Source organism: Pseudopodoces humilis, chromosome 10 (assembly GCF_049639895.1).
Source record: "Pseudopodoces humilis isolate 2021_Gansu_Grassland_sample_001 chromosome 10, ASM4963989v1, whole genome shotgun sequence".
Lineage (NCBI taxonomy): Eukaryota > Metazoa > Chordata > Aves > Passeriformes > Paridae > Pseudopodoces > Pseudopodoces humilis.
The window spans coordinates 17,720,138-17,842,033 of record NC_142209.1 but is presented as its reverse complement, the minus strand read 5'-3'; the positions used below and the strand labels follow the sequence as shown (position 1 = coordinate 17,842,033).

General features: G+C 40.1%; 7 protein-coding genes across 11 annotated transcripts; 2 read left to right on the top strand and 5 right to left on the bottom strand.

The window, feature by feature from the left end:
• Nucleotides 1-11,775: 11,775 nt before the first annotated feature.
• RPF1 (ribosome production factor 1 homolog) lies at nt 11,776-16,828 on the top strand. The gene is made up of 9 exons (XM_005521020.2): nt 11,776-11,947; nt 12,030-12,086; nt 13,206-13,286; nt 13,667-13,762; nt 14,479-14,632; nt 15,181-15,263; nt 15,635-15,816; nt 15,919-16,045; nt 16,410-16,828. The coding sequence occupies exons 1-9, from the start codon at nt 11,792-11,794 to the stop codon at nt 16,449-16,451; spliced, it is 978 nt and encodes a 325-aa protein (XP_005521077.2). The 5' UTR covers nt 11,776-11,791; the 3' UTR covers nt 16,452-16,828.
• A 167-nt stretch (nt 16,829-16,995) lies between these two features.
• GNG5 (G protein subunit gamma 5) lies at nt 16,996-21,531 on the bottom strand. Its single transcript, XM_005521019.3, has 3 exons — nt 21,347-21,531; nt 20,132-20,287; nt 16,996-18,018 (listed from the first exon to the last, which is right to left on the bottom strand). The coding sequence occupies exons 1-2, from the start codon at nt 21,425-21,427 to the stop codon at nt 20,162-20,164; spliced, it is 207 nt and encodes a 68-aa protein (XP_005521076.1). The 5' UTR covers nt 21,428-21,531; the 3' UTR covers nt 16,996-18,018; nt 20,132-20,161.
• A 1,598-nt stretch (nt 21,532-23,129) lies between these two features.
• Nucleotides 23,130-37,025, top strand: SPATA1 (spermatogenesis associated 1). The gene is given in 16 exon segments (XM_088060540.1): nt 23,130-23,165; nt 24,135-24,241; nt 27,302-27,419; nt 29,414-29,467; nt 29,555-29,726; nt 29,729-29,875; nt 29,977-30,073; nt 30,075-30,220; nt 30,692-30,818; nt 30,967-31,027; nt 31,606-31,723; nt 32,511-32,645; nt 34,477-34,619; nt 34,621-34,644; nt 35,689-35,787; nt 36,667-37,025. Coding segments are annotated over 16 exon segments (1,689 nt in total). The 3' UTR covers nt 36,772-37,025.
• Nucleotides 37,026-38,548: 1,523 nt separating this feature from the next.
• On the bottom strand, nt 38,549-45,137 carry CTBS (chitobiase). Its single transcript, XM_005521018.3, has 7 exons — nt 45,003-45,137; nt 44,167-44,305; nt 43,047-43,255; nt 42,240-42,411; nt 41,596-41,693; nt 40,769-40,930; nt 38,549-39,774 (listed from the first exon to the last, which is right to left on the bottom strand). Exons 1-7 carry the CDS (start codon nt 45,126-45,128, stop codon nt 39,589-39,591), a joined length of 1,092 nt encoding a protein of 363 aa, XP_005521075.1. The 5' UTR covers nt 45,129-45,137; the 3' UTR covers nt 38,549-39,588.
• A 276-nt stretch (nt 45,138-45,413) lies between these two features.
• Nucleotides 45,414-67,723, bottom strand: LOC102111702 (vitellogenin-2-like). Its single transcript, XM_005521017.3, has 35 exons — nt 67,681-67,723; nt 67,316-67,336; nt 66,970-67,121; nt 64,943-65,194; nt 64,642-64,803; nt 64,349-64,497; nt 63,772-63,922; nt 63,509-63,666; nt 63,263-63,428; nt 62,632-62,757; nt 61,385-61,603; nt 60,769-60,986; nt 60,557-60,654; nt 60,014-60,138; nt 59,303-59,404; nt 58,587-58,706; nt 58,299-58,488; nt 57,868-57,961; nt 56,921-57,106; nt 56,572-56,716; nt 55,577-55,805; nt 55,318-55,493; nt 54,733-55,059; nt 54,396-54,443; nt 54,151-54,231; nt 52,523-52,735; nt 52,288-52,430; nt 50,829-50,967; nt 49,982-50,117; nt 48,982-49,168; nt 47,695-47,786; nt 47,133-47,230; nt 46,894-47,053; nt 45,655-45,816; nt 45,414-45,529 (listed from the first exon to the last, which is right to left on the bottom strand). The coding sequence occupies exons 1-35, from the start codon at nt 67,718-67,720 to the stop codon at nt 45,414-45,416; spliced, it is 5,181 nt and encodes a 1,726-aa protein (XP_005521074.3). The 5' UTR covers nt 67,721-67,723.
• Nucleotides 67,724-71,490: 3,767 nt separating this feature from the next.
• LOC102111517 (vitellogenin-2-like) lies at nt 71,491-94,647 on the bottom strand. Its single transcript, XM_088060331.1, has 35 exons — nt 94,578-94,647; nt 94,447-94,467; nt 94,191-94,342; nt 92,670-92,921; nt 92,004-92,165; nt 91,769-91,917; nt 91,032-91,182; nt 90,763-90,920; nt 90,507-90,672; nt 89,552-89,677; nt 88,975-89,193; nt 87,821-88,038; nt 87,586-87,683; nt 87,188-87,312; nt 86,984-87,085; nt 86,252-86,371; nt 85,979-86,168; nt 84,144-84,237; nt 83,847-84,032; nt 83,174-83,318; nt 82,837-83,059; nt 82,583-82,758; nt 81,308-82,219; nt 80,779-80,829; nt 79,792-79,878; nt 78,522-78,734; nt 78,286-78,428; nt 77,752-77,890; nt 77,139-77,274; nt 76,507-76,693; nt 76,102-76,190; nt 74,945-75,042; nt 74,026-74,185; nt 72,474-72,635; nt 71,491-71,609 (listed from the first exon to the last, which is right to left on the bottom strand). Exons 1-35 carry the CDS (start codon nt 94,645-94,647, stop codon nt 71,491-71,493), a joined length of 5,799 nt encoding a protein of 1,932 aa, XP_087916457.1.
• Nucleotides 94,648-99,158: 4,511 nt separating this feature from the next.
• SSX2IP (SSX family member 2 interacting protein) lies at nt 99,159-119,143 on the bottom strand. Of its 5 annotated transcripts, XM_088060393.1 has the most exons (16): nt 119,087-119,143; nt 118,698-118,822; nt 116,998-117,067; nt 112,333-112,466; nt 111,451-111,617; nt 111,003-111,203; nt 109,261-109,371; nt 107,894-108,029; nt 106,188-106,263; nt 105,939-106,110; nt 105,000-105,150; nt 103,664-103,800; nt 103,084-103,254; nt 100,900-101,008; nt 99,914-100,034; nt 99,159-99,730 (listed from the first exon to the last, which is right to left on the bottom strand). In XM_088060393.1, exons 4-16 carry the CDS (start codon nt 112,373-112,375, stop codon nt 99,577-99,579), a joined length of 1,749 nt encoding a protein of 582 aa, XP_087916519.1. In that variant the 5' UTR covers nt 112,376-112,466; nt 116,998-117,067; nt 118,698-118,822; nt 119,087-119,143; the 3' UTR covers nt 99,159-99,576. The 5 variants fall into 5 exon arrangements, with proteins under 5 accessions (XP_087916519.1, XP_005521072.1, XP_087916522.1 ...); XM_005521015.3 differs by lacking the exon at nt 116,998-117,067; XM_088060396.1 differs by lacking the exons at nt 109,261-109,371; nt 116,998-117,067.
• Between the last annotated feature and the right edge of the window lie 2,753 nt (nt 119,144-121,896).

Genomic DNA, 121,896 nt, shown 5'->3' with positions numbered 1-121,896 from the left:
AGCACTTTTGTTGGGACCTCCAGCAATGCCATCACTCCATCTCTAAATGCTTTTGAGGCTGGCATCATATCAACAGTATCAACCCTGCAGGTTGTGTAACAAGCTAATGATGCAACACTTAAGGATGAAGGTGGAGGTGTTGGTAGAATGACAAAGTCCCACCACACACATACAGTAAGAATCAACTGAGATTACATGAGGCTACAGTCAAACACAAAACATTAAAAATACTGCTTATTAAAAACATAGACCCAACTAAACTGAATTTATATAAACTATCTAATTAACAGATTAGAAAGCCTGATAAGACCTGTGTGATCTTCTAGTCTGACTTCTGGCATAATGGGGAGGGGATTTTCCTGAGCTCATCCCTGTCCGAACTAGATTGTATCATCTTAAGGGGGACACATATATCTTGATATAAATATCAAGGAAAACTTTACCATAATTCTTGGTAACCCTCTCAGTGGTTAATTATGGGTAACTATAAATTAAGATTGCAGGTCTTGGATCTTTGTCTGCCTGAGCTAAGGCATGGATTTTTAAATGAATATTTACACCATAGAATGGTACATAAAGGGCCCCCATTAACCTTCTCTTTGATAAGCTAAATAGGTGGAACTCCTTGAGCCACACATTAGAAGGGGAGTATCCTTTAATCATGTCTCATCTTTATTCTGTGAAATCATTCTAATTTTTCATCACTCTTTTGAATTTAGGACCCAGATCCCAAACAACATTCCACCTTTCCTTGCATCAGTACCAGACACAAATGAAGTATAAACCTCTTTATCTTTTCTCAGTATTTACTTACTTGGGCAATCCAGAGTTACTTTCCATGTTCTGGTCACTATGTCAGAGAAGCAGCAATTGTGATCTCAGAGAATTCCTTTTCATTGACTTTGCTTCCCAGCAGAGGGCTTCCTATGAGATTTGCTGGGCCTTTATTCTTTCTGGAATATATATATTCTTCTTTTTTATTTGTGTAAGGCAAAAATGCTTTCACAGTGATTTTGTAGAAGAATAAGGTTCAAAGGGATGTATCAGAGGTTACCAGAAAGCCTTTGTGAAGGAGGAGACTGAGGATAGGACAGATCTCCTGAATCCCATAGCAGCACTACAGTACTACACATTTTGTGAGGCTGAATGACAGAGGCCATGGCCAGATGCATTGTCAGCTTGGATCAATCCTTGGATCACAATGAATGCTGCTATTTCTTTCCAGATATATCTAAAAGTCGCCTGGTAAAATAAAAAAATAGGGTTTGAACCATTGAGCCTAACTCTCCTGACAAAGGTTACCATGCCATGCCTTCTCTTTCATAAATAATTCCATGCAAGCTTAGGAAATAAGTCTTTTTCCAAATGAGAGGAAAGTATGATCAATTTGGAAATACAGACAAAGTATTACTGTATCTAATTCTTCCTTGTCAATTTGTATGTAACTTTTATGGAAATGTGCTTTTAATTCTGTCCTCTGTCTCCTACTGCAGAGAACAGAGATTGTCCCCAGCATCAATCTGTGTTGGGTAAAGCATCAAACCTGTTGAACCATGCAGACCTAGCAGAAGAGATCCTGTGATAAAAGGTCCAATGTAAGACCAGATTTCATGAATTTAATTTCTTTTTTTTGGTCAAACCCTGTGCGCCAGACAGGATTGGCTCTGACAAGCTTCACTATAAAATGATACAAAAGAGGCTGAAATCTAGGCCACAGCTAGAAATAATTCTTAGGAAGCTCTCTGGATTTCCTGGAGGGCAAGGTGTGGCTTTGTGTGTGGGAGGTAAACGCCAGTGTTTTTCTGTTACCAGTAATTATGTGCAACTGGAGTTTCAGTAATAAGAGCTACATATGCATGCTGGAAAAAGAGTCTATCTGACACTGGGATTATATGTTACAAGATAAATGTCTTACATTGCTTGTTATCTTTGTTATTTTGTGATTAGCACTTTTAAATGTCCAAAAGCATGTTCATATTTTATCAACATATAAGAAAAAAAATACAGTTATCGAGAGTTTGTAATATAAAAGAGAAAGAAATCTTGTAAATCTTCATATTAGCCCATGTGTCTGTCTAACATTTTGGAACTACTTCTTGCAATAGCATTTTTTTTTTATTAGCTTCAGTAATTTTGCTTTTGGTGTTGTTTATGATCACTGCCAAGTACAGAATATGCTTTCCAGAAAGCTATCCTTAGGTGAACACCCAACATTGAAATATCAGTCTTAAAAGATTTGATAAACCAATAAAGAAAGAAAATCTTATCAGGGGAAAGGGGCTTGGTAGCTTAAATAAAAGAGATACTGCAATTCTAATATCTATTCATCAAAATACAGCAATACAAACAGGAAAAATACCTAACTTTAATGTAGCTAAAATGTAGCCTGTTAAAATATTTTGAAAGTCTATTCAATGCATTTTCTAACCTCATACCATATGAATATTACGGAAGATACTCTAAAATTCTTATAAAACATTTGGAAGGGCTTTTTTTACTTAATTTTGAGGTTTCATAGCGTCATAGGTTTTCAGGCCAGAAGAAAGCACCACAGGTCTCCAGCCTGACCTTTTGCATGGTACAGGTGATAATTAGATTGAGGGATGTGTCCTTTGGAAAAAAATCCACCATCTTGATTTAAATATTTCATGTGAAAAAAGAATACTCCACAGGTCTATCTATCAGGTTTTTTTCCCCAGGGCTTAGTTAATCCAAGGGGTTTTGTGTTTGTTCTGATATTTTCTTTTTAATCAAAAAATACCTCTTGACTCAGTTTTCAATCATTCCAGTTTTTAAAAGATTTGTCTGCTAAACTGAAGATTTCTATGATTATTTTCTTTATTTATGTAGTTCCAGGTGAGTTAGTTCTTCCCTGGTTCATTATTGGGCTAAAGAGATGAAGCTCTTAAAGTCTCTTTTGTAAAAAGGGTTTCTAGATCCCAAAACAACCACATAGTTCTGCTTAACTGGTTTCTCAGTTTTTGTCTTGGTATCAAGGCAAGACCTACTGCTCCACCAACAAAATCCTTATTGCTACAGTTCTCCCCACATTTATTCACAAGGATGGCATTTCTGTGTGCCCCTGACTGCATTTCTGTATCATTCCTTTTCATGATGCAGCCCTCTCTCAGGTAACTAAATTACATTTTTCTTTTGTAGCAGTATTAGCCTGCACTTAACTATACTAAAATGCATATTGTTCAAGTTAGCTCATCTTACTAAATATTCTGGGAACAGGTAGACTAATTTCTTATCATGTATCACTTTACAATTTTTGTTTCTTATACAAATATTATCTTACATGTGTACATGTGTAAAATATTTAGTATCTGTTGCTAGTTATTTATAAATACTTCTCACTTACTAATAATGCCAAGTAAAAAATGATCCTGACTATTTTTTCTCAATTTAAAATGTAAATTATATACTAAGAGCCAAGTGTAGTATAGCCAGACACTGAAATGTATTAAAATAGAGGAATATGCAAGCAATATTTTGCTTAGTCTTGATAAAATGTATATGTTGATACCATGGAATTAAGAGCAATCTTCAAGGGGAAGGGAACAACAGTTTTACTTGACACCTTTTACTTTGTAACAAAACAATTACCTTATTTCTGTAGTAGCACCTACAAATTATGTTGCAAAAATTTTTAACAAGGAGAAAATTCTTCCCTATCTGTGGGAAAGCAGCATGCAGAAGAAGAAGCAAAATTATTTGCTACACCAAGTTCTATTTATTTCAGCAAAATTATTCCACTACTGCACAAATATGCCTTAATATAAAATAACAGGAATTTCATAAATAAAATGAAAACTCAAGGTAGCATATTCTGAAAAATATCTGCCTAGAAATGAGTCATACTCTAATCTCGGGTAAACTCTTTCTTTTTCCATACATGAAGGAGTGTTTTATTAAGATAGCCCAAGCTATGTGTAATTGCACCAGCAGAAAGATATAAGCATCACTTTCTACAAAGAGAACCACACCTCCCAAGAAACACAAGTTTTTCTACATACCCATCATCCAACCAAGGTTGATGAAATGTTGCCATTGACTATCTTCCCTTTTATGGGATAATTCTTTAGAAAAGGGTAGGGATCTCCAGAAGCAGCACAATGAATTCAGCAAAAGACCAGGCTGGAAACAGGTTCTTCAGTACTTTGCCATGAGTAACTATTGGATAAACTTCTCAAAAAGTTGAAATGTGTCAAAATACAACTTTATTGTCCATAGAATTCCTGCTTGGGGAAGTATTTTCTACACTAGACACTTAAAACTCTAGCGACCTTCATTATCTTCTGGGTTTCTGGTTTTTGGTTTTTTTGGGTTTTTTTTTTTCAGCTAATATGTAATTAATGCATTATCTAGCAGTTATAATCTACTAACTAACCAGAAATGCTGACACACTTGTAGTAAATCAGACACCCAGTACTAGCCAGGCTGATCTGTCCAGATTAAGCTAATGGTCAGCTATGCCATCTTGATTAGTCCTGTGAGAAGAAATTATTATAATGTTGGTTATAACCACATGTTTACTACTGTGTTGACATCCATACATAAAGTCATTTTTTTAAACTCAAATGAGTTGAAAACTGGACACTGTGGACTATGGAATTTCCATAATTTTTAAATAATACATTTGCAAGGTTTTTTGCAAGAATTCCTTATAAAATGCCTTTTTAAAAATCCTCTCCTTTGCTTAATTCTTCCTTAGATTATGTAAATCTTGCTCAGCCAGGCTTTCAAAAGTTTTGCTTCTTTTTCTTTCTCACGAGTACATAAACCCACAGACGTTCTGAGATGTTTGACACAGAGCATTTGAACACATCACTGCTCTTTGCACAGTGTTTCAGCATGAAGGTTGCTCTATGAGCTGCTGCAGCTTCAAGAAGAGGGGAGAGCCGGGGAGCTACAGGTCTGTGACCAGGTCTGTCAGCCTCAGCTCTGTCCCCAGGATGAGTCTGGGGAAAATACTGCTGAAACACATTTCCTAGCACTTGAGGGACACAAAGGTTACTGAGAACAGATGGAGCAATGTGCCTCTACCAAGGGCAAACCTTTGATGGGAAGACTGGCCCAACAGAGGAGGAAGAGCAGTGCTTGCTATTTACCTTGACTTAAGGGAGGCCTTCAGCCTGGACTCCCACAGTGTCCCTACAGTCAAATGGGTGAGATACGGAATGGAAAAATGTACAAGGTGGATGGATGATCAGCTGGGCTGTGCAATAAAACAGGTGTTGATCAGCAGTGCTAACTTCACATAAAAAGGAGGCTGGTTACTAATGATTTCCTCAGGGACCCATACAGGGGCCAAAACTCTTAATGTTCTTTTTAAGGTCATTCTCAGCATGTTCAGATGTGATACTTTTTGTCGGCAAGGCTGTTAATACTCAGGAAGATAAAGCTGCTTTTCAGATGGGTCTTTGGTTTTTTTTACCATTGTTTCTTTTCTCAAACCTAGGACATTTCACACAAAAGTGTGAACATTGTAAAGAAACTTTAAAGAGCAAGACCACTACAGAATTAAAACTAATTTGGTCTCCTAATTTTCCCATAGTACACCAAACTTTTTTAGACACTCAGCCTGCATTCCTCATTTGCTGGTTGATGTACCTGGAATCTAGTATCTAGAATGATTCTGAGCATGAAGATATTAATTGAATATAGTTGTGTTTTGAACGCATGGTGCTAAATATTTGTAAAATGACCTTTAGGTGTCTTACACTGGGCATTCTCAATGTGTTTGATAAATTTTGTTTTGACAGACTAGTTTAATTTTCCCATCTGTATAATGGACATCATGCCTTTCCAATAAGCATCTTAATGTTTGTACTGTAAAGACAAACAACCCAGAAAAGCATACAAAAATATTTTTTTTTGGTGTTGTGTTATGGGGTGAGGACAGGGCATTGAGAGCATACAGTAAGATCTAGTGTTCATCCTGAAATATTAAATAATACCCAACTTTATTGTGCATGATACCCATTTTATCCATTAGAGAGATTGCCCTGGGTGACTGAGAACACTGAAATTAAAAGACTGTAGACAAGATCCACTAAGGAATGCAAGCCTGTCTCAAACCGATGATCCTGAAAAACTACCCACACAGTTCCTGCATAGGCACCTGGTAATTTAATGTTGCTCCCCTATGAAATGCACCCCTGGAGAAACAGCTCTGGGTATGCCTGAGTCTGGGAACAATGTGGAAAGAGCTAAGCAGTTTAGCATTTATTTTGTACTTATGCCTAGCTGGGTAAACAAGACACTATTCTATAGTGGAGGCCCCAGATGGCTTGGTACAATAATACATACCAAGCACCACTGACCAAGTCTCTCTACAAAACACAATTGCAGGCTTTCTCTCAGAAAATGATGCTATGGATGTCCATCTTTCATAGGACAGCATATTATGGTGGGCCCACTCTTTCCTCACCTGAAGGGAGGTAGGGCTCAAAGATAGATTCTCCTGCCACAGGAGCATCTCCCACCACTCTGACTGTTCCACCCTGGTGAGACCACATTGTCCATTCTTCACTGTGTGAAAAGCCCAACAGAGCATCAGGCCAGGAGTGTAGAGGGAACCAGACTCTTCAGCCCAGAGATGAGAGCATACACAGAGAAACTGAAGCTGGCTAAAATCTATTCTTCATAACTTGTTTTTTTGCTGTGTAACTTTTAAAGTAAACTACAGGGAGAATACTGAGACCTGGCCAGTAGTTTCAGAAGAAGAGTGCCCCAGCCTAGCTATTTGATTCAGCATTTTCTGGATCTTATTCAACACACAGCAGTCGCTTCAGCTGGAAGAATGAAGACAGTTCTCCCCTCAGAAAAACCTGCAGGCTTGTGGTTTCACTGTTCTATTGACAGGTAAGATGATAATCTCCGGAGGCTGGAAAGTCCTGTCTTCTGTATCCTTCTTTAACTTTTCAACTACCAGTTAAGCAAAGCCACTATCACTAACTTTGCTACACGTTCCATGGTGTTCAGCAGCCCCTGGGAACACGTACCAGAGAGAAGCTGCAAGCATGAATGACCTGCTAAGGGTTCAGATGTGATCAAAGCTGTGCAACTGCTTTGAATTCTCAAGGCTGAGGTACTTACAGGCATAACAAAACCAGACCTTTGGGGTACCATTTCATTATTTACATAGCACTGTGAGGGGCAGGAGAAGCAGCTTTGAATGCAAGAATAAGAGGAGTGCACTCACCTTAGTTCAGGACTCTGCTGCTGCCAGTCGGCCCCTGGGCAGCTGCACAAGCACTCCTGCTGCAGCACCCACACTGCCAGCCCCCAGCTCCTCTCCTGCTTCTGTTCCCCCTCTTCACGACCACCAGAGTGTTCAGAGGGCCTAAGGATCCTGTTTTGGTTTTGAGGTTGCTCCTTGCTGAGGTTTTTGAGGGCCAGAAATGTGGACCGCAACAAACCTTGTGGGAGCCTTGAGCCACCTCACATCTTACTGTTTTGTTGTGATCTCCTGTTCCTTGTACTTCCCTTCTCCTCACCACTTTTAGATCCACGACAGTACTGATTCCAGCTGTGTAATATGGGGAATTTTGTCCTAGAGAAGAATCAGTCATCCCTCCCTTGTGCTCTACTCTGCTAACACACCAAGAATACTTAAACCAGAGACATTGCAAACTGTGCTCAGAATCTGGTGATCTTCAAATTACTATTATCAACTGGCGGTTATCTCTTAACAACAACCACAAGGAATGCTGGCTCACCGATTTAGAGGGGAATTCCTTTGCCATGTTAGTATAGCTATGTAACTACAGTCAAAATTAATCCATTCAAAAAGTATAAAACAGCTTTTTGTTTTTCAAGTGAAAAATGGAAAGGAAAGGTGCGGAAAGGTGCGGAAAGGAAAGGTGCGGAAAGGAAAGGTGCGGAAAGGAAAGGTGCGGAAAGGTGCAGGAAGGGAAGGGAAGGTGCGGGAAGGGAAGGTGCGGGAAGGGAAGGTGCGGGAAAGGAAAGGAAAGGAAAGGAAAGGAAAGGAAAGGAAAGGAAAGGAAAGGAAAGGAAAGGAAAGGAAAGGAAAGGAAAGGAAAGGAAAGGAAGGGAAAGGAAAGGAAAGGAAAGGAAAGGAAAGGAAAGGAAAGGAAAGGAAAGGAAAGGAAAGGAAAGGAAAGGAAAGGAAAGGAAAGGAAAGGAAAGGAAAGGAAAGGAAAGGAAAGGAAAGGAAAGGTGCAGAAAGGAAAGGAAAGGAAAGGAAAGGAAAGGAAAGGAAAGGAAAGGAAAGGAAAGGAAAGGAAAGGAAAGGAAAGGAAAGGAAAGGAAAGGAAAGGAAAGGAAAGGAAAGGAAAGGAAAGGAAAGGAAAGGAAAGGAAAAGGAAATGAAAGGAAAGGAAAGGTAAGGAAAGGAAACCAAAGAAAGGAAAGGAAAGGAAAGGAAAGGAAAGGAAAGGAAAGGAAAGGAAAGGAAAGGAAAGGAAAGGAAAGGAAAGGAAAGGAAAGGAAAGGAAAGGAAAGGAAAGGAAAGGAAAGGAAAGGAAAGGAAAGGAAAGGAAAGGAAAGGAAAGGAAAGGAAAGGAAAGGAAAGGAAAGGAAAGGAAAGGAAAGGAAAGAAAGGAAAGTAAAGCAAAGCAAATGAAAGGAAAGGAAATGAAAAGAAATGAAAGGAAACGAAAGGAAAGGAAAGGAAAGGAAAGGAAAGAAAGGAAAGGAAAGGAAAGGAAAGGAAAAGGAAAGGAAAGGAAAGGAAAGGAAAGGAAAGGAAAGGAAAGGAAAGGAAAGGAAAGGAAAGGAAAGGAAAGGAAAGGAAAGGAAAGGAAAGGAAAGGAAAGGAAAGGAAAGGAAAGGAAAGGAAAGGAAAGGAAAGGAAAGGAAAGGAAAGGAAAGGAAAGGAAAGGAAAGGAAAGGAAAGGAAAGGAAAGGAAAGGAAAGGAAAGGAAAGGAAAGGAAAGGAAAGGAAAGGAAAGGAAAGGAAAGGAAAGGAAAGGGGAAAGGGGAAAAAGGAAAAAGGAAAAAGGAAAAAGGAAAAAGGAAAAAGGAAAAAGGAAAAAGGAAAAGGAAAACGGTAGGGCATAGCTCTCTTCCAACATAGACAGTGGTTTGTTTGGTTTGGAGCACTGCATCTTCTGAGGCATTTTGTTCAGTGTAAGGAATGTTGAAGACAGATCATATGTGCTCTCAACCTGCAGGTAATGAAATAAAAAACAAACAAAACCCAAACCAAGCAAACAACCTAACAAAAAACAACAAAAAGGAAAAACAAGAAAGCCCCACAACCCCAAAACAGTTCTCTAATAAATTATTGAATCCAGAGGTACCTTACCCTCTTTTCTCACCTTTCTATATTTTCTTATTCAATTTCCTTTCACCAGATGAATTTTGTTCTTTCAACTTAATCACAAAATATTTTCTCAATTGTTTGAAATGACAGAACAGAAAAAAAAACACAACAGTGCTCTATTGAGCATTCAAAATGATGCTTCACTACTGAGCTGGGTTTATTTACAGAAAGTTTTCCTCCAAAATTTCTAAGTGCTGACTGGGAATGAATGTCTTCGTTCATCACTATTCACAAGAGAATTTACTTGTTGAAGGTTTTTTGGGGGGGGGTGGGGCGGGGGGGGGTGGTGTTGTTTGGGTTTTAGTGGTGTTTTTCAGTTGTTGTGTTTTTAACCAAGTAGCTTCTTCCAAAAGATGGTTTCTTGACAATCCCACAAAAATTGTAACATAAGACTACCCTGGTAAAAATGTTATTTGCACAGAACAGAGTTCATATATAAAACAAGAAAAAGACCTTGGAAATCCTATGAAAGAACTAAAGTAATATTATGCATGCATTTATTAGTTGGGCCTTCAATTAAAGTTATAATTGTGCCTTGTCAGTGATCTCTACCAAATCCTCAGTGTGTTTCTGGTGTCTTTTTGTTGTCCCTCCCCTGCCCTAGGAAGTTCTGCTATTATTATTGTGTATCATTATTTTGTTCCTGTGAGTCGTTGGAAGACAGGTATTTGAATAATATTAGGAGGTTGTCATCTCTCTCCCTAGGAGGGAAAAAGATAATGTGTTTTTTCCTCATGTGAGCACTCAGTGATCCCAACAAAAACAACATTGCAAATTGAAACTACAAACAACACAGAACTACCTGTATGCTCTGCTAATAGCAGTGATGAAAATATCTGCTAATGACTTGAGAAATAACCTTGCAATCTCTGACATCTGCATCAGCTAGAGCAATAAAGTTACAGCAAGTCCTTGGTTAACATATTCTCAACAAAATCCTCTAAACCTCAATTACCATGGAAACTACTTATCCTTAAGGCAGTAAGGATAGCTGAAATATTTTCTCCTGACAAAAATGGGAGTGAGGCCAGAAATATATGGGATTGTGCATAATGAGGCCTTTGATCTTTCATTTACATTTGTGTTAAGCAGAAGTAATCTCAATGAAGCAAGCTGAGTTGCAGAACAAAATTTGTTTTTAGGACAGAACAAGGTTTAAGACATTCTCTAGTTCTGATTATTTCTAGGTATTTTTTCCATTATCTTATATTTATGTTAACAGATTTCTTTTTCCCTTTTCCAGTGAGAGAAACATAGTAAGGAAAAATACTATTTGTATATAAAATGAGTAGACATCAAGCTTTAAAAAATGCTTGGGACAAATGGAACTAATCAGTTCCACTGAGGTTCAGAATTTTGCAGTCTGAGATTTAAAATGCCTTCAGTTTAGACCAGGTCCCCCCAAATCCCCAAGTACTCAATTTCTATAAAACACTGTGTAGTCTTTGCTGTGCAGAAACATTTGCACACCCCTAAGCATGAAAATTAGCTCAGGAATAGAAAACCTAATTTCTGATTTTTTGTAAATTGAATCTAATTTGCTGTAGGAGTTCATGTTTCATTTCAACATCAAGTCTTAACAGACTTTAATGGAATAAAAATAACTTTTGGGAACATTACCATTAAAACCCCTATGGTTTCTAAGTAGCAGATGCTCCCCAACACTGAAGCCACCGTGAGCAAAAGTCTGAATGTTAAAGTGCTCACATGGGCAGGCACTGCTGGGCCATGATGCTACCTGCATTAATGTAAACCCATCAATGTGTCATGTTTGCTCAAAGCTTCCCACTCTGACAGCTAACTCGGTTTAAAAATGACACTGCAGCAATAATCCCTATCAGATACACTGATCTTATCTCCCGTTCTGTCTGCTGAGCAATGAGCCCGAACACATCGTGGGTTGAGAGGTGACTGTGCTCTGCGCTGGAGCAGGCTCAGCCTTGAGTATTGTGTGCAGTTTTGGGCACCACAATGTAAGAAAGACATTAAACTGTTAGAAAGTGTCCAAAGAAGGGCAACAAAGGTGGTCAAAGGCCTTGAGGGGAAGCTGTGTGAGGAGCAGCTGAGGGCCCTGGGTCTGTTCAGCCTGGAGGAGACTGAGGGCAGAGCTCACTGCAGTCACAACTTCCTCGGGAGGGGAAGGGGAGCGGCAGGCACCGATCTCTGCTCTGTGGTGACAGTGACAGGACCCGAGGGAACAGCCTGAAGCTGAGTCAGGGAAGATTTAGGTTGGATATCAGAAGTTTCTTCACCTAGAGGGTGGCTGGGCACTGGAACAGCACCAGCCTGACAAGAGTTCAAGAAATGTTTGGACAACGCTCTCAGGCACATGGTGAGACCCGTGGGCTCCAACACGGAGCCCTCCGCGCCTCTGAGGAGAACGCCCACCCTCGCCGGCCCGGAGCGGCCCCTCAGCCCGCGCTGGGCATGCGCGGCACCGCCCGACGGGCAGAGGCCAGGGGTGAGGGGTCGGCCCCGCCCCGCGGCAGCAGCGCCATGGCGGCTGAGGGCAGCGGGCCCGTGCCCGGGCATGGCAGCGACGCGCCCGCCCCGGAGCGGGTGCTCTTCCCGCCCACCTTCAGCGTGTCCGAGATCAAGAACAAGCAGCGGCGGCACTTTATGTTCCTTCGCTGGAAGCAGCAGCAGAGGAAGGTGGGGCGGGCTGTTGCCGGCAGGCGGGGGAGGCCCGGGGCTGGCGGGGCTGGCTAACGGAGCGCTGTCCCTCTGCCCGCAGGAGAAGTTGGCCCTGAAGAAGAAGCGGAGGAAGGAACGAGAGGCCCTCGGAGACAAAGTAAGAGCTCCGGCCGCGGTAGCCGGTGTGGCGGCGAGGCCGCTCCTGCCCCGCCGCTAAGGGGGCACAGCTCGCCAGGGTGAGAGTCCTGCAGCTCTGCCCGGAGCTGGGGCTCCTCACCTTGGTCAGCCAAAGAGTTTTTCCACAGATTTCAGAGAAGCGGAGCAGTGAATCCCCTGAGGATGATAAAACACTGCAACAGGCTGCCTAGAGAGGTGGTAAATTCCCCATGCCTGGAAACGTTCAAGGCCAGGTTGGAGGGGCTCAGAGCAACCTGATGTGGTCGAAGATGTCCTTGCTTACTGCACAGAGGTTGGAATAGATGGCTTTTAAAGGTCCCTTCCAGCCAAACCATTCTGTGATTGTGTGCTCTCTGTCCTCACAGGCTGTGATAGCCTTCAGAGACACTGTTGTCTAGCAGAGGTATCAAACACCTGACCACAGAAACATTGTTGCTCCTGTGTTAAATGATGCTTAAACAGGCGGAGTGAGTTTTAAACTAATGACATAAAACCACTCCTGAAAAGTTGTCTCTGATGTGATGGTGGTGGCATTTGTCTTGATATTATTAGGAATTATACTCTAATAGTAATTTCTGTATAGCTTCAAACAATCAGATCTGACCAAACCACGCCCAGACCAGTTATCTGCTGGATTCCAAGCCTAGTAATGAACAAAGGTTTTGTTTCCTTCCCTGGACTGATTGAAGGTAGTCAGAGAGTTCCTGTATTACAATAAGTTCACAAGAGTAGCGTAAGTTAATGGGGTAAACGTTAAAGGCTATTAGTCATTACATTCTAGATATCAAGGTTAAAAAGTATTGCTGTTGAAAGCAGGATCTTTTTCTTCCATTGAAGAAATAAAAGTGGAAAGAAAGTTCCCCTCTGTATTTGTTTTGTTTTAAAAAGTGACACTGGTTCTAGTGGTACTTCTCTGCATCTGATGCTCTCTGGTGTCCCAGTACCTGTGCATATTTTTAATCAGGGTTATGTAACTCCTTTTTTAAAAGTTGCATCAAATAAATAATACTTCCAATTCTGTGTAGTATCGTGCTAGTATGAATGTGGTATTTGCAATGCATTTAATAATGACATGAATGTATTAATAAATGTATTTTAGGCACCTCCAAAAGCCATACCAAAGACTATTGAAAATCAGCGAGTGTATGATGAAACCACTGTAGATCCCAATGATGAAGAGGTAACTGCTTTTGTTTCTGCATGTGTGATTAAATTAACCCTTTTCTTTCTAAGAAGGGGCATAAACTGATCAACGAAACTGAACATTCACCACTTTCCTGTTAATCTTCTGATGAATTACTTTTTACACTTGATGGGTTTACTAAGAGGTGATGTCATTCTTTTATTATGTGTATTAAATAATTGCCTTTTGCATTATTGATATTGGTAGTAAAAGCTGCCCATGTTCATCACACTAGATCCTGAAAAACATCCAAACCACACGCTTTTGGGTGATTAATTATAGAATAGGTCTTGTGAATTGAAATTTAGATCAGATTGAACAATTGTTCCTCACTTACTTAATACATGGTGGATTTAACAAAACTTCTGTTCTTCCAGGTTGCTTTTGATGAAGCAACTGATGAATTTGCACCATACTTTAATAGACAGACAGTTCCCAAAATTCTTATTACAACATCAGACCGACCTCGTGGGGTACGTATGTTTTCCTTGGAAAGTTCTGAGCAACTGACTGGTTATAAGATACCAGGGCTTTCATCCTATGATTGTTACATTAAAACTGAAAATGATAGCATTCATATGGATTCTTTCTGTCATTTTATTTAGTGCCCAGCAGTAACCTTGTATGTAATCTGTTGGTCTCTCTAGCACTGTTTGTTTCCTTCATATAAAAAAAAAAAAACAACCTTGTGCATGTGTTCTTGTATTGAAATGATTAGCATTGCCTGATTGGAGAGATTACTGACATTTGTGAAAACCATAAAAGAAATTGCTTTAAAAATAAGAAAAAATACACTTCAGATGGTTTATCTGAAAACTGAGTTCATGAAGAAACAGTTATATTGCATCTTGAGATGCTGTGAAATTTTTGTAAACCAGTGTCCTTTATAAATGATGAATGTGGAGATTACGCTTTTTGCATTTTCCTGCTTTTCTGTGATGGAGGGAGGAGAAAAAAAAAGTCCTTAAAAAAATCTCATGTGTGTGCAGTCCTGACTGCAAATAGATGTTTTTGCACTAACTGAACAAAGTAATTTAATAAAATAATTTAATAGCTTATTGTCAAAACTTTATAGATACTGGAAGTAATATATGCTCAGAGAGTGTAGTTGGAACCAACCCTGTGTTCTCCTAATAACTGAATTCAGTGGGAATTGCCCACATTGCAATTTAACTCCCCTGTTTTGCAGAGAACAGTGAGATTCTGTGAGCAGCTGGCTACTGTTATACCCAACTCACATGTCTACTATCGAAGAGGACTGGCTTTGAAAAGAATCATTCCACAGTGCATTGCGAGGGACTTCACGGATTTAATTGTCATTAATGAAGATCGCAAAATACCAAGTATCCTTTTGTGTATTTATCAGGGAAAGGAAACAATTCTGTCATGTGCATCAGAGATCTACTTTATTCTGTTTTCTTCCTCTTCACAATGCAAATTACAGAGCTAAAAAATCACTGTGCTGACTTGAGTGTCTGATGGCTAATGGAACTTGGAATTACTAAAGAAAGTGTGTAGATATGTTGGCACTTTTTTGTTTGTACTGCATGAATAAGCACTGTTACTATTTTAGTAAATTTAACAGTTTGATTAATTAACAAGTTTTTCTGACCAGGGAGATCCATTCTGTTTTTCTGGCTAGATAAAACATCACAAATTTGTTGAACGAGAAAGCAATAGAGGATAACCCTTGTTAGCAGTTGAAACAAAATGTAATGGACATCCTTCAGAAAGCTAGTTAATAAGCTTGGGAATGTATGTTTGAACATAAAACAAAACCTTGGGCTTATAGATCTAAACTTATAATGTAATACTGCATTTTGCATAGAATGTTCCTCTGTAAATTACATGCTCAATTTTACCAGCGTTTTTTTTTTAACTTGGTGCACAGATGGTCTTGTTTTAAGTCATCTGCCGGATGGTCCAACTGCTCATTTTAGAATGAGTAGTGTGCGTTTGCGTAAAGAAATAAAGGTGAGACTCCAAACAAATTTGAAGACTGGGTTATCTGTTGGTTAATGGTAAATACATCCAGTCTACTTGAACTGTCAAAACTGCAGTTTGATATAATTCAGCTTGATCTGGTAAATGCAGTTTTTTGGTAAGCTAAAAGGAAGTGTATTCTACTTCATAAGCAGCATATTTCCATTTTCAAGCTTATTTGCTGTATTGTTGAACCAAAGGTGCTTACATTACTAGCTGCTCCTTATGAACTTAGGTTGTGTTTGAAAAAATTATTAGGGCATGTTTTTGCCCATATTCCTATTTCAAACACTTCCTTGATAATACGTTAAAATCCTTTTGCATTCAATCTGTTCTTTGCATTCTTATTACCTTCATTCCAGCGAAAAGGGAAGGAGCCCACAGAACATGTCCCTGAAGTGATCCTGAATAACTTCACAACGCGGCTTGGCCATTCCATCGGCCGCATGTTTGCTGCTCTCTTCCCACACGATCCTCAGTTCATTGGAAGACAAGTAGCTACATTTCATAACCAGAGGGACTACATCTTTTTCAGATTCCACAGGTAATGTTTTCCACAAAACTCATTTACAAGTGGGAGAGAACACTCTTATTCTTTAATAGTTTAGTAGTTTAATTCCTAAATTTAATTCTTCTCTTCCCCAAGATATATCTTCAAGAGTGAAAAGAAAGTGGGGATTCAAGAACTTGGACCACGTTTTACATTAAAGCTGAGGTCACTTCAAAAAGGAACCTTTGATTCTAAATTTGGAGAATATGAGTGGATTCATAAGGTATTCTTAGTACTGATAACAGTCCTGCTTGGAGTGCTAAATCAGACACGAAATGAAAATTTCAATGAAAATCTTACCCTAGAAAAGTGGTATAAATGCAGTTCTCAGTGTGAAAGTGTTTAACTGAAGTATTTAGAGGTAAATTTTGAGAAATATGCAAAGCAGAAACATTCTGCTGTATTTCAAGTCAAAAATAGCAAGGATGATGATTGTCAATATACCATACTACTACTTATTTGCAACTACTGTACTGTAACTCTTTCACTGTTCACTCTGCTATAAAATGGAGTGGTCATCCTTGCTTGTTTGTGTTTCATCCTGTTGCATGAACTTGCTGATAAACAACTTTTCTTTTAAATTTCAGCGTCGAGAAATGGACACAAATAGAAGAAAATTTCACTTATAAGTGAAATCTGCCAATTGCTGGTGACCAGGAATACAGCAGCTGCTTTGAACTATGGATGATCTTGGACTCCTAACTAATGAAAATGATACTGACTATTCTGTCTGCAGAAAGACAAACAGCAAACATTAGAACTTTCTACAGCAACAATCAAGTAGTATGTGCCTTTCTTCCTGTTTGTAGCCAACATGACAAGGACAGTGACCTTTTCCAGTTTACCAGGAAAAATTATGGCCATGTTTGAGCAACTTGTCATTTAGCTATCACAAAGGATTTGCCAGAACTGCTGCTGTGCTGCAGAAACAGATAATGCCTCACAACAAAGACAGCAAATATGTTGGTTAAAGAAATTTTCAAAATAAAGTATTTCTAGTTTTACAGTTTGGTTTTATTTTTTCTGTTAGCCCAGACATCTTCAATCAGGTAAGAGATAAATACTTTAAACTTTTTTTCTAACTTACAGTATGCTGTTTCCTGATAGTATGGGAATAGTTTTCCAAAAAGGTTCTCCTATCCAGAGAACATGGAGAAGGCAGTATGCAATCCATGAAATCCATGGTATTTTATTTAATTAGCATTTTGCATAAAGTAGGCATGTTGCTGAAGTTACAAAAGCAATGCATAACTCCTACAGGTATCTCTTCTGTAAATACCACATTGATAAGAGGTCTACATACCCAAAGCAGTTGAAAGGAAACAAAGACAGATGGGAAAGAATCATAAAACGCCCTTACAGGAAATACATAAAGCTGTCATCTAAAAATGCTGCTCAGTGACTTTGAGGTCTCTGAGCAGGGTTTTCCCCAGTAAAATTTTAAAAATGCTTCTTTAGCCTCACAGCAACACTCGAGTTGGTATTATCTGCACATAAACTAATGTTTTGCCTTTGCACATTGACTGGCAGCTAAAAGGTCAAGTTTTCTCTGAGATACTTTCTTTTCATATACAGCTGTAAGTGCTTTTTCATATTTACCTAATGAATAAGAAGGTGCATAGAGTAAGTTATCTCCTAGGGTAGAATTACTCATTAAGATAAAAGAATAATTTACTCTTAATGTGATGTTTATGATATGGCACAGCTGTATAGCTGAATAATAAACAGTCCAAAATTTTTTTGTGTTCTATTTCTGTTATGCTTCTAAGTATGGTACTGCATGGAGTCTCGTTGTTCTGAAGGACTGTTAACCGCAGGCAGACTTGCAGCAGCAGAGAATATTTACACTTCTCTCTCTGCTCTCCAGCTGCCTACACCATGATGCAGTGACTCTGAGGTGCCACCATACCCAGAAGTTAATCAAATTCTTATAGTAATTTAAAGCCCAGACTAAGTCAAGACACTTTTATTTTTTGCTTGGCATATAAAACTGATTCCCGTATGAAACAGAAACACGTAACTAGCATACAGTTCATCTGGAGAGGTAGATGGTAAGAAGTTTGACGACAGTAGCACTTTTAGAAAGTTAGATTTGGCACGTTAAAGCTAAGCTTTTGTACAGACTTCAAACCAGGCCACTCGTTGAGGCATTCTGCCCATACACACATCAGCAGGTAGGAAAAGATGCTAAAAGATCTGAAAAACAAAACCAAGATCTAATTAGAAAGGCATCACTGCTAAATGAAACAACTCTTAAGAACACATTTCAGAGTATGCCATGGACAACTATTTAGGAAAAAAATATCCTCTTTTTTACAGCTGTTTTATAAAATACTAGTTTAAAAACTAAATTCTTAATGAAGCCATCCCCAAAGATAAAACAAGGTAATCAAAGCTCTTAAAAAAGAACTGAAGCTTAGTGTCTCCTGGAAAAGAAACTAAGTGGAAGGATACAAGCTGTTCCCAGTCACTTTGTGCTCCCCAAAACACCAGGTTTCCGTTTTGCCTTTGAAAAGCAAGGAATTTGTTGTGTAACTAACAAATTACACTTCCTCTTCAGTGAGGTGGTGCTGACTGCAAACACGAACACTACTGGCTCATCAAGAAAACAGAAGGAATCACCTCTTTTCAGAAAGTTCCTGCAACTGATACTGCAAAGTGAAGGAGTTTCACCTATAAGTAATGTAACTAAAACAGAAACAAGAGGTCCTTTCCAAAGGCTGTAACTGAGAAAGAAAATATTAAGCCTTTTACACCCTATGCATACAGGTGGTGAGTGAGACAGAGGAAACGTTGTTTCCCTACATCCACACCCAGGAATCCAGGAATTACTTTACCTTAGCAAACCTCCACGAGGAATTGTATGTGTCACTGATTAAGTAGAGTTTATTTGGCTTTGTAGAAGTAAGCAGTGTATAATGCTTACAGATGATCTGATTTATTCCTTGGATTAGTGCTTACAGCTGAAGCTACACTAATGTATTATCCAAGAGTATTTTTTAAATAACAGTAGTTGGTAAAAACTCACAATAGAAGTAACTTTAAAAGCTCCAAGAACTCTAAAGCACATTTCAGTTATACTGTTGTAATTCACTGCTCAAAACAAGGTGGACAGTGTTTTTGCTTGTTAAATAGTTAAGGATCAACTTCTATACTGTTACTACTCTGGTCTTTAAATGTGGTTATTCTTCTAGTACACACATCTGGAACATTTCTACAGTCTGCGTGAGGAGAGAACAATTTTAACAATTCAATCTGACTGCGGTCACCTTTCTATAAATCTGCCTAACAGCACAATTTTAATCTAGCAAACTACAGTTCTTTAGATGATATAAGTCAGCTAGACAACCAGAAATTTTAAAGGTCAAGACTTACTGTGAGATTTCTAAGGATTGTGAACTACAGTTAACTGTGCATCAGATGCTTCGAAATAACACCTGTGCTCTCATCTCCAACAGATCCAAGTCAAGGGGCAACAGGAAAAGGGAATATGGTAAAATAATCGTGTTTCCTGTGGTCAAAATAACCAAATTATGGTGACTTTGTGAGTTTTGGTGAAACTATAGTGGATCTAAAACTCACCTTTCTAAAGAGGTTAGCCTAAAATCTAATCACCAAAATGCCAGATGAGTGAGTAGTCTTCTTGGTGATAGCAGTAATGCTAATGAACCTATGAAAGTTTTGGAATGAAAATCCAAATGAGTATTTAACTGTTTATAGTTATTTAAACTGCTACCCCCATAGTAGCTTACTTGAGTGGATATGGGCTTTTAAAAGTACATATCTTTTAAAAAGTATATACTTCTTTCTTTTGACAGAGGGCATCTTCCCCCCACAGTGGTCAATGCTCTTCTTGGGACCACCACCACTAATCTGTTTTTGGAACTGTTCTTTAAGAAGAGAAGGCTAATTTATCTGCCACAGTCAGGATTCAGCACATATGCTGTCAGGCAATTAATTCTATGTGAGAAAAGGGAAATAATACCCTTACAGAGAGGAAGATACAGCACAATTACTGTTCAGCTGGGTTAGTCTGGCTGCTAAATAGCAGCTCAGGAGTAGCTGGCCCCACTACTTTGCTACAGCTACAGAAACTGGTGGAAGCTCTGCAACAGCAAAGTGCTACTCATAATGCCTATGGCCAGCACAAGTCCCATGCAGAGCTGTGACCAGAAGATGGGAGAAGGAACCAAAAACGGGGATCTGGATCAACACCAGCTGTACAAGTCAGATGTTTCTGAGTGCCTTTCACACAGCCTGTCTCATTTAAATGACAAAAGAGTTTATGAATTGTAATTCAAGAACTTACCACTGAAAGATACTGAAGTAGTTCACATAATTACAAAAACGAACAAACTTTCTGGGGTCTGAATGGATTTGTACTTGATGATACTCCCGTCAGTAGGGGATCATGTTGTGCATTCTGCAGGCAGAATTGCTTCAAGTCAGCTGCAGCTTGAGAAACCTAGTTATAATAAAAGCTGGCATTAGAATTCACTGAGCAGTCCTTACCGAGGATGTGGTTTTTACGTTGAAAAGTATAAAGAATACTACTAAATGATGCTGCAATACTGCTTATGTAGATTTTATGCAATGATTTCATTGTAGTTTCGTTTCTTAAAGGCAAGAAGATGAACACTGTAAGAATGAGAATGGATTTGGATGTTTTAATTTCCATGTTAAACTTCTAAGTATGAAGGGTAAAACAAACAAGATCTTGAAGATAGCTTTATTAAATATATGAAGATCCTCGTTCTAGCATAAACAATTCAAAAATACTGTCTATGGTTTAACATATTCTACTCAACTGGCATTTCAGGCTCCCCTGGAAAGCCATCCTTATGATGAGATAATGAGGTTCCGAGCACCCTTATAAGGGGTTTTTGGCATGCTGTACCTTCCTAAAAACTGAAAGTGAAAAAATTCTTTGTCTCGCTTTTCTTTGCTGTGACTCTGAACTCATAAATAAAACGATCAAAGTTTCAAAAAGTTGCGTCTTGCACTGACACTTATATTGGTTTGTCCGGCCGTGCCAGGCGCGGTCTCACCCCGGCCCGGCACAAGTTCACTGCACAACGTGTGCCTGGCAGCGACATCTCCATCTTGCCGTGCAGGGGCCAGCCCAGCCTGTTGTGCGCCCGGCTCGGGCGGCCTCTCCCCAGAGCCCGACGGAAGGGAGCTCCTCGCCCCGAGGGCACGAACGGGCAGCGCGGGCCGCGTCCATCGTCCCGGGGCAGCGCTTCGGCCAGGGAGCGGCCCCGGGGCCTAAGGGGCAGCGGGGAGCGAGCGGCCGAGCCCCGGGCAGGGGTGCAGCGGAGGGGACCCGGCTGCGCTGCCGTTCCGGGCTCGCCTCGGCCGGGGAACACCGACGGAGCCGGGGGAGAAGCCCGGGCGCCGCCGCCCAGCCGGGTCCGCGGGGCGGTGCAGGTCGGAGCCGGCGGCCCCGGCGCGGCGGGCGCGGCCCCGGGGCGGTGAAATGGCGGCGCGTCCGCCCCGTCCCGTCCCGTCCCGGCTCCGCGCTCACCTTCACGCGGGTCACACTCGCCTCCAGACGCAGCTGCTGCACCACCTTCTTCATGGCCGCCACGTTGGAGGAGCCCGACATGGCGGGGCTGGCGGCGGGCTGGGCTCGACACTCGCGGCACTCCCAACACAACTTCCCGGCGTGGCCACAACTGCCCGGGCCGCCGCGCCTGCGCAGCCGGGGCCGCGGCGGGTGGGGCCGCTCCGTGTGCCCGGGCCGGGGACCCGCCTGCGGGCACAGGAATCACCGCCGCCCTCACGCGTTCGTGGGGTGGACTGGGAGACGAGGAGACTTTCACTGGTGGTAATATCCACTGCGGTCCAAGTCTAGAGGTTACTTAGAGATGCAATGAATGAAGTTCCTAACTTAATTCTTGCTAGCAGTTTGAGTGTTGACTGTAGCCTGGAGGATCCGTTTACTAGTTCTAGTTCAGTGCAGGAAGTGCCCGGGAGCGGCAGTGAGGGGTGGAGCACGGGGTGACATCAGGTACTGCAAAGTGCAGCACCTTCCCTGTAGGCAGGAACCATGGCAGGAGCGCTGTGCCTGCCGTGCCTGCCTGCGGCTGGGAATGACCGCAGGAGTGATGGGGTCTTACGCTCGGGTCATCTGTGGGAGCTTGCCAGTACAGACACAGGCTCTCTTAAGTAGGTATTTCCCACTGACATGAGGAAATCTTAATTCTGCAGCGCCGGGGTGAGACTTGGAAGGTCCGGTGACTCGTACTCAACAACAGGTGAATTAGAAATATCTGGAGTAGAGGCAGAGGAGTAGAGAGACCTCCTGTTGAGATCAGAACAGCAAGGGATTTCAGCAGGCTGAAAATGCAGAGGAGGTTTGTAACCTCAGAGGGGCTGAAAGAGCCTTCAAAGTGAGAACACCAAGGAAACTCCTAAGAAAAAGAGAAAGATGGAAACAAGATTTTTAGCAGGGCCTGTTGCAGTAGGACTGGGGAATGGTTTTTAACTGAAAGAGGATTGATTAGAGATGAAAGGAAGAAGGTTTTTTTACACTAAATGTGGTAAAAGCCTGGAGCAGGTTAACCAGAGAGGTGGGATATGTCCTATAGCTGGAAACATTGAAGGTCACATTGGACCTGGGGGTCTGGACAACCTGGCCAAGTGGGAGGTGTCCCTGCTCACTGCGGGGCTTGGACTAGCTGGCCTTCAAAGGTCCCTTCCAACCCAAACCATTCCATGATTCAATAACACTGTTCAGACAGAACCATGGTTATAATTTATGGAAGTATTTTTCTGACATGGCTGCCCAGCACAGTCACATTTCCTCAGAACACCGCATTCGGCTGGCACAATGTGTTTGCTGAAGTTCACAATAATTGTCACTTTATCAGATCCAGGCCCTGCAAGAATCTTGTTTTGTGGGAGTTTAGGTCAGTGTCTTTAGGAAAACAGTGGAATTGTGTAGAAAATTATATACTACCAAACTATTTTTATGAAAGGGAAGAAAACGTTAAGAGGAAATGCTCCAGGGCAGATTTCTTAGAGCTGCAGGGCTATGATTAGCAATTCCCTCAGTTACTTTGGTGACACGTGTAGAAGGTGGGGTTAATTCTGTTTGCAGTTAGCTGGAAGGTTTCTGCCTCAGCACAGACACAACTTCCATTTTCTTAAGTGGAATGAAGATCAGAAAATGAAAAAAATGGTATTTATGGAGTAACTTCTGTCATAACAGATTATCATGAAACTCATTCTTAAAGGATGCTTCAATCAAAAAGAAAATTAGAAAGCCCACCTGGCATTTGCTGTGGTCACATAGAGGGACCAACATGTCATTGAGTCAAACAAGACCTTGAACATCACAGGTGAGAGTTTTTGTACTTTTTTTACAAAGATTTTTTAGATTTCACAAATAAAGAATATATATATATTTTAAAATAAGGTTCTAGAATACCTGAGAGGTATTCTGAGAGGTATAATTTCCTGAGAGGAAAAAAAAAATAAATGTGCTTTTAAATTATATATATAAATAAATAAATAAATATATATATATATATAAATAATATATCTATATATAGAAATAATTCTTTTCTAGTTGATATTAAGTAACTCAACACTTGCAGAAATACTTAATATAGGCAATTTGCATGGCTTCTAGTTCAAGGGAAGTACAGCATCCTTGTCAGTACTATCCAATTTTTACTAAAAATATCAGGACATAGAAATTAGCAGTGCAATGACTACCAGGGGTCTGAACACTGCCCCAGTGAACCTTGCTCAGAGCCAGCTTAGTTATTCTTTTTGCAGACATTAGCAGGAGCATTTTTGTGTTTCCAAGGTAGCTGATATTATTAACAACAGGCAGAAATATTTTGAATTTTTTTTTCTCGATGACATGAACAAGTTGTGGTGCTATTTGAATCAAGCTTTCAGGGCTTTGCATTTTTTATGAGATGAACTAAGGTGGGATTTCAGCTGAGGGATTCTTGTAGTCATGGCACTTTCCAGAGTATCAACTGTTTTTGGTAAGATCTCTCCACTGCTGTCACAGTGATACACAGCAGTAGCACAGGCTCTCTATTATCTCACTTCCATTGGGGAGCTTGTTCTAATGTGACTTATTTTGATGCTGTCAGCTGGCATTCAGTCACAAATTACTCTGCTCTCACTGTTCTCACTGTTTGGTCATCACTGTGAGTCAGGGCCTCACTTTTCTAGTCCCTGTGCTAATATCAAAGGAACCATTCCTGCCTACAGGAATTGGAAGTCCACTATAACAAAGCAAAGCATATAGGAAGAGGATTATAACACGTTTACATCTGTTCTTTTTTCAGCTGGTGGAGCTTCATGTTTTTTATGTCCCAGCAGAAGTGTGGGACTTCAAGCTGAATACAGTTCCTGTAGCTCTTACTAGCAAATTTGTCTCAGCTGGATTTATAAGGTGAGTGTAGTTTTAGGTTTCATGTACGGGGTAGGTTCTTCACACTGGCCTTCAGTCTTTTAGTCCAACTGTTGCTCTAGAGAGCACAATTACATCTGTCAGCAGAAACTTGTTGTCTAATTAAATTTCTGGAGGGTAAGTGGTGAACATAACTAGCATTGTGTTAATTTTTACTGTATCAGGACTTAGCTCCCCTGCAGCCCATGGTGCAGACCATTGAAAAGCACTTCCAGAGCAGTGCTAGTACTTCATATACTTTACAGTATAAATCATACTTTATACTTTACAGTATAAATCATTCTGCAGAATGATTTATACTGTAAAATCATATCTTACGTTCTTTCTGTCTCTTTGAGCCTGATTATCAAAAGCTGGAATTCTTTTGGGCAATGGGCCAGCTTCAAGACAGTGGCTTGATGAAGACAGGATAGCCTGTCAGTTCCGCGGAACAGGGATATGATCATCTGAGCTCTCAGTCCAGAGGAAGAGCTGGAGCCTTGTTTCTCAAGGGGAAGCATTACAGCCCATGAACCAGCAGCATTTGGTAGCTGCTTAAAGAACTTAGTGAAATAACACCTTGGTTCCCAGTCCTAGGCTCAAACCTGGCACAGGGAGTTGAATTTTTAATCTGACATAACTTTGTAAGTTTTATTTATACTCCTAAACACTTCGCTCACAAAATCTGTGTGTACCTAGTGTGGTAAGAAGCTGTAGAAAAATCAAATAATGTAAAGATGTGTATTGAAGTGGAGCTATTATGTGCACCTTGTCTACCCCTGTGCAAAACCTGTCAATTTAACTAAAACCATAGGGAATAGAGGTTTTAATTAATTTAAATTGAGTTTTGTATTATACACTTAATATATAGTGTAGCTGAAAAGACTGACAGCAGTCAGGTATGAGCATGTAGGGCAGAATGTATTCATTCTCACAGCTGCTGTTGTTGAAAGGCTGCTCAAAACCAGAGAAAGTAAATGCATATACCCATTTTGTTTGCTGTTCTAGTCTGCAGCAGAGGTGCAGGATACATGTCTGAAGTGGTAACTTCGTTTCATGTCGTGGACATCTGTCACTGTCCTATATTTTCTAGTGTAAATTTATTTCACTGAGGCATCAAATAAAATTAGGATCCTCACTGATTTTAGTGGGTTTATACATGCCTGGGTATTGTTGCTTGCTAATGACTCTTAGATAATTGCTAATTAATTATTCTATGGACACTATGCAATACTGCAGTACATTAGCATGAACAATAACTAGCACCTGGACAGTGACTCACTGTCTTTAAAAACAAAAAAATATTTTTAAAAACTTCTTTTATTATAATCTAGGAGAGGGAATGGCAGGCTTGCTGGTGCTCCTGTGGCTTGGACGTTGTTGATAGCTCTTTTGTTCAGTCAGCTTGACAATCCTAGTGCTGTCTGAGTCAGCTTTACAAAGGATTCCTAGGTCAAAGTACAGGCCACTTCCATTAGCTGTGAAATTAGAGGAAGATATTAAAGGTGTAATTTTCTATGGCCCTGAGTTCTTGTTCCCATGAACTTGATTTCTTAGCCTTTGTGAGATTTTTATTTTTTTTTCTTATTCCTCATTCCTCACCACAGAAGCCAAACTTTTATTATTTCTAGATGAGATAGCTACTAGGAGCTCTAGTTTGCATTCCTTTTAAAGGGACACCATGAAGCAAGTGACTTGTGTGTGACTGTTTTCTGCCAGCCAGTGGCAGCAAGTGACAGACTAATAGCATTTTATTTTCCTAGCAGCTTCACTGGCAATTACTTTTTAGATAAATTTCTGCCCTGTATCTCAGGATCTGGGTGGCTAGATACTTTTCCCCCGTTATACATTGTAGATGTGTCCACTCTCCAGACTTTGGTCTCCTCTGCTGCCTGCCTGTGCTCCAGGGCAGTTTCATGATCTTGAGGAGGGTCCTCTAAATCCAAAGTATTTGAAGCAATACAAGGGAAGCATTGTAGTACTGCGTTCATGAGATGAAAGTGATAATGTTTTTTCTACATACTTGAGTTGTGAGCTGAAGGCCTATAGGGCTGCTTGCAAGTGCAAACAAACCTTGACAGGTTTATGTTGAAGACCTGTTCAGATGGACGACCTGGCAGGTTCTTGTGTGTGCTGTTTGCTGGGAATGGCATGTGCTATCCCCCGAGCTGTGTCTGCATTGCTTGAGGAGTGAGAGCTGCTTGGGCCAAAGTTATCCTACCACTTAAGCAGCGTGGGTGATTAACAGTCTCAGGCCTGCATTTGTTCCCTGGTTTCTTATATGACAGCATAGAACAATTAGAATTGCTTATGCTGTGCTGCAGGGCTTTGGTATGCCTCTGGCACATTTGGATTTATTGTGCAGAGATGCTTTTTATTCTGTAGTGATTTTCCTACTGAGCTCATTATCTAAATGTTTGCATACTTTCAAGTAGTGCATTAAATGATGCAATTCATCTTTTTATCAGCATTTTCATCCTCAAATCATGGTGGAAATGTTCACACTGCAGTGTTTGTTTTTTATTCAAAATACATTTGCACGCACCCATGCACACACCCAACTGTGAATTGGTGTTGGAGAAGACAAAAGCAAAGGAATGTGACAGCTGCTTAAAGTGGACAGTGATGAAGGCTCCTCTGGCCCTGGGTGCTTGAAGGGAGTGTTCAACAGTCCTGGTCCAGCCCTATGAAACTGTGTCACTTCCATGGAAGTGCACAACTGTTGCTCCCAGTGGTGGTATTATTCATCTGCAGATGAGCAACAGCATTCTCAAGAAGTAAATTTCAAATTTTATCTGCTTCCATAATCTCCCTTTGTATGAGGCTGCTACAATGTGAGTCTTGCTAGTTAATGTTAGGACAGCCTTTACAGTGCAGTGTTCTGCCTGCCTCACCAAGACTCTCTGGCCTATCTGTACCTGGGTTCAGTTCTAGGACATAGCTCCCAGTTTTGGGCATTCTGTCTGTGCAAACCAGCACGTACAGACCATTATCTTCACCCTCCTACTAACTAGCCATCATTATTTGATCTTACAGATGTATTAATGAATGACAACATTCTAGGGTGTCTCCTCACATCACGTTAAGAGTGCTGCGGGAGAGGCTTGGAGAGTACCTGGGTGGAGTGACAAATGCAGATAAATTCAGATTTTTAAAATGCACTGGGAAAAAACTAGCAGTGGTAAGTTAATTTTTTTTTTTTCTTTAGTGCTCTTCTGTTTTATAATGTAAGGTAGAGATTTCATTCCTGCAGATGAGATAATATCACATAAAGTAAAGATAACTTTAGGAGCACTGTTAGCATTTCTTTTAAACATGCTGCAGCATAAGCTCTTGTCAGAGCACATCTGTTTCCTCAAATGCAAAGGCACAGCTGAACAGATATATCAGAAATAACCCTTTAAAGCAACAGCTGTAATTAGTTGCCATCCAGTGAAAAGATGATAGTTTTGATCAATCAATGGATTAAATATAATAAATCTGGTTGCATTAAAAAATCCCCAAATGCATAAGGCTATTATTACCTGTACATGGCTGAGAATATGGCAGTTGACAAATTTGCAATGGAAGCTCAGAGTTCCTCTAATGGCTCCTGCTGTGACCTGCCCAAGAGCGTTAAAAACATCATTCTCTGAATGAAAACTTCTCTGGATGTTCCATTGTCTAGTCCAGTAATACAGCTGAGATGTTAGTAATGAACCCCCACATGTGTGAATCGTAGCTGCTCCTCTACATCGATTCTACTCATAGATCTTAAAAAGTATAGCTAAGGATTAAATAAACTTCACAATTAGTCCAACTTAAAGTTTGTTCATGTAATACACAAAGATTTAAGTCATTTATGTAAGTATAGAATACTTTTTCCCTGTCTTATTTCACCCCTTTCTCATGGATTTGGAAATCAACTACAAGCAGGAAATTTGGTGCCATTCTTTATTTAATTTCTAGTTGAATTATCATTAAAATCACTCTCACAGAAGACTAGACTAAATACTAAGTAATATGCATTGAAAAACTTGAAAAGAAACTTAAAAGACTGTGATACAATCTAAATTGCAAAGTGTGAATATGTTTTCAATGAACTGAGGTCTTTTTAACTGGATGATAATAAGTAAGATGGTTAATTTTCTTCCACACATAGTTTGGAGATAAATGGAGACATTTTCCAGCCTTTATAATGGCAGCAAATGAATAAAATATTTTATGTTAATACTGAATTAAAGATACTGGTAGCATATAAGAAGATTTACAGAGACAAAGATATAGTTTTACTTTGAGGTATTTACTGTTGCTTGATGTTTAACTTTGTTATAAAGTGTAAAACAATAAACCAACTGCTTTATTTGTTGTTTAGGGTCATGGTAACCTCATTGAATTACGTTTCCATGATCAAATATTTGTTGAGTGTTCTCTCCCCTTAGTCTTCTGTTTCATAACTCTAACAATGTAAGCAGCTATGCCCTACTTGCAAGCAAGGGTCTTTTAATGAAAAGATAAACATAGATTAAAGTCATGTTCATTTGGTCTTCCTTTTTTTGCACATAACCTGTGTGTTTAATTCAATATAATTATTTGAATGTAAGCTCAGATTTCTTTTCCTTACATTAGAACACATCTTTCAAATATGTATTGACTATTTTAGACTTTCTTTTTAGGACAGCTGTTGAAATGTGAAAGTGTATGTCACAAAAAGAATATGAAGGAAAATGATAAATACATAGAAGACATAGGATAATACTAGGTTTTTTCCTATATACATTAAATATTTTGCAGTACTGTATTAGGTGAATAGAGAAAATTATGTGGGACTCAGCATTTCTGTCCAGATTCAGCTTGAAGCAGCTCTTGATAAAAAAGTTGAAAGTTTTCTTTTCCTGTGACTGTTGGATCAGGTCCTTTGAACCATAAGAGAAAGTGCAAAGGATAAAAAAACATTTAGTACGTGCATGTAATCTTGCGGGTCTGATTAAGATTTTGAAAAACAAAGTTTCAGAACTATGTCAGAAAATACAATTGTACTCTAAGATGCTTTTTCCCCATAAGGCCACTACAGATGATAGTGCTGGTTATAAAAGAATGCAGTATGTAAAAGTGGCCATAGAATGCATATATCATGTGCAACATTCTGATGAAAAAGTATTGTATTTGTTATGCTTCCATACTTTATCTTCTGAGGTGAAAGCAAAGCAGGAAACAGAACTGGAACTGAAGTCATTTGCTCCTCCTTATGTAAGTACTGAATGGCTTGTAAGGTACCATTCTCAGAAACTACATTGCACATTTTCTTTGTCTGATGAATACACTGTATATTTTCAGGCACTTTATCCTGAATTCTATTTATTACCTGGAGTGGAATATTTTGAAGATGTTTATTCATTACCATCATCAGCTCAACAAAAACATCACGTTACTGAAGAAGAAAATAGGTTTGGTCATGGATCAAGATTATCCAGCCTTTCCCAGCAGAAACCTGAAAAAAGCAAACCGTTTTTAGTATACAAAGCAGGCATCAGGTAGAAGATCTGGAAGTGTGCTGTCCTGTGGAATGGGGTGAAAAAGAACCTGTTCCAGTTTCACATACAAATAATAAGCAAGACAGTAACAGCAGGATTCCAGAAACACAATTTGGAGAAAAAGGTAAGCTTAACCAGGATGATGAATAAGAAGAAAAATAAATATTATGGTTAACATTTACAATAAAATAATATCTCTGTTTTATATTATCAATTATTATGCAAATCAAAGTGGATCTGATGGATCTCTCTTCATGCCAAGTTATTCAAATCCTGCAGATCAGGAGACTGGAAAGTGTGACCTGGTATTCCAGACCTCTGACCTCTGATCTCAGCCAAGATCAAGAAGACTGCAATGCTCCAAAGTGGAATGGCAAAGCCAAAGGAACTGCTCTTTCTCATGTAAGCCCCAGTGACGAACAAAGCCAGGGTAACCAAAGACCCCAAAATCACGTTAAATATCAAAAGTGTACAAATGTTTGTTACTGACTTTTTGCTAAAGCAAGAGTTCTAGAAAGTCAGCAAAGTAAAGCTAAGTTTTAAGAAATCTGTAATTAAGTGTAATTTGGAATAGCACTATCGGAACAATATTCCATTTTTTAAAAAAAATTATATCTTTCAAAGAGATTAGTCTTACCTTCTGAGTCCTTCATTATCACTGTGTGCTGATATAGAGAAACGCTTTACTATAGTTAATGCATTTGTCTAATCATCAGAATTAGTCAGATATAAATTCTAATAACAAAAAAACTTTTTTTTTTTCTTTATTTCTTTCTTCTGTTATTCATGGAACATTTTCAAATTCTGGAGATAACATCACTTGCTGTGTTGAGTCACTGAATTTCCAATACAGGTTGGAAAGTCCAGTCATTGACAGTCAAACCAGCCTGATTTTTGCAAGTGTAATCTATGTATTTTTTTCATCACTATCCTGTCACAGAACTAGGAAACATGGAAAATAATGAGCACCAAAAAGATACCAAATTAAGAAGAGACAGAACAGAGGATGCTGAAATTCTTAAAATAATGGAAGACCAAACTACAGATTATGTCCACAAAAAACAAAGGTTAGCAAATAATAAATCTTCTAAAATAATGGATAATATTAATTCACTGATACAAACTTACTTTATAGACTTCAAATAAATGAAAGAAAAGGGGGAAAAAAACATTTTGGTCAATGAACTTTCACTTGTTTTTTTGGTTTTATCTTAGCTTGCAGCAAAATAGAACTAAGAAGACTAGAGCCGGTCTTGGTGAAAAACTGGATAATCAGGTATGTTTTTCAAGGTAACATTCCTAGTAATTTTGAGCAATAAATGTAGTCCTCCACCTAGAAACAGTCTAATTTTGTAAGACTGGTGACTCATAGATAACAAAAGATTTGAGGAAATTTGAGAAAAGTTAATTCATGCACAGCTTCTTAGCAGATTTTCTAATGAATATCAGCTATGTTTCTAAACAATTAAAACCTGCAATTACAAATTTTAGTTTAGAAATTGGCAGTTTTTGATAATTAACGAACCAGGTAGCTGTTTTAAGGCCCTTAGTTCCTGGTCTTGCTGTCTGTAACTTCTGTGACTGTCAGTAACTTCTGGGGTTATGGACATGGACAAGAGCAATAGCAGTAGTCTGTATGTTCTCTGTGATGCAAATGTTCAGTGTTCTCATTTTGTTTGCAGAGGTCCAGCTGTTTGTAATTTAGTAGTCATGTGTACTGGTAACAGAATGAAAAAGCCTACCTGCAGAAGTCAAATTCAGCCCTCTCACTCAGGCCACTTTCAGGGCATATGTCTAATGTAACTATCCAGGATTATGGTTATGTATTTACAGTTGTGTCTTTTGACTCAATAGGCAAATAAAGACAAGCAAAATCATCTTTCTTGTCCAAAAGGGTATATTTCACCTCCTAGTCCACCATTTTTGGCACTTACTGTAAATCCAGCTCAAGTTCCTGCAGTTCCAGCAGCGAGTACACGATTCCAAGAAATTGCAAGGAAGTGAACATTTAATCAAGACTGAAGAGTCAATGAAGACATAAATATCTACACTCTGCATACATTCATTGACACTATTGTTATGGATTTTAATTTATAATTAGAAAATTCCAGGTACTTATGATTGCATGGGCTGTCCTAGAGCTTGACAGGTTCCCAGCACTAGAAGACCCAACTTGTCAAGTTGTGGATGGAAGGAGAAAAGGAGGGAGATCGGGTTCAATACTGCAGGCTCAAGTGAGATTGTAGCATAGAAAATCACAAGTAGTGTTGTTGAGGAGCAGGATAGTGAGAAGTTAAGTGTTTGACCTATTGTTGCAGACTAGGGGGAAGTCTGAGATGTTGTCCTGCCATCTGGAGTTTAAGGCAGGATTTCTCTACAGTTTATATTGCAATGTATTTTAAGCAGGAAATGGTCTTATGGAAGCTTTTTTGGCTTCATTGGCAAGAGTTTGCAATGTCTAGAGTGAATATATTTCTTGATTACATAGTTTTAGTGATTTATTGTCCAAACACATAGAAAGATGTTTGCGTGTGTGTGTGGGTGAATGCCTGGATGCCTGCTGGATTTCTCCCTTTTGCTAAAGCACCAGCCCTTCTGAAAAGTTAGATTAAAATGAAACCTGATTAAAATGAGATAGTTTCTACTGCTTGTTCTGCCAGAGCTTTTGGCATAATTTGTGATGCATTACAAAAGTCTTGACTGATCCTTTGTACTTGGAGTATTCAAATGCTTGCTAAATATAATTGTAATATCTTTAGAAAACAAGATGAACAAGATAGTAGAAGAATTGCAACAAATGAAGAAAGAGAGAAGGCACATGGAAAAAACTAGAGAAGAACTGATCAAAAAAGCTAAAGGGCTGCTGGAACAAAATAAGCTGAGGAGATACCATGGTAGGCTTTTAATTTATTTTGGAATATGGAGTGATTGAAAAATTGAAAATTTTCACACTGAAACCAATGTGAAAGTATTTGTCTCTTTGTCAGTGAACTTAATTACAGAGAGAGCAGTTTGCTAACCAATAGCTCCAAGAAGACTCATTTTGTGTAATAGCATGCAAGAAAAATTCAAGGTTGCAGTGTTTCCTTTGTTTACTTCCACTTTTTTTTTTTTTTTTTTTTAGCATATCTTATAAAGTTAAGATAATTCTGGCTTTCATAAACTATTCAAGTTGTGTCTCATGTACATGCACTCTTCAGAGAGCTACTGCAGGCTGCTTCTCTCCGAGGCCCAAGGCAGCTGGCACATTCTAATCCTACTTTAGCTGGTGCTTAGAGGCTTGTACTGTGTTGATAGGGCTTCAGGTAAATTGCAGCATAATAATTTTTGTTCCTCCTATCCAATGGTATTCAGCTTATAACATGGAAGTTACAAAACATTTGTGACAAGCTTGACAAACCTTGTTTTTGAATAAGGTCAAATCTCATTGAAACCTCTCATGAATTTTCTTCCTAAAATTATTTTCAAGTTTATGCTTAAAACTGCCTTCCCTAAATCACATCCCAGTTATACAGAGATGAGATTTAATAATTTTGATGTTTTGAGAGCTTTCTCTTTGTGCTTAAATGTTATTACAAGTCTCAAATATTACTTTTAGCTCATTGAAAGGAGACATGCCAATTCTTTCAGTTGTTCTCTCAGGACATGGCTGCACAGCACCCTGCAGCGTGGGGAATTTGTATTTTAAAAACCCCAAACTTGGGTGCTTGAAGCAGTAACTCTGTAATAGCATGGAGCTGCAATTCAAGCTAGAGATAAGCCCTAAATGGCACCTGCATTGCCTTAAAATATGCTATCCAGTTAGGTAAAATAAAGGTTATTTCACAAGGATTAAAACAGCTTCTGCAGGTTCCGTAAGAAGCTTCTGTACCTCTGAATTTTTTTCATCAGACCTGGAGAGTTTCATAAGTAAGGGCAGGTAGCAAGCATGTGTCTTTGCAAGGTATTAAGGGAAGAGCATTTTCTGCAGTAACAGCCATCCAAGTCTGTGTTTTATATCCTCCTAAGACTGCCATGCTGACAGGCACTCTCAGTTACATGGCATAGAGTGCTCTAACAGCTGAGTTCTTTTGGGTAAGTTTCAGTTGTCCTGCTTCCATAAAATATGCCTCAAAACAAGGGATTCATTTAAGACACTGCAGGTATGCAGTGGCCATAAGACTGCCACAATACCTTCAAGGGCATTTATCTACCAGCTCTTGATAGCACATTAACAACATAGGAGGCATTATGGTGAAATGTAATTATCTGTTTCCCATAATGTAGGATGTCAGTATAAAATGAAGCTGTTCAAAATCTCTGGCCAAGAAGAGCATAAATTTTGCCTAAATCTACAATGCTACATCTTCTGGTACATTAGAGCTGTGGACTTCAGACCGTGCTGGGCATACCAGTCTTCACAGCCCAGGAGTGCTTAGGTACAGCAGAACCTGCAGAACGGCCAGGCTGAATAAAACTTTGGGTTTGGACCCTGTGTTTTATCTCAGTAGACAGATAGAGCCTTTTGTTGCAGGTGTTTGTGTGAAAATTCAGTTGCATTTAGAGTGAATGTAATTTTAATGAAGCTTTTTTAACCAAATAATTATTTTAAAGAAACCTCCTGCCATGTTTCAGTGTGTGCATTGGCCAGCTAAAGCTTGTGAGGTGAGCTGGTCATGAGTGTCTTCAGCAGTCCTTTATGATAAGGTGAACAAGACCAAACACTGGTATTGTTTCCCTGTGCAGTTCGTGAGGAATGGAAGAAAAAGTACTTTCAAGCTAAGAAAGCTACAGTTTCACTGGAGGACACTTCAAACAAACTGCAACAAGATTTAGAGCTTTACCATCAGAAATTGCTCTTGCAATTGGAAGCTAGAGATAGCAAAAAACCAACCAAACAATACAACCTCCAAGGTATTTATTTGTATTATGTATTACCTCTTTTTACTCAGTCTGAGGTTTATTTGTATAAAATATAAATTACAGAAACAGATTTATTGCCAACCAATGACTTGTTTTGTAAACTAGCTTTAGCTCAATGATCTGAGGGACAGAATTCCTCAGGCCATTTGTCTCAAAAAGACTGCAGAAGTGCTTGAGTCTGAGCATTTGTTTCTTTCTGCTTTCTATTGGTACCTTTTTGTAACAAAATCCTCTTCTGTTCAGTATGGTTAATGGATTGCTCAGTTCTACTTCGTTTCTATCATCCAAGATTTCATACAAAGAGGCAATGCATGTTCAGGGCACACAAAACATATCTGTAGCTTTTGAAGTGGTTGCACTTCAACTATTGTGCAACTTTGAGTTTCACAGTAAGTTCAAAGGGATTAAAAAGAAAAGATAAAAAAAGGAAAGATAAAAGGAGGAAACACCCTTTCCAACAGTTGAGTCTGCTAATTTTCTAAATGCATTAATAGAAGCAAGGCTGTTGACAGAACTGAAGCTAGCCTAGGAAAAATAAATGTCCCTTTCTTGCATCTGAAAGGTATGTGCATATATAATCTAAGAGTGTATAGTATATAAAAATGTGTATTATTTGAGCTATCTTGAAATATCTACAGAATACAAATATGAATAGGGTTGACACTGCCTTACTGGCTATGTTCAGACACACTATTGCTCCTTTTGAGGGGCATGGCAGGGGTGGGATTTTTTGGTCTCTCTGGCTAGGCACAGAGAGGCCTTACATGAAGGATATGCACAAGGCACCATTCCTACAGCGTTCTGTAGCAGCCAGCACCCAGAGAAGGGAAAGGATTTACTGAGCTGTTAGGCTGAGCACACGGTGCTCCCCGCCCCTCGTGAGCGACGTGCGGCCAGGCAGGCATCAGTGGGGTGGGAAAGCAGGGGAGCTGGGAAGAGGTTGTTATAGGATTGTTTCTGTGTGGTGAAGTAACACCCAGTGAGGGAATGGATGCACTAATGCTGCACTTCAAGTTTTGTTGTTGTTTCACACAGAATTACACAATCATCCGGATTGCTACAGTGCAGCATGAACTCGATCAACTGAGAAGGAAGCTAGATGATACAAAAATGAGACTCCTAATAGGAGTTAAGGTATTCTGCCTTTTAATTAAAACAGTCAAAATGTGGCAATGTATAAAAAAAAAATAGAACTTCTCAATTATTAGATGATGTAAATATTTGCTAAACAGTTCTCGTTTTATATTGCCAGTTTTAAGGTGTTAGGTGTTGTGGCTTTAGCATTTGTGCTAAATTACTCCAGAATACCAGGTTATCAGATGATTTGGAATATGTGGCATTCAAACAACTTAGATACTCAATGTGCTGTGTAAGCTAAGGTTCACTATCTTGTTCATAGAATTCCCATTTCATTCAAAAGGTAATTGAAGAAATACACCTGGTGTAGTGAAGCACTGAGCAGTAATAGACTATGGCTAAAGAAAAAAAATGGTATAAAGGAAAAAAAAAACCAAACCAAACAAAACCAAACCCAAAAAAACCCACAAACAAATGAAAGAAAAAAAAAAAGCAAACTGTCTAAGCAGATGTCAGACCTCTTCATCTACTTTATTCCATTTTCAGTGTTGCCTATGACTCTTCTTGGAAGGAAGAGGTAGTATAGGCCTTCACACTGAACAGCTTTCCAGCTCTGAAAGCTTGAAATAGAGTGTTCTACACCACAGAGACTGCCCATACTCCTGTTTACTGGGTACTCCAGGGTGGTTGCAATCATTATGAGTCCTCCGTTGTCTAGCAAGGAGTGCAAAGAACAATTAATTTTGCAGTCGTCTCAAAAACATCAAGGCAAAGTACAGAACAAAGTAGTGCTAGAACACATAAAATTTCAAAGATGAAAGATGTATCCTGCATTCAGCCATCCTGTATAAAATTCTCTCTTAGTTATATACGCATGTCAGCTCCAAAAAAAGCTTCCTTAAATTGCCATTCCTTAAATGATGGGTTCTTTTGCAGATGAGAAAGCAGGCAGCATCTGATTTACGAGCACTGAGAGCAGAACTGACACAGAAAAAGATTCATTCAGCTTTAATTCTCCAGTCCAGAAAATCAAGAATTTAAATAGATGCCATGACTAACCTCTGTGAAGTTGACAGCAGCTCTCTAGTGTATGTAGAAGAGAACTCCAGAGCATTTGTTTGTATGTTCCTAAAGTTATTTTGTAAAAAGGCAATAACTATTTAAATGTTGTGGAATTTGTATACTAGGCTACTGAGGTAATGCAGCTTACTTCTTTTTAAATCTCACTGTAAGATTAGTCAGCTACTTAAACATACAGTTTAAGCTAGTAACATGTCTAAAACTAATTGTGTAACATCCCAATGGTATGCTGAAGTTCTTTGATGAACTAAATAGCTACTAAGAAATAAACCTAAAGTCTGTAACCTCCTGTTCTTATTTTCAGGCCTACATATCCCATTTTTTAGAAATTTTTAAAATATGGTTTCTGTAGAGGTACAACAGCAATCCTTTGTTTGGCTATTTACTGGAGTATGTTTTTGCCATTATAAATATGCCTATCTATAAATTACCAATGTATCATTACTATATGATTATGAAGCATAAACAAAATACCTTTATTCCATATCTAGCTGGTTTTGCTCCCTCTCTTATTAGGAAAGGCACAAGGACATTAACTGTCTTCTGTAGTCTGAAAGCTTGCCTGAAAGCTTTCTCTTGGACCAGTATAATGATGATCCTGGTCCAATTTAAACTCTTGCATATTCTGCCTTTCCTTAATTCTAAGGTCATGCATGTCCTGAGATAAACAATTCTCTGAAAGAGGCATCAGAAACCTCTCCATAGGAATTCTTTTCTAGCTCTGCTGTTTGCCTCTTTCCAAACCAGATGTTATTATATTAAGCAGAAGAATAACATGCTAGGAATTAATCTCAGCTAAAAAGCTGTCAAGGCTGTATTTATTATTGGAATAAGTTATATGATAAGAAAATTATGCAGCTCTCAAAAGAACTAACTTGGCAATGTCTTGAGTCAAACCACCCATTATCCAATTTATTTTCTTAAATATATGACTTAACAAAGATTTTAGTGCTAAAGGATTAAATAAATTATTAAAACTACACCCACTTTTGCTTAATTCAGGGTTGAAGCTCACATTCTCTGTTTAAGAATTGTGTCTTATTTAAGATACGAGAGCAGGCTACTAGCTATTGGAAAATCAGAACCTAAATTTAAAATATAGTATTATCAATTCATGGTTCTTGACAACTACAGGAGAGTTTTATTATTAAGTCATCTGGCCCTCAGAATTTTGTAGGTCAGATATTCGTACCAGAAGACTCTCAATTCAGCAATATCCATCTCACAGTATTTAAGCATTTAAGTAGTAATAGACGTTCTGAAGTACATATATGTGTGTAGAGATAAATATATATAATATATAAAATGTAGCAGTTTCTCTTAAGACTTACAGAGTGGTGTTGTAATGAAAAGCCTCCTGATTCGTTAAGGGAATTTTTTAGTTTCTGCACAAGCAGTAGGCTTCACCTTCTGCTTTCCAACACCAAATCACAATATCAAACAGACAATTCAGATGAAATCTTCCAGTCTTTTCCTCAATAGCCATTATGGTAATGCTGCCATACTGTGGTAACTCTTTAGCAAGCAAAAAAACCCAAACAAACAACCCCAACCCCAACCAAAAAAACCACCAAACCCACAACTGACTACATCTACCTAATTAAATAAAATTTTTAATTAATGGAGTCACTTAAGCAGGGCCCAGTTGCACTTTGATCTGGTTGTGAAACAGTTCTGAGAAGCCGACAAGCAGTGTGGGCTGTAAGCTGTAGAACAAGTAAAACACAGACAGGGAACATTGTTTACAAGTTTTACCAAGAACAGCACTTTATTTAAAAAAATAAAATCCTGTAAACACCAGTCAATCTTTACATCACTATAGGTATTTTAAAAACTTACACAACTTCTTTAGGCAAATGATTTTATGAAAATATGAACTAGAAAGGAAACAATCTCCTATTATCTCAGAGGCAACACCCCATAAAAACAAAAAACAGGCTACTGAATGTATCTTAGGGTGTGTGGAAAAACAGATATACAGTTCATTAAATAAGCTTCTGAATTCTAATTAAAGTAGTTTGAAATGGAAGGAAACATCATCCAAGCCCTCTTCATATTAATGTTTCTTCTTCAAGCTAAGGTCAGAAATTTTTGGCTTTTGAAACTAAGGAATTTATGTGATACATAAAGACAGTGAAACTGGACTTTATTGAATATTCCTTTCTAACAAGTTTGATATAAATCTTCACAGCAACTACTTTATATTATGTAATTTCTTCAGTCCATAAAAATCTTTTAATCTAGAAGAGTAACCAAGCTGCATATAATCAACATCTGTCTCTCCAGTACTCTGTTTAATCTGATTCTAGAGTGACTTAGCTAAAATATTGGTTGGGTTGGGAAGTCAGAAGGCTGAGACAATCATGGACCACAGGAATAAATATTTGCTGCACCTGGCAGCTTTAGCAAAGCATCATTATGAGACTTCCCCTGTAAATCCATCAGTTGGACTTGTTACCAGATACACACTGGGTTCAAGCATTAACTAACTTAGATTAACTGTGAAAAATTTAAAAGATGAGCAGTCTTAAAAAAAACCTACTAATGCAAGGATTGTTGTTCCAAAGCAACATTGGAACTTCCTGAATAATGAAAATATAGCTTTGAATATAAAGAACAAGATTAATTTGCCTAGCTTTTAAAGTTTTTGTAATTTTCCTAGTTTTTAAAGTTTTTGTAATCACAATATATTTATATAAAGTCAAAATCCATGATAGTGTACACCAAAATAAAAAGTTACCAATTTTCATTATTCTAAATCAATGGTTCACATAGTTCTCATGGTGTCAGAGCTTGCCACATTGCTTGAGTTTGTTGTTCTGCTACTGCTTCCCTGGAGTAGTCAAGACTATTTCCATTCCACATGCCAATGCCCCTCAAGCCTCGACTCTTCACATATGCTGCTTTTAGAGAGATGCTGTGAGGGTCATCAAACCATACCTGGTGGAATTGACCAGCAGAATCCTAGAAAAACATTTGAACACTAGTGTCAGTGATTACATTTTCTCTTGAACACAGTTAAAAATACATTTAAAAACTGAGATATACAAGCTATGCAGATTTATATATTATTTTCCTGATTTACCAATTCTTTGTCACACAGGACAATTAAAAATTTTAAGCCAAATACTTGGATATTATTTTTTAATTGCAGAATATAAGTTATAAAACAGTGACACAATTTAACTGGAGTTAAAGGCTTAGCTAATCTGTATTTTAATATTTTTTTAAATAAAGTTTAAATTTCAGATACAGTATCTAAGATAAGAGGTGAATTTAGTTAGAGACTGTGGGGCTTTTAAGGAATAAACAGTTTGAGAGGATGTTGTAAAATTTTATGAAGGTTATGCTGCTTTTACCTAGTCATTGGTTACAATATGTTTTAATCACCAACATGTGAAACTTAAATAATGTCTAAAGAAACTAGACAAAATGGATACACTGTGGTGTTCTTGTAAGCACAATCATTCATGGACTCTTTCACTGTGTCTATGTAGAAAACAAATGCAGACGAGAACATGCATGCACGGCACTGAGCTAGACAAAATTAAGATCATCTCAGAATCTTTTTTAGTTTAAATCATCAACTCATTAAGGTAACTACAGCAGTGAAGGACATAGCTATAGGATGTCTTTGTGTCAAAATGATGCAGTATCTTGAGAAGACTGGAAAGTAATAAAGATCTTTATTACTCCTGTAGTCTTCAGGCACTGCACCCCTCTCTCAGACTAGGAATTCAAGACAGATTTCCAGCAATCCTTTACTATACAAAACAAAAACAAACAACAACAACAAAAAACAAAACAAAACAAAAAACCAAAAATAAACCCAAAAAACTAAAACCCAACAAGTAGAAAACATAGAAGGAAGAATCTAATCCAAATAACTTTATAGTTAAAGATCTATGGTTCATGAACGCTTACTCCACACCACAGTGTCTTGGAAAAAGACTCTTACCTTGTACTCATAAAATGGAGCCTTCTGTACCTCATCCCACAGCACCCCTGAAAGAGAACTGTTCACCTGCTTCATGATGGTTGCATAGGGCACCTGGCTCCCTGCAGCATCACTGCAGGGAGCCCCACGGAAAGGCACTTTGGGAAGGGAACAAACATGATCCTAAAAAAGAAATAGGGAGGCATGAGTTTCATGTAAGATATACTGAACTCCGGAATAGAAGCACAGCCAAAAACAATTCACAAAAGGCATTAAGGCCACAAAAATTCCAAATCTTCAAGCAACTCCAGCAGACACTATTTGTAGAGAAAAGTAAATTAAAACAGCTAAATTTTCTTTAATCTGCAGTAATACAGGACTGGATGGATATCATTCAGCTTAAACAGTTGTCTTATCTTTAATTGACCCTTACATTTTTCCTAAGTATAATATTTGAGAGCTCATAAACTGCTATGCTGTAACAGTTGTAGGTTTGCTATGGTTTGTTGCACCTGTCTCTACAGTGGTGTTGAGAAGGCACATACAAGTGTTGTAGGGCCTGTGGACATCATCTCTTCTCCTACAGATAACACTTACAGCTCCTTAGTCAAACACAGTGTTGGATATGGGGTTCAGGCTGCCTAAGGAACTAAAATGCCTTTTCTGGTAACACACTGCTCATCAGTTATCAACCAAGCAAAAGATTCTGTTTTCTGTCCCAGCTTGATGCGCTTATCCATCAGACCACAGTATTTCCTAGTCCAAAAACAAGATTACCAAAATCTAGTTGTATCTTTCTAAGGAAAAAAATTAACAGTTTGATTACAAACAAATAGTCTTCACCTTACCGTGGATAGGTTTTGGCAGACATAGTCATAGCCATACCAGGGGACACCCATCACAAGTTTCTTAGGATCAATGCCCATAGCAATGTACTCTTCATATCCTAGTTTTGAGGGAAATCAAAATTACCATGCATTATTAACTTTTCTTACGCTTTTTATTCTTACAACTAATTCAGAGCCACTGCAGAAGTTGCATGATCCCCAGACAGAGGCCAAGGTGCAAGATGTCCTTTTCCTTCACCTGCACTCTCTAGTGAGTGAAAGGCTTGCTCCACTGAGATCCCACAATAACTGCTCTAGTTGCTCGCACTTTAAACCATCTGCCCTGAGCAGAGATTCACAAAGATGAGAGAAATGTTTCAGGTTCTTTGTAATCTCAGGCAGACACCATTGCTCTTGCTGCTATTTGTCATTCTAAAAGCGTTCTTGGCACTCATGATGTTACAAGTAACAACACACAACTGCCCGTAGGCTCATAAGGATCAGGGATACTGTTTTCACATCAGGACAACACATATTTGAGGACACTCAAAGCCTCACGGCAACAAAAACAAAATAAACTTGTCTAAGAGAAAAGCAATCTTTGCTATCTACTCATGTGAACAAATGGAAATGTTCGGACTCCTGGGGAGGTGTTTTGTCCTCACCAACTAAAGTCTGCAGGTAAGGAGCATTGGCTTTTGCAATGCAGTCTGTCCAGATCTGGCTCTGTTCATCATATGACATCACAAATAAGAAGTCACAGGCATCTGCAATCCCAGTGTAGTTATAACACCTTTTATCTATACATGCTGGAGACCAAGCCACATCAAACGTTACCTGAAGGAAAAATGCACAGCTTAGTATCAAGCCCTTGTTATCTCTTTTTTTTTTTTTTTTTAAAAAAAAAAAAAAAAAAAAAGCTATAACTTTTAAAGACAGTATTTCCCAAATGGTGCAGTTTAACACATCTTGTTAACAATGACCTATAGGAGAAGCTGCTCATCTGATAAACAGAAGATATTAAAGTGAGTACCTCATTAGTGAATATATAGCACCAAACAAATTAAAATATAATATGAAAACCACCAAATATATGAAGCATGATGCAAATCCTGAAAACTTTTGTGATGGGTTCACCAAAACACTGTCAAGCTTTTGCCCCAGAAAGCTGTATTTGTCCTACTTTCAACAATTCATTAGGACACACTAAAAACTGGCAGCTCACACATAGCAGTAACATTGTATCTACAAATCTCAGTGAAGCCCATCTCTCATTTAAATTCACAAAGGTCAAAAAGAGTGATGCTTACAAGATCATGTCACAGCTAACATTCATAATTAAGCATTCACTAGAATATTATATTTATATATTCATAAACTTTTTTCATATTCATATGCTAAATAGCACTGCCAAAAGTCCTTACATTTCATAAGGTTAAATTTAATGTTTGTATAAAGTACATTATTATCACCTGTGATCCAGCTATTTCTCTGTGAAAAGCATCTGTAGTTTCTTTAACAAGCTCTGTCAATGCATAATACTCAGGGGAGGTTTCATTAACTTCTTGCTCTATATCTATGTTAATTCCATCCATATACTGGTTTTTTGCGAGGTCCACCTGTTGGGTTATCCATGCTGCTCTTTTAGCAGGATCAACAATTTCCTTAAGAGGTACATCACCTAGACAAGAGGCCTTCAAGAGTTAACATGCACCACAGCAGTAGTAAGAAGGAAAAGGTTGTTGTTAATTAACCAAATTTAAACAATATAAAAAATGCCCATACCAATACTGGTAAAATACAAAGGAATTCACTTTTCCCCCAACCATAATTTTGAGAAACCTGAAGAGATTACCAAGCTTCTTTGAGACAGTGGTGTTAAAATTAGGTTCCTTTGTTTTTTCTATAATTTTAATCTTCTTACTTCTGCTTAATATTCTTTTAGCCACTGTAAATTACCTTCAGCATTTTCACTGGTCATGTTTAGAGAAAAATACTTCTGTGTTAAACGTTTGTTGCTTTCCACACTGTAGTCTTGAATTCTGCTTTTTTCTCAACAGAGCCAAAAGGTAATTACAACATGCAAGCTAATGGACTTTGTCTTTCTAATCAGCATTTGTACCTGCACAAAGTTCCTGAGTATTCATGTTTTAAAACTCAACCACTTTCTAATACAGAGGGACTCGTTTAAGTGCAAAATACTAAAAATTACTTAAAATCCCTTTCCTTACTTTGTCTTTTGGGTACTCCACATAAGATCCTGAATACAGACACAAATAACAGGCTTCTTCTTTCCTCCCTATTTTTCCATAGCAATGGTATTCCCTGTTAAAGAACTTTTAAGATGTCGTTGGCATGGTTTGGTTACTACTGTGGCACAATCCACTGTTGGTTTCAATGCTCTGCATATCAGCACGTGGAAAATGTTGGTGGATTACTAGTCATGGGTTCATTAAAGCCTTATTAATTAATCCTCTTAATGATTTTAATACACTGCAAACAATCAAATGTAAAATGCCAAGGTAATATATAGCCCTGTGTACCTTCTTATTTACATATCATAAACGCCCACGTTTTTCCAGCATAACCAACCTTTCAGTACTATCCTCGAGCCTTTGGAGTGGGCATAGCACATGAGCTCAGGATCGTACTTTCCAAAAGCTGCCACAGTGGTAATTTTTGACCAGTCGTAGGATTTCCAGGTTTCCTCCCCCACATCAAACACAAAGACCTGGAAAAAGGGTAAAAAGCACCCTCGTTAGCCCCGAGCACTTCTCAGCAGGACTATCATTCTCCACGCGGCTCTCATACTGGCACATCCCCGGCGCTGGGCAGCGGCTCGCAGGGATGGCAGCCGGGGAGCCGAGTGTGGGCAGCACCAACAGCGAGCCCGGCCCGGGCACTGCCCGCACCCCATCCCGGCCTGGGGACACAGCCCGGCCCGGACACCGCCCGCACTGCATCCTGGCCCGGGGACACAGCTCGGCCCGGACACCGCCCGCACTGCATCCTGGCCCGGGGACACAGCTCGGCCCGGGCACTGCCCGCACTGCATCCTGGCCCGGGGACACAGCTCGGCCCGGACACTGCCCGCACTCCATCCCAGCCCGAGGACACAGCTCGGCCCGGACACCGCCCGCACTGCATCCCAGCCTGGGGACACAGTCCGGCCCGGGCACTGCCCGCACTGCATCCCGGCCTGGGGTCACAGCCCGGCCCGGGCACTGCCCGCACTGCATCCCGGCCTGGGGTCACAGCCCGGCCCGGGCACTGCCGTCACGCCAGCCCAGCGCGGGGCACTGCCCGGCCCGGGCCGGGCTCAGGCGGTTTCCGTGCGGCAGCGGCGCTGAACCCGCTGCGAACGGCGCTGACGCCGGGCCCGGCCCCGCGTGAGCCAGGAGCGCCCGCCCGGGCCCGGGGCCGCGCACCTCGGAGCCGGCGGGGCCCGCGACGGGCTGGCACAGCCGCGGGTCCCGGCAGGGGCAGGCGCCGGCAGGGCCCAGCAGCTGCAGGAGGCCGATGGGCAGCAGCCATCCGCCCCGCGGGCTCCCCATGACTGCCGGTGCCGGCCCGGCCGCGCAGCCACGGCCCCGGGGCGGGCCCGGCCGGAGCCGCCCCCAGCGCGCCGCCTGTGCAGGACAAATGAGCTCGGCCGAGGGCGTTCACAGAGCAGCTGTTTATTGAAAGGTCACCCCGGGGTAGGGGGCCAGGGCTGTTTCCAAGGTCTCCAGGAGAAGAAGCAGAGCAGAGCGGTCTCCCGGAGGGGATGGGCTCATTCGCTGCCCGAGCCAGCCGTGCCGGCCGGGCTGAGCCGACACGGAGCGGGTCCGTGCGGGGGCTCAGGCCAGGCACAGCTGCTGCTGACAGGAGCAAGCTGTCTCAGCGGGGACAGTGGCCACGACGTCCTCGGATTTCCGGTCCAGCCTAGGCTGCCCGTCCAGTCTGAGAGAGGAGTCTGAAGGAGAAAGGGGCTGGTTATGCATCGGAGTACTCCTGTGTTAGTACGGTGCACCTCAGGGTTTTTCACAGAACCCCAGTCACACATACTGATCGTGCTGTGTCCCGGGTCACCAGACTCACCGACTGGAACGCAGTGCAAGCTCACGGACACGGGAACAGTCTCGGTTGCTGAACAGCCATGTACACAGCGGAGGACTGGCTCCACTGAGAAGCATTTTTCTGCAGTCTTCTCAAATGAACCTGGCTTCTCACTTTTGACAGGTCTGTGCTCTAGCTTACAAGCTACAAAACACAAACCGTCTTAAAGCGTGCACAGAGTTTAGATAAATTACTTTCTAGACTTAATTTTTAGAATTGGCAAACTCTAAGACCAATGGATGACCAGTGTGACACAAGCTGAATGAAGCTAATGTGGTTGAAGTGAACCAATTTTTTGTCAAAGGCTCAGGCTATGAGAAGATGAGGCAGGTGGTTGCAAGGACAGAGGCTTGTCAGATGGGATCTAGTTGGGACACTGATGTCCAAATCCAAAAGGTACATGTGAAAACCTTGGTCAGCTGACCATCAACTTTACTGAAACTGAGACAGCACTTCATTTCGGGGCAGCAGTGGCTCCTGGACATCCATATATCTATCCTCTTCTGCACTGTGAGCAGCATCACACCTGTCTTGCTGTGGCTGAATAGCTTAGTCCTTAAGTCTGTGATCCAGGCTTTCTTGGACCAGTCACCCCAGGGAAGCTTGACCTAAGGGTACTTTACAGAAGGGCCAACACATGCCCAGAGGGTTGTGTTCCACACATAACGTGCAGTGCACCCTAATGTAACCAACATATTCATGTTGTCGTTATATAGGATGGCAAGAACAATCAATCATTCCCAGGCTGAAGTTTTCAGACTGTGTTTATCTTCAGCCTGAGGAAATTAAAACAAGATTTTCCCACCTCAAATGCCCTCTAGTTTGATAGTCAGGACTAGTTATTATTTTTTTAATCTAAACTAAAAGCCAGGAAATAACAGAATGAAAATAAAGAATGAAACTATTAAAGATGGCATAAAATTACTTTTGCCAACAGTCAAGCAACTTCCTTTTCATACTAAATTATCAACTTAGGGAGTTTTGAGTTGAACACACAATGAATAAGACATTGACTAAAAAACTCCAACAAAACTAGAACTTGCAGTGAACTACCAAACTCAGGAAAAACAGATTTTTTTTTCTTCTTTTAGTCTATGACCACAAATCACAAAAATAGCAAGAAACAAGATGACTGTGCTACAATGAATATATACCACCTATTCGAGTGATTAATTAATTGGTTGGAAGCAATGCCATTAATATATGTTAGAATCTTAGTACCTCCAGTACAGGGGTTTTCTGAGACGATCCAAGAGTGACCAAAACTCGCAGCATCTTTAGCTAAATGTCCACTGGGTGTTTTATATTCTCTTTCCACCTCAGCATCGTATTTTCCACAAATACCACATGTTTTTCCAGCCATCCAGAAAGCAACTTGAACCTTTGTGGAAATACAGAAAAGTTGCATGAAAATGCTTTTCTTCTAAAACTAAACCCACTCAAAGTAACTTAAAAATTACCTCAAGCCTATGCCCATCATAATATAGTTTATCTATGCCATAATCTGGGGCTTTTAGTGCCAGTCCTTTCTTTTCACTGCTGATCAGCAAGCTTTCATCTGCAACAAAAAAGCAAAATAAGACCTTTTCTAAAAAGAAGTTTTAGGGTCCCCCCTGAACCATTTGTTAAGTTCCTGGGGACATAATGCACACTCTAAAGAATCTCAGAAGAGATAGTGGGAAGTAAAAAGATTACTGCTCCCTGCCCTGGGAGAAGCTGAAGCCACTCACAAGGGTGGCTGTGACAGGGGTCATTTAAATGCTCATTCTGTGGGCCTCTGGAATCAGCAAAACATACCACAGCTCTGCAGTTTTTGGTCTGTGCAAAGATGCACAGAATCAGCATCTCTTTTTTTGCTCATCTTTCTTGCCACCCACTAGAAAAGCTTGCATGGAGGTATGTTAAAGTCTCCTAACTGCTTCTCAAATGAGAATTATATTATCTTGTGAGGTTTGCAGGATCATGTCCTCTCCTTCAAAAGATCAGGATAGATTAAACAAAATCTAAAGATGAGTCTCTTACCAGAATTAGATGTGTATGGAAGATCTCTTGGGGCTTGGACACCGTTAATCTTCAACTGGATTAATCCATTGGAAACATACATGTCAATCTCACTTTAAATAAAGGAAATTAGTGTCAACAAATGCTTCTCCTTTGCTCTACTCAGTTTACAATTTCCTGTTCTGGCAGAACCATCACTGCAGGATGCTCATATCATTCTGGCATGAATCACCTTCTAGCCTTTAGGAGGCAGATTGAGGGGGCCAGGAGAGTGTGCCAGCGGGAGTGCTCCTAGTACACCTTTCCCTGGCTGTATGCGCCTCTGAGTGGCTGCTTGAGGCCACAGAACAATCTAACTGCTATTACCTTCACATAAATTGAAGGTGCTTTACATTTCAAAGGAAGATTGGGTTCCTAGGGCAGTTCTCTTACAGCCTGAACAGTCTGTGTATTGTAGTATCTTCCTCAGAGCGTTGTTTGCTCTAATGAAGAAATATGAAGCTCAAGCATATCAAAAGCACACCCATAGAATTGTATGAAACAATCAGGAATGATTCATCACCTTTATCACAAAAGATACTGTCTATAAAACAAGCATCTTTGTGTTCTTCCAAAAAACAGGTGCAGGGAGTACTAGATTCCCTCTGTTTTTTAACATTATGGCATAGTTAGGCACACATTTTTCAGAAGTAAATAATTACTTGTAATGAAACCTTACAGATCAAAGTCTATTTATGGGCTTTGAAGAACATTCTCTACAATGATTTTAATATGCATAATCCCGTACAATTTAGGGAAGGCTGCTGAAACAAAGGATGTCTTAAATTAATTTCAAATAGATTAGAGCATAAGAGATGTCCTAAGAGAGTGCCTCTAATCTGGGATAAGTAATGTCCTTTTTAGCTATGTCCACTTCTCAGCAACTCTGCTGTAATGAGCGTGGGTTCTAATTTGTTCTAATTATTAGCTTTGCGTAGGAGGCCAGACTAATGATTACAATAGCTCCTTCTGAATTTTTAGTTTATATGTCTGCCTAATCACTAAGTACTGAAATGAGATGGTTAAGTTCTAACAAATTAATGAAAAATTTGGAGCAGTAAAGACTTGAGGTTACTGTGAGCCTCAGATATATTTCAGAAGCACTTTTAAAAGACGAAGTCCCAAACCCCAGTGACACTCCTAGATATCTTTCCATTGACATCAGTACTTTCTGCATGAGTCTAATGCCAGTCTGCTCTATGAATTTGATCCTCATTTATAGCATATTCGGCATGGCATCTATTTTTTATTAAGTTTTCAATTACTTACTGGCTGGCGAGCCTGACATTTATTGCTATGAGGTCAGCAGACTTTTCAGATCTTTTTCCCATCACCAGGAATTTAAGCTCTGGACTACAGTCATGCACTACAACATGGTAGCAATTTACAGGCATTGCATAGTTAAATTCAACGCCATTGAAGGTTGTGATCTTATTTTGGGAAAATGTACAATGACCTGGAAAAAAAAACAAGTAAAAAGTAAGCATTTTATAAGACAGCGATTTTATTTTATTTTTTAATTAAAAGACAAAAAAAAAATCTTCTGGTTCTGCATGTTTCAATGTAGAAGTGAATTAATTCTGTCAGATTAAATTTTATTTGTAGTAATTCAAAATTAAATGGCTTGGGTTAGAAGGAACATTACAGATTATCTAATTCCAATCCCCTTTCAGTGGACAAGGACACCTTATAAATATGCATGGAATGATATTATCCCACTCATTCCAAGCAAAATGTGACTCTTTATTGCAGGATTACATAAAGCTTTTAATTTTAAAGCTTACCCTAAGTAAGTATAATGTGATTAGCTCTTAATACAGCATTAATCAAACAATAATCCCTTCAAACTCAAAGTGCAGATTTGAAATTAATGAGTATACTTTTGGAGCTGTTTCAGCTTCAACATAACAGTGTTAATGAAGCAGAGCACCCCAAATCAGGGGTCGCTTAGATGTTCCTTGCATAATTTTATATTGTATTTTCTTCACAAACAATTGTTGCAGTGAAGCTGAAATGGATTCATTTGGGACTGGATGTATTTGAAAGCACTATTTGGCATGGAACTGAATGTTTAATCTTCCTAGTAGGTCTCCATTTCTTTGCATCTTTGCAGCCTCACAGATTTTCATAAGATGCTTTATTTCTATCTGATTCCAACTGATTTTAAGTGAATAAATAATAATAATAAAAAAATTACACTTAAAGTGTAAATCATGTTTACGAAATTTACAAAGTCAATCAATGTCTGTGCAGATAGTTACTTACTGACCTTTAAGACTTTCAAGGATTATAAGTGTTGCTTGGGAAAAGACCTTCCAGTCAGAGGATGGTAATGTTGAGGTCAGCGTACGTGGATGTGAAGGGACTGGCAGGGGGAGACTGATGGCTGTGTTGTAAATTGTGAGCTGAAAATCAGGCAGGAAACAAACATGAACGGAAATGCCAAGTACAGTGTAGAGATAAGGTAGCATTTTCCTCTAATGTTCCAAGAGAACTGTGCTGACTGAAATCTAAATTAGCATCTTGATTTGGTCAGAGTGAAAAAGAAATCAAGTCCTCTGTCTACAGCATGAAATAGTTCTACAGTGTGGCACATCTGCAACCTATGGAACAGCAGTGCTATAAATGAATTTGGATAGTCACCAATTTGCAGATTTTTGGGTAGCTGTATATCACATTTTTTCTCAGGCTGAAAGTTTGCTTACCTGAGATGTGCAGCCTGATTCTGCCTATACACACAGTGCTGCTGTTTGGCTGTCTCAACAGCCTGGTTTTACTGTCTTTTCCAGAATGCAGGAAAACCTATCATCTTTCTAAAGATTTTGTGAGGAGTGGGCTTTTAATAAGTTATTTTTTAACGTGTTATCAATTATGATGATTGTTTTCTAACCTGCTTCTTATTTCTTATGCTTGAATGCTGCATGAGAAAGACAAATACATTGTAAGATATTTTCATAGTAAAACCAACTGCATGAATATAATGTCTTGTGAAGGCAGCTTCTTTATAGTTTTGCTTGTTTTGTTTTTTTTTAAATCATGAGGTTAAAAAAGTCCTTAATCATCCATTTCCTAGGTATTGACTGCTTCAGGATAAAAAACATGGTGGAAATTGTTACCTCTGGCAACTTAAAGACAACATCACAGGTTCTTGGGGATGTCAAAGCCATAACCAAGGTTGCCTGGTGAGAGGGACCAAGCTGTTGCCTTTGGGAAAACCCAAGAACATAAGCAGCTCCTGGAAGAAATGAGTAAAACCTGAAAAAAGAGGAAATAAGCAATTAAAATTAATTGTCTTTGAAAGAAATAGTTATTATTTGTTCACACTAAAATACCACCATAAAGCAATATGCATTTTGTGTTGGCATCAGGGCATGTTTTGCATGTTTTTGGTGATGTTGTGTATGGAAGGAGGGACAGGCAAATTTATCTTGAATTGGTGTAAAAGATCTCAAGAGGCTGGATGGGAGAGTGGTAAGAGAAGAAAAATGTGGCAGATTTGTTTTAAACACATTCTGAGTTAAAAATAGGCATAAATTACATAAGCCCCCAAATACTAACATGTTAAAAATATTAAATTAATATTTCACATTAATATATCAGTCCTTTCACATTAATATATCAGCAGTGGTAACTTTAGGCAAGGATCCTTTGCCCACTAAGACTGTCAACAAGCTGATGGAGGGATCTCTACTAATGAGTTTCCAAACAAGCTTGGAGCCCAAATAGAGAAATACAGAAAATATTCCTTTTTATAAAGGCGTAGTCTCAGAGCAGAAAAAAAGGTAAGTTCTGTGGCTTTGCTCCAGGATAGTCAATTAGATGGTTTAATCTCCTCTAATAAGGGCAGATAACAGTTTTGGGTAATGCAATCTAATGTAAGAAGTTACCCTCTTCAGCAGACTTTTAATCAAATCACCTGTATGCCTTTAATGAGAAAACTTGTATGTGTATTTAGTTAATTGAGTTGCTGTACATGTGTGTACTTTAGTAGCACTATGCCAAAAAAATAGGCTTCAATGTGGATCTATATGTTATTGCGGGCAAATGTGTGGAGGGATACAATGAATAAGTGTGACAGATATTTCATGAGAAAGGGGACACGTGAACTGAACCCAGAATATACAATTTTCTTACATTAAGTATCATAAAACATTTGTTATTTAATGTGCATAAGCCTTATAGGAAATATTTGTATCATCTGCTTTAGAAGGCAGAGGCAAGTGCCTGCATTAGCAAAAAAATAAGAGACTGATTTCTTCAGAGAACCAAGGTCAGGCTTCTGCTCTGAACCTCCATGAATCAGGAAGCATGACAAGACCAGTCTCCTAATTCAGGCAATTTAAATTACAAGTCTGCAATAGATGAGGTGAATCCCATCATCCCAGGTGGTTTTCTTGCAAACGAAAATGCAGTATGCTTTAGAGGATGAATACAGAGAAAGCAAACATATGTAATCTGATTTTATAATATCCTACTGATTAAGGGGAATTTTTCAAGTTTGGAAATTACAGAACTGTACCTGTAAATATTTGGGGCATTGACATATATTTTTCAAAAACTAAAATGAAATCTTACCATCTTGCCGTTGTTCGGATTATTGAAGGCACTTTTAGCCACTCCAGCTTCATCTGCATAGCTGGATAAGCAGCAAATTGCCCTGTTGCAATCTGAGTAGCAATATGGTAGTCTTGACAATTTTTTCCCCATTTAAGAGAACCCTAGTGGAGGGAAATAAATAAATTTTTGCATAAAACATAGTTAGATCTCTATGTTTCATTTCTATTTGAACTGATTGATATTTTCAACCTACTGATACTTTTCGGTAATTTATTACTAAAGCATCAGCACAGAACTTCCATCTGTCTGGTCCTGTGATGGTTGAACCAAACATCTGTATTCTCCACCTCTTGGGTTGTGTGTCAGTGTACAGGACAAGCTGCAATCCTGTTGGCTGCTTGTTTCTGTTGATAGCACGAAGAACTGCAGCCAGTACTGGTGGCTTGCTGTCTCCCAAGAATCTAGGCTTCAGGTAGAGAGAAAATAGAGACCAAAGACATAAACAAGGCATTAGAATTATGATAGTAAAACCACTGGCATGATCTATGCAAGTAAGACTTCATTGAGAATTTTTTTGTAAAGTAATTTCAACACAACATAAAGAAGTATAGTACTGGATGAAGAACCAATACTAGCCAGCTCAGAACTGCTCTCTTGCCAAACTGCAGTTAAACTAATAGCCTTTTTGATAAAACTACCTTGACCACCTGTTTAAAACCATGATAATTTGTATTACAGGGGGATCTGTTCAGGGCAGTCCAAAGTGTGGCACTTGCTCGAGGAGCAGCACATGGCCCCGTTCAGCATTGGACCTTTATGGCCAGCAGCAGCACCTGCCTGAGTATCCTACCTGAGCTGTGGGCAGTCCCCACCTGGCCAGAGGACAGCTGCAGGTGCAATTTGCTGTGGACTCCTCCCTGTGCTGCCAGGTCCGAGTGACAGAGACACACAAAAGGATTGGGTGAGACAGAGTTGGTGAGGGCTTAGTGGGAAATGGGGAAAGAACAAGGCTGTGGCTGAGAAAGGGTTCAGGGAAGCAGTAACGTGGTGAAAAGATGGACAAGAAAGGTGAGTTTAAGTTGCATGGAAATGGTGGGGGAAAAGGTTTATCCAGTTGCCTTCTTTCCACAAGCTACTTGCACTAGCAACTGGGAGCTGCTGCTGCAGAAGGGATTCCTCAGCAAAGCCAAGGTTGTTATTTTGTAGGCCTGTAGGTCATTGACTGAAACATGTGAAATTTTTCTTTGTTGAAATCTGCTCCAGATTCCCTCAGTTCTAATAGGAGGACCAGTTACCATTAACTATGTACCATGCAGACACTCCTGAATATACACCTGGATTGCTCTCAGAGTTGGAGCCTTGCTACAAACTCAAGGTTTTTTCAAAGGCCTGTTGCAGTTCTGCTAACATGAGCAGAAGGACCCTGCAGTGAGGACCTAATGAACAAGAGTGGCAGAATCAACTCCTAAACTTTTACAGAAACATACACAATGAAAATATCTGTGAAACCAGTTTCTGATCCGGCAGGTCAGCACTTCTAAAGTGTTCTGATTTTTATAGTGAATTATTTACTGAGCAAGACAAATTTCAACATATACAGCAATACATTCCAGTTTCAATTAAAAATGTAGCCTGGATTAAATGAATATTAAGTATTACTAATTATAAATGTTGCATTTTTATATAACATTCATAATTATCAATGTTATAAATTACATTAAATGACTATCCAAAGTTCTCACCTTTATAAAATAAGAAACAGTTAATTTTCTTTCTATATACCTAATGTGCTAAATCACTGTAATTTTCCTATTCTGCTATAAAAATACAGCTGGAAATGCAAAGTAAATGTTTGGATTTCTTGCAGATTAAGACACGCACCTGAGACATGGCTCTAGAGATGTCTTCATCACTATCTGAGGAAGAGCTGATGCTGATGTTGAGGATCTCCCCTCCTGTGTCCTGCAAAAACAAAGAATTGCCTTGAAGCAGGTGCTTACCACTGGAAGTTGTTGCAGAATTAATTTATCATATTGTTATTCTCAGAGGACTAGGATCTAATTGCAGCAAAGACAGCAAGACTGGCTGTACACCCTGGCTGCTTCCAGTATATGCAGTAAATGTACCTGTTCATCCTCTGGCTTGAACAAAAGCTGGTAAACAGGTGTGTTTGCCTGTGAAAATAGATTGTATGTAAGAAGACCCAAGAGAAAATAAAGAACTAACTTTTGATAAATGCATTAAAAATTTCAGTTCTGAGTATTGGGGAAAAAAAAGAAAAAAATAATTACATTTTAAAAATATTTTACAGTGAAAAATTCTGAAATGTCAAAATTCTGATCTGAAATGCTTCAGAGAATCAGGGTTCATCTTTCCTTGGTCCATGCTCTATGAACACAATTTTCTGATGTACAAGAACAATCACTATAAGAAATATAAAAAGGTCCAGCCAGAGTGAATTACCAGTTGGTTGGAATATTCACTGTCCCCACTGCAGTGTCTGTCCCCAGAGCTGTCGTCTTGGCTGCTGCTGCTGCTGCATGCTCTGCTGCTAGCAGAGCTCCCACTGCTGCTCCTGCTGCTGCTCTTGCTGCCACGCTTCTTCCCAGATTGCCTTATTTCATCTTTCCTGTGATGATTTCCAGGCTCTCTGCTGTCAGCAGAGGAAGCAGCAGAGGAAGAGGATGACCTGGAGAGATGGGGTGTGCTGGACTCTGCCCAGAGGCCTGTATCTGCAGTCTGGTACTCTCGGTTAATCCGTTTTGTACGGCGCCGTGTTTTATTCGCAGCCTCCAAAAACAGTTGAAAGCATTATGAATTTATAGCTTCCTCTGTAGCATTTCCCTGGCTGTCAGACAAGATGCTCACCACAGGCTTCCAAGGAAATAGAACTTTTTGTCCCCACACACTGCAGAAGCTGTACCAGAACTCACTCAGGCCCATTCCTCCCAGCCCAGTTCCTTGCTTTCCCATGCCAGTTTTCCACAGTGGAAACCCTTGGCTTCATTATAGGAAATATTTCCCTCTCTGATGCTCAAAGTCTCTTACCGTGAACACATTTTCAATGCCTAGAATCTTCTTCAGTTTAGCTTTAATGTCCTCGTACGGAGATGTCTCTCCCTCTTCCTTTGACCCTGAGCTTGACACCTCAATTATTTTTGAAGCTGCTTTGGATCCCGCTTGAACCTCCAGCTGTATTTTTTCAATATCGGCATCTGTATGAACTAAAGGCAAAAGCATTCTAGGGTTGTGCTGCTTGAGCATTATTTACAATGATTGAGAGAAAAACTAGTTGTTACGACCGTACCTGGCTTTAAACTCACTCTGGCTTCAAATTCTCCAAATAATTTGTGCAGATAGGTATTTCTTAAGAAAGCAGAATTTTGTGATTTAAGGCTGAGACAAGTAGAGCATCCCAAACTTTCAAATTTTTTACAGAATCTGTGTGCGTAAAATCTTCTTCTTGCACTGTTGTGTTGTACCTCTTCTGAACTTTGCTGGTGTCGTTTGGATATCGCATTAGGTATGCTAGTTTGCTGCATTAAACAAAAATATGGCAGATAAAGTAATTTTCCATAAAAAAATAAAATTGTCCCAGCTCTTAAAATAATTCCTCCAATTAATGAAGAAAATTACAGTCCTGCCTAAAGAAGGAAGCAATGCTTAGATTTAGAGATCCAGGCACTGGAAGCAGTGGGGTTTCCTGCAAAATGCTCTGTGGAAGAGAACAGCTCTCCTGCCCACCCTTTCTCAGGCAATGTTTCACAAACACACTTCCATATGAAAATCTGCAGGGCTCTTTGCAGTCCCTCTGCATCCATTCAGGCTTCTAGCCCTCCTGCTGCAAGCCAGCGTAGCCTTCCCACACCAGCCTCAGAAGCTGAAGAGCATGTGAAATAATGTGCTTCTGCAATCCACTCAGGATTATCTCAGGATTCAGGAAGAAAAATCTATATTCTGCCCAAGAACCATATTTTTCACATTATTCTGATTCAGAAAAGAAATGAGATATTGTGCAAAGGATGTGAATTTCAGACATCCTCCCATGACTGTAGGGAAATAGGAAGACATGCTGTCAAAGCAGCCCTGCCTGCATGCAGTGAAGAAAGTGAGTGGACTGTGAAGGATCATGTCATGAACCCATTGTATTTTAGGGTTGGTTTGGGAGATATCAGGTCCCTGTTGAATTTCACCATTCCTGTGTTTGTGATCTGGCTGGCCAGCTCCCATGTGAGGGGTGCCCAGCTCTTCTGAGCTCTGTTCTCTGCTGTCTGCAGTATGGGTGGCAAGAGGCTTCCTTACCTTCCAACTAGCAGGTTTTGAAGATCCTTCTGTTGACTGCAGTAGCTGGTCAGAGATACTTGGTATTTTTCCTTTGGGGAGAATCTGGGATTTCTTTTCAGAATCTACTTCTTCCATGTTCCTTGAAATAGCATAAACTTCACTCCTGTGGAGGTGATAAATGGCACACAAGTAACACCTTCTGATTTCACTCTACCCATCTTTGCTGGTGTAAAAAGACAGTACTAAGCTTTATGTGGCTGCCAAGGTATAGCAGACCTTAACAAGGAGTGTATACTTGTGATTTTATAACAGGGGAACTCACAATCAGTAACACAGAGCAAGCAAAAGTAAAAAAGCTCTTCTGTACCTCACAGCTGCGAGCTCAGCCTCTTGATGGCAGGGAAGGGTTTCAATCTTCAAATTTTTCTCTTTCATATTTAACCTGGCATCAAATTTCATTGTAGTGTTGGCACTGAACTCTGCATGAAGTTCAAAACCACTCTGAAAGTACTGTGTATTAATCCCCATCATTGCAATAATATGGAAATACGCTCTGAAAGAGTGGAAATAAAACCAGGCATAATTATATATTAATATGCAAAAATTTAACTTTGAAATGAAAAATTACATTTTCATGCTGTTCTTTTTATTGTAAGACCCACTACTGATGAGTAAAGAGATTTATCACAACAGGATAAGAAAAAAGTTGAAATGCTGCTGGAAAAGGTGAAGTGATTCATCTGGAAAACAGAGCTGACATGGACCTTCTGACTGAGTGGTTGCTGGTCCATTGCTTGAGGACAAGCCAGCTCCAGAATCTCGTAGCTTCAGATTCTGCCTATTTTTTTAATATTATCACTACTATTATTATTGTTGTCTTTGTTACCATTATCATTATTAATACTGTTGCTTTTGCAGATTCAGAAGCCTTTCCCTTTCCCCCCTGAAATCCTTCTGGCTTATGCCAGGTGATGATGCAATTCTATGATGAAATTATACCTAAGATAACATATTTTCACATTTTAGCATTGTTAGTCATTGAACAGATACAAATGCAAGCATTTTTAGCAATGGCAGAACAGCACAGTATCCTGTGGGATACCATGCACATTGCTAGATTTATAGGGTTGTAAAGCATCAGGGGATTGTGTTGCTTTTTCACAGATTGCTGCTCTTGACTAGCACATTCATGTCACAAAATCTGGGACAAGTAAGACCCCTGTAAAGCTACATGTCACCACATATTTTTGTCAAATACAACTGTAACTATAAATATAAATGCTTGTGTATGTGAAAATATATGTAATTTTTTACTTTGGCCTGATGTCAGCATGAATATCCATCTTGCTTTCCCACAACTGTGATGGTCTAAAATTATCAGATACTGGTGGTGATACCTTTACATCCACTGAAAAAGACAGAAATTATATGAACAGAGAAAACAATAAATTCTGGGGATACAATACTTTCAATAAGCATAGTAGTTAATGCAAGGGCAGTGCTTTTACATTTTGAAATACTTTACATGCTTATTTAAAGATTGCTAATCCAAATCAGACTTATACAAATATGTCTCAGGTGAAATATCCTAATTACTCTTCTCAAACCCATTGGAGGCAGCTGGTCACTAATGTTTCAACATTACTGGGGTATTTTTCAAGATTATAGAGGGATTTAATTTCAGCAGAGGGGTTGGAGCCACACTTATGGTGGGGAAGCTGCCCAGTTTGGCATCCCAAGCTCACCATCAGCCGCAGCCTGGGCCACCGTGGCCACACACAGCCCGAGCTCCAGTGGCAGGCCAGCAATGGTGGGGACAATGTGCCGCATCTCACCCACCATTACTGGCAGGGTCCAGCGGCCTGAAATGCCTCTCTGGACCTCTTCCACCACTTTTTTTACCACTGGCTGCCAATCTAATGATCCAGTTAGACTCTGGAAACAGAGAAATAGGTTAGGTAAGTAGGTAAAAGGAGATGCAGAAGGGAAATTATTCAGTATTGCAGACAAAAATCTAACAGCCTTGTCAGTACCATCATCATCTGTTGAATGGCATCTTTGTCAATGTCAGCAAAGGCAATCTCTTGACCCAATACTTTGATGTAAGCAGATACCAGGGGGTCTTCAGGTGGCAGTTCTTTCCATCCCAGAAGCTGTGGTGTTAAGGAGAGATGGGGAGAAAGGGAAGAAGCAGAAAATGTCACTTAAAATGGAGTAATGTATTAACAAAGAGTAGATCCCATCTGAAGGATGAGAACTGTGGTTCCTTAGCCAAAAACCAAATAGACATATTACAGGTCTGAACCAATGTGGCCTTTCTTATATTGCATAGCTGATTTCAGAGAGAGTTTCCCCATGTAAGGATGAGGTAAGGGCTTGGTAATTTCTGTTGCTGTAAGTAGTAGGTGACACCCAAGGATTCACGAAGGAAAAACCTCATTCAATTATCGTTTTTAAAAGAGAAGAAAAACCACTTAGTGTGTTCTAACATATACTTTAAAACATTTTGGCTCCCAGCAGCATCTTCATCTTTTGTACTATACATTAAGAGCTGACACATGTTGAGTGAAAAGGTGGCATCTGTTGAGAGAGTAAACACAGTGTAAGTACAGCTTTCCAAGACTGAACAGGATGATGGACTCCTTTCTTCCAGAAACATCAAAGGGATGGCTCAGTGGGTGGGTGATGCAACCCTGGTGCTGTCAGGAGCTGTCTGTTGCAGACAGGTCACAAGGGTGCCCAGACGTACCGATTTACCCAGCTCCTTCAGGGTCTTGTACGTGTCATACTCAGCAAAGGGAATGTTCTGCTTCCTCATAAACTTGGTTAGGCTTTGTGACCGGAAAGCCACCTGTAGGAAAGAGTTAGGCATCACAGCCCAAGTACAAGAGTGCTCAGGAAAACTCTTGTGCCTGGTTTTAACTCACTGAGACCACAAAGTTCTTGTTTCGTGGAGCCATTATAAGGACATGCCTACCTGGCACATGACTGCAGGCTGTGGCTGCAGATGCTGAGGACGTGCTGAGCCAACCAGCCTTAAATTAGTCAACAGGGATAATTTTAGGGTAGTGCAGAGCTCAGCCCAGGCTGCAAAGCTTTTCCAAGAAGCTGTGTAAATTCCTGCATGCTGTTACATGGAGCTTTGTGCTGCCCTGGCTGTACTGCTGGCTGAAATTTAATTTCCTTGTACTTATACAAAATACCCTGGATTCCACGTGACTTTAGGTGGGCAGATGGATGTTCTGCTGTGTAAGCTTTCTTCTGCTCCTAGACTTACATGCCTATACTGGGTGTGTTCATTGATGAACGTATGTGACAAGAAACCCAAATAAAAGAAGAAGCCTAAGTAAAATCCTAATCATTATCTAAATTTTCCCTTCCACATCCACCCTCACAGCTAGAAATGGAGTTAAACACTACATCACAGTGCAAAAGTTAGCTGCCTTGATGCAATACTTACCTCAATAATATCCATTGCAGTGTTTGCATAATATCCTCTTACTTTTGTGATTATATCAGATGGAAACATGGTGCTGGGACTGTTCATTAGATAGACCCTCCAAATGGCACCAGCCTGATACTGAGCTGTCAGAGGAATAGAAGCCAGCAGAAATTAGGGTCTCCAAGGTGTCTGATACACATAAGCCACCTCAGCTACTTGCTGTAGTAGATCACAAGGGGTCCTGTCAGGATTCAGTCCCACAGGTCCTCAAGTCTGCAGCCTCAAGAGGAGGACTTCATTCTAGGGCAGAATCAACACAGTCCCAGGGACTGAAGAAGGAAGCCTAAATCCATGTGCAAGCACCACTTCCCCCAGCAGATACCAGAGATTTGTGGAAGAGTCTCAGGCAGTTTTGCATGTTAGGAGGTTCTTCTGCTTTTTCTATTTCAAGAGTGCATTAAACTCACAGTTCATGATTGGATTTTGGATGAAAATCACAGAACAAAATATAGGCATTTGGCCACCTAAGCTGAGGAAGTGCACAGGGCAGCTGGTACTCACAGGAATAGTCGCTGATCTGAATGACCTTGCTGTAGCGATAGCTCAGCCTGTCAAGTCTGGGGCCCAGGAATTTCATGGCAATATTGCAAGCAGCAGATCTGAGTAATAGAATTAAAATCATATGAAAAGAGTCGACTGTGACCAAATTCTTAGAAAACTGCAAGAAAAAAATCTCAGTTTTCTACTAAAAATGTACTTCTTCCTCTACTTACAGTTTATGGAGCTGTGGGATCTTGCCTGCTGCCAAAGTTTTCATGTGTGAATATGCAAAACTGGCTACTTGCAGGCTGGGCTCTGCCAGCAGTGAGGTGGCCAGAGCTGCTACTGTTGGAAGAGCAGGCTTGGTTTCGAAGAGGACAACACAAGCCACCATTCGGACATTTGGAGCAAGTGTAGTGTCCATAAAGACCTGGAGGGTGATCTCCCTTACCTACAGGAGGAAAACAGAACCTCTGAATAGCCCGTAACTTCCCAATGAGCAGTGTTTCCAGTGCAGCTGTGCTCTGCAGAGGATGGAGAACAGAACCCCAAACAAGAGACGTGGGCACAGGACCTGTCGCTGAAAATGAAGATATTGCTGGGTGTACAGTGAGCAGGGCTGCCAGAAACTGCCATTGGGCTGAATATTAGAGTGACTAAAGCAAACTCTTTCCCAGGATATCATCAAGGAGGGGGTGATGCAGGAGTTTGCAGTGTGGGCAAGAGGAAATAACTGAGAAGCCTGTCCTGAGTTGCTAACATTACCTGATGGTTTTATTATTCCTGAATAACTAAGCAGACACAACCCATACCCTTTAAGACATTTGTTTAAATAATAATTTCAGTTACTTTTGCAGGGTCTTTTCTCGCAATTTTCCTTAAGGCCAACACAGCATCAGCATGAATTCTGTTTGGTAATGAAGCTGCAGCCAAGGAAAATGTTGGCAAAAACTTCAGGATGCGTTTGACACTGGCTGGCTCTCCTGCATTGCCCATGGCTTTCAGGGCCAAGGACATGTCTTTGGCATCACCTTTGCTGATGGCTTCAGTAGCAAGGTCGTGGAGTGGCTGAAAGTGAAGCAGACACTGTTAATCTTACCAGGTGATAATCTTGTAATAATGCATAAAAATGTGCATTGTCATAGCAAGCAAAACAATTACTGCTGTAAATCCCAGAACTGAGCTGTTCAGACTTTTCTCCCAGGAAAAATCTCACCATCAGGATGCTAAACAAAGACTATGGAAATAAACATGGTTTTCTACTTGCACAGTGTTGTCATTGATTTTGAATTGTGCCTGAGCCTGAGTGTAGGAGACAATTCCAGGTGGGTGCCTGCACCAAGGAGCCTCTTGCATGTTCAAAGGCAGTGCTGAGCTGATGCCAAGTTCAGTCATTCCCAGGGCCACCTCTGTCAGCCCTGCCAAATTGCACTTGCATATTTTTCACTTCCTACAACAATTTCAAGTTTACTTGAACAGTTTTGCTCTTCTGAGAAGCGGAATTACCATTCTGGTGGCTTGGCTTTATTTCACTTCTTTTTGGAAGATTTAACACATGTCAAACACCAGCAAGACCTTCTCAGTACTGCTCAGTTCTTGCTTCTCAGTACTTCTCAGTACTTGCTCAGGTCCTGCTGAGCAAGGAGCTGGAGTTGCACAGTCCAAGGACAATGTCCTGAATATTTCTGACAGTGAAGTGCAACTGTGTACCAGGTCTTCCTTGGAAGCCCTAACCTATGACCTAGAGCTTGGCTTACATTCACTTACTTTACTTCCTTTTTAATACGTCTTTTAAGTACACATTGCCTAATGAAAAAGTAGAACCATAGAATCATAATTATTTTGCTTTAATCCAAGTTTTCAGGCTGGTTACAGGATCCATTATCCCCATGGGCTTCTAGTACTACATTTGAAATTCTGAACTGTTACAACCTGATCTTTCAAAGGCATCAGCTCAGTGTTTCATTCTGTCTTTGCATCCCTGAAGTGAGGCCTGCAAACAGTGAGTTACCTAATTGCCAGCACTGTGAGACCTAAATTAAAGGCACTTGTAAAAATTTTTCACCTTTTATGAACAAGAAATGAGAGTCACATACCTGAAGAAGTTCATTTGGACAGAGTAAAGCCTGAGCACAGTATTTATTCACCATGCTACCATATCCTAGGTAAACAATTATCCTATGGATCACTACTTTCTGGATTTGGGGACAGGTCAGAAAAGTCTGCAAAAGAAAGAAGTACCATTTTTTTACTATTTCTAGTAACTAGAGCTGTATTTATCAATAAATGCATTTGAGAAATGTAAAATTGATTTGTACTGTTTCCAAATAATTTCAGGAATTAAATAAAATGCTAGACATTCAGCTACAAGAAAATTAAGTAGATTTTCCCTATCATGCTGTATGCTCTTTTGGATACTGATTATATATTATATTCTCGAGTTTGTCTTTTTCTTTTTAACTTCTGATTTGGCAAAAAAGAATCAGAAGCAGTTTTCTTATTAGCAGTTTGTGGGGTTTAATATAAAATATAATTACAAACTTTTGGCAACAGGTGTTTGGGAACATTTTCTGAAGCATTTCCCATTTTTGTTAATACTTTACATTTTACAAATTTAGTTGGAGGTATATTGTATCTTTAACTGATCTTTAACTGATACAACAACTATTAATTCACCTTTAAAAAGGAGTGAATGGGAAAACAGAAGGAAGAATGATCTGTACTCACTGAGGCAATTTCTAGGGCTTGTTTGTTTGGTGTAACAAAATAGAAGGCGAGAGGGAGGGTCACTGCTGCTTCCCAGATGTTCAGCTTCCCATCATGGATTTTTTGCTTCAGGAATCTGAATGTGTCAGTAGCTCCAGCAGCACAGATGGCACTCAGGAACCAGGGCCTGCCAGGAAAAGTAGAAGTCATTATCCTCACTGCCCAGTGTCCCTCTGATCAGGAACCCTGGCTGAAGGCCACAGTTACCTGTAGAGGGGTTCATTGACAAAGTGCAGCCACAAAGAGTTGATTTGATCAAGGGTTGCTACACGAAAAAGCTGGACCATTTGTAAGAACTTGGCTGAAGCTTCTTTAGTGTCTCCTTTCTCATTATTCTGAACTAATTGCCGCAGCGTCTCTGTTAACTGTGGGAAAAACAGACAGTTGGAAGGATCCGTGTCTAGAGTAATTATGTGATGACCTGTTAACCTTATAAATAGTGAAAGTGTGTGAAAGTAAGCTTCTAATACCTGTAAATCTAGATTTTTAATCCTTATTAGAGGAATTGGCATCTGGAGTAGCTCTCCTGAGAAATGGTAACGAAGACTCCCCTGCTTTTGCAGCTGAGATGTTGGTGCACTGATAGGAGGCCGTTTAACTCCGACCAAAGACAGCTCTTGCCTTCAAGGGAAAGAGGGAAATGCATCAGTAGACAGTAACCACAGTCTGTGCATGGAGGACCTGTACAGCACTGGAGCAGGCTGGGTGGTGCCCAGCGTGGCTGCAAATGGAGCGCGCACTTCTCTATTCATCCATTGTTCAGGATTATCTGGAAAAGTCCTATGACTGCAAAAGCCTTTGTGAGAGTTTGCTAAAGTCTCTGAGAGGTTGCACAGATATTTTGGGTGGCCTAAACAGTAGGGCACAGGCTACCTGAAACATCCTGGGCATCCTGGGCTGGGCATCCCAAGGGCTATATGATGTTTTGACCCTTGGCAGCCACAGGCCAGATGCTTCTTGCTATCTCACAAATCAACAGTAAATATATAAGCACTTTTAGGCATCTCCTCCTGGCTATGATAGTATAAGGACATGTACAATGCCTACCTTGCCTCCATGACTACTACCCCGTTGGGTTCATTGAAAGGAGAGACCTCGTACACCTGGTCCGACATAGCGGATGTCAACGATGCCCCGCTGTCGTCATACTTCATCTTGTAAGTGAATGTCGCTGTGCCTTTAATGTTTCTGGCTTTCTAGAAGGGCAAAGAGACCCACTCAGAAGCAGGAATGGGCTGGTCAGCCCAGAGAAGCCAGCCCTCCCCAAGCATCAGTGCGATGTTGGCGCTGAGCAGTGGCTCACGCCCCAGCAGGGCAGTGGTGGCTCCTGCTGCTCCTACCAGGGGACAGGTAGGGCAGGGCCGGATGTATGCCATTCCCAGGTTCTTCACTGCTTTATCCTGGCAGTCTGTCAGGTCCTTGCTTTTGGAAATGGTGGCGCGGTTATTGTTGCTGTCGTCCTGGATAATGTATCTGGTTTGGCAGATGCCTTCAATCCCAGCCTGCAAGTATTGTTTAAACACAGTGAATGTCCCACTTGAAACAGCAATAATAAGGTCAAAGAAAATGGTCTGGGAAGTATAACTTACTCTTTAATGGTAAAATGAGACTAAAAGTAAAATCAGAATGGAAAAAACAAACCTCCTGTAGCTCATACACATTTTGTGACTTTTTGATGGTTATCTGCAGCAGGTTCAGAACCCCTCTCACTAGGTTAGTGCACAGAATGGGACAGTCCTCAGGGGCAAAAATACTTCCAACCCTTCCTTCAGTATATTCAAACTTAAAGGGCTGGCTGAGACATGCAGCAATGGTTTCTGAGAGCCTCGAAGACAGAGTGAAGGAGTCAATGGGCAAGAAGCCATTGTGTTCCTCCAGCTTTGGTGATCGAATCTGTGAACAAAAATAGGAAAACAATCATAGTGTTCTCCATCAGTCTGAAATAGTGCTACAATACAGAAACCAGGCACTTCTTATCCATGGCAAGACAAAAGTCACTTGTCCAACACTGGAGGAAACAGTTTCCAACTCAGACTCCTGTGCTTGGCCTAGCATGAAGGATGAAAATGCAAACTTCCATGAAGGATTTCTGTCAAGAAAATAATACTTTGAGAGCAGAATTCAAAAGTTCAGCAAGTCTGATGAATCTTATAGGGTGAGATGAACACCAGCTACCAACAATCAGTACAGACAGGATACTCACTCCTTTCCCACAGATGACAAGTGAGATCTCCCTTCAGTCTGCAAGGCAGCCAAGCCATTATTGCCCAAGCTGCCTGCCTGAACACACAGGGACTATTCTGGCTGCTGCTCCAGGTCCAGCACGAACCAGAGCACCAAAGCCATGGCACAACTGATGGGGGAGCAGAGAGCTCACACCTTTGGAAGTGGCTGACATCCCTCTGAGCTCCTCTGGCTGTAAAGCTTGTGCACAAGTCCTTGACTGCTACCTAGTGGGAAGTGTGTGCCTGCATGCACAGACCTCTCTAGTCCCATACTTACACACACACCTCCCACCCTGGTGCACAAAAGTACATGTTCCTGAGTAGAGGGAAAAGGTGTGGGCTCAGTGCTCTGCTTTATTTTAGGCATTTAGAATCAGTGCTGCAAGGGTGGCTTGCCTCTTGTCACATTTTCTCAAATTAAATCCTACTCAAGACTGTTGTCTGCAACTGCTAACACTGTAGCAATTCTGGTGAGGTTACACAGAGCCTGCAATTGCAGCAGTGTGTAAAGTCAGACAATAGGTATTCCTTCACACTGTTTCACTAATACATCTGCAGGATTACAGACTGAGAAAACTCCTAGGGTGGGTGCTAAAGGGCAACTCTTACAGCTTTTCCCCCACATGCTGTCTTCTCAATCCCCAGTGTGTGGTCTTTTGTGCCATGCCAGTACTTTAAGCTGTCTGATTTAATCTTTTCTGATGAGTAACAGTGCTTCCAGGTCTGATATCATTGTGATAAACACAGGCATTACCATTAGAATTCTTCACATTTGAATTAATACCTATGTGAAGAATATCAAAAGGGGAATAATGGAGACAATTGGGTGTTTCTCATGTGGTATCTGAATGCCAGTGCTGAGTTTTTTAAGCTATGGACCAGGTTAAAAAACATGGATATTTCATTCTAGAATACTCATGTTCATACTCAAGCTTAGTGTTACCTTAGTCAAACTGTGTTAAGGACGTTTCTTAAAAGCAGCTGCCAGCCATATTTTTTGTATGGAGGCAAAGCTAAGGTAGTTTTAGCAAGAGGGCTCAGATAGTGATGGCAGCAGAGCTGGAGCAGCTCCAGCTCCTTCCTGCAGACAAGCAGGCTGTGAGTAAGCCTGTGGTGCTCTCTGTAGGTCCCTGCCAGTAAGCCAAAGCATTCTGGATGCAGCTGCTGACCCCTGCAGTACCCTCAGATCTCCCCACCGTGCCTTGGGTGCAGAGCTCAGTGCCCACATCCACACCTCTGCCCTCGCTGGGGAATCATCTCTGACTGAGGAAAACCACTTGGACAGCTTTGGACGGTCATCTCAGCGGTGGGTAGGGCCCACAGCTTTTGTGTGAGCTCTGTGTCTTTCTGTCACTTATTTTTCCAGCCTGAAGGTATGAACGAAGCATCTTTAGCTGCATGATATCAGTGGGTGGGTGGGTTCCTAAGGCCAGGGTGATTTACCTGCAGAAGGTGGTCACTGTCAGACACACGGCTGATCTCCACCTTGCTGGCCAGCCTCACCCCTGCCATGGCCAGCCTTCTCTCAGGGAGCTCATGCAGAATGATACTCTCATAACTATACAGGTAGGTCTTGCCCTTATGAAAAACAGGCTCTGTTAGGAAAAAATAGAACAGAAATGCCTCCTTGGCTATGACTGTTGTGATGTTACTTCAACCAGCCTAGCAAAGAAAGGTGAAGTTGCCACTACCAAAAAACAGTTGCAAGCAGTGGGCAAGGCAAGGCTGGAAGGGAAGGCAGGAAGGGAAGGCAGCAAAGGAGCTGCTGGCTGGCAGAGGAGCCACTTACCAAGGTCCTGCTTCTGGCCCTCTGTGAGGAAGAAAAGAGAAATGTTCATGAAAAAAAAACCTCATTTCTGTAGATCTTTTCATATATTATTCATTAAGTCAGCCTGCTAATTGTTGATGAACCACCAGTAATAGGACTCAGCTCACACCCCCAGGACACCAAGCCCTCCTCACTAGCTGCTGCTTGCTTGGCTTTTCTCCTGCTGCTGAGCTTAGCACAGGAATCTAACAGTTTGCAGCTGAAGCTATAAAAGGGCTTCAGCAAATGAAGCTGTAAATATCCCTGAAAAACCCCAAGGAGATACAATTTTCTCAGGATCTCAGTGGCTGTCACAGCTCAGCAGTGATAATAAAGCTTCAACTTACCCACGAGGGTGAACACCAGGGCCAGGATGAGTCCCTTCATGCTAAAAGTGACTGAAGTCTGCAGGGGGAAATCTGTGGCTTTTATAGACAAATTATTAACAGGCAAAGTGAGTTTTGTTGAGTTATCAATTTCTTATCAACCACCCAACAAACCCTTTGAGGGAGAGAGGGTTGGGGTCAGGGCAATGGATATTTTTGCTGAACCAAAACCATCACAAGTTCTGTTGTTCTCACTTCACCAACAGAAAGTACCTTTAGAAAACAACTTGAAAGTACCTTTAGAAACAACTACTTACAAGTATTGAAACATAGTTAAAGCCAAAATTTATTATTATTATTATGTAAGTATAACTACTAATTACCCTTACTCCCTGAAAGCACCTGGTGCTATTGCAGTCTGTGCTGACTTTGTCTGGGTTATCCTGACCTGACCATAAGACACACAGCTTATCTAACTGATAGTGCCCCAGCAGGATTGTGCAAAACCCCGGGCAGCCCTCCTGTGACACCGTGCCCACCCCTGCCCTGCTGTGAGTGGGACAGGCTGTCAGCACGGTGCTGCTCTCTGGGGACAGGGACTTCACCCCGAAACACAAACCTCCCGTCACTGTCACGAGGGCCACGGCTAAACTCCGCTGACGTCCGTGTTTCCCTCACCTGCCGTCTCTTCCAGGGCTGGTGGGCCAGCCCCTCTCACAGGTGTGTTTAGCCACAGAGGGGTGTTGGTGGGGGATGCCTGTGGAGGCCAGCAGGTATTACAGATGCAAACCTCTTGCTTTAGCAAAAGTGGACAATGTGCAGGTCGCCCAAACTCTTCACATCACACAACAAGGGGTGGCATCTTCACCCCATGGTGGAACCCCCTTCTCTCATCAGCAGGCATTTTCTCTGCCCCTTTGTAGTCAACCCCACAGATCTCTCAGGCTGCTCTTGGCTCCAGGGCTTGGCTTTGTTCCTGAGGCCACCTGTTCCCTCCAGTCAGCTCCTAATGGAGCTGCTCCACTGGGAATCAGCACAAGGAGGGCTAAGGCACCCCAGGACTGGGGGTTCATGCTGGCCCTGTGTGGCCACTGCTTGCCTACCAACCTTCTCCTCTGTGGGTTGGGAACCAAAGCTGCTGCTGCCCAGCTCACTGTGGGAGGGGACTGGGTTCATTTGCTCATCAGCAGACCAGTGGCTCCTATCCAAGACAGCTTAGTTTTTGTAATACAAAATTTTGTAATTTTGTTTAGCTGATGGTTTTTTATAATTAGCAGTTGGAATATAATTTATAATGCCTGACAAACAGTGGATTTTGCTCCTAGACCAAAGATTGCATCTGTAGGGAAAAAAAAAATTAAAGCATGACAAATCCTTCACCATGTTTTTACTGGCTCTATATTCAAGTCCTCTTTTTTTTTAACCCCTTCCCTTGTAAAACTGTAAAGCTCTTCCCTAGAGAGTTCTGTCATGTCTTTGGAGATTTGGTAAATGTAATTAAAGGATTTCAGTACTGGCCACTGATATTCAAGGCTCAAAAGCTATTATGGCATAACTATATGCAGCTACGCAGGTTTGGGTTTTATTTTAAAAGCATCTCACAGGCAGCAAGGACTTAAGGTCAGTGGCAGTACAAGCAGAGCACGGCTGTGATGGCAATATTAAATGCAATAAAGCTTGTATTCTCAAAATTATAACACTATATCACTGAAACATCACACTATAACAATGACTCCCCAAAATAAAAATCAAACAGCTTTCCTCAAAATTAGGGTCCTCACTGGGAGCTGTACAGGCTGCACCAGCTGCAAGGGCAGGGTGTCCCCAAAACCACCAGCACTGCAGCCTGGGGCTGCAGAACTTTGTCCCCATTCCTCCCTTTGGGCAGCAGATGCTGCACCCCTGGTCATCCCAGCCATGCTGCTGCCATGGAGACACCTGTTCTTCTGCTTCAAGGGTCACCTAAACCTGCTGGCAAGGGTTTTGTCTCTAGAAATTTCTTTATAAAACTGAAACCTCTCATTTTCTAGGTCACTTCTTCAGTACCTCAAGAAGAATTTCAACTCCCAGCCTTTACCCCCATATACTCACAGCCTTTTTACACTAGTATTACTTAGAAAGACATAACCTGAATTAAAAGAGAGAGGAAAAACCCTCCAAAACTAAGAAAATCGTGAGGGTGACAAACAGTTTTGCTGAGCCCAGGACCTGCCCTGGACCGCATTTCCCTCGAGCTGTGCTCAGCTCCCTCCACAATGGCAGTGGGGGAGAGGAGCAGAGGCTGAGGGTTCTCCACAGGCCTTCATGAGGTGGGCACCTACAGCCCACATACCCTGCAGTCCCACAGGTGCTCTGGCTGCCTTGGTGGTTGGGTGGTGCTCACCCAGGGCCTCCTGCCAGGGCTCATCACACCTGAATGCTGAGGCTGGTAGGAAACAAGAAAACTGTGCTCCAGCCTTGGCAGGTTGGGAAGAGAAGAACCCCATGGGCTGCCCCAACTGGAGCTAGAAGTCTGTGCCAACGTCACCCACAGGGACCACAGAAGGCCTTGCATTCTGCAGGATTCAGCCTGAGGTTACCTGGAAAGTCTGTGCTTTCCACCACTGGAACTCACTCCGTGTGAGTTCCAGGCAAGCAGCAAACCCAGCAGCTCATGGCTTTACTGCTGCTGCCGCTCCCCATCATCCTGCAGTGCAGGTTACCATGGCAGCATTTAAACTGCACAGAACAGTATATTTAGACCTTTCAAACATATTTATTTTGGTACTAAGGACTTTACATTTCTGAACTATAAAACTGATATCCAAACAAGAATACTCAGGTATGTGCATCCTTTGAAGGTGCAAAAGCAGCTGGGGAGAGCAAAACAACTCAATTTTTAAAGAATGTTCTCAAGTGTTTTCAAAATCCCGTTCACCCAGTGTGCATACTCAGCCTGCAAACACAGCCTTAAGGCAAACAGAAAACACTTTCCAGATCTGCTGGAGTCCTTTGGGCTCAGGGTGGATGAGCTGATCCCCGGCTGTGCCCACACAGACCTGTGGCGGGGGCAGGAGGCAGAGCCCACCTGTTGGTGGTTGCAGCGACAACTCTTGCTGGGCACAGGAGCTGGGGCATCTCACCCAAAGTGCAGAGGCCTGGCTCAGCTTCAGAGCCTCTGGCAGGTGCTGTGCTTGAGAAACCCTGCCCTGTCCTGCTCAAAGACACCAATTCACTGTAGCTTCTACATGTGCTGCACCAGAAACAAGCTGTTCTTGGCTCCCTCAGAGCAGCCTTGCCCAGGGATGTGAGATTCAGGCTTATTCCCTGAGCCTGCTTCTCCCTTCAGCAGCATTGGCTCATCACAGAGCTCTGGCCAAGCACCACAGCTGCATGGCTGCTGCAGAGGGTGCGGCATCACACCACAGCAATCAGGATCCCAGCTCCACGGGAGGAAGCACAGGGGGAACAAGCAGGAGTAGTAGTACCACAGCTACCCAACCCAATTCCCAGTGCAACCCTGGTGCACAGAAGATGGCCACAAACTCAAGAAGTCTACGAAATGGGAGATAAGGAGAATCTGTGCAGACCTCCTCTTTCCACCACCAGTGAAATACAGAAGCCTTCACCATTTTTTCCATGCATGGATTTATTATGAAATCAGGTATTTATGGGCAATCATAACACTTTCTACAATAATAAAGTTTAATACTTTAAATTACTTGGAAAGATTCCAACATGCTGAAGTACTTAATTTAGTATCTCTATTATTCCTTAAGACAAGGCTTTTTACACCACACAATAAAAACATGAAAGTATTTCTATTTTTTCCTATGCTGCAAATATACAGCTTCATACACTGCAGTCTTCATCCTCACAAGAGCATGCTGTGTGTGCTTCAACAGTGTCCTGCATATCTTCTGACTTCTGGTCAAACTTCATCTGCTTGTCTGTCAGGCTGGTAGCTGAATCTGATGGGGAACAAGAAATTAAAATTAAACAGTTTACTTCACAAGTAAGGTACAAGTAAGGTACAGTGTTTACCATGCACTAGTCATTAATTACAGCAGGCTTGGCTCACTGATTTACATATTCATATTTGTCTAAGTCACACAGATGTTCCAGGAAGCACACTTCATTAATAAGCCAGTTCTATCTTGAAAGCTACTACTTCCACGCAGAATTTTATTATTGATACATTTATGTTATGATCTTTATGAAAAAAAAACCTTGGAAAACAGATACAATTCTATGCTCTGTACAGTCTATTTCTACTTTACCTTATGTCTTATAATCTACAGTACACATATAGAAAATAAATCCTCCTATATCACTGGGCCTTTGTGCAAGAATCCTGTCCACACCTGCCCTTCTAGTACCTAAATCAGAGCTCAGTGAAGTAGGACCACATCCAAAGGCAGCCATATATAAAAATGCAAGACAAGGATCCCTGTTTTGGGATGCTGCACTTGGTTATATATGGCTCAGTCTCCACAGGCTGCAGTACACAGCTTTTCAGCTGAATCACAGTGTTGACTGTGCTGCTGTCCTGCCCTTACCTTGTTAGCCCTAAGCACCATGAAGGACAGTTCAGTTTGGATTTTAAATTCCAGTACAATGAAAACAAGTAAATGCACAATAGAAAATCATCTCCCTCACTGGAGGAGTGTTTGCCTATTAATAAAACAGGGAAAGGGCTTCTGTCAATAGGGCACTAAGTCCGTGCCTACCCATGGCTATGTTATATTATTCATATTTTTCAAATGGAGTAACTAAGTCACAATCTATTTATACTCGTGTTCAGCTTCTCCTGGGCAGGATTTCTGTTGCCTTACCAGCAGGGAGACAGTGGAAGCCAACGGTGACTGGAGTAGTCCTGGTGGGTGAGCAGCCCTTGGTGCAGCGCAGCACAGGCTCCGTGGAATAGCACTTGGACTCGACCCCAGCGAGCTGGACCGTCTTCTCCAGCTTCACAAAGGAGTGCCGCAGCTTGCAGGCTACAACAGTCAGCGGGGACAGCTTATGTGTGCTTACCTTCAAAAGCTCCAGACCTCCCCACAAGGACCCATCTGCCAATGCTGCCAATTGGCAAACAACTTCCCTCTGTGACGACTGTGGTTTGATCATAAATGAAGCAGCTTTACTGACCGATAAACCTTTCAAATCAGCTTGTTGTTGTCAGATATGGAGCCTGGAAAGCTAATTTCAAATGCAACTGGTCTACTTCTAGATCAGGATACAGAAACATAGTACTTTCTAGGAAACATGTTTCAAGGTAAACTGGCTTACTGAATAGCTGTCAAACTACATTTTAAAATGTTGAATATTCAGCAGTGGAACTAAAGGGGAGATTTCTGACCAAATAAAATTAATCACTAAAGAACTGCATTATTACCAATGTCATTCAGACACAGAACTGGTGCAGAAAGACAGCAACAGTCATTGCTGGCGACAAGTAATATTGATCTCATTTTGGATTCCCAGTGAGAAGTACAAGTGAGAAGCTAAACAGACCACAATTTATTCCTAGCTAGAAGTTTCATGCCTTCAAATTTCAGCAGCTTCCACCGTATGTTAAATGGAAACAGAACGTGGTCACCACCAGCCACAGGAATATTATTGTGGATGTGCATGTGGATTCCACATCCATCTAAAGCAAGTTTGTTGCCCAGAATATGAGACAAAAACATGGAAGAACAGCAGCTGATGCTGAGCTAGACGTGTACAAGCCACCTCCAGGGACTGAGGACATCCTTCCCACAGGGCAAGTCTCTACAGATGCAACGTGCCTGTTCTCCTCGAGCACTGTGGTGTGATGCGGCATCATAACCTCAGCTGAGAGCACCAGCACACCATAAGATCCTAATCTACTGAAACACTTTAAATGCAGCTTTTTTATTTCAACCATGTAATTAAGTCCCTGGAACTGCTCATGTACTTGAATGCTTTGTTTGACAGGTTGTACTGGCTCAAAAACCAGGTGGTCAGCCATGGTAATAACTACTAATCCAAATCTGATTTTTTTGATGGTCCAGTTGCTGAAAATTGGTGTCCAGAAAATGCTCTTGTGCTTAAATCAAAGTATTCTGTGTGAATTTTATCTTCTTTCTGATCCTCTTCTAAAATACTTCAAAACTGAAACAAAGATTTTGATTCATCTTATTTTTTGAACTTCAACTAAGTTGTATATTTTGCCTTGTTTAACTTGTGATTTCTTATTTCCTTCTCAACTTGCAAGTAATTTTAAAACTTGATATATAACTTAATAATTCATCTTCTAATGTGCTTTTTAGTTCCAAAATAAAAAAATTTAAATTTTCTGAACAGATTTTACATCTTCTGAACAACTGCAGTAATATTATATTAAATTTGTTAGAGCTTGCATACCTCCTCTACACGGCTTTTCTTCCAAAATCCAAGAATGCCCAAAGATCACTGCATCTTTAGCTACATATCCGTTGGGCATCCGATATTCCTGTTTGCTTTCTGCATCGTATTTTCCACACAGTCCACACATTTTCCCTGCCATCCATAAAGCAACTTGGATCTTGGAGGAAACAGAAGCAAAAAGTATTTCAAGTAAAAGCAAAGAGCAATACCTGTGGAGAACATATTTTGCTATGCAGGTCCCTTCCAGTGTAAGTTAATGCACAAACATTTAAAATCTCTTTGATAAGAATTCAAAAGGGTCTGACAGTCAGATGCCAAACTCCTGTGGGCCTGCAGAATCTATAACTGCTACAGTCCTTATAAGCTACTGTGCCAGTCTAGGACGTTAAGCTTTTCATGCTCTATTAATAGACTATTAATATGCTGAATTTTATTTCTGGTGGTTGTTTTGGTAGTACAAGAGACAGACATGGAACAGTTTACCAACTTCTTACATTCCAGCTTTGAATTAATTTTAGTGCAGACTTTAAACCACTCATTTATGTAAAAAGAATGGCTGCATTTTTGCTTTTTTTGAAGAATTATACAGCTGTAAGAACAGTAGTCAGGAGTTGAAAACTCATTTTTCTTGCAAAGGCACTGCTGACCCAGTGTGTGTACACTCACCAGACCCACTTCCCCACACACATCTGTACTGCAAGAACAGAGTACTTTTGATCAAAGACTCTCATTTCTCACACTCAGAAATAAAGAGCAGGACTGTGCAATCCTGTAGCATCACCTTCTCTTTGGGGATTTTTATGCCCTGAACACACTTGCCTTTGCTGCTGTATACCCTTGCCCTCATACACACAGATTTAAGGGAATCCCATGGAGATTTCTTAACACCCAATCTTATGAAGAGGAAGAACGATACCCTGAATGTGTATCCATCAAAGTACAGTTTATCAATGCCATAGACTGGGGCGAGAAGTACAAGCCCTTGATTTTCACTGTGGATCCACAGAGAAGCACCTAAAAGAAAACAAAAAAAACCAGACCAAACCTAGCTTCTTTAAGGGAGAAAAAAAGCAACTGTCATGTTTCTAAAATGTTCTTTTCTTCAAAATTCTTTGCTTACCCTATTCAAGAAACAAAAATATAAAACAAAACAATGTAGAAACGTGCATACATAGAAAATGGGTGTTTGCAAAAGGTTAGAAGACAATATTAATGATCACAGACTCGTTATTTTTTCTTTGGGTTATTAACATAATCACATTTATGTCTAGAAATCATTACTGAGCTGTCTACAGCATCTCTGTAGTTGTGCAGATCAGCAAGGCTCTGAGTACACTGCACAGGAATATGGAAATGTGAGGAACACCATGGCTGTCAGTAGAGCCATTTCTAGCACAATTAGCACTTCCCAAATACATAACAAATAAGACAGAGCTCAGCCCTGGTACATGCTAACCCACTTTCAGCAAGATTTAGCCCAATTCATATCTTGCAGCTCTTTACTCAGAATACCCACACTGTATATAGCCCCTGACTACACAGCACAGGATGAAACAAGGTCCTCCTGTACCTTTCACAGAAACAAACTACTCCTGTTTTGGGAGAATCAAGCAGGTTGTTTCACCAGTTCTCCATACCTTTCCCTGCCAGAATGCAAGCCAAATTTATACCCACAATCAAATTGGGAAAAACATGAATATACAAGTCATGTGTAGTGGATTTTAGAAAAGCTCTACTTCAAAAAGTTTTAATCAAGCAAAACTTGATAGCATAGCCAAAACACTTTTCCAATTTGGAACTACAGTAGGACCTGCAATGACGTACAAGAAATGAGGGATCTTCATGTTATTTATGTCTTGCTTATTTAGGCTACTCAAGAGCTTCACACTCTAATCAGTCTTTCTAAATGTCCCTCTGCAAGTGAGTAATATACATATTCTTAAATATTACCTTAAAACCAAAGAAACACTTATTGACTACAAACTGATCAAATCTCCTTCACAGATCCCTTCTCTTTCCTTCTTTCTCCTGAAACATATGTGAAAATCAAACAACATCTGCTGCATCACTTACCAGCAGATGTAAGTGAAACGTTTGTCGGGCTCTCAGCCCCATCCACCAGCAGCTTCACCCGTCCGTTCGCAGGGCGCATATCGACTTCACTGTCAAGGACAAGAGTGTTCACTCCCTGCCTGTGCCACATTCACACACAGTGACAGAGGCATTATCCTGCTCACTAAACATCACTGCTCAGAGCATAAGCTCATTTAAATGCTTAAATTACATCAGGTGTATTCTTGCCACCTAAGATGCAGGATAAGAGCATCATATTCGATATGCATGGAAAATAAAAAAGGGGAGTGCTGAAACTCCATGGGCTGCTAACCACTGCAGGAAAGCTCAGACTGGAGCTCCTCTCATGCTAAATGTGGACAGTGAGGTCCCTCATGCTCCCAGCATCTGGCAGAAGTTACTTACTGATTGCCAAGCTTGATGTTGATTGCTTTCAGGTTCACAGCTCCTTCTGCATTCTTCATCATCACCAGGAACTTAAGGTCAGAGCTGCAATCCTGAGCCAAGATGTGGTAGCAGTTTGCTGGCATTGTGTAGTTAAACTGAACTTCATTAAAGGTTGTTATCTTGTTGTAGGAAACTGAGCATTGAGCTGGTTAAAAAAACATGCCAGTGAGTTTTTTTATTTTCCATGAGAGAAAGCCATTAAATGGTGGGGTTTATTTTTACTGTCATATTATTTTAGCTTTCTATTTTTTTCACTATGTGATATTTTCATACAGTTTACAGGGACTTTTGGCTACTAAGCTCCCATAAATTCTTAGAAAGGCATATAGAAGGTTTCATTCTATCTAACAAAAAATAATTGCCAGAAATTTTAAGAGTTATCAGTTCAGATAATTAGTATCTTGATCCCTGAAATGCTGATGATTTCTGTACCACATGCACAATATTTTCTCTCAGTTGAATCATCATCACATTATTACATAACATTTCCTAATTAACTGGAGATTAACAATGCCAGCAAAATTTAGAAGGTGTCCAAATAAATTGTGAGACTGGAGTTGTCATGCTTCTGAACCCAATTAGACTCTGACCTTTCAAATTCTTAAGCACTGCAGCAGGGGCTTCAGCAAAGACATTCCAGATGGGAGGCTGCAGCTCTGAAGCTGGTATCCTTGGACCTACAGGAAGTGACAGGGGAAGCCTCATGGCTTTTTCATAGAGGGTAATCTGAAAAGGAATTCAAAAGCACATTCAAAATGCACCTGTGTCAGCAAACACCTAGGGTTTTTTCCTATTTCTTCTACTTTCATTGCAAAGACTTTACGTGAACATAACTCATTGTCCATGATGTTTTTGCTTTTGCTCAGTTTTCTCTCATGGTGTGAGAGAAGTCATTTAGGTATTATTTGGGAGAGAATTAATTACTCCCTTTCAAAGATGAGGCGGACACTTATAGAGATACTACAGATGGAAACTCATGCCATTATGAGTACCCACATCTCTATCTATGAAGAAAAATCACTATATGATATATCTCCTTCTATGAGATATTACAATGGTGGAAATACATAAAAGTAATTTTCATCATTTGCACCCAAACTGATGCTAACTTAATTTTTCTTTCTCCAAATTGACCCACTGTAATTAAACAGTCACACTTTCTACTAGGAAAAAAAAAGTGTGATAAAAATATTTCATAATTACATCAGGAAGCTTGATAACAACATCACATGTCCTTGGAGAAGTTAGAGCCACGATCACCCTGGCTTGTCGAGAAGGATTCTTGTCCATTTTTTCAGAGAACCCCAGCATAAATGCAGCCCCGGGGACAAATTTGTAAAACCTTCAAAAGTTCAAATTAGAAAAATTTAGTGAGATGGAGAAAAAAACAGGCTGCACACATCCCAACTAGATTGTCTCACATCTGTGTGTAAGTATCATAATAATCTTCAGGATCCCTGGTTATGTCCTCACACCCACCCTCTGCTCTACTTTTCAAGTGTTCAGTGAAAGGAAGGATCTGTTCCTTGGTTTCCAGTAATTATGGCAAATATAGAGTTACTGTACATTAAAATAAGATGTAATCCCACTCAGCTTTTATGTCCAAAGGCAGTACTTGGACAGATCAGAGAATAAAATATCACGCAGTACTTAAGCCTTAGAACCTCGTGTGCAGATGCTGATTTTTCCCAGTTGACCAGTACTCTTAACATGTGTCACTAAACACTCAATTCTCACCATTCTGCTATGGATCTGACCCTGGAAGGAACCTTTGGCCACTCCAGTTTCACTTGTACAGCAGGGTGGGCAGCAAACCGCCCAGTTACCAGCTCAGATGAAACCTTGTAGTCCTGGCAATTCCGTCCCCATTTCAGGTAAGCCTGTGATGGAGGAACAATGGTCCATTTTTAATGCCTGGAGCATTGTTTTCCTGTGCTGCATATAGAGCTGTAAGAGCTAGTTTTGAGCCTTACCGCTGCCTTGTGAGCATTGAGGACTGAAGCATCAGCACAGAGCTTCCACTTGCTTGAATCTGTGAGGTTTGACACAAATACCTGCATCCGGGGCCTGATGGAGTCAATATCAGCATATACCACGAGCTGGAGGCCTCCTATCTTCTTATCATCACGGATGCCATGCAGAAAAACAGCTAATACTGGTGTTTTAATATCTCCCAAAAACTTCGGCTAAGAAGAAGGGGGAGAAAGTATGCAAAGCATGTAATTATAGAAGAGTTACCATGGAACATTTTAGATGCAAGATCTAGATGGATAAATGAAGAATAAACAACTGAACCACAAATATATACCAGCATATGTACCACACATATTTACATGCCTAAAAAACCTCATGCATATGTCTTTAATGTGCACGTGCCTCTGCATGCCAGATGGATTTATCACTGTGTTTTTATGAGCCAAAATTTGTGCCATTTCCTGAGCTACAGCTGATACCATGGAAATATTCATATAATTAAAATACAGTAATGACTATATGATTTGGGCTTCATTGTTACTACCCAGCCTGTGAATAAAAGAAAGTGGTTCAGTTTGAACAACATCAGCTGTCAGTTGTATGCGTCACTCATTCCCACAGCAAAAACATCCCTCAGCTCGTCTCCTCTTGTTTTTCTGTCTGGGTCTTGTGTTGGCTTTCTCCTCACACTTTGGCTGTGAGTTGTGCGGGGCACTCAGGTTTTGTGTTTGCACAGCAACCCAGCACAGAATATAACTCTGACATATTCTTCAACATCAAGAACCCCTTCCCTTGGAGAGCAGCCTTGAGTGCATTATGAATCCAATATCTTCATTCCATCATTCTCAAGCCCGCACACATCTGCCCGGGTGGTGGTGAGGAGCCCATGTGCTCCACGTCCCCTCTGGAAGAAGCCTCTTGCTGAGGTTGCTCTGAGCCTTGGCTGCCACCACCAGTGTCCTCACACTGGCACTGCAGCACCTCAATCTCCCTCCAGGCTGCAGAGGTCACAAAATGAGTCTCCACAAACATCTGTTGGGTGGGATTTCCATGAGGGAAGGGGGCTGTGATGCAAGTAAGAAGGATCCTCACTGCACAGGAAAGTGCATGTGGGAATTATGGGGCATGTCTTGACAGATACCTGAGACTCGAGAGATTTCTCCCTTCCCATTATTATTGTAATTATTATTATATACAATTACTGTTAGTGCACAGCCACTCTGACATAATTCCAAGCTGTCAAAATCCCCTAAAAACGATGCAACTAACCCATGAAGCTCGAGATGAGGCACGACTGGATCTGGCAGAGGAATGTGAGCTTCTAATTTGGTCATCTGGGAGTTTTCTTTTTGGGAACTACAAAAAAAAAACCAAACACAAAATCAAACCACAACAGGCTTCAGAGGGTAACTTTAAAGCATGCTTGAAGAAATTGCACGAGGCAATGCTGAACAATACTCTCTCTCATGGCACTTGGTGTTGGTAAGTGTATTCCAACCTTGAGCAGCTCAATGACTTGCAGTGGGCTTTGTCCTGCTCAGTACATAGGATCTAACTCTGAAAAATCTTGTTTCCCCAAACATATCTGACTCTTCATGGTCCATAAGGACCATATCTAGATAAGAATTCCCTGTATGAAAAAACAATGGACCAGAGCAAGTCAAATTTAGTCAGCTTCTCACTTCAACATGAAAGACCAGAAATTCTGCAGAGACCTGATGAACTGGAAGAAAAACTAAATGGACCAACTGAATGGAAAGGAGCATCTGAGTGGACACACACTGATGAAATGCTACTTTTTGAGGAACACTAGTATCAAGTATGCTGCTCTGGCTGGCTCATGTCCTAGTAAGAATCTGCTCAACCAAAATACTATAAAAAAAGGTGTCCTCCCACATTTGTCCACATCACTAGCCTTATTGTGTACCTGCAGTGATTCCAACCCAGGAAACCAGGTGATCAAAGCTAATCAAATGAACCAAGCTTCTGATGGTTCCTCCAAAGTGTGCAGCTCCAATCTCTCTCATTGCTTTGGAAGAGACTTTGCATCTCCTTTGCAAAGCCACAAGTGGCTTCGTATGCACAGCGCAAAAGGGAACACAGCTCTCTGTCTTTGCCCATCTCAGAGGAACCACCACGATTCTAGTGTTATCAGTGCTGTCATTTTCCTCAACAGAGATAACAGGTTGCCTTTAAAGTCTCCATTTGACTCTTGACAGATTCCATACTTCTTTCACTGAGGAAAGAAAAACTCACCTCTTGTCTGTGTGCTGATTTAAAGCGGTACTGATAAATCTCAGGAGTTTCCTTTGAAAATGACAAAACCAAGAAGATTAGAAGTCTCAGAGGAAAAGAAATGCTGTAATTATATGAAAATCTAAGAACTGGGAATGAAATAAGAAATTTACTAGTTATTATTCATACATAGTTCTGTATGCTTAGTCACAAACCCATAATGCAAGATGAAGTCATTTATATAAAGCATTAATGTTTCTACCACAAAATTAAGACAGAAATATGCAATGTTTATGGACATTAAATTGTCAAAAAAACCCATTTCCTGACAGTAATGTAATTTTCAACAAACTTAGGGAAACTTTTGAGATGAAGTAGACATCTGTGCCAATGATTGCGGGTGTGTTTATTAAATAAATTTTTCAATTTTATGGTGCTAAAATTTACTGGTCAACTTGTAATGTCCTGATTTGTCATGCAAGGCCAGCCACCATCAGAAGCGTGACTCACAAACATTTAGTAGCATCAGTCAATTTACTGACAAAATTACCCATATTTTGGAATATGCACTGCTGCTGCCACCTTCCAGATGTCGTGAATGATGCTCATGGCTATGGTGGCTCAGTGACTCACTGCTGCTGCTGCTGCCATTCACATATCTTGAGTGATGCCCATGGCTGTGATGACTTGATGACTTCCTGCTGCTGCTACTGCTACTGCTACTACTGCTGCTGCTCCTACTGCTGCTCTTGCTACTTCTGTCACTACTGCTGCTGCTACTCTTGCTACTTCTGTCACTGCTGCTGCTGCTCTTGCTACTTCTGTCACTGCTGCTGCTGCTCTTGCTACTTCTGTCACTGCTGCTGCTGCTCTTGCTACTTCTGTCACTGCTGCTGCCACTGCTGCTGCTACTCTTGCTACTTCTGTCACTGCTGCTGCTCTTGCTACTTCTGTCACTGCTGCTGCTGCTCTTGCTACTTCTGTCACTGCTGCTGCTGCTCTTGCTACTTCTGTCACTGCTGCTGCTCTTGCTACTTCTGTCACTGCTGCTGCTCTTGCTACTTCTGTCACTACTTCTGCTGCTCTTGCTACTTCTGTCACTGCTGCTGCTGCTACTGCTCTTGCTACCTCTGTCACTGCTGCTGCTGCTCTTGCTACTTCTGCCACTACTGCTGCTGCTACTGCTCTTGCTGGTGCTACTCTTGCTGCTCTTGCTACTTCTGCCACTACTGCTGCTGCTCTTGCTGCTTGCATCTTTGTTTCTCGCTTGCTCTTCTTGATCATTCTCATCATCACCAGCCTCTTTACGATGAGGAGAAACAGCAGATGATGAGGAAGAGGAGACAGCTGAGGAGGCAGATGAGCTGGAGCGATGTTTTACATCAGGGTCTGCCCCAAGCTCTGTAAGCACAGCATTTTCTTTCTTTGCAGGTCGCTTCTTCTGGTGTGTTTTATTTGCAATCTGCAAACACAGTCCAAGAGGCGCAAAAGAGAGAATACATCTGCTCCTATTTTCACAAGGTAAAACTTCTGTGGGTGTCAGACAAAGCTAGGTTCTCACATCAGCTTTTCAAGGAAAAACCACCTCCCTGCCTCACTCCCTGCAGAAGCTGCAGAATTCCCTCATATCCACTCCATTCAGCTGAAATCCAGCCCAGCACAGCCCACCTTGCTGTGCGCACCCCACAGGAGCAATACCTCAGCATGGCACCTTTCAAAACAGCCCCATCCCTTCTTTGCCATGCCAGATTTCCACACTGAGCTTCAAATTCTTGCCCTCATTTAGGGGAAAGTGTTCCCCACTGCCATACTCAAAGTCACTTGCCTTGAACACATTTTCAATGCCTAGGATCTTCTTCAGTTTAGCTTGAATGTCCTCATACAGAGATGATTCACCCTCTTCCTCAGACTCCGTGTTTACTTCATGAATTATTTTGGAAGCTGCTCTGGATCCTGCCTGTATCTCCAGCTGAATTTTGTCAATATCAGCATCTGTTTCAACTACACACCAATTGCACACATTAGAAAGTTACACTGCTTCAAATAGCACTGACAAGCCTAAGATGCTCAGTATTTTACCTGGGATCAAGACTATTTTAGCTTCATGTTCTCCGATGAGCCTGTGCAAATACGTATTTTTTAGGAAACTGGCATCTCGTGACCTTCTGGAAAAGCAGAGCTGACACCTAAGATGATGCAGCTTGACGCAAATGTCTCGTTTATGAGTTTTCCTTCCCGTGACGTGGCGAAGATCCTCTTGAGAGCTATAGGCATGTTTCCTTGATGTGCTGTCAGCTTCTCGCTGCGTTAGAGATGAGTACGTGAATACCACCGGGAGTGTGTCATAGGCAAAACTACAGACATCCATTACAGAGAGGGTAAATATTACTATATAAGCAAAAAAAACATAGGTTACCTTTGTGAAATCCTCACTGGAAGCTCTATCTGATGGTTTGAAAGGTTCTTCCACAATATTTGATGAAGCATCTCCTGGGAGAATTGAGGTTCTCTTTTCAACACCTAATTCTCCTAAATTTCTTGATACAGCAAAAGCCTTATGTCTGTTGAGATGTGTGCAAAAAATGGTGAATTATTCCAAGCCCTTGTCTCTGGATTAAATACATCCTTGTCAGTATCATGTAACAGCACTGAAGTAAGATATTTGAACACAGGGATTATATATGAATTTAGAAATAGAAATGTTGAAAACAAAACAGTGTTCATGACAAATACAATTTTCTTGTATTACAGGAAACTCTCAAAATCTGGATAAATTTAAGCGACATTTCCAAAACTTTAAAAATATTCCTTCAAACATAAAAATCAAAACCCTTAAAAGACAATAAAATAATAAAAAATAATAACACAAAATAGTAAACAATTACATATAAAATTTATATTGCTAAATAATTTAGGTATCTTCTGATTATTAACTACTGTATTTTTTCTCTCTCTTGGTTTATCCCAAAGGTTCTGCTACACACTGAAGAGTCACTCCGCCTATCTAGAGACCTCTGTGGAAGGCCAGTCAATAGTGAACTTTGTCAGGCTTCAGCAACACACAATATTCTGAAGTAATGCTACCATACCTTCCAACCACTATCTCAGTTTCCTCGTGGCATGGATTTGTTTCAATCTTAATATTTTTCAGCTTCATGTCTATCTTGGCATCAAACTTGATTGGCACTCTTGTCAGGATCTTGCCTTGAATTTCCACAGCTTGTTGGAAGTATTCTGTGTTGACACCCATTGTTGCAAATTTCTGTATGTATAAGCTGAAACAGAGTGCAGCAGTCAGGTGTAAGAAAGGTGCTCTTCTTACACGCATGGTTCTGCCTTCCCTTAAAGACCTCCTTCATATGTAAAACCTTAGAAACATGCCATACCTGGGGTTTATGTCAGAACGAATCTGCACAGTGGATTCAAGCAACTGTGAAGGTCTAAAATCTCCAGTTAAAGGGGGAGTTATCTTTCCATCAACTGCAAATGCAAGAACAATATTTAAACATCGTAAAAATGAAAGAAAGGGGTCAAACATAAGCAGTTTTCACTAGGAGGTAGTGATTTTGTTAGTGCAGCAAATATGGCTGGGAAACAGGAGAGACTTTGGGGTACATGATACCTTTTATGATTCTGAAGAATACTGAAAATATAGAGGAAGATGGTTACATAGGCAAAGGTTCTGATGCAACATATTGAAAATGAAAATAAAAATACACTAAGAAAATGAAGAGCTGACCCAGATTGAAAGGTTGATAATTAGTGTAACATCAAAATTTCAGAAACATGGGAAGTCAGAAGACAATGCAGAGAACAGGGCTAAACAGCCTCTGCTCTCCAATCTTTCCTCACATCAAGTGTGAACATCTTGTACTGTGGATCCAAACCCAGACATTGTACTGCAGTTGCAGCCACAAATGTGCTAAATAGAGAAGGAAATCATTGTCACACTGGCTCTGCTCTTGCTTCTGCAGCCCATGACACAGTTGGCCTTCACCACATGAGCACACTGCTGGTTTGTTGTACCAGGTTGTCCTGCCCTTCCTGCACAACTGCTCTCTGCATCTCTGGGTGATGCCCAGCCTATACACATGCATGGGTTACTCCATTCCAGGTGAAGGACTTTGAATTGCCTTTGTCAAATTTCACCACACTTCTGTCAGGCCATCCTCTCCAGCCTGTTAAGCTGCCTGGCAGTGGCAACCTGACCCCCCACCACAGCAACTGCTCCCACCACCCCAGTATTAATATTTACACAGATATCCTGAGTTTGCCTTTTTTTACATAGTTTAAATTTTAAAAGAAGACAATGAACAAGTGCCAGTGGCAGAGGAACATTTCTCGTAACAAGTCACCAATTATATTCTCAGCTGTTGACTAATCTTGGAGATCAACAGTCCAGACAAGCTTCACTCACTTCACCCATCCATCCAATCCATGCCTCCCCAACCTGGCTACAAAATTGTTATTTTTAAATAAAGAATAAAAATTCCAAACACACAGAAAATACACAGAAGGGGCAGAGCTGCAAAGATGTTACTAAAGCAAACTAACAAATTAAAACCCAGGAGCAGCAAAGAGTGGGTATGTGGGAAAGCACAGGCTTTCCATGAACATCACCGTTCCTTACATGGTGTCAGCAGATTCTAGAGTCAGTTTTGCCTAATTTAAGTCTGCTGCACAGCTCACAGTGTGATCACTGAATAAACTTCTTGATGAGGATTAGCACTTGCATACTTTTTCTTTTAAAAGAGAGCTCCAGTCTCTTTTCACAGGCACTCTTCCTGCCTTCTTAATGTTACTAACAGTTCTCTTTAGATTGTTTTTTTTCTTCTCTTTTTAAATCAACACTGAATCCTGCTTAGCTTGTGTGTGTATCTCTCGAGAGCCACCTCTTTCTACCCATGTCTGCATCAGCTCCCCAGGCAGCTCTTGGTTTTTCGGTCTTGAATGTTGTGGCCTCTCTCTCTCTGGTTTCCCAGGTTCTCATCTCACCTTTTCTGTCTTCAATCCATTCAAAGACAATGCACAAATCAGTGCATCCAGCTTCTCTTCAAACATCTTCACCACCCCACCCTCCAATACAAAAACTGGTTCTTTTCCTAACTTCTAACTTTTCTAACTTCTGGCTCTCCACTTCTTTCTCCAGCCCCCCTGAGCCCCTGTCCCTCCGCTCCCCTGCTCAGAGGTGGCTCAGCCGCTCTCTCGGTTCCCAACTCACCGCTGAGCGCAGCGCGGGCCAGGGCAGTGCTGTAGGAGCTGTATTCCAGAGGCAGGCCGGTGCAGGTGGGGACGATGTAGCGCAGCTCTCCCAGCCACACCGGCTGTGTCCACTGGCCCGCAATGCCGCTGCGCAACTGGCCCGCCAGCCTCCTCAGCACCGAGCTCCTGTCAGCAGGTTCTACAACAGCCTGCAATGAAACAGGTCCAAGGGGTTGGGCAGCAAAGTGTAACACTGTCCAATACTGCAAAGAAAAGTAGGGGGCCCCGATACCTTCACAGCCTGTTGTAGGACTTCCTTATTGATGTTGACATAGGCCAGCTCTTGGCCAAAGAGTTTAAAGTAGGCTGATATCAAGGGGGTTTCTGTTGGCAGCTCCTTCCATCCCAGCAGCTGGAGAACAGAGAAAGAAACAATTTTCTTAATGCAATACATCACAAATGATAATTGATCCAGGTGACTAAACCCATCGCTGGTCAAGCTGCCCCTTTCCTTTGTACAATTTCCATTTGAAAGTAGCATGATGGGACTAATTCAGACTTTCTTCCACCACTGAGATGCCCACAAACGTTTTGTATACCAACACAATAACGTTCACACGCAGGGTCTGGGCTGTTAGTACCACTAAACCCAGTTTGAAAGCACAGGGAAAAAAAAAAAAAATCTCTTGGAGACAAGGGCATATTTTTGTAAATTAGGTGAGGTAGATGAAGAGAGAGAGTAGGAAGCAAGCCAGGCGTGTGACACACTGTGCTACAATGCCTTCCACTCCCTTCCCTCCTGAACTCCTCCTGCAGCCACCTCTGAGGTGGGGAGAGTCAGATCAAGTGACAGAAGCTATTGCAGCCATGGCAGATGTCCCCTGCAGTCCCCACTGCACATCCCACCTTCACAAAAACACTTGAGCTGACTCCTAGGAGAATAGTTTACCCCCTTAGCTAGAGTGACAAGCATCACCAATGCCCCTTCCCATAACTCACATGTTGTATTACTGAAAATACGCACCGCTTTTCCAATCTCCTTTATCTTTTTGTATGTGGAATATTCAGCAAATGGGATATTTCGTTTCATGATGACATCTGTGAGGCCTTCCACATGGACACCAGCCTACCAAAACAGCATGAGGAGCAGTCTGAAACATGCTTACAGAGAGGAAACTTTGTGAGCAGTTTTAATTTTGATTTATCATTGACTTATGTAAATATTTACCTCCACCAAATCAGCCACAGAACCTGCAGAATATGCCATCAGCTTGGAAATTATTGCTGATGGGAACATCGTTCCTGGGCTGTTCATTACAAAGACATCTCCAGCAGCACCAACTTTATAGTTATCTATGGCAAAAGTAAACAAGAGACATTTTTTTCTAACCATTCTGGTTATCATTCAAGATCATATTTCCGCAGCTATTTCCATTGTCAGCTGTAAGGTACAGTATTAAATAAAATCCAACTGTTTAGGCAGAAATTATTAAATGGCTACCCTAAACATGTGAGTCTCACATTTAATTTCTCACTGAAACAAAGAATGCCATATTTCTCCAAAGGACTTAATATTTTAAGAATGGATTTCTGAAATGCAAGTTTCCTGATCACTGAACCACTCACCAAAGTAACCACCAACACGTATGACCTTGCTGTAGCGATAGCTCAGCCTGTCCAGTTTGGGAGCCAGCAGCTTAAGAGCAATATTGCAAGCTGAAGATCTAAACAAAATGAGAGAGGTAATAGCATCCAGAAACAAGCTGCAACCTGTCAGTAAATAAACTGACTTCAGTTGTCAGCATATGCAGAAGATCATTATTTGCAGAAGAGCACTTGCTTTGTTCCTGTCCCTACTCACATGTTGTACGTGTACGGCAAGCTGCTCTTGGACAAAGCCTTCATGTGGGAATACACAAAACTGGCCACTTGCAAATTGCTCTCCTTCATGGCCACATTGGCAATGGTTGTTATTAAGGGAAGGGCAGGCCTTGTCTCAAAGATAACAGCACAAGCTATCATCCGCAGTTCGGGGGAAAGCGACTCGTCAGCGAGGATCTGGATGAGATATCCCTGCACCTGCAGAGACAAAAGAGTGTCTGGGGTTACCAACAACTGAAACCATTTTGCAAACTGTAAATATGGGAGAGGGGATCACTATCCCTGCAGAAATAGATTTCCTGATCTCTTTTTAATTTTTTTAAGTTCCACATAGCTTTACAATATAACTGAAGGGGCCTCGGTGGAACAGCCCCATGGAGCCAATGAACCTAAAATAAATGTCCATCAATGTACTGAGTCAACTGTGACAATCAAAAAGGCATCAGCACTGCTTTGTGCATTACTGACATTCAAATATCAGTGAACATCTTTGGAAGAAAAAAAATGTAGATAAGAAGACAGATTCATTATTTGAAGTAACTCCACTGACTTGGTGAGCATGCTTCACTGTTTTAGACCAGTTTTAAAAGAGTTCAGCAGTTCACCAAAGACAGTCTGAGTGAATGGTTTCTCATGTAGGTCCTATACCTAAACCATCTGAAAGGTGGGAAGTCTTGCCTACACTTTCTGTCACAGCCTCAGTGTGGGGTCAGTGGTGACTCACCCAGCCTCAGGGGAAGGGTCTAGAAGAGGCAGAGCAATGCTGACATTTGGACTAAGAGTTTAACAGAAAGTGTCTCTCCCTCCTGACTACAGAGGCAATTTAAATTTTATATCTGACTTTTAGGTGGCTAAGTGTCCACTATATATAATTAGCACAGGACTTAGTTGGTTACAACAGATGATAAAAGCAACATTTCTGATATCCTTCCAGAAGATTCCTAATTAACTAATTATCATTCCACCTTAGCAGAAAACACCAGCTGAATGTAAAACTGTATAGTAGGGTTCTTAAAAATAATATTTTTTTTTTTTTAAAAATGCTGAATCCACACACGCCACCCTAAAAATCATTATGTTTATGGTACATATTCTAATTCACTAAGTAAAGAAAATCTGCCAGATCCTACATACTGTTTTGCGGTCCTTCCAAGCTATTTTTCTCAAGGCCATTATGGCATCAATCTGAATGTGGATGGGGATATCAGAAGCACTGGATGAAAATATGGGCAGGAACTTCAGGATGCGCTTGATGCTGGCTGGTTCTCCCACGTTGCCAATGCACTTAAGAGCTAATTTCATTTTGTCCTCACGGCCCCTGCTGATTGCTTCATCTGCCAGGTCATGGATGGGCTGTAAACAAAGCACAGTTCAACCTTCTCACTTTAATTAGTACATTGTCCACGGTGTCCCCCTTACCCACTGAAAAGCCTACTACAATAAACAACTGGCTTTAATAAAATCACTCAGTGGTGATTCCTCTCAGGATTTTACCCTTGCAGTATGAAAAGTGTATTTTGAAAGATGAAGCAAATGACTGCATTGATAAAATTATTTGATGCCATTGTTCTGAAGAAAACCTACAAAATGCATATTTCTATTTCCAGTCACCCTTTTTATACTGCATCTTAAAAGAATGTAGCTAATATAATGAACATTACTAAGCTATTAAAAAAAAATAAATAAATAAACTTGGCAAAAAGCCACCCACCTGCAGAGCTTCTTTAGGACAAGCTGAGGTCTGAGAACAGTATCTATTCACCACAGAACTGTATCCCAAGCTGGCAAGTTGTTGAAGGACAGGATTTTTCTGGATTCGAGAACTTGTCACTAAATCCTGTGAAGAGGGAAAAAATTAATTTGTCAGTGCTTCACAAAGCTTTCAGAGCAGGAAAATAATGAGATCTTATTTGAAGGGATCTATTTCAGAATGATTACTGTTCTCATCCAAACAAATTAAAGTAGGTTGTAGACATTATATTTGGAAGCTTTACCTAGGAGTTTAATTCCCCACTCGTTTATACACATATAAGCTAACATAGCTACATTTTGATCTTCGTCAACTGAACATAACACTGAAAACATTAAGATTATGGATAAACATCAATGTATAAATGGAATATCTCTAGAAAAATGTGCAACTCAATTATATTAATGATGCATTTTCACATAATTTTCACTTTTCCTGTTTAAGAATATTGGCTAGAGATGGCAAAAATCCTGTTAAGAATAAATGGTTCATTATTGTGCCAACATATTTGATGTTTGCACTAATACTTTTCCTGCAGCATTTTCCACTTCATGAACTAGTTTGTAATTGAAAGAATTTCTCAAGTGACATAACACCCCAATCATCATTTGTTTCAGAAGAGATTAAAAGGACAAAGTTTTGTCTGTAGAAGGCATGCTGCATGATGTCAGCAAACTAAAATGGGAATTATTCCCAGAAGCTCTTAAAAGAAAAGGGCTTTATATCAATATAGAGAAATGAAGACATAGAACCCTCCTCTAATAAATGCTACGCCAAAACAAATTAATGGGTCAATGTTTCCACAAAATTAGTATACACAAGAGGAGAATCCAGCCTCCAATGTGCTTAATCACAGGTTGTTGATCATCATTCCTTTTTTTGGTGAGACAGGAAAGATTCACATGGCTTTACTCACTGCTGCTATTGGAACAGTGTGTTCATCAGCCTTTGTTAAATGGAGAGCAAAGGGAACACTTAGAAGAGTCTGGAGGTAGCTAAGGTCATCACTTCGGATTCTGCTCTTGAGGAATTTGAGTGCTTCTGTGGTGCCTGTCGCAGAGACTGCACTCAGCAGCCATCGCCTGCAAACAGAATTTTTAAAAATCCTTCATTTTAGCTCCGAGTTCTCACAAAACCAGAAGAGTTCCTTATAGGTTGATACAATGAAATACCTGTAGCGGGGTTTATCTGAACATTGTCTCCAGATGGATTCAAGGGTGTCAGAGCTTGCTGTGCGGCAGAGCTGGACGAGCTCCAGGAAACGGTATGGAAGATCATCATGGAAATCTTGTTGGTTATTCAGAACTATGTGTTGCAGTGTTTCAATTATCTGTTACAAAACACAAGATAGAGGGCATACGTAGTTACATTCTTTGGAATTTACAATCACTTTTTTTTTTCTTTTTTAATTTGGAAAGCAATTTGGAAAAAAATACTCTACCCGTTGCTCAGGGTTTTTTGTCTTGATGAGCTGCACTGACATCTGTGGCAGTACTGCTGGGAACTGGTATCGAAGGCCTCCATAGCTCTGCACAGAGATGTCTGGGGAGCTCCCCCGTTCACTCCTGACCTCGAGCAAGGTGAGTTGTTGTCTGTCAAGAGACAAGTGCCACAGGAGAAAGGCATTATCTCTCTTCACCCATGCACCTTGTTTGTTGGTTCAGTGATACTGCGATGGTATCTGTTTTACTCTTTAACATTTTTTCTTATGCAAACCTTTTGCTAATGAGTAAAGCCTTCTATCTAGAACAAAATGGCATTGGAGTAATCTACAATGAAATTGTTTCTGAGGAAAAGCAAAATTGCTGTCTGCTGAAAGAGAGCTACTGACCTGGTGTAATGAATGATCTTATTTCTACATGCACCATCTTCCGGCTGACACTACAAATTTGCCCCTTTTCAGAATAAACAGAGCAGTAAAGTTGCATTCTTATGGTAGAAGCGAAAAACCAAGCTTTTCTCATTCTCTTCCATATAATTGTAATGCCAGTTTGACCAGGGTACAGATAAAAAATGGTTTGCTGAACTTTTTGGACTGTGGAAACTCCAAGTGTGATTACACATCTCCATTCAACTGCTGTGGAGCTCAATTCTCATTTCACTTAATTTGGGGGTGAAAGGGACTGACAGAACCTATAATTATTCTCACTTTGTGAAGCAAGCCCACGTCCCACCTACTTTGCTTCCGTGACAGCGACGCCGGTGGGTTCACTGAAGGGCGAGATCTGGTACACCTGCTGAGACACCACCTCTGTGATCAGGGTGCCACTGTCTGACTGCTTCAGCTTGTAGGAGAAAGCCACAGTCCCTTTGATGATCCTTTCTTTCTGTAGGAGGACAGGGAGACCCAAAGCGTGAATGGAAACACAACGGCTACACTTGTATTAGGAAGATCTTTTCACATCTCACACACCTTCATGTCAACAGGGCAGGGATAGATGTAAGCCATTCCAAGACTCTTCACCACTTTTTCCTGGCAATTATTTTGGTCTACAGTTTTGGTCACAGAGACTCGGCTGTTCTTCTTGTCTTCCTGGATGACATACCGTGTATGGCAAACACCTCCAATCCCAGCCTGGCAGATGAATACAGAAAATGAGACTGCACAATTATATCAGGATTTCACCATGTGAGAAGTTTTACTTAATGAAGATTCTCAATGAAGCTGTTACTATTACATATAATCATTCCTACTGAACTAAATAATAGGCATGTGAGCAATACTCAGATGGAGTTTAAAATTAAAAAGTAATGAATTAATATCAACAATTAGCAAATAAAATTGGTCAAGTAGCTGTATTATGGAAGCCATATAACAAATAAATTCATGGATAATAATTCTTTTTCTCAAAAAAACTGCGTGTTAAGACTTAAGGACAGATGTCTTAGGAAGAATTCAGCCCAGATCATTTGTCAAACACACATGCACACATTCACTTCTACATGAATGAAAATCACCTTTTTCTTACTGCAAACATACAAAAGTAGATGCAAACAGACAGTAACCCAGAGGAAGACCAACTAAAGAGAATAAACACATCCTTTCAGCAAAATAGTTTTAGAATGGAAAGAAACACACCTCTTGCAATTCATACACATTCTGTGACTTCTTAATGGTTATCTGTATCATATTCAGTATTCCTCTCACTATGTTAATGCAAGTATCAGGGCAGTTTTCTGGGCCATAAATGTTTCCAACCCGTCCACTGTTGTATTCAAACTTGAAGGGCCGGGTAAGGCATGAGGAAACCATCTGGGTGATTTTGGAAGATCGAGTGAATGGGTCCCTGGGCCAGATGCCATTGTATTCCTCGAGTTGTGGGGAGCGGATCTGGGAGGAAATCAAGATACTTAGGTGAATAAAATCACTTTGGTACTAAATATGTAAACAGATTGAAAGAAACTAATATAACCACTAGTGAGATACTCTTTTCTTCCAAATGTAGGCTTAGAAAATCATAGAGCAGTTTTTGTCTTGTGCTGACTCTATTGTAAAACCTGTGCAAGTCCTGTCTGGTCAACAATACTATTTTATCTTATAGAAGCAGTCAACATACAAAATTAAAGTCTCCCTTTTTTCAACTTTAAAATAAATATTCTGCTTTAGATTTAGCATTTTAAAAGCTTATATCATTCTAAATGTAAAAAATATGCAGTTTTAGAATGTGTCCTTTGAACTTATTCCTATACAACTTTTTTTTGGACAAAACTAATTACTACATTTGTTAGTTATTTAAATCAACCAAAATATTTTAACAATGAACAACATAGTTATAAACACTAAGAAACAATGTAAATGAGAAGCAATTTCAGTAACTTTGGCAAGGTTACTATCAGCTTAGGTGCCTCAGAGCACAGGCTAGTGCACACCATACAAGAATTTCAGGACAAAGTCTATAGTGTGAAATGCAGTCCCTAGCCCCCAATATTGAAAGAGCTACAGTTCAATACAGCTGGTGAGAGCTGTCAATGAATTCAGCATTCCAAAAAGAACCTCTGATTTGTAACTGAATTAAAGAGGCAAAAGTATATTTCTGAAGTATATTTATTTTTAATTGAATCAGGTCCTATCACTGCTGACAGCAGAGGCATGATTTCACACGTACAGATCTTGTACTGCATTATTCAAATACTAAACATTATTACATACTCCTTTTTGATGATTTTCACTTTTTAATCTCACCTTTATCACGTATCACTTCTTATCCTTAGCTTATCACTTTTTAAGTTTGTGCTTATCAGTTGCCTTCATGACAATGATTTTACACACCTGAGTCCTGGCTTCCCACAGGAGTTAGAAATGAGTGCTAAGACTAGAATCAAACCTTAGAGCAGGCTTAAATGCTGTTTAGTAAGTTTGCCATTCTCTAGCAATTGTACTTCCTATATGAAGTCTTGAGGAACACCCACTACAAACAACTTCCACAACACAGGTAAGTGACTCGTCACCTCTGAAATGGCAGCTTGCAGACCATTCTCTGATACCTACAGTAACAAGTGTCTGGTTGTGCTTCCCACAGCTTTCCTACACCCCAGATCAGCCAGATGCAATTACAGCTGTGATCTTAGCTTACTCTTGCACATTTAGGAGATGCAGTACCTTGAGGAGGTAGATGTTCTCCGACAGCCCACTGATCTCTAGTTTGCTGCTCAGGCGCACACCAGCTTTGGCTAAATTCTTTTCTTGAAGCCCATTCAACACCCAGCCTTCATAACTGTACAGGTAGCTCTTTCTGCTACTGAATCCAGGATCTGTGGGAAATAATAACCATTTTCACAAGACTTGTAAGAGTGCTCTAGTAAGTAGAAATAACAGCAAGTTCACTGAAAATGGTTATAGAAGGAAGTTTACTTACCAATGTCAAACTTCTGACTACCTACAAAAAGAGATGAAAAACCAGATAAGTAATGTTCAATCTAGATCCAGTCACTGGAACCAAACTTAAGGAAAATTTAGAAAAGGTGAAGGAGGGATATGTAGCCTTACCTACAAGAGTGAGCACTAGTGCAAGTATGATTCCCCTCATAGTGAAGGTGAATGGGGCTCTGCCAGACATGGTGAGACTTTTATGGAAGAAAGCTCAGGAACACGTGGCTGTGTTCTGCTGAATTCTCAAGTTTTTTATCAGTTTATGTAAACACTTCCCTTTTTGCAATCATACTTCCTCTTCATATAGAATAATAGAAATCAAGTCATACCGTGGCATCTCACTGATTATCTCATAAGCCTTTTGCTCAATTGTTTAAAAGTTTCTACTTATCCTAGTAAGTTTTACTAGATCATTTACAATAATTTTACAATAAACACATTACTTAATTTCCTAGGTTGTGTCACAGCTGGCTGCTGATATTTGGTCCTGCCACAGATTAGGTTGATTTTGCCCAGGTTATGCTGACCTGGCACCTGACCTAAACTGTTATCTTGCTGATAGCAGCCCAATTAGGCAGAGAACACTGACAGTGATCTCCCTCTTCCCTCAGCACTGGTTACAGCTGGCCCTGCAGACAGCAGACAAGGACAGATATCCCTTTGCTATTATATTCCTATGTGCACCAAAGCACATTTAACAATCTAATATAAACTTATATATATATGCCATATATATATTTATTCAAATAAATCAGAAGATCAGTGTGTCCTTTCAGCTCTGGTCACAATGACCAGGAATATTTTTTAAATGAACAAAGATTTCATAAGCCATCAGTAAATATTTTATCTTTCAAGGTAAATGACAGCCAAATCTGAACAATTAAAAGCCAGAGAGACTCCTCCCAGCAAAGCAGGGGGAATGGGAGTGCAGGTCAGCTAGAACTTTCGCATTTCCTAAGGATTCAATCCCAAAACACAGCCAGCTTCACCATCAGTTTACAGTGGGAGCCCAGACACACATTCACACAAGTGCTCTCTTCTAGAAACCTCAGGGCCATGGAGGCAAGTGCAGATGCACAAAACACGCTTGGCCTGTTTGAGTGTGGTGAGAGACTGGGGGATTGCCCAGACTCAGTCCTCCCAAACAAGGGACAAGTTTTCCAAAGCCAGCTGGGCAGCATCTGAATCAACAATAAAAGGTAAGAAAAATGCCAGGGGCTTCTGAGTTGGAAGATGTTTCTGAAGGAGCAACTTAAAGCCTACAGTTTATTGTGTTGCCTGAAGCCACACAAAAGCCATGAATCCCACTCAAATTCAACATCTATGACATACTGGTTAATCAGACACTATTTCTACTCCCACAATTCCTACAGTTGTGTGATTAACCACAGGAGTGTGCTTTGTGGCAAATGCTATTTTAACACCAACAAATGAACATTAATTTTCTATTTCAGCAGTTTCTACAGACTTCCATTAGCAAGTGCTGTTCCTGGGTTGTCAGTCCCATAGGTCTTGACTTTTTCCAACAGATTCCACATGGACTGTAGATATATCTGGGGTTGCACAAACTATTTTGGGAACTGCCACCCAGCTCACTGCAGAAGACATTTGAGGGATGAAGGGTGGACACTTGCAAGAAATGTCTCCTTTTTCATGATTATCTATCTATAGTGTTCAAGGGAACAAGCATGTTTTGTGCTTCAGGTGATAAGCTCTTTTACACAGTAGTTATTAAATTTTTTATTCGTAAATATTTCCTTAAAACAAACTTACCCGTTATGCATTCCAAATAGTTGTACATCTTGTACAACTCAAAACTTGAATAAAGAAACATGAATGCTGTCAGCATGAGAACTACAAAAAAACATACCATGGGAGTTCAGGTTTTCATTACAGTGCAGCTTTGTAGGGCATAGTGAATATTAGACATCAGATGTACTGTCTGAAAGCAATAAATAAATCATCAGATAACCTGAAAACTTCTTCTGAGGTCAGCTTTTTGATACAACCATGTCAACATTTCATATCTTCTCATCAACTTCTCTTGCAAATCAGAAAAAAATCTAAAACCAAGATGTCTTACATGGCTTCACAGACAAAAGCTGAGAGATAACTGCAAATTAAAAACTGTACAATAACTAAGCTAATTCAACATGCACAGTATTACCATTATCCTGTATATCCTTCCATTTTTCTTTCAAGAATAACCTGTTTGTATCAGTATTATCTAGATTTATTCGTTACCTTGACCTGATTGAAATGTACCTGGACACAGAATGAGCCCTAGAAAATAAGCTAGAATACAGTCTGCTTTTACTTTTATCCTGTGGCAACTGAAGTAGAGCATGCCTGCAGAATCTGGTAGAAGTAGTTCTTCAAAGCAGAAAGACAGCTGTTTTGTAGGGAGAAGATTCTCTCAAGAAAAATTTCCATTTATTAGGCTTTTCTGCTACACAGTCTATAGCGCATGAGCTATATATTGTATAGGCCTCAGCCACTGGGGATGTAGGGGGAAAAAAATGAACAACTCCAATATAACCCTAGAAAGTAAAATACTCATACATAACCAGACTGATCTTTATGGTAAAAGCACACTCAGAGACTGAAAAAGCAGCAATGAGGACTGCATTTAAAGATTTTTCTGAAACACCACAGTTTAAGAGAACCACTCATCTTTTCAATATCATGCATGAGTAGCTAATAATAGCTGTACTGTAATCACTTGCTGGCAGTCTCTACTTCTTGTTCCTTGAGAAAGCACTCACTGTATTATTTCAAATATACACCTTTGTGAAGTGACACACCTGTATCACATTGCTGCAGGAAGTCTCCCCCTTTGCTCTTCAAGTCTCTGAGTAAGAAAGATCCTGGAGTTGTTTCCAACAGCTCTAAGTACCGCAATGTCACCCTCTGCAGAACTCATACCATTATTAGCAGTAGCTTCAGACTTAAAATCTTCCCAAATACTGTACATAAAGAAATCAAAAAACCGTAGCTATGTTTTACTTCTTTACAAGGACAGGACTGAATCTGTACTTGAGAATTCCAAACCAAGTCTGAGGCCAGCTCAGGACTCAACTGGATACACTACTCTAGCTCAGTCCCTCCATGGAGACATTCAAACCTATATCCACTTCTGTAAGGTGGGTTACAGAACTCTAAAGCAAAAAATTAGTACAAAATGTTTATTAATTGCTAGTCACTCAATAGACAGAAACAAGAGTTTAAATAGATGAGTTATTTTGTTCTTCAAGGCATTATCATCCTAAAAGTTACTTTCACAAAGAAAACCAGGCTGAAGAAGGAGGGCCCAAGTAAAGCAAACACAATTATCAGTCCCAGTAGGGCACCCACAAGCACATGTTGGAACAGTAGCAGCCCCTGGTGGCATCTGGATCCTGCCTCAACCATGGAGATCTGCAATCACTATTGGCTTGAAAATAAGCCTTCTTGCAGAGTTCTGTTCTCCCACTTTATATATTAAGGTTTCACTTAAGTTTTTTGATGTGTATTTACTCTTCCACAAATAAAATTCAGGCATGAGCTGCCCAACAGCTGGGAAACACAAAACAGCAACTGTACACTGCTAAAAAGCTAGAGTGAACAACATGACTTTGAACACCCATTTATTGGGTAAGAACAGGAGAAACAGAAATATGTTTTCTTTCCAACCCGACTACCCATGCGGCAAAAAGCCCACCAAGACATTATCATATCATTATATCCACTTCTACTCCCTCACAGGTGCTATATGAAAACCACACAAGTATCCCCTGCAGTTTTCACTAGCTACTACTTCATCTCAAGCTGGAACTCAATGGACTGAACTGCAGCTTTTTTACCTTAGTTTCTTTGAGAACTGCAGTTTCTTCTCCTCCCTGTATTATCCTACTGCTATTTTTCCAGATAATCCAATCACTACACTCCATCCCAGGCTGAAGAAAATGGGCAGAGCAGCAATGCATTTAGTGAAGGACTCTAAACTTGAGTTAATTTCCCACCTCTTACCCCAAGAAAGGCAGTTTAAGCTCAGACATCTTCCAAAAGGCCAATTACACAAGGATCTGAGCTATACAAGTGATCACACATGCAGAGCTATATATGATCACATATGCACAAAAACCCAACAAGAGAAGATGGATTTGTACTGGCCAAGGAAAATTACATGCACCGAGTAAGGTGAAGGATACCTTGAAACTTACCTCTAACTTGGCTATTTTTATTACACTATAAACCAAAGACACTTCCCCAAGGCTACACAAAAACTCTAGAGTCAACTAAACAGAAAACCCAACAAAATACAAAACCAGTACCAGATTTGTAGACATTGTACACAGCCCCATAACCATGGTAGCTTAAGTTCACTGCACACAAATCATAGAACCAGGGGTTTTTTAGAATAGAATTACACGTTTATTGTTCACATTTGAAATACTTTGGTTCCTGACTGAACCATTGAAAGCCCTAATGGATCTGTAAACTGAGTATCACTATAAAACAATTTAAAATGCCATGTAAAATAATATTTATGTATGCATGTTTCATTTCATGGTTTCTCAGCATAACCACTTGTTCTATTTACAAATATATAAAGATTTTGCATTTTAAATCATTAATATATCAAAGAGGTATTTTCAAATCACACAATAAATATAGAACCTGTTTTGTTAAAAATCTACAGTATACTGTACATTCAAGTCGAGGCAAAAGAGGATTTAATGCCAGTTACACTTGAGACATAAATGAACATTTCCAATAATTAAACAATTTCTAAAAGTGCTATCTCTGCCTGTGATGAAAGGTAACATTAGGATCCAGTATTTCATTACAGTCAAAGTTTCAGACCATTGCTTTATTCACAGAATTAGAGCTTCTGTTACTAGAAAAATATCAAAGCTTTTATATATTTTTAAGTTTTCTTTCAAGACTTGCAAGAAAGAGGCAAAAAGTGGTCTAAAAAATAAAAGCCATGTGCACACACAGAAACACACCACAATTCAGATCACCACATAATCCTCTAGAAGAATGATCAAACTCACAGCATTCTGTTTCATTTAGAATGATAAGTTTATGAACAAGTCTCTAACAGAAAATCCCAGCAGGCAACCCTAGAAGTCTAAGGCAGCTGTTCCATGAGCAAGTTTCTGCATAGCAGAGTGCCAACTCCAGAGTCTTCCCATGACTTTGTGCATTCTTCAGTTTCTTCTTTGTCATCACTTTCCACACACAGATTTGGCATGTTATGTGCAGCAGGTTTTTCTGATGCAACACTGGAAGCAGAAAAAAAAAAATTCCAATGAAAATAAATAATGCTTTGAATGGAAACAGAGTATTATTTTGATGATATAATGTTTAATATCCTTTGTTATAGATCAACCATAAGATTTAGATTATGCTGTGCTCTATACAGTGTTCAGCACTCTAAAAAACATCTACAACATTGTTTCACAAACCTGTTTTGTGTAATATACTGAGATATCTGGCACGGTTCTGGTGAAACAGTAGGACTTAACACAGAGGGAGTTTTTTTTTGCCGAGATGCAGACTTCACTAAACAAACGTCTGGGTCAGAACCTAAGAGAGACACACATCATCAGTTAAGCTGCAGTCCACTGGAAAAAAGCAAGTCCTTCAAGTCTTTGTGTCCTCTGCTTAAAAAAAAAAATAAAACAAAGACCTTAAGGCAGAGCTATAATAATAACTCTTACTGACATAGACCTGGGATATTTTTTTTTAAAGTATATGTTATTGAATGAAGTTATGTTAAAATTCTAAATTTGAAAATGCAGCATTTGCATACACAGCCACCACAGCAAGTAGTCATATGAAGTCACTCAAATGTAATTTCTCACTTTACAAATCGATAAAGCTTTTTTTATTCCTCAAGTAAAGACTTCTCCAGCATGCACAGACAGTAATTAACACCAACATGAGAACCTGCAAGCTTGTCAGAATACAGAAAACAAAATCAAAATGAAGTTAGATGTCTTACTGTTTACATGAACCAAACCATCACTCAAGTCAATAGAAAGACATGGCCAATTTAGCAGCGCCTAATCAATCCCTTCTCACATTTAGATTTCAAAGCTTTCATATGAAGCGGAAAAGTGATTACATTACAGAGTGATTACATGTTTTACAGTATGCATGAAAGCACCTGAAAGTTACCTGCTGTGTTGTCAGGTATTTGATATGCACTAGATTGTTTCACAAATATAAATTCATTACATAAGTAATTACCAGGAAGGGAGTTGCAATTCCCTTTTAAAAAAGAAATTTTGAACCATCAGTTACCCTGACATGCGGAGGCACACAGATGCACAGTAAATTTTTTCTTGAGACCTTTTGGTTTTTTAATTGTTTTGTTCATAGTTGTGACTTCTAGTTGGAAGGAAGAAAAAGAAATTGTGCAAGAACATAAATTGAACCAAATACTTGCTTCTTAAGAAGGCACTTGGAGTTGTCACATTTTCAGACTTGCAATCAGCAGTCATGGTTAAGAACTGGTGCTTCAGCCATGCTCCTCTGTCTTCTTCAAATGCCTTTCTCTAAGAAAAGAAATGACAGTTTACACTTACAACGACAGGAAAAAGCCTAGCCCACATTAAACTGAAGCTATTCTATTTCAGAAAGCCAAAGTCATAACATGTCCATGTCACTAAGGAGAGCCAGCAGCTTAACACAGCAAATACTGTCTGTGGACAAGCTTTTGAGCCCAATGAGGATTGGCTGAGGAGGCACTTACAAGCCAAGTCCCACTGTTTGTTCCACAGAGGTCTGAGTAATCCTTTCACTTTACTGCTCTACACCCCAGTGGCACTATCTCCTATGCTCCGTATCTCCCTCAGAGCAGCACTAACTCTTGGAACAGCCCTCATCCAAGGCAGCTGTCAGGAACAATTACTGCTTAAGCCTTCTAAACAGGGAAATATTACATTGAAAATAGCGCCGATTGCTTCTGTCTAAAACTGGGGCAAAAAATAAGGGGTTGTTTCACTTTCCAGCCCCTCTAAGCAGAAAAAGAAAATAATGCCTAACAGACAAGCTCCAAGAGATCTGATGGCTCTGGAATCAAGCAACAATGTATTTCATCTCCAAAAACCATCAGTGAAACAGGATGCTCCTATTCTATGTTAGTAGAAAAACAGAGGAAGCTGAACTCCAACGCAAACTTTCACAAACACCTACAAAGCTTTGCATCTCATTTCATACTTCAGCATTGTGACAAGCTGAAGCATGAGCAGTTACATTTATGCTGCAATGTAGTCCTAAACACTTCCAGACAAACAATTACTGTTTATTATCACTCACGAATTTTAAAGCTGAATTCAATGTGCGACATGAAATTAACCAACTCACTAAAATGCAAATAAAATTAAATTAGTCATAGTTAGTATTTGTTACCATGTGAGCTACTGCTATCCCAGTAGCTTAAGTGAAATCTAGAGTATTTTATATTCTGGGTCAGACAGGTTGGCCATTTAGCTCCATATTCTGTCTCCAACAATAGCCATGAGAGATGCTATTTATAAGCATTACCACTTTTTGCAGTGCATTCCCTCAAAGATTCCCATTTCCAAAAACCATTTGATTATGGATACTGAAAGGCACCCCCTTGTGCCCCAATTTTTATTATTTGTGTGCTGCCCATAAGCTCAGGCAACTGCTTTTTGAACTTGATGGTACACATTGCCTTTACAATCTCCTTTGAAAAAAATCCAGAAGTCAACTACCTAACTATAAAAAAACCAAACAGAAAGTACCTCTTTGGGTATATTTCTGACTTAATTTCAAAATTAAGAGTTCCCTCTAGTCCAAGTCTTGAGGGATTTGGTGAACAACAGTAGCACTTTTTTCTGCTCAAACTGAATCCACAGCTTTATAAATTTTAATCACATCTCACTCCAACTCTTTGTTCTGCACATCAAAGCAAGCTGTTCTGTAAGCAATAAAGTCCATTTATTTTTTCCTGTCACATCTGTACCATCCTAGTTTCACAATCACATCATCATGACCTTTCCCTGCCAAACTTGTAACCCCCTTCACATTTTTGACCCAAACTATGGGCTAGACCAAAGGACATGTGCTAGAGCTCATTCACAGACACATCTACCCTGACTGCCAGTATCTCTGCTTTACTGGCCAGCTTAGCTACAAAACCAGAACAGATGATGACCCTACTAAGGGAAGCATAGCAATTACATGGTGTTTTTGCAAAGTCACTGGTTTTCACCAAAGTTTAGAAATCAACTGCCTTTGAGATTCAATCCTGAGGACAAATTTGACTGAAATTTGTAAAAGCCTTACTTTTGTAGGAAACCAAACTTTAGCAGTGTCTAAGGGATTTAGCTAATAAATTTTGTAAGTACTTAAGATATTTCAAACGCTGAAACAAAACTGATTTGGTTCAGTTGCAGAAACTATTTTCCAATACACAAAAAAACCTTGGCTTTTTAAATTGCCAAGAGAATGATCTTCCAAGAACAACCCAAGATATGTTCTGTACAGTATGGCAGTGATCTTCCTCTATAGACATCAGAAACTGATATTGCTGGATGGCTCCACTTTAGCATGTATAAAGAACTTGTAATTCATCTTCCGTAAGAGCTCCCTTTCCTAATACCTCAAGTCCTAATCTAATAGCAGCTTCTGTAAAACTTTTTCGTTCCTTCTCAAAATTCTTTTTTTGTTCTCGAAATAGTCTCCATTCTTCCTGAAGACGTTCTCTTTCTTCCAACAAATAGCAGTCTTGTAGTAACAGAGTGGTGTCATCATCATCACATGTAAGCTGTTGCTGGAGATATAAAGCAACAAAAGACAAATGTTAAATTGTGAGTAACTTGTAAGAGGTACAGTATTTCCATAGGTTCAATTTTATCAGAAAAATGGTTGAAGTTTAATACAGAAAAAATGCAGTATATATCAAATTGGTGGATAGTGGGGGAAGACTTCAGATAGCAATCAAAATGTCCCTGTTCAGGAAGCCTCACCTTCATTTAGCCCCCCAAAATTATTTCTATCGGGGGAAAAAGTCCTTAAATTACTAACCAAGCCACTAGCAGAGTTAGACAACCCACTAAGTTGTTCTGTTTTGAAAGCATGATCAAAGAATGGAGAAAGACTCAAAGGCAAGAAGAGTGGAGCATTAAATAAAATACACTTGGATTAAATTGAGAAAAATAAGAACAAATAAAGCCTACTACCTGTAAAAGCTGTTGCTGAGTTTTGATCATTTCTTTACATTGTTGAATCTCTAACTCTAGCTTTCCAGTTTCTAGCTCATGGTCTTCTCTTGAAATGACATCTTTTTCATTCAAAACTCCTGAATGTCCACGTGACACTAAAGAGGAAAAAAAAAAGCATCTTTAAAACAAGTTAAAAAAACCCCAATACTTCATATTAGAGTCTCCTTGGAAGAACAAAAGGTTTTAGACTATTTGCTTCACACTGAAAGACAGACAGTGTACTCAAAAGCATTTTTATCAGAGACAAGAGATACAGAGTTGGTGCTACACCTGTAATTACCCATCAAATCCAGTTCATGGGGAAAAAAAAACCAAAACCAATGAAAACATGGCTGTTTCACATTCCTCAAGGTAAACCAACCATCTACACTGCAGTAAGTGTTACACAAAATCCTCGCTTGTTTCAGCAGCCATTTGAAAGAAAACTCAAGACAACTAAAGGTGTTTTTTTTTCACTGACATGCTGCTAGCCCGTTCTTCTGAGCCCATTTTTGAAGGGCTTATGTGTTCATAAAAATATGACAACAGCTATATTTATCACAGATATAAAAAGAAAGCCTTTTCCTTCAAGTCCTGAAGGAGAAATGGAGCTAACAGACATTGGATGCATGTTTTTATTCCACTAAGCGAATGAATTACAGAAATGGTTGTATTTTGTACAATTACAGTCTGCTTTATTTAGCTTAATGCATAGCTAAATCACAATGGCTGTAAATCAGCCAACTTTTGATACCCTAAGGCCAGTATTTGAACATTAATAGAACCCTGAAGGGCTATACTAAGGTCAACCCATTAAACTAAAAAACCTAGAAGATGACTCTGAAGAGCAAATAATTGTAACATTTTTTTCCCGATGCTTATTTTTCAGTTAGTTACACCAAATAAATTATTACAAGCATTCTTAAAATCCTGTCTAGGGTGTAAACATACTCTCAAAGGCCACCTGCTCTTTTATTTGCAATTGCATGCATGACCTTCTCAATCTTACCCTTGACAGCAAACATCCCTGTGGTAGTGGCTGCATTTACTTGCATGGGAAAATAATACTAGGAAAGAATTTTATATATTTTTAGCTGTCTTAATGCTGTTTAACAGCTGGAAATAAGGAGAGTCCAGCACCATACCATCAGTCGCTCTGTTTTAGAATGTCACAAGAACTCTCAGAGGATGTGGCAAGACAAGGCTCTTGAGAGGGAATTACATATTTCGCATTCAGTTATTTCAAACTGTCACATCTGTATTACTTTTTCTAAAATGTATTTTACATGTACATATAATGCAGTTAAACACCAACCTTGGTTATCCAGCTTTTCAACGTGATTTTTCAATATTCGCCACTGTTTTCTAATGCTGTTGGTAAGCTGTTCTCGCACAGTTTCACAAGATAATTCCCACATATTCTCTTTATTTAATTCTCCAATATCTTCCTCCTGGTCTGACAGCACCTGTAGGAGCAGAAATAAGAAGGTGCAAACCATTTCACCCCTCCAAATATGTGTATTTGTTTAAATAAATATGTACATAGATTCAATTTACTGAAGAGAAGAAAAACCCGTACATAAAGGAAAGATTTTTCCATCCAGGGAAATTTGACTCTCAGGAAGTTCAGCTCCCTGACAGCATAATGCTGAGGTGACCAGGCAGCCCCCAGAACCCCACCAGAGACCATGGGTCAGCTAGCAAGACTCAGTCACTCTCACATCTTCAGCCTAGACAGGTCCAGACTGCTGAGTTCTACTGTCAGACTTAAGCAGTACCTGCGCCGGTATGGGGGCAAGTCATCCAGTCAAGTCAAGAAGAGTCCTCACATCTTATAAAGAAGATGAAAGAGAATCTAGTGCTTTTCTACATAGCCATGGGAGTGAACTGTTCAATAAAAACATCCTGTGTAAATAAATACTTAAAATCTGGAAACAGACAAGCAAACCCTAGGCACGCAAAATCCAGTATTTTGCGTTGCAACGTAGAATGACATACCAGTAGCCACATATACCACATTTAAATTAATTCAAAGAATATTTTCAAGCTTTTAATTGACTTGCTGGAAAGAACACACTGTGTCCTGTTCACAGAGAGCAGAATATTCAAACATGGATGGATTTCACACAAAGTACACGGTGTGCAATGCGCTGCAACTCTCATAAGAGGTTTACTGTTTTTAAGTAACTATCAAATTACTTCAGCACTATACCAAACTACTATGGAGATTTAATTTTAACTGAAGAACACTTACCAGCCCATCTTCAGATCTTTCTTTAGGTTTTTGTTTCTGTGGTGGAAGAAGTGAAATAATATCTTTCTTCATTTGCTGAAGAACTTTCTTTAGCTCAGCATTTTCCAGTAAAAGCTGTTTTTGGCGTTGTTCGTAATCACTTAACAGAACTTTGTACATTTCTTCTTCGTTTCTGGAAGAAATAATCTTACAGTAACAACATAACAGCCCTAATACATGCTTCAATTAATGTTGTTCTAAGACAACTACCTGGCTTCTGTCTTATCAGTCCTCCATGCACCTCTCTTCCCATCAGCTCTACCAACATAATTTAGAACTTCCATAGCTACAAATGAAAAGGATATTTCAAAGTGTGAAACAATATGCAAATAGATATTTAGATGACATTGCATTTATATGTAGTTACTATAAAAAGACCACATTACTCAAACACCACCCCCCTTCAGACTCACATGAAACCACATGGCCCTGGTTAAAGCAAAAATAACACCGTTCAAGAAAAAAAAAATATAAGTTTTTGAGTTTGGAAAGTCAGAAGGATGTATTCTCATCATGTATTTTCTTTTTTATGCATTTCTTAATGTCAGCTTCACCCCTATTTCAACCTTTATATCAATGTATCAACTCTATGCTCATTCTGGCAATAATGCCAGTTTTATTTCCTGTTTCGGATAAGGAACTTCTTAATGTTTCATAAGATATTCCTCAAAACAAAGAAACTTCTCTGTCCACATTTGAATAAAAATAATCTAAAAAACCCCAACCACACCACCAAAAAAAGCCCAAACCCAATATATGACTACAGATTAGTGGTCCAAGCTAGTTAGATATCAAGAAAATAGTAACTAGTTTAAAACCCTGCTATTTTCACCTCACTGATACTTGAACTAGTACTAGCCACCTGAAGTCAAGAATGTTTAAGTTTTTCTGACCTCTGGATGAAGTTTCTAGAGCTTACTGAACTGATGATATCTAAAGATTTTCCGCAGCCAAAACAGGTGCTCCTCCTACTGTGTGCTAACTTGGTTTGGCTTAATCACAAGGACTTTCAGAAAACTAAGTCAGCAGAGAACTATCTTGGCAACAACATGAATCGTTTTCTTCTGGTTTAGTGAACTAAATGAGCTTACTAAAAAATGCATTACAGCTGGCAAACAGCTGGGTTTGGGGGTGGCAGGTGGACAAGAACAGGACTTCCCTTCCACTGGAAATACATTAGATAAATACTTGAAGGCCAGATATATGAACCAAGAGGTACTCCTCTTTTTAATACCTAACAACAATACCCATTTTCAGCCATTTTTCAGGGAAAATTCTATTTATGGTAAATAGCACCGACGAACGTCTTGAACACAATTTTTGGGCAGTACAACATACAAGTACTCATGATAAAGGAGATCTGGTTTCTCCTCATTTAAGAGTACAGGATGGTACATCTGCCTTGTGTAACTTCCTCTCAAACCTCTCATTACTTGTGCTAACCACAAGCAGAGTGTAGTACCTCCAAAGTAAAAAGCTCACACAGTGTGCCTTCCTGATGGCAACTGCTTGGAACAATACAGTGTTTATGATGTTATCCAAAATCTTGTGGCAGCAACAGTAGTAAAAAAATAGAGGAGAGACGGCTCTAGCATAGGCATTGATTCCTATGGAATCCTAGGAATAAATTTTCCTTAGTAAAGAAAAAAAAAGCCACCAAAAAACCAACTCCGCCTCATTTGGTAAACATCAGCATTTGGTTCATGTTTGATAACTGATCTTATGGAACACAATACAGAAAAATCTTACACAGTCAGTTAACATGAAATATTGCATCTTTTCTTTAACATCCTAACATCCAAATAAAATCTGCAAGAGGGTTGCGTTGTCTTTAAAGACAAAAATGCTTTAAATTGGCTCTGGAACATATAGAATATGCTAATTTTGCTATTGTAAAATTCAAAGGCACTACTTACCTAACTTTTTGTCTTTTTTATTCATGACTAACTGATGTAAGCGTTCCTTTAATTTGTTATATTCTCTCTCTTTCCTTTTCATATCATGATTGTATTGTGTAGCTCTACTTGAAATTATGTTCTGCAACTTCTGGACCTAAAAGCAATGCCACAAAAGGCTGTTTCTTGAACTAAAGTACAAACATAGATTTCTTCAGAAAACCAAAATGCATGAAGCAAAACAAAACTTCTATTAAAATGTACTTCTGGTGAAAGGAAGTGACAAAAGGAATCAGAAGAGCTCTCCCACCCCATAGATTCTGATCTCAGACTTATCTCTGAGGTAGTTTCTTTTCAGCAAAAACCCACATCAGAAGCAGCAGATTAAAATACTATAATTCCTCTGAAGTACAACTGAATTCATGTTCTGTTAAGTCACACAACCTTTAACACATTTACTGAACAGAGCAGAGAGAGATACATCTTTACTTTCAGTAATTCATGTTCAGGATCTAGGTTTACTCCAATTCTAAAGCAAGCTTGTTAGGCTTACACTAAAACAAACTCCTCTTCCTTGGGGCAGCAGGACATTGAAAGACAGACTATTCCATTTGGTCTAAAAAAACATTAAAATATCATAAAGCAAATTTTTGACAAGTACTATCAATTCTTAGGGTTGTACTGTTTGGCGTTTCTAAAATTCTGATTTAACCTTACAAACATACAGCAAATTCAGTATCTTAAACTGGAACTTTAGGAAGTTCACTATGTACAGTTAGTTCTGTGATTCCCAACTATATGAATATGTTTATGAACACAGAATGTTCACAGAAACTTGGAGGAGCCACATTCACAAAAACATAGGAGCCATGTGAAGTACAATGCTAGGGAAGGAGCATACAGGAAACAAATCCCAAACTAAGAAGTGTCATGGGTGTCAAAGCGTTTTCTGATATTGTTTCAAGATATTTATGTTTAATGAGATTGTGTTTTTGAGCTGTGTTTCCCCCCACCTCCCTTACTGGTCCTTTGCTTCCCTCTATAATACAATAAGAAAACTCCAAAAGCCTCTATACACAAATGTTTGAGTAAGTGACAGAATCCTGTTGCCCCTCCTACTTTTTGAACATTCAAAGATATAGCTGCACAGAAAATCTCAGAAAACTGCACATCTGCATTTCTGCAGTAGTCTCTACTATTGTTGCAACTTTGACCTCTCCCTTACAGAATCTATTTATCTATATGCAACATGCCAGTCACCTTGAAAGACAACATTTACCAACAAAAAAACACATTCAAAATGAGCAATTACAGCACTCTGTGCAAGGAAGAAAAAAAAATCTTCAATATCTATATAATGACTTGGGTTAATGTTCAAAACAACTCACTTCATCCTTTTCATTTTTAAGTAACTGGTGCAAATTTCTGTTCTTGCTTTGCAGTTGTCTGTCTCTTTCCTGAAGCCCAACTACTTCCCTTTTAGATAATTCCAACTGTTCCTAGAAAAAGTGTTGATAGTTCAGTATCAATAAGAATTAAAAGCATAAGATTTAAAAAAAAAACCAACCAAAACAAACAAGCCACGTTAATCAAACTGCCAAACCACCTCACTTGAGATATGGCTTGGTATTTAAAAAATGTTAAATTTTACAATTATGACTTTTTCATTAAGTCAGGATTCTGTAAGCATATCTGTACTGTGAGAATGAGGTGGAGAGTAAGCAGCCTGGATGAATTTGGAACTACAGTTTTACTGGAGCATTTTTGTTGAATAATTGAGGGTACAATTAACACAGATATATGGACTGTGACCATAACAATGCAAATGGAACATCTCACATACACAGAGAAGGACAGACGGATGAGCTCATCATAACAGACAATGCAAAACCAGCATTTCAGAAAGTTTTGTCCACAAACAAGACCCAGACCTGAAATTGGCAGCTTAAATGACATCCAAATACTATATACAAGCTTTTCCTTCATATGCAAAGCGAGGTACAAAAGTGCAGATATATTTAAGCAACAAGAACTTCTTAACAAACCACAATGAAATACAGGTGACACAATAGTGCAAGTCAGGAGGATTGCTGTATGGATCTGAAAGAATCTACATGAGAAACCTCACAAGCTGACAGCCAAATTAAATGCTCTGGGATATATGTAGCACTAGATTTCCCTCTCCCCTTAAAGCTATTCATCTAGGCAAAGTAACTGGAGTGCTTTAGAACCTCACATTTTATCGTGTTTGTATAAAAATCAGTGCAGTTACAGATAACTTTTAATGTCATCAAAATCGTTCTACATGAATGACCAATCTCAGCAAAAGGGCTACTATGATTTTGTAAATCCACAGCAGTATTTCTCAGGGAGATGGTGCCAACCAGCCCAAGTGAAAAGCAAACCTAAAAAAGCACTGAGTCATGCACTGAAATATTTTCTCTTTTTTTCTATTTTATTTTCTTAACAGAATTAAGAGAAAGTCAAGTCTTTTCTAATATGACTGCACATACAAGTGCACCCAGGAACTTCCAATATATCAGCTACTCCACAGGGGCTGGCCTTAAGCATGTGTTTACCCTGTGATAAAATGAAGCTTAGTAACTTCTGGTTTAACAACAGATTCTGAGCAATTCTTACAAAGAGACTTGATAGCTGGATGCTCAAGAAATCCAACAACAAAAAAAACACATAGAAAAAGCTAATTATATGGAAAAAGACTAATAAAAACCCTGCACTAGAAGAGTTATCCGTGCTTTTACCTGTTACAATTATATTGGGGATTTATCTTTTAGAGCTGGGCATAACCTTTTAAGCAATGCTAAAATGCTAATAGGAACTGAAGTGTTTAATACTCAAAGTGTACATTAACACTCCCAATTCAAACAGTCTTTCCCCTTCCTTGGTTAAGGAGGCTAAAATTCTAAGCAATTAGAAGTTTTCTTATTAACTCATATTTCATTAACTTTAAGGCATTTTCATTTGGAAAAAAATACTTCAAAAACCCCAAAATACAAATGAAAATGTAACTGCAAATTAGTACTGGGTAGGAAACAAAAAATAAAAAAAGGACTTGCTGTTAAGAATGCAGAGAGCTGCATAATCCTAGTGGAATGATCTTGTTTTCTACCTTTAACTTAGCATAGCAGTTCTGTAAGTGATCCATATCACTTCCCAGTTTCAGATGCTGCATTTCTACTTCTTCCTGAGCTCGAAGGTTCTTGTGCTGCAGTACAAGCAATCCATTCATGCAATTTATGATAGATATTAAATTTAATTCTTTTCCTCTGGACTCCGCATAAATAGAAGGAAATCCCAGTGTTGTCAATTCCTGGTAAAAGACAAGGGGGGAGAGGGGGAAAATGAGATCAGTAACTGGATCAATCTCTCACCATTCTCCAAAGGAAGAACAGTATTAGGTGAAACCTGTATGTAGGGGGAAAACCTGAATCTTACTTCCCACCAACTTCAGCTGCTGGGCACTGACAAAGAAGCCTTATTAATCCTGTCAATCTTTTTTTACCATAATCAATTGTGTGCAGGTGACAATCTCCAATAAACAGAAAGAGCTGGCTTACCCTATCAATATAGGATATACTCTGTTCAATATTCTCTTCTGTGCAGAAGGCACCAAAAAAGCTGTGCATGTTTTTGGATGAAGGCAGTGACAAGCGTAGCACTTGTGAGCTCATGCTTGTAGGAGATCTCTTGCTTTCTGAGGTATATGGAAGTGTATTTTTGCTATCTAAAAATTAAACATTAAGAAGAAATCAGCTATTATTTTAACACACCACATAAAAATCAAAGCCTTATGTACTCAAGTTATTTACAGAAATTTAGATTCTAGAGCTCAGAATTTGATCAAGAATGACATTAAACAATTCACAATATATATAAAAAAGAAACTTCCACTGAAGATTTAGCCAATAACACTTTGGAGTGTTGTACCTTTCAAGTGTTACTCATCCACCAAGAAAAAAGTGACCACACTTCCTTTTTATTGACTTACTACAATACAGGTGCAAGAGATGTGCACTCAGTAAAATTCTTATAGAATGTATGATATTATACTTATTAAGTATATGCTGTACTCTTCCACTAGGCAGAAATAGGCAAGAAAGTATTTACTCCTTTAACAAATTTGTAACCAATTTATGAAGCAAAAGAATATAGAACAAGCACAGAAATCTTTGAAAACACAAGATACATTGACAGACATGATTATAAAAAATAAAATGTGGCTGCAAGCTCTTAACCTTTCTATACATATGCAAGTACAGTATTTTACATTAGCATTTCTGTAATAACTCAATCCAAGAAAAAGCACTGCTTGTATTATTTACCATGTTGTTTAACTATTCAAATTTGTCACGCACAAGACTCCAGTCTCTCTCCTTAGCTGCTATAGCATCGCTGGTAAAATCAGCAGATCAACAAAATTCAAAATATTCCCAGTTTACCTGGTGACAGCACCGGCACAGTAATAGTCTTCCAATCTCCCATAGCAACAGAGACAGGCTGGGTACCTGAGTAACTGGTTCAGCAGCAAAGTATTTAGTACAATTGCTAGCAATGTGTGTTACGTAGGCATCTCCTAAAATAGCAAGAGCATTTTAGATTAACAAAAGCAGCTAATACAGCTAGAAGGTTAAAGAAGGCACAGGAGAGTGACTACTGAACTTCAACCAAGTGAAATTTTTCTACTTCTTTACAATGAATTGAGAGCGCAATAAGCACAGCAAATGGTATTCTGTAAAAATGATGCATCTTTCTATATTTAGCCTTAACTGTCTTGTAAACCGTTAACTAAAGCCAAAATGCCATGCACACATGAAATGAAGACTCATACTGTAGATAACTAGTTGTTTCTGTTGATGTACATCAGAGAAAACAGAGCAAGCCAAATACTTTTTCCTGCCATATGTAACCAGGAAGCAATTTTATTATCGTAAACTTATATGAAGTTTTAACATATTTCTGTCTAAATGGGATTGTTACTTAAAGAGATGTATTACAAAGGCTCTAGAGAGGATATATAGGCAGAGGGCAAAGGAAATTTAAATAGATATTTAACCATTTATATTAACTTATACATTTAGTAATACTGCCTTTCCCTAGCAAGTTGCTTGCTTCCTTGCAGAAACTCCAAAATTGTTGAAGGAAACAAATAGGAGAAGCCTTACCCTTGTTGGCACAGCCACTCAGTACAGCACTGTCCCTCTGGAAACCAAAGGGAAGCCACCCACACGAAAGAAAGAACAAACTAATTGTCCCCTCACCCCACCTCCACTGCACACTAAGAAGGCACATAATAGCATTAGTTATCTCTCACTGCTGGAAACTTTAAATCCAGCTTGGATGCTAAAGATTTGGACAGCACAACCCATCAGCTGTTACAGGAACAATGATACTTCAGGGAAACAAACTTTCCACCTGATAGAAAAGAAGGCCCCTTTGTTTCAACCAACACTTTGGAATGAAGTCTAAAGTCTGTTTTAGATGGATTCAGTAGATTTTAGAGCACAGGAATGTTCCTCCCTAACCACTTGCTAATGTTCCAATAAACACACTTTGGCTAAGCAACTTCTAAATTTCTGACACCAAAGCCTTGTACAAAATGTTCATCGCTAAAAAAAAAAAACCCTCTAAATAATTATCCAGCTAGATAAACATTTCTCCAGGTTCATAAATGTACATGAGGAAAAAAGGTAAACAGTTATTCCTCCCATGTGTTGTAATTTAGTAGCTCCTGAAAACTTCCAGATCAGAAAGTACACATAAGGCAGCAAGAAAACACAGTCAATGTAACAATTGTTGCTGTTCTTTTTAAATAAATGGTTTGCTCTGCTTTCTCTCTACACGATTTATGCGTATTTTTCTTTCTTTCCCCCCTGTAAAAGCAAGATGTTCACAAGTTAATTAGACAACAGTGCCTTCAAAATGGAATTCAGAAGTCAGTAAGTATTAAGAGGACACACTTCATATATGCTACTTTCATTTCTGCTGGATCTATCAGATAGATAAATGCACAAACATATGAGAAAAAGGCAGCAAATGAAGGTACAAGTATGTTTTCATTACTGACATCACAATCCTGCAATCTAATAACATTTTTTCAAAGATTATTAAGAACCTCAAGACACAAATTCCATCAAAGACTGTTGGAAAGTCCACAAAAATACTTACCTAATTTTAGATATGCTGCTACTTCCAAACAAACTGGCTTTTATTCTTTAAGAGATTGCACCCACACTCACTGAACACACAGTATTATCAACCCCCAGGTCTCTCTGCACTGACAATACTACTCTGACACAGCATCTGTCACCCTATACAATGTCTGACTGGAAGCAGGACTAATCCAGGTCTAAGAATGCAATGATTCCCTAAATTTGCACCCTGCAAGTCACACACACATTCATTTAGAGCAGATGCTTTAGCAAGACTACCCTGTACACAGGGATTTGTTATAGTTACTTCCCTACCAGGGTCAATGACTTGCCCAAAAACCTGCTTTCATCCACTGCTTTCTAGAGGTAATTGCCCCAATTGGCAGTGTCAGTTCCTCTCCCAAGCAAGAAATTCCTGGAGGCCAAGGCATGGATGGATTGTGCAAAAATGAGCCTCTGGGACCCAAATTCAAAAGTGTGAATACAAGAGCAGAGCCACCTCACTGAAAAAAGAAATCTTGTATCAAACAAAAAGACCACAACATACACCCCACTGAAACCAGAGAGCTTGATTAAAACCAAGGAAGTAGTAATCAAACCAAGGCATTTAAGTGCTAGTTGGAACAAATGAAGTGCAAAAACCCCAAGGAACTTTAAAAAAAAAGCACTACCATGGTAATAACATACCAGAACTTCTTTGAAAGCCACCTTGGGAATTTTTGGACAAAAAGCCACAGAAGTATTTACAGAAGCTTCTAGATAATTCACTAATAAATACATCTTTTTTTTCAAGAACACGATTAGAGATCAAAATTAGTATAATTCATAAGCCCAAAGAGCTGAAAGAAGCTGTTCATAAAATTACTGATTTGTGTTTTGGGGGACAGGAGAGGAACTGACAATAAATGTGCCAAGATTTAAGACAGAAATCTGATTAAGTAAGTCTGAGTTCAAACCATATAAAAACTTGAAAATCATAAGCAAGAAGTAGAATTATAAACTTAACACAGTACTAGTGCACTAAAAAATTCTAAATACCACATTTAAACTTGAAAAGGAGCAGTTGTAACTGGGTTTGTAAAACACACAGTCAGCAGAGAATTGTCACAGTGCTGTGGTCATATTGCATCACTTGATCATCCCTAAACCAGACAAGTGGGAAACGCAGTATCTGCTAACCCAGAAAACTTCTACCCCCCACCAAGGTAGGGAGGATATGGAAAGGCAACTCTGGAAAGGTGCAGTGTCTCAGAAGAAAGTTTGTAGAGTCAGTATCAACCAGAAATTGTCAACACTCCTTCTCTGTATATTTCAAATACTACAACTTGTGACATGCACGTGTTCCAACTTGTAAAATTGCGGGGGTACTTCGCATTTACTTGAAGACCAGTGTGATTCTTTTATTCTAAAACAATATCCAAAGGGAGCTATGGAGCTGTTTAAAGCTTTTACATTTGCCTAGTAATCCACAGATGTCACACAGATGGCTTTTATCCGGATAGACAAAAAGACAAAAGTCTAGGTAAATTTAAGGTACACTCTAGACATGACATTGTAGGTTTACAAATACATCCCTGATTATGCCATGTCATACACTTACTTTAATTCGTGTAATTGCCATGAAAGTCCCTCCATTTCCTCCCCAGAGTTTTGACATTTATTGTCTCTCTACAGAATTCCTAATAACAGTGTATCATTAGCACTAATATATATATATTACATCCAGTGATAATGGTATGGTAAAAAGAATAATTTCCTCTAAAAAACTATTACAGTTTTAGTGACCTTTATTTAATATTGTAATTTTAATGATGGCTCTTGCAATTAAATCTGAACCCAGATTTTTCTTCCCACACTAATAAAATTATGGCAATTTAATCATTAATCTATTATCTTCAAAATGAGGGTGAAGAAATCCCTCAACTTATCCAGATTCTATGGAAAATTTAAGCTGTATCAGCTGAATTTCCCAGTATTATCAAAAGTAACATGAAAAATCAAGTCAAACCACCCAGCCTGTGGGTATGAAGTCTCTGTTAATTCTAAATGTATCATACTCAAAAATCCCAACTACATTTCTCCCCTCCATTCTACTTAGAAAAAACCAAACAGGAAAACAAATTAAAATTACCAAGTTTTTTAAGAAAATAAATATTCCATCTTCTCAACACAATTACACAAAGCTATACTCTTACATCAGATAAAATTGAGTGTTCAGTGACTGTTCTGTCATGGTCTTTGCCTCAAACACTCAGGTTACAAGGAATATAATCTGATGTATTACCTCAAGATTCAACTCTACATCCTATGTACACAGATAACTGAAATTCTGTTAATTCAGTCACTGGAAACACATAGAAACATTTTATCTGGCTCCCAAATTCCTACCCCATTTTGAGCTAACACAATGGATTTCACATTAGCATTTTCCTATAATTGAACAATAACTCTATTGTTAATCTTCGAAACTGCATTTCTCCCTTTGCACTCCCAAACCACTTACTAAAAGTAGCCATAGCAGAACATTCTGTTACCAAATCTCCTTATGTCACAGACAAGAGGAGAACCTCAGAAACCAGTTCTGCATGTCCTCTTCTTCCTGAGGTCAGCTTTAGTCAAACCTTACAGCTGTCTCTGCAAGCAGAGAACTTTTTAAAAGAAAAACAAACCACTGTCTTATTAGTTCCTAAAGTTGGTGAGATATTTACTGGGCAGAGTCAGAACTAGTACCCCAGATATCAAGAAATTAGGAAACTTACATGCTTCAGTAGCATATAACCTGAAAGTTAAATCAGGCATGGAATGCAAGAAGATAACTACATAACTTCTCTAGAGATTACCAGGGAATTCGAGGAATAATTCTCCTGTAAATTCTAGGTTTTCTGTTAATCAAAACATGTCACAGAAAAGACGTGACAACTCCAAACAAATGGGATTGGTGAAATGTCAGCATACCTTCTGTGGAAGGAAGGAACACTAACAAGTCTGCCACAGTGCTCTGGAAGAAGGAATCATCCAACAAGATCTGGACAAGACAGCATAATTGCATTTTCAAAAAGCTTTTCACAATGTTCCCGCCAAAAGCTCTTGAATTAAGATGTTAAGGTATTTATTAACAACTGATTATAAATGGGAAAGGGCAAAATGTAGGAACAAGTTATAGAAGGGTGAGCAAAGTGTATGAAAGTCACAAAGAGACAAAAATTAGAGCCAGGCATTTCTGTTGTTCAGTGGGTTTTAAAAAAGCGATGAACACATGATATACTCATGTACTCGACACAGTTATTCACAAAAACAAACACAGATTGAATGATAAACTGCAGAAAGTTGTCCTCAAACTGAACAAATGGATAACAAAAATCAACAGCTGAAATTCCTTGTCCATAAACACAAACTAACACAATGAAAAACACAACTCTGCTATGCACTTAAACCAACAGACTCTAGTTAGGCATTATCATGCAGGAAGAGATCCCGAGTCACTGTGATTAGTCCTCTGGAAATAACAGCCCACAGGCAGTTAACAGAACCCTGGAGCAGAGGACAGGAAAGACCACCATAATGTCTCCTGATGAATACTAAGCTTCTCCACCTTAAATAACTCACAGAGGTACAACCTTCCCTGTAAAAAAAGACTACCTAAATATGGTGCAAGAAAGGTCAAGCAGTGCTTTCAGACGAGAAACTAATAAGCTGTGACTTTTCAGCAAGAAGAGGAAACAGCTGGAGAAACAGAACAACACACAGAAAACAAATATTCTTTGCTTCTTTTAACACAGCAGTTATAAAGAACGCAATGAAACATTCAGTGCCAAAGCTAGGAAATAAGGGCATTTTTTCCACATAAAACACAAACTGTGGACCTGCATCACCAAGAAGTGCTGTGAATACTCAGTATATAAACTGCCTCCAATTTTTCGAGAAACATCCATCAGCATCTATTACATTTTAAAAGATACATACAGCCTCTGCTCAGAAATCCTTCAACTCCAGACTGCAGCATCTTGGGAGGATACACATATAAAAGCATTACTGTACAACCAAACTATACTTAACCTTTTTTCCTTAGCATCTGCTGCCAGCTTCAAAACCAAGATATTTATCTCCATGAGCCTGGTGTTACCCTCTCCCATGATCTTTCTGGTCCAAATTAAAACCGATATTAGTATCACAGCTTTCTGCCCCCATCAAAAAAACCCTAGAAACATCTTCCCCATAAATGCCTATAATTTGAAATCCCCATTCATTGTATCAAATCGTTTCTCTAGGTCTCCTTTCTAAGTACACTATTAAGATTTACCTAATTCGCTCGCATTTTACTTCGAATGCCTCTTATTTTAAGTCATTGCCCTGAAATTCCTATCATACCTTGGCAGCCTATGGAGCTCTGCTTAACTAGTTATTTCACTCAGCACTGCAAGCAGCAGAGCATTCTACATAATCTGGGGATGCAGGAGCACTACAAACTAGTCTCGCGTTACGCTTTGATCTTCGAATTTAAAGTAGCTTTGCCGCAAATAAATAAAATCTTAAATAAGGTTTAAAAAAATGCCCAAGTCACTTACGAAACCTGTACTCTTACATCACGTGAGCAGCCAGCTCAACTCCAGCAGCCACAAATTCCCTGACTCAGTAGAAAGCTTTACGGCTCTCACCTCCGAGCATCTGCCGCTTGTAGCTTCGCAGAGATAGCAAACGCTGGGCCCTACAGCGCCGGGGGCAGCGCCGGCACAGCCCAGCCCCGCCGCGGCTCTCCCTGCGCCCCGCGGTCAGCCGGAGCCTGAGAGAACGGAGCACATGTCAGGACCCACACCCGCCCGGGCCAGCGGCAGCTGCGCCCCCGCACGGGGCCCTCCCCCGGCCCGGGCCGAGCCCAGACCACGGGAGCGCCGCACCGCCCGGGCTGGGCAGGAGCGCCCAGCACAGCAGCTCCGGTACCTCCGCCCGCGGCCGCCGCCCCGCCCCCGCCCCGCCGGCCGCCGCCGTTACCCGCCGCGCCCAACGCCCCGCCCGTGACGGGCGCCGGAGCCCGCGCCCCCCCCACCTGCTGCGGCCGCAGGGAGGAGCAGGCGGACGAGGAGGCGGAGGGAGGGGAAGCGGCTGCCGAGCGAGCCCCGCGGGCGGTGTGGCCCTGGCCGGGCCCCGCGGGGTTAAGGCGCGCCGCGCCCCGCCCGCCCCGCCGCCATTGGCCGGCGGTTGCCGGGAGAGCTGTAACGGCACCTGCCGCGCCCGCGGGCGGCCCAGCGGCCCGGCCTCCGCCACCTGCCCGCCGCAGGCCCGGCTCCTCCGCCAGCTTAAACCCGCCCCCCCCGTGCCATCGCTCCCTGCCTGCGTAAGCAGTCACTCTCTCTCTTCTAAAAGCTCTCTTCAGGAACGGGAAGGTGTGCTGAGGTTGCCCCGAGCCATCCATCTCCAGGCTCAGCAGCCCCAACTCTCTCAGCCTGAGGTGCAGAGGTGCTGCAGTTCTCAGAGCATCTTCGTGCTCTCCTCTGGACCCGCTCTCCCAGGACAACACCGTTCTGTGCTGAGGACACCGGAGCTGGGAGCAGTGCTCCGGGCGGGCCCTCATGGGAGCACAGAGGGAGAGTCCCCTCCCTCGACCTGTTGGCCGTGGTTCTTTGGATACAGCCCTGGACAGGGTTGGCTTTCTGGGTTGGCTCATGTCCAGCTTTTCATCCACAAGAACCCCCAGGTCCTTCTCCCAGTCCTATGTCACAAAAATGCCTCCCTGTGGAAGACCTGATAGCCCTCTCTGTGGCTGGGAGTGATGGTGAAGAAGCACCAAGATACCCAGCATGGCACATGCTTTATTGCCCAGAGAACGTCAATTAAACTTTCCAATGTCACACCATTAAATATGTGACATGTTGCCTTTCAAAATTTGAAGTTTTCATCCTAATGTATTTCCAGGTTATTAATTTTTGATATTATCAACCTTAACCTGTTGTTGTATTTTTTAAATTAGGATGAAGTCACTAGAACAGGTCCAATATTCTCTTTACAGTTAGCTTTGAGGAGAGTACTTTGTTGGATGATTCAGTGCAAGTAATCACAAGCAGTAAACAAAGTGATCTCAAGGAAAGAGATTAATCAGAAAATCTGATACCATAAAACGGAAATCTTGAGGCATGGGGTGTTTTCAAACAACCACGAAAGATGCTGAAAAGACCTCATATTCAAATAAGTTAATGGAAATAATTAGCATATACATACGTATTCAGGAAATGTAATGAATATGTAGTAGAAATGTGATTAATATGCATTAGGTTCACGGATATAACTTGGCCTGTTAGGTTCTTCGTGAATGCTTTGAGGAGAAATCCCCATTGAGCACTGCTAATAAACTATCAGCTTTCTAACCTAGTAAATTAATTGGGAGAAAGTTTTGGGTGGCAGGGAGAGATTGATGATGATTCTTGTTATTTTTTCTTCAAAAGCAAGGGTATTATAGACCATATCAAGAAATTAAAAAAAAAATAAAAAATTACTGACAGAAAAGAGGCTCAGAATGCAGTAAGACACCACCACAGAGAAATAGCAGCAATTAAGATATTAAATATGTATTTTAATAGATTGTAGTTATATACACTTTTTTAAATTCAGTTGTCCACCCAAGTTGGCAAATTTTGCTTATTTTCGGAGTATTTTCAGTATAAGAAAGTGGTAGCATAGATCACAAGTAGTATGTTAGCATTTTCACTGTTAGAGTCACCTAGTAGACAGAGCAATGCTCTGTGTGCAACTAGGGATGGAACTGCAAAAGAAAATGGAACTTGTAGGTTTTCCTGCCACAAACACAGCTGTGATAAACCTCCCTATGTCTCTCACACTCTGCTTGCCCTGCTTCCAGATTCTTTTTCATTCAGCATTTCTGGTTTTCAAAGGTCAGCTCAAGAATGGAAAAATGCTGAGTAAGATCAAAATCAGCCGTTTAAAAGTCAACAAAATTTAACTTCCAGGGCCAAAATGTACTCCTGCCATATATATTGGAAATAAAGCTATTTCTCTCATTGATGAGCAGACCATAACTACCTCTCCAGGCAGGTGAAAAAGAATATGGGGCAAATAAACTGACTATTTCTTGCTGTGTCAGAAGGATCTTCTGTCAGCTTGCAGAAATACTGATTATTGTTTTGGCTTTTGGTATCTTTGTAAAAGCACTAAAAAGTGTTTTTAATAACTAAATTTTTTTTAGTGTTATTTGGCTTGTAGGAAATCATTCCTTGCAGTGCAAAAGAAAACCTTCATTTTATCACTCAGGTTAATGCAAAGACTTTGGACCTTCATACTGCAGCTTTGCCACGGGTGCACTCCAAGGAGGAAGCAGACTTACACAGAATATGTTAGTGGTAATGGCAAGTGGGACAACAGACCTTGTTCACAGGAAGGATTAAGCTCCTGGAGCTTTAAAACATAATACAGGCATGGGTGGTGCCGAATTCCCTTTGTCCATTTGATCTTAGCAGCTGTTCCTGAAGTTGATGCTATTCAAAGGAGAACTCCCAAAGCACTCTGCATGATGGATCAGGTTTGGTTTATGTTTTTTTAAAAGGCTGGCCAGGAAAGGAAAATCTTTGTGGGATGCATTTAGGCAAAATTATCAGGAAATTTTATGTTATGAAAAACTGTAGTTCAGGACAGACCTTCACCAATGCACCAATTTGGTATAACATAGTCTATGTAAAGTGTGGTGAGAAGTAAAACACAGCTTTCTAAAGTGATTCATAACAGGGTGACATAAGGAGGATTTTGGTATAGAGAAAGGGTGTCTTTGGAAGCTTGGGGTCCTAAGGGATACAGTAAAGCATAACATTGACTATTTCCCAAACTCTCTTGAGTAATATCATAAATATC

What these genes read in the sequence shown, in the direction of transcription:
- LOC102111702 (XM_005521017.3), bottom strand. Translation starts at nt 67,720, where the DNA reads ATGAAGGGACTCATCCTGGCCCTGGTGTTCACCCTCGTGG. An exon ending in CGAGAAAAGACCCTGCAAAA is followed by an intron (nt 60,987 to 61,384) that starts GTAACTGAAATT and finishes TTCCTCCTGTAG; the next exon opens with GTAAGGGAGATCACCCTCCA. An exon ending in AGAAAACCCCTGTACTGGAG is followed by an intron (nt 45,817 to 46,893) that starts GTACTAAGATTC and finishes TGTGTTTTGTAG; the next exon opens with CTTGTAAGCTAGAGCACAGA.
- LOC102111517 (XM_088060331.1), bottom strand. Translation starts at nt 94,647, where the DNA reads ATGTCTGGCAGAGCCCCATTCACCTTCACTATGAGGGGAATCATACTT. An exon ending in TAGTCAGAAGTTTGACATTG is followed by an intron (nt 94,343 to 94,446) that starts GTAAGTAAACTT and finishes TATTTCCCACAG; the next exon opens with ATCCTGGATTCAGTAGCAGA. An exon ending in GGCCCGCGCTGCGCTCAGCG is followed by an intron (nt 84,238 to 85,978) that starts GTGAGTTGGGAA and finishes TTGCATTTGCAG; the next exon opens with TTGATGGAAAGATAACTCCC.
- GNG5 (XM_005521019.3), bottom strand. Translation starts at nt 21,427, where the DNA reads ATGTCGGGCTCCTCCAACGTGGCGGCCATGAAGAAGGTGGTGCAGCAG. An exon ending in CGAGTGTGACCCGCGTGAAG is followed by an intron (nt 20,288 to 21,346) that starts GTGAGCGCGGAG and finishes TATTATAACTAG; the next exon opens with GTTTCTCAAGCTGCAGCTGA.
- SSX2IP (XM_088060393.1), bottom strand. Translation starts at nt 112,375, where the DNA reads ATGGGAGATTGGAAGACTATTACTGTGCCGGTGCTGTCACCAG. An exon ending in ACTGCTATGCTAAGTTAAAG is followed by an intron (nt 109,372 to 111,002) that starts GTAGAAAACAAG and finishes CACTTTTTCTAG; the next exon opens with GAACAGTTGGAATTATCTAA. An exon ending in CTATTAGATTAGGACTTGAG is followed by an intron (nt 101,009 to 103,083) that starts GTATTAGGAAAG and finishes TTCTTTTCTTAG; the next exon opens with AGAAAGGCATTTGAAGAAGA.
- CTBS (XM_005521018.3), bottom strand. Translation starts at nt 45,128, where the DNA reads ATGGGGAGCCCGCGGGGCGGATGGCTGCTGCCCATCGGCCTCCTGCAG. An exon ending in CTCGAGGATAGTACTGAAAG is followed by an intron (nt 43,256 to 44,166) that starts GTTGGTTATGCT and finishes CCTCTTGTCTAG; the next exon opens with GTGATGTACCTCTTAAGGAA. An exon ending in CTCCATTTTATGAGTACAAG is followed by an intron (nt 39,775 to 40,768) that starts GTAAGAGTCTTT and finishes ATGTTTTTCTAG; the next exon opens with GATTCTGCTGGTCAATTCCA.
- RPF1 (XM_005521020.2), top strand. Translation starts at nt 11,792, where the DNA reads ATGGCGGCTGAGGGCAGCGGGCCCGTGCCCGGGCATGGCAGCGACGCG. An exon ending in TAGATCCCAATGATGAAGAG is followed by an intron (nt 13,287 to 13,666) that starts GTAACTGCTTTT and finishes CTGTTCTTCCAG; the next exon opens with GTTGCTTTTGATGAAGCAAC. An exon ending in ATCTTTTTCAGATTCCACAG is followed by an intron (nt 15,817 to 15,918) that starts GTAATGTTTTCC and finishes CTCTTCCCCAAG; the next exon opens with ATATATCTTCAAGAGTGAAA.